Raw genomic sequence first — 144179 nt, 5'->3', positions numbered from 1 at the left:
GTATGATACAGTCAAGCAAACATGTTAGGAGATTATAAGGGAAGTGTAAATATTTGACAATTATACTAAACACAGTTATCATGATTTTCAAAGTTAGCATGTCTTAGTCATTAAATATAGAAAGACGATAAACTAAACGGTATAGTTGTTATGAACATTAGATAGTGATGTATTTTTTATGAACATTTTTTGACTTTTCAGCAATAAAAGAGCTTAATGAAAATGTTACATTTTTTTAATATTTTGGCTTTGTCCTTTATTTTTAAAGCTTTAATATTCTTTTTAAAAATTTAGGTAAAGTATATTATGCTCTGTTTGCCCTGCTTAATTTTTTCATATTCAGATTTTCAGCTTAGTGTTAAAATACTTTCAAGGTTTTTGAACAGAGGGGGACACTTACAGGAAGAAAGTAAAATAATCTGAGAAATCTAATTTAAGCAACCAGTTATTATGTTGAGGTAATCCGTCCATATGTTCCGCCTAGCCTTGTTACCTCAATAATTAGTACTGGTTACCCTTTCTCTGTGCTATGAATTGTTGTGTTAGTATTCATCATTTCTCTTCTTCCTGAGTGCACCATTCAAATTAGGACATATTAATTACACACATTAGGGTTTGAAATGATCTATTACTGTAGGTCATCTAATATCCTTTAAAGGGCAATCCTTGCTATATTAGACAGTGTTTTGGGGGGTTATTTTAAATGACTCAAAGAATAAAGATTTCCCCTTTTCCTTATTACACAACTAGTTTCCCTGTGGATTTCACTCTGCTTTAATACTCTAACTAGTTGCTAACAAGCAAACCATTTCTTTGACATATGTAAAATTGCACAGACTTGTAATACCTCAGGCACATTGTGCTCTTTAACACTGTTATTAATATGTTAACAGGTGGAAACTTATTATCATCTGACTGCTTGGAGTGTGAAATATTTTATACTCATTTCATTTTCAATTCTTTGTAGTTTATGGTTACACTTGATTAAAGGTGGTACTGTGAGCACTTAAAGTTGTTTTAATTCAAGATAAAAATGCTGAGGACTACATTCAGAAATATATTAGGTATTGATTCTCTTGTGGCTTTAGTACTTGTCTCGTCTGGATTCAAATGCAAAAATTTTGAAACAGAATGGGGAAAGTAGATTAATGCTTAACCAAACTGTAATCAAAATTAGTAAAATGAATACTGTGGAAGAGTTACAGAGTAGTGTCAGGGAAATAGCAGAAAGCAGCTTAATATACTAATATAACAGTTTTTCAAATATAGAATTTGAGAACACTGATGATGGATACTATTCTTTTTAGGCTATTGCTTTTCTGCATTGCTTTAATATTTTTCAAGTTAAATGTATACTGAAGAAGGTGACATTAGGCCTACTGGTATGAAAGAAGTATCAATGTTTTAGATGTGCTTGGTCTACATACTTAAGGATACCCTTTCTTGATTTCTGATGCTTTGTTCCCATAATCCAAAAAAGGGATGTGGCAATCAAACACCAAACAACAGTACTTGGAAATAAATATAGTAATTCTATCCTAAATAATGTTAGGTAGAAGACTGTCCTTATGCCATTAAAATATTTCTTACTTAGCGCATAATGGGAAGTTGATACATTATACAATCATTTGAAGCCTTGACTCTATGATGGAATTACCAGCTAATCCATGTCTCCTTTCTAATGGAATAAAATTATGTTTCATAACAAGCCTAGCTAAATTTAATTTACCTATACTCAGGCCTAAAGATGGAGTCTAGCTGAGAAACTAACAGCAAATGCAGACAGAACTCACTCCCCAGAAAGTCTAGTCTTCCACAAGTCTGCTTTGTTGCTTCAGTGAAGGGGATCTCATGTCTTCATGCCATATGTCATGCTCTCAAATTTTCATTCTCAAGATTATGTCACTCTCTCAAGATTTTTAAGAAGGGTATACCTGACTGAATATGGAGCATACAACTGTTGTCTCAAAACACTGGGAAGGAGAATCTGAATCTAATAATTTTTCTATTGGTAGGAATTAAACTAGCTCCCATCAAGTCTATACATGATTAGAAATTTCTGAAAACGTGTGATTCTAGAAAGTGGGAAGTGGTGAGTAGGGAGACATTAGAAAGCTGAAGTAAAAGCCACTTCAAATACCTATGTGTGACAGCAACTATAGTAGCTATTAAATGGAATTAAAGTGAGTAAGACAGGGGCATCTGGGTAGCTGAGGTGGTTAAGCATCCAACTCTTGATTTTAGCTCAGGTCATGATCTCACAGTTGTGAGGTTAAGACCTGATTAAGACCATGCTGGGCATGGAACCTGCTTAAGATTCTCTCCCTCTCTGACCCCCCACATCTCTTAAAAAAAAAAAAAAAAGAAAAAGAAAGAAAGTTAAAGTGAATAAGACACCATATTTACACATATGGCTTTAATCATTTTGTTGGAACACATTATAAAGAACTAATATATGATTGAAATACTCACATCTGAAAATATTTAATAATTTCTTTCCTCTGGATAGCTATTATTAATTATTAATTGTTGGGGAAAATAAGAAAAACAAGGCATTTACCTCAGATACTTCATTCATAATAGGTCATGCAATATAAACTTTTATAGTATATGAAGAATAATAACATTATGTAACTCATAGAGCTATTTTAAAGATTAAATTAGGTAATAAATTTATGGTACATAGAACACATCTGGCAATTTTTTTAAAGATTTTATTTATTTTTGCAAGAGAGAGAGAGAAGGTATGAGTGGGGGAGGAAGGGGCAGAAGGAAAAGCAGACTCTCCACTGAGCAGGGAGCCTGGTTTAGGACTCAATCCCAGGACCCTGATATGACCTGAGCCAAAGGCAGATGCTTAAGTGACTGAGCCACCCAGGTGCCCACATCTGGCAATTAATAATTAGAGTTCATGTTGAGACACCTGGGTGGCTCAATCAGTTAAGCATCTGACTCTTAATTTCAACTCAAGTCATGATCTCATGGTTGTGAAATCAGAACCCACCACGTGGCTCACCGCTCAGTGCAGAGTCTGCTTAAGGTTTTTCCCTCTTCCCCTCCAAAAGCTCGTGTACTTTCTCTCACTCTAATAAATAAATCTTTAAAAAAAATAAAAAGAGTTTATGTTAATAAGAGTGCATGTTTACCTCTTATTCTTTAGACCTGAAAAAAGCCAACAAGTACTTTAATGTGTTGTTGTTATTATATTACTCTAATAATTATAATAATACTGTTTTAATTGTCTTGCATATAATACAGTTTTGTGAGATTGTCACGTTTGAGTTCCAATTAAATTTGATAGTCAATGGTAATGTATTGTAAACCTGTGTTAAATATCTATTTATATATGATGATATGCAGCACATTTGCAATAGACATGTATAGCTCCTACTCTCTGCTTTCAAATTCAATGTATAATAATATATATATATATAATAAATACTCATACCTAAGCTTATATTGTTTATTAGTTTATTTCCCCTAGTTGCCTCTTTTTGCAAAATATAAGAGAAATGAAGGTAGTCATATTTTATCTTGTTTACTGCTATATAGGTTATTTACAGTGCCTCACACATAAGAAGTACCTAAAAAATTGTCAGTGGAAGCTGTGTGGATTCACCAGCAGCACAAGTTCTATTCTCTTAGCTCTTCCAAAGCATCTTTTTTTTTTTAAAGATTTTATTTTTTATTTATTTGACAGAGATCACAAGTAGGCAGAGAGAGAGAGAGAGAGAGGAAGAAGCAGGCTCCTTGCTGAGCAGAGAGCCGGATGCGGGGCTCGAACCCAGGACTCTGGGATCATGACCCGAGCCGAAGGCAGAGGCTTTAACCCACTGAGCCACCCTGGCACCCCCAAAGCATCTTTAATCCAAAGAGTAAATTTGTAAATTGGACATGTTCCTTTGTCCCTACCATCACCCCTCCCCCCACACACATATTCCCCAGAGCTTTAAAACCTGCCTGGGACGCCTGGGTGGCTCAGTTGGTTAAGCAGCTGCCTTTGGCTCAGGTCATGATCCCAGCGTCCTGGGATCGAGTCCCGCATCGGGCTCCTTGCTCAGCCGGGAGCCTGCTTCTCCCTCTGCCTCTGCCTGCCATTCTGTCTGCCTGTGCTCGCTCTCTACCCCCTCCCCTCTCTCTGATAAATAAATAAAATCTTTAAAAAAAAAAAAAAAAAAAAACCTGCCTGTGGAGAAGGCAAATACATTTATTGATTAATCAGTATCTTTGCTTACTCTTATGCACTTCATGCTTATATTTCTTTTAAATGTGAAATAAATATATATATTCAGTCCCTAATTCTATTCATGATTTACTAGTGATGACTCTTTGATTCTTTATCTTTCCACTTTGATTGCCATGAACCTAGTGTAACCCTTCAAGCACCTTCATTTAATACAGAGGTTTTGCAGTAGCTTCTTTAGCTTCAGTCTGTTATCATCTAAGTTATGGTCTGCTCTCTCTCTTCTAAATCCGTCTTATCTTGAAGACACTGTCCTTTAAGGAGCAAAATGTGTGGTTGAACAAGTCCACTTTTATGTGGATTTTCTTTCATGAATATAGGATAGTATAATAAATGTATTCTTTCTTCCTTATGATTTTTGTATCAATGTTTTTTCCTCTGGCTTACTTTATTGTAAAAATACAGAATACAATACATATAATATACCAAATACATGTTGATCGACTATGTTATTACTAAGGCTTATAGTCAACAGTAGACCATTGGTAGTTAAGTTCTTGGGGAGTCAAAATTATATGTATTTTTGACCGTGCTAGGTGTTGGTACCCCAACCCTTGTTGTTCAAGGATCAACTGTAATTTCAATTTCTCTATCACAATACCTTCACAAAGTTGAAATTTGCCTTGGATTTATACAAAAAAGTAAAAAATGGCTTTTATGAAGTTCTTATTTTATGTTACAAAACATTCTAAAACAACTTGCTTGCATTATTTTATTTTATTCTTTCCTTTGAATATTCATTTAACAGATAAAGAAACTGAGGCTTGTAGACTTTAAATTGTGAAAATACCCATGGCTAGAGATAGTCTCAAGATTTTAGTTTAAAATGTATTACTCTCATGTAAGCTTTCTAAACCACAGTTCTGGATTCATATGCATCTGCCTTTATCTCTCAATTTCCTAAAGTTCTAAGGTTTTCACAAGCAGAGCACATCAATGTTCACCAGGGCTTTTTTACATGTGTTTTTTGTTTTTGACAGAGGTCTTTTTATGCTATGGATACTATAAATACTTTCTCCACTGATTAATGTTGTAAGAACAGATAAATAAAATGCGCATAGAGGAAGTATAAATCTTAGGGCCCAGTCTGAAATTGTGCTGGCTAGTGACTCTTCAGAAGTACTTTCAAGGCCAACTTGACTGACGGCATCATTATGAAATCAGGATTTCATTTTTAAAAAATTTTGCATTCTGTTATGAAACAAGTCCAATACAACCATACATCTGAAAATGAAGCTTTGATTTGTTTGTCCTTTTACATTTGTTCCTGTGGCAGCATTATGAGTATAAAGCATAACTTTAAATGTTTCTTTATAATTTCAAAATTTCCAAATAGCTTAATAAATTTCTCAACCTCATAATGGGCTCTTGTAAAGTAAATCATAATTGCCTCTGGACAGATATGAATTGGAAAAGATTGATGCTTATATTATTTCTCTACATTAGCCTTAATATTTACACCCAGATTTTATTATGGGGTTAACTATTTGGAACACCTTAGAAATGTGTGGAGAGGGGTGCCTGGGTGGCTCAGTGGGTTAAAGCCTCTGCCTTTGGCTCGGGTCATGATCCCAGGGTCCTGGGATCGAGTCCCGCATCAGGCTCTCCACTCAGCAGGGAGCCTGCTTCCTCCTCTCTCTCTCTCTCTCTCTGTGCCTGCCTCTCTGCCTACTTGTGATCTGTCTGTCAAATAAATAAGTAAAATCTTTAAAAAAAATGTGTGGAGAATAAGCACATAGATGGTTTTATTAAATGGACAATATATGATTGTAAGTATCTTGAAACCTGGTATAACAAACAATAATAGCTATCATCATACTAATGCCTAACACTGTGCTAACTTTTGCATTTTGACATATTTAATTAATTAAATAATTATTTGTCAAATACCTGCTATTCGTTAGATAACATGCTGGGTGCTTGCAATAAAAAGAAAGATAGCAAAGTTCTTGCCTTTATAAAATGAATGTTCTGCTGGGCCCCAATATCTACTGGGAGGTAAGCACTATTTTATCCTGATATTTAAAACGAGAACTTCAAGTTTTCCTTGGACAATTAGCTACTTGCCCCTATCACTTTGCAAAGCCAGAATTTCACTCATGTTTGTTTGACTTTGAATTCTAAGCACTTAAGCATTGTACTATACTGAAAATTAGTGGGCTACATAGATTAAGCTACTGCATTAATACAGTATTTAAACTGTTATTTAGGGTTGCCTGGGTGGCTCAGTTTGTTAAGCATCTATCTGCCTTTGGCTTAGGTCATGTTCCCCGAGTTCTGGGATTGAGCCCCATGTTGGGCTGTCTGCTCATTGGAGAGCCTGCTTCTCCCTCTCCCTTTGCCTGCCACTGTGCCTGCTTGTGCTATCTCTCCGTCTGTCAAATAAATAAATAAAACCTAAAATAAAATAAAATAAAATAATAAAATAAAATATTATTTAAAATGTTACCTAAATGATGTGTTAATACCTTGTATTTTGAATTATGCTTTAAATTTGTAATCTCTAGTTCTGCAGTTATTTTATGGGCTTCATGTACCTCTGTGAATGATATGGGTTGTTTGTGATTTGTGATTTGTGTTGCCCTGAGTGATAAAACATGTTGAGTTGTAGAAGAATCATAAAATGTTTAGGAAGCTGGATTAAAGGTAGATCCACTTAAAAGAATTACTTTGAAAGTATAAATTTTAGTTTTGTAAACAAAATGGAACTTGTTCCAGAAAGTGAATACATTATCTGATGATATTATTTAAAGGGTCATTAAAGTGAAGTAAATATGAAGTAGTCTAAAATTCTATCTCAGATAATAATAAATGTCAAGTGATGAAATGATGTCATTTTCTAGAAAAGACTTTTCTTAAAGTTATTAAATTTAAATAATTGAGCAGTGTGAAAAAACTATCTACCTGTTCATCCATCTATCTTTCTATCTATCTTATATATCCAGGGAATCTGCTGTGTCAACCCCAGAGGGTAAGAAGTGAGGCAATTTTATAAGTAAACAAAAGGTTCGATTTCTACATTCTTCTGCTCAACTAGTCACAACCTCAAGAATGAGGTTAATACCTAAAGCAAAATATTTTTTGGATATTTTGTTTTGTTAAATGAGTTTCAGCATTCTTCATATAGAAATAGTTAATAAGTTATAATGATGAGAGAGAGAATCCCTAGGTCTTACTGTAGCAATTTGAAAACTGTAGTGTATAAACAATCATCTGGGGAGCATGTTATAAAGGGGATTCTGGATTTTATGCTGTTTATAGGTATAGGGTAGGCTTCTTGTAGAATTTTCATTTTTATTAGGAACTTCAGGTAATTCTGATATTGTTTCTGGTCCCTCATTGGGCTATTAGTGAACTTCCAGTTAACTTTGCTAAGTCCACAAAAAGGACAGACTATTGCATGCAAAGATTAAAATAATTTTAAAAGTAATAATTTTAGAAAAACAGTGTAGTGTGACTTTTCTATCTTAAAAATTGTTCTTTGAAAGTGACTTGACTTTAATCCAGTTACATTGATACAATTTATAAAATTCAAATATACTCACAGACCTATGCTGTCGTTGAAATATGTTTATACTTGGAAATAAACAGGTATCTTGAATTCTTTCTTGATAGATCACAGTATACATACATGTACATTGATAAAATTAGATCAGATATGTAGGGGCACCTGGGTGGCTCAGTGGGTTAAAGCCTCTGCCTTCAGCTTAGGTCATGATCCCAGGGTCCTGGGATCGAGCCCCACATCGGGTTCTCTGCTTAGTGGGGAGCCTGCTTCCCCCTCTCTCTCTGCCTGCCTCTCTGCCTACTTGTGATCTCTGTCTGTCAAATAAATAAATAAAATCTTAAAAAAATAAATCAGATATGTAGAATGACTGAGTTGTCAATGAAATTAAGAGAAAAACAATTGGTGATTTAGTTTTTAAATTATTTTTAAAGATTTATTTATTTTTAGAGAGAGAGAGCAGGGAGGAGGGTAGGGACAGACAGAGAGGGAGAGAAATCCCAAGTAGACTTACTGCTCTGTGAGGAGCCCCATGTAGGGTTTGATCCTGCAACCCTGAGATCATAACCTGAGCTGAAATCAAAAGTTAGGAACCTATGAGTGACCCACCCAGGTGTCCCTTTAGATTATTTGTAGGATGTCATCCTTGGGGTGCCTGATGGCTCAGATTAGTGAACCAGAATGAATCCGTATACCAGGAGGGTGGCCCACCTTAAACCTCAGAGAGAGAAGTTCCTGTATTTGAGACTGTTCTAGATCTTGCCATATGTGTCACTTCATCTGGTAATTTACTCATATCCCTTAATATTATTTGTAGTATATGATACTCTAGTAAGTAAATTGTTTGCTGAGTTCTGTGGGCCATTCAAGCAAAAAATAACCCCAAGAAGGGGGTCTTAGGAATCTCCGGTGTATAGCCAGTCAGTCAGAAGCACAGGTAACAACTTGGAGTTGTGATTAGCATCTGATAGAGGGGCACTCTTGTAGGACTGAGCCCTTAACCTGTGGGATCTGACCTTAACTTGGATAGACAGTGTCAAAATTCGGCTAAATTTGTAGAACACACACTCAGGGCCCACCAAGGATTGGAAATTTGTGTGGTGGTATTAGAAAACATAGAAGAAAGCAGAAATGCTATATTAACTGTGAATACTTTAAAAATATTTTTTCTTTCATTGGCTTTTTTTTTTAGCATAGTTTTCATATTTTGACTCCTCAGCCCTTCTCTGTATCTTCCTCAAGAAAGAGTTGAAGAATCAAAATATGAAATACTAATGGGGTTCTTTAAGAGAACTTTGATGAGAGCAAGAAATCATAAGAAGGTAAAGAATATCAGGAAGGGGTAAATATGTGGGAATATCTAGGTAAATATTAATTTCATTAAATGATTTTAATGATGTCCTCTGGGATTTAGGGATGAATAGGTGGAGGACAGATGATTTTCAAGGCAGTAAAAATACTCTATATGGTACTATAATGATAGATACAGTCATACATTTATTTAAACCCATGGAACATAAAACACCAAGAGTGAGCCCTGATGTAAACTGTGAACACTGGGTGATTATGATGTGTTGTAACATACTACTCTGATGAGGAATGTTGGTAATGGAGGTATGGGGATGGGGGTATATGAGAAAGCTCTGTATCTTTCCCTCAGTTTTATTGTGAAACTTAAATTTTTTAAGAAAATAAAGTTTTAACTTAAAAAAAATTTAGAGATAATAAAAAGATAATAGGATATAATGAACAATTTTTAAAATAGTAATATAACAATGTAGTAGATACAGGAAAATAAAAATTTGAATAATTTTGTGAGTACTAACCAAATTTGATCCCTACTGAAACCATTCTGCAAAAAAAAAAAAAAAAGATTGATATAAGGAAACATCATAAAGCAATAAAAAATAAAAACCTAGGCCTAGTGAGTGCTTCCAAATATTTAAACAATGGATAACTTAGTCTTGCACAAAAATTTTCAGAAAATTTTAAAAACCTATGAAAACAAAAACAAAGAATAATACAAATGTTTTTGGCTCATATTATGAGGATAGGATACTTTAAGAAAGGACATTTTCATGCCTATCTTTAACATTAATATAGACTTCCAAATCCTAATTAAAATATTAGCCAACTTGGAACAGCTGGGTGGCTCAGTCAGTTAAGTGTATGCCTTCACTCAGGTCATGATCCTGGGGTTCTGGAATGGAGCCCTATATCGGGCTCTCTGCTCAGTAAGGAGCCTGCTTCTCCCTCTCCCTCTGCCCCTTCCTCTCCCCCCGCCCCAGCTCATGCTCTCTCTATCTCTCTTTCAAATAAATAAATAAATAAAAATATATATATTAGTAAACTTAATTTGCAATATGTAAAAAGGATAATGAATCATAATCAGGTTGGTTTTATTCTAGGAATATAGTTAGTTTAACATTAGAAAGTTAATTAATTTAATGTAACATTATTAACAGAAGAAGAAAAATCATATCACCATCTCAAAAATGTTATAAAAGAAAGGGCTTGATAGCATTCCGTGTTCATGCATAACTTCAAAAATTTTAGACTGAAGACATTCCTTTTATTTTGGTTTTCTAATAAATGTATATGCAACAATGAAAGTCCCTTAGGAAAAATTGTCCTTAATATTAAAATATTCAGTTTTAAACATTAATATTTAATATTTAAATAAATATTTTAAAAATATTCAGTTTCACATGGAGACATAGGTAGCTGTTGTCCCCAGCTCAACATTTTATCAGAAACCTTAACCACTAAGTAAACCAAGAAAAAGAAAAAAGGAAGGAATATAATTGAAAAAAATCCTCATTATTCACGTATAATGTGTAGATAGAAACAAAGAATACAAATAAAGTATTAAAGTCAATAAAGTGTTGTTGCAACATTTTTGGATGCAAGGCAAAGTACAAAACCCCATTATTTTTGTATAGCAACAACAAATAGAAAACAAAATTCTAAAACAATGTCTTGTATGATAGTATAAAACAACGTCTTGTAAAATGCCATAAAAATATCAAATAATAAATCTAGCAGACAAAGTTCCTTTCTGGAGGAAACTACCAAGTATTATAGAGAGAATTTAAAGAAAATGTGACTATATTAATATGTGTATCATATGAAGTGAAAGTTATGGAGTGAAAGATTCACTACTGAAAAGATTCTGACTCTCCCTACACTTACCTTTTGATTCATTGCAATCCCAATGAAAATCTCAAAAGGATTTGTGTGTGTATGTGTGTGTGGGTGTTTGTGTGTATAGGCTCACACTTTGGGGCTTGAACTCACAGTGTGAGGTCCAGACCTGAGCTGAGATCAAGAGCCAGAAGCCTATCCCACTGGTCCACCCAGGTGCCTCCCAACGGGAGTTCTTATGGAACATGATGGGCCTTCACTAAAATATTCACAAATGCAAAATGTTTATAGCCATCATATTTGCCTTGAAGAAAAACGAAGAGGGAAGACTTGCTATATCAGAAATCAAGGCTAATATCAAATTGCAGTAAAGGGGACATGTTATTTGTGCAAGAATAGATGAATAATCAATAGAACATAAAATACAGCATATCAGTAGATACATACATATATGAACACTTAAACATAAATGATAATGTAGACCAGTAAGAAATGATAGTGTCTTTACAAATGATGGGGGAGCAGTTGATTTCCAAATGGAAAATGGTGCAATTTGAACGCTCCCTCACACTGTATGTTAAAAATAAATTCCAGGAAATTATAAATTTAGGTTGGTAATAAAGACAACTTTTTTAGAAGATAATATAGAAGAATATTTGTACAATGGAGTGGAACAGTATCTCTTAAATAGGACACACAAAGCATTAACCATAAAGGGAAATATTGGCAATTGGACAACATTAAATTCAAGAACTTATTTTCACAAAAGATGCCATTAAAAGAATAAAAAAAGCAATTTACAGAGTGGGAGAATTTGTTTACAATACATAGGTGGGTAAAGCACTCATATCCAGTACGTATAAAGAATTCAAACTAATTAATAAGGAAAAGACAAAAGAACACACAAGAGAAATAGGCAAGAGGCTTGAATAAGATACCCAAGGGTCAACTGAAAGTCTCAAGAAAGTTCTTAACCTTTCTAATATTCATGAAAATGTGGATTAAAGCATAACGGGAGACCACTATGTACCCATCCGAATGGTTAAAATTAAAAAGGCAGCATCTCCATGTTGGCAACAATATAGAACACTGGGAGCTCTCTTATATTGCAAGGTAATAGTAAATATTTGGAAATTAGTTTGGCCCTTCCGTTAAGTATGAATGTATGCATACTCCAGGTCCCAGCAACTGTAATCTTAGATATGTAGCAAAGAAGAATACATGCACAAGACGTGTATACAAATATTCATAGCAGCATTATGTAGGATATTTGGATAAACAGAATTGTCATACAAATAATGGAATGATATACATCACTGAAAACAACCAACCTATAGCTACGCTGAACAACATGGTTGAATCTTAAAACTCTATTATTGATTGGGTGAATGACACCTGACATAAAAGGCTACATGCTGTATGATAGCATTTATACATGTCTCAAAAAATAAACCAAACTCGTTTTAGGGTTTTATGTTTGACTAGTATAAAATATAAAGTAAATATAAAGTGATTACCATGAAATTTCAGTTACATTTTAGAAGTGGGGTGTAGGTAATTGTTGGGAGGGCATTTAAGGGTTTGATTTCTAGGTTGCTGTCAGTGCTCTAGTTATTAATCTAGTTGGCGATTACACAGGTGTTGGTGATATTTTGTTTACTTTTGTATGTGAGATATTTTATAATAAAAGGGGTTAAAGAAAAAACAATTTAGTTTCAGCATCTTCTTCAGAAACTTCTAATAGATTCTTGGGGGTAGAGAGGAGCTGGAAAAACTGTACTGAGAAACCAGAACTCTGGCCAGGTTATCTCCATGAGTGGCAACACAGTGCTTGGAGGCAAATTACTAGAATCAGAACATGTCAATCAGGTGTGCAGTTCTGTGGAAACAAACAAGCAGCAACTCTCTTAGCACCACTGTTCCAGACAGAGCTAACCAAAACAAACAAACAAACAATAACAACAACAAAAGGGAAACTAGATTCCTGAAGACTGGTTTCAACTTTACATTTTGTCCGATGTCCTTGCACAGTTGCATACACATATCTTCTTACCTGGTCTCTCTCCAAGTGGCCATCTGCAAACAGAACTTTCAGAAGTGGGATTAATTAACTTTCATGACCAATACTTATTTGAAAACTAAGACTGTGCTGGATGGGATGGTAGTGATTAAAGTACTTTCTAAATGAATTGAGAAAGTTTCACTGCTTGTTAGCAACACTTGAGGTAAAGGTGCTTTTGTCAAAAGAAATATATAGACTTAAAATAATCTGTTGCCTATGGTTATTAAAAATTTTGAAATTCTGGTTTTAGCAGAATATCTGGCTCAAATCTCAATTATTAGGGAGGATTATATTTGAATTTTATATAACAAGTATATTTGAACTATGTGGCTATTAAGTCCAAAAAACGTTAGAAGGTATTTTGGACTTAATGGTAAAATATGTCTAAGAAGGTCAGCACCAAAATATCTACCTTTTAAATATTACATTATTCTACATTAAGACCCCACTTTTCTGTCAGCGAGACTCTCCTGATGCTATGAAACTGATTCTCTCTATTGTTTTTAAAATCCCAAAATGATCTTCTGCATAAAAATGACAGTTTTTACTTCATTTTTGTTCAACATTTTCCTCTCCCTTTTCTCAAATACATGTTTATGTTGTCTTTAATTTTGCAGAATCTCCTTTCTGTTTTCTTTAGCTACCGTTTGTTTCCTTATGCCAATGAAACCACAATTATGCAATAAACTCAGTCACCTTTAATATAACTTGGGTTATTATATCAAGTGCTTTTCTGATTTTGTTATTTTACATTTTACTGATTTATTAACACTTAAATTTTGTCTTAGGCTTTCTGCCTACTATCTCTACTGCCCTAAATCTCAGTCATTCCATGATTTTCATTACCATTTGTTGCTCGTAGCAACAAAGTCAATATTTATGCCCCAGAGAGTTGTCGTAAATTCTAGATTCATATTAACACTATCTTTACCAACTCATCCAAGAACTTGGTGGTGGGTAAGGTATCCTTTATTATTTATTTACCACAACATTTGTTGAGGACATCTATTGTTAGAGAAGAAATTTATTTAGTGAGGTTAGGGCATGGAAAAGCATTTTCAGGTGGAAAGAAATAATTTCAAGTATGTAAATGGTTTGAGACATTTAGAGATTCTAAATTCATGAGTAACTGTCCAACATTAACAATGAGGAAAAAGAAAGAAAAAGCGGTATCTGTTTAAAAGTCGGATTTACTTGAATTTGTTAGTATTTTCTTAAATTTTAGTCTCAAATTTATTTTACCTGAAAAGGTCATTGATTTCTATATATGAGTAATTCATTATTTTGTTTACTAAAACCATGTGGCACAGTAAATCTTAAAGTTGAGATCATTTTACCAATATTATTGTTATGATAATTATTATGAAAGAATTATATTACATACTCAGTGCCTTGAATACACAAAAAAATAAACAAAAGATGTTCTTTTTGTACTATGAAAATGGTTTGTATTTGTACCTCTCAAAACCTTCTCAAAGTATATATTCTGAAGCTATGGCATATTAAATATGAAATACAAAAGGTACTGAAAATGGTGAAAAGACTTAGAGTCCACTTATATGAAAATTATTTAAGTATAATTGAAAGTAAAAGGGGCAAAAATATTTTTTCACACTCAATACAAATGGTACAAATGGTATATTTTATTGGTTTCATAAATTCTTATTCTTCAGACATGCTTAACATTTATGACATACTTAATGATAGTAAGAACCTCAGCCTTCAGATGGCACCCTTATAACATAAGTAGGGATTCTCAAACTTGAGCAAGCATGAAACTCTCCTTCAGGGTTTGTTGAAACCTAGATGGCTGGGGCAAAACAAACAAAACAAAAACAACCAAACAAAGAAACAAACTTTGGTGGCTGGGCCCTACCCAGAGTTTCTGATACAATATTCAGTCTGGGCTATGGACTGAATATTTGCATTTGTAGCAGTTCTTAGTAGATGCTTTTGGGAAGACACCTTGGGAAGCATGCGCATATAATAATAATACATTCTTTCACACCTGTTTTAAAACATTTTAAAAGTTTAGCATGCTACACTGATAGATACTTGAAAAAATTTTAAAAAAGCATGCTTGACTTAGGACTTGTATAATGCTATCCCTTTAAGAAAATTCTTATTTAAACCTTGACCAAGCCATTTGCACATTTGAGATAAAATCATTTATAGAAAGCTTCAGGGAATAATTTCATTGTATTAATTCCTAAACCAACATGCTTACTGAAATATCACGAACTTTCAAGTCTCCTTACTGGAACAACACTGTGCAAAGGACTACTTATTTGGAGAACTATTTCAGAAAGAACTCCAACATCATGAGTGATTATTATGCACAGCAGGTGTTAAATGAATTATTTATCAAATATGTTTTCATTATTTCTCAGTGAAAACATTGAAGATCTACTTTCTAAGCACTCAGTTTCAACAATCATTTGTACACAGAGCAGGTCTTTACTTAGACAAATATTTATGGATATGCTTTCATATGAAAAATGAAAGCTATTACAAACACAAACACTGTACCATATTTTGAAAGCATAAAGTGAATAATTAATAAATAATTATGCCATTTGATAAACAATTTTCTTCACTGCTCACTTTACTTCATTTTATATTTTAGCATTTGGCACTTTTTTAAAGGGTTTATTACATACCCCTCTCTCAAAGAAAAATGTAACCTAAAATCTTAAGCTGTTTGTGCAGCTTGATATCACAAATATTGCAATGGTGAGCCCAGAATTTTAGTATCAATGAACAAATATGATCAGAGAAGCAAGAATTTTAACCATCTATATAAAGATTTTTGTGTGTGTTTGTATTAATGGTATGAGTCTATTAGGCCAAATAGATCTATTAGATCCTAGCTGTGATCAGCAAGGATATGGCTGTGTGAAATATGCACATACATATACAATTACTTGTACAACAAAACACAGGCTTTCCTGGCACAGGGTACCTATTTTTTCCTTCAAATGAGCCAAAATTTTCATCATACAATAGACTTGAACTGGGTAGCGCTTAGCTTTTAAAATCTAAAGAGTCCAATTACACCATGAGATTGTGTTCTTAATGCCAAGTTCCTTTGCTTATTAAATAAATGTACTAAAACAAAAGAAGTTGTAAAAAGAAGAGTAGTTTTATAGGCAAGTTGTTTAATTTGATGCATCAATTCAGTTTATAAAATAACTTCAGTAATCACATGTAGGGAACCTGAGGGATATGAAGTACAATTGATCATATATGTTATCATTCTTCAAAGGGGGATAATTATCTTTGAAAATACATCTGTATGAGTCCAATTGCCTAGTTACTCACTTAGGCTGGATCCATGCCATTTCCCTCCATAAAAACAATTGGTCATTTCAGTAGAGAAATCAATGGAACTGTTTATTTTATATCTTGTAGGATATATTTAATTTGCAAGAGATTCTTTGATAGTTTAAATAGTTTATTGACATCGCTATATCCTAAATTTTAAGAAATATTCTAAACTCTTCAAGACCAATGAAAGACTGACAATGGAAGGAAATTTATTACAAAGATTGAATAAAATTATTTACATGTCATTTCAAATAAAATTGCATATATTATTTTCAGAGAAAAGTAATTAGTGGTATAGGATAAAATTAGCATAGCGTTAAATCTAGGTACTTCCTAATAAAACTAAATTTCTCTTGAAATTTTGTACTTAAAATTTTGTACACCAGAAAGCCATTGCAATTGTTTATAAATCACATTCTTACCACAGAATTGTGGGCCCCTGTATCACTAATGGGGACTTTGTAAAGGCATGTAAAAGAGGTTGTTTTTCTACTTGTTTTCATTATATGAGGCAAGATATTTACATGGATCCTAATATAAATTTTGAAAAACTAGGAAAATTTCTTAAAAGGGATGGTGAAAATACCAAGCTTTTGCCTGATTCAACATGATCCAACTACTAAAAAGATATTAATTTAATATTTAGTTTGCTGGATCTCAGAATAAAAATTATGAGAAGTGACCACTTTCCTTGTTTAGTCTTAAATCAGAAAATGAAGTAAAAGAATTCCTCACAGACTCTGAACTAGCACAATGAGAAGACTGTAAGAAAAAAGGTGAATGAATGTTAAAGGGAGGTAAAGTACATGAAATATTTCCTAATAAAACTAAATTTCTCTTGAAATTTTGTACTTAAAATTTTGTACACCAGAAAGCCATCTGGTAGCTCAGTTACAGCTAACTGTTTTTTTTCTTTTTTTAAGATTTTATTTATTTATTTGACAGAGACAGAGATCACACGTAGGCAGAGAGGCAGGCAGAGATAGAGGAGGAAGCAGGCTCTCTGCTGAGCAGAGACCCCCGATGCAGGGCTCAATCCCAGGACCCTGAGATCATGACCTGAGCCGAAGGCAGAGGCTTTAACCCACTGACCCACCCAGACGCCCCACAGGTAACCACTTTTTTTGGATTTTCAGTATATATAATTACAGTTGAGGAAATCTGATATGTCCAATTCTTTATAATAATAGTGTCTATAACTGTCATTTCCCAGTAAGAAGAAATTTGTTTAGATGAAATATTAAATTGTTCACAACAAAGTCCTGGGCATGCAGTTGCATATTCTTTTCTTATTACAAAGTGAAATTCTATAGGTGACTAAAGAAGACAAAACAGGGGCACCTGGGTGTCTAAGTTGGTTAAATGTCCAACTCATGATTTAGGCTTAGATCATGATCTCAGGCTCATAAGATTGAGCCCTGAGTCCAGCTCTGTACTCAGCAGGGTGTGTGCCCAAGATTCTCTCCCTCTTCCCCCCTGCTCCCCATAAGAAAAGAAGTCAGACCCCTTCTGTAATTTATAATTCTAAGAAAGGGTGAAGTTAGTATTGAGTTTGAAGAATCTAACAGTGACCATACATGTAAGAAATTATTTACAAGTTCTGCATCATTCAGCCATCCACCAGATAGCAATAAGGGATTTAAACAAAATATCTCTCTTATGAAAGTTAATTTGAACACTGGCATAGTTAATTACCTCTTTGAAATTATTAAATTGTTAAAACAATTCTTCACTGACACTCTACAAGTGGTTGGTTACCCTGAGTTCAAAGGAGGACTAATTAAATGTAAATGAGGAAAATATTATTTAAGGTAAAACATAATTTCCTCCTTTTTCCCAAGGACCACCAACTATGAAACTAAGTTTGTTTGTTTTCCCATCTTTAGTTGCAAGTAGAGAAATGGATAATTAATTAATGTCTGTAGTTTTAGGAAGGGGAAAGGGAACATGTTGGCAGGTTAAGTATAAGAAGTGTGTTTTTTCATTTCACAGTGGCAGGTTTTAATCTAAGTAAGTAAATAAAGAAATCAATTCCAAGGAGACTCTTCTGGAGTCCACACATTAGAAGAAAATGCTGGCTTTTTTGTATCAGTTGGTATTCTGGTAATTAAGTAATAAGACTATGCCCCGCTGTTTATATAGCAACTCAAAAATGGTGTCTATTTAATTGTCAGGTTGTTCATTATCACTTGTATATGGTATGGCTGAGAGGGCTAGAGAATCCAAGCTCATTGCTCTAATAGGAAACACTTCCCATATCACTGTCATTTGATTGCTGCCACCTGAGAGAAGACAATTAAAGTAAATTGGGGACATTTTCCAGAGCCGTAAAAGCTGACAAGATGTGCTGTTAAGCCTTTCAAATGGAGCACGACACTTGATCAGCAATTTTACTGATGAGGGGGGCAGTAAAAATCACCAATATGAAAGAAGAAGCTTTCAACAGAAATCCATGGAGATTTCTGTTCTCTCTTGAGAGTAAGAGAAGACGAAGATAGAAGCGTAGAACATTTAACTCTACAAAATAATTTCAAATCATTGTTTCTTGTTTCTAAAACAACAATAAAAACCAAACGGAATATAACAAAACAAAAACAAAACCCAAAACCCCAGAATGAACAGAAGGGGAAATAGGGAAGTGTTTAGAAGTGGTATACAGGAAACAGTATTTTCAGTAACCAGAATTAAAACAAGTCAAATGGTAGTAATAAATAAATAGAGTTTCCACGGCCTTTTTTCCTGGGAATGTGCATAAAACTTTGTATTTCATAACTAAGAACCTCTGTTAAAGTACATGAAATATTGTTTATAAATCACATTCTTACCACAGAATTGTGGGCCCCTGTATCACTAATGGGGACTTTGTAAAGGCATGTAAAAGAGGTTGTTTTTCTACTTGTTTTCATTATATACAGATATATGTGTGTGTGTTCTGAGAACATTTCTTCTATATTTTACTTCACATAATTCTATATTTATATTAAAATCTCAAAAATTTTAGTGAACATATTCTAAACTTCATGCATATGCTTATGTATTTTATTTTTGTATAGGCTGGCAATTTCAGAACACTTCTTCATCTCTAAAATGTATGTGTGTATGCATGTGTGTAAAGAGAGGGAGAGAGAGATATAAGTATAAAAATGCATGTGGCTGAAATAATCTAGAAATCTAAGAAAAATGATTAGTCAGGGTGATGGATTTCCATATGACCAGGATTCTGTGTTCAATGGCACAATATAATGGTCATTTTTTATGAAATCACAGATTGTTTTGTGTGTGTGTTTATTTTTTAAACATATATATATGTGTGTGTGTGTGTGTGTGTGTATATATATGTGTGTGTGTATATATTTTTTTAATAAGATACATTTTTCTAAGCTGATTTAGTTTCAAGCAAAATTGACAAAAAGGTATAGAGATTTCCCATGTACCCCCCGTCATCACACATTATAGTCTCCTTTATTATCAGCATTCTCCACAAGAGTGGTACATTTGTCGCAATGAATGAGCTTATACTGACACATCATAATTACCCCAAATCCATAGTTTATATTTTGGTTCATTCTTGATATTGTTCATTCTGTGGGTTTGGACAAGTGTGTATTGACATGTATCCATCATTGTGGTATCACACAGAGTATTTTCATAGCCTTGATAGTCCTCTGTGCTCTGCCTATTTCATCCTACCCTCCTGGCAACCAGTGGTTTTCTTTTTTTTTTTTTACTGCCTTCATAGTTTTGCCTTTTTCAGAATGTCGTATAGTTGTAATTATGTACCATATAGCCTTTTCAGATTGGCTTTTTCCACTTAGTAATGCATGTTTCAGGTTCCCTCATGTATATTTATTTATTTATCTGTTGTTTGATAGCTTTTTTTTTTTTTTTTAGCCTGAATAATATTTCACTGGATGTACCATAGTTCATCCGTTTACCAACTAAGGGACATCTTGATTGCTTCCAAATTTTGGCAGTTATGAGTAAAGCTGCTATAAACATCCATGTGCATGTTTTTCTATGGATATAAGTCTTCAACATAAGTTTCAACTCCTTGGGTAAATGCCAAGGAGTATGATTGCTGGATTATATATGGTAAGAATATGTTTAGTTTAAAAAACCACCTAACTGTCTTCCAAGGTAGCTGTATCATTTTGTATCCTCACCAACAGTGAATCAGAGCACTTTTGCTCCACTTTCTCACCAGCATTTGGTGTTGTCAGTATTTCAGATTGGGCTGCTCTAATAGGCTTGTAGTGGTAATCCATCATTTTTTAAATTTGTGATTCCCTTATAACAAATGATGTGGAATATATCTTCATATGCTTTTATGCCATCTGTATATCTTTTTTGATAAAGTGTCTCTTCAAGTCTTTGGCCCATTATTTAATCAGGTTGTTTTCTTATTGTTGAGTTTTAAGAATTCTGTGTATATTTTGGATAACAGTCCTTATCAGATGTGTTTTTTGTAAATATTTTATCCTAGTCTATTTCTTGTCTTTTCATTTTCTTAACATTATCTTTTAAGCAGAACTTTTAATTTTAATGAAGTCCAGCTTATCAGTTATTTCTTTCATGGATCATGTCTTTGGTGTTGTAGTTATACCCATGGTCATCTAGATTTTCTCTTGTATTATCTATCTTCTAGAAGTTTTTTTATATTTGTATTTTACATTTAGGTCTGTGATCCATTTTGAATTAATTTCTTTGTATATTTACTCATCACTACTTTTCCTATTCTTCCTTCATTCTAGCTTCCTTCTGTGATCATTGTGATGCATGAACAAACTATTCCCAGAGTATCCTTGATACAAGCCTGAAGATGACAAATTCTTCTGTTTCCTTTTCTTTGGTTATTTTATTTTATTTTTTTTACTTTCTTTCATTTTTTGTCTAAAATACAATTGTTTCACCTTCTTTCTCCATAGATATTTTACTAGATATAAAATTCTAGGTAAACAGGGTTTTGTTTTGCTTTGTTTTTCAGAATTTTGAAGATTAACATTCCAAATTTTTTGCCTTTTTTTTTTTTTTTTAAAAATTGATAAGTCAGGGGTGTCAGTCCTTTGAAGATACCCTGTCACTTTTCTCTGGCTGCTTTTAAGATTGTGATTTTTTTGGGTGCACCTGGGTGGCTCAGTGGGTTGGGCCTCTGCCTTCCACTCTGGTCATGATCTCAGGGTCCTGAGATCGAGTCCCGCATTGGGCTCTCTGCTCAGCAGGGAGCCTTCTTCCCTCCTCTCTCTCTCTCTCTCTGCCTGCTTGTGATCTCTCTGTCAAATAGATAAAATCTTAAAAAAAAAAAAAGGATTGTGATTTTTTTTTAGTTGATTTTTGTGAATGGTTTAAGATACATGTCTGGATTTTTTTTTTCTTTCTCATGTGGGTGGCCAGCTGTTTAGTTGATTAAATATATTTTTCCATCAAAGCACAGACCCAAAATGTAGGTGAAGGTTATCTGTCAGAAATTCACAGAAATCTATTTTAATTATATTCTTTCCTTTCCAAACATAAATTTGTATCAGAACTCGTAAAAGAGGATTTAATAAAAATTTGAACATAGGTAGTAACATTTGTCCAGGTGCAGATATCAAAGCCATTGCAAACTGGCTAATGACAGGGAATTTATTTGCTTATGTAACTGAAAGATGTGTGGGTTGTGTTTTCAGGTAAGGGTAAATTCAGGACCTCAGTGGATGTAACTAGGCTCTTTGCATAGCTATGTTTATTTTTTCTACTGTAATGATTCAATTTTCAGAGAAGCTCTCTCAATGGTGCAGTAAAGTGGCTGACTTACTGCTTCAAAACTTTTCCTCATCAATTCAAATTGGAATTACTGGACTGAATTTGATTGGCCCAGGCAGAATCATTTGCTTCATTAAAGAACACAGAAGGCAGTGGTTGCCTAGGCCTCAGTTCATATGCCTGCTACCTTGATGTTGGAATTTATTTGGCTACGTCTACATTATGTGGGCTGACAGTAGGGGTAAGGATGCCCTGAGAGAAATTATAATAATGTTACAGAAGTTCTTGAAATGAATCAAGGTAGAAAGGATAAGCAGTAAGCTGAACTATATGATGATGAATACTTCTGTGTAGAATAAGCATGTGCAAATGCTTAGTAGGAAATGAAAGAATGAAAAATTAGTGGCATTGCCGGTGTTATTTTTAAGTGGCAAAGGCCACTTTGCTTTCATCTTACTAAAATGACTTTAAAATTCATAGATTTATTTCTGCCATCCTGAGTAAACCTGAGTAAACTTGTCTTTTGAAGAAAGCCAATGTTTATTAGAGGCTTTGGGAATATCCAGCCTCTAGTTTTGACTAGTATTATTTTGCTCTTCTCATTTAAAGGTTTCATACAAACTTATTCCTACTCAGTGCTATTCTTTTCAGACTTTTTTATTTTTATTTTTTGTTAAGAAATTTTTTACTTTCTCCAAATGATCAGATTCTAATATTACCTTTCCCTGGTTCAAGAACTTGTCTTTAGAATTTTGGTTTTCAATTTTAAAATCAATTTTACTAAAATTGATTTAAGTAAAATTAATTAGTATTGGTTTTACGACAGAATGTTCTTAAAAGGAAGGAACCTTTTGGTTTAACATGTAGCAATCATTGTTCTAAGAAAGAATGCATTGACATGTTGCTGAATGTACTCAGGAAGCCAAGATAATTCTGTAGATGGCTGAAAATTTAAATGTGCTGTATTGATCATGGTTTGCTCTTTTCCATATGATTGTGCACCCTTTGGATTGTCACACACGTGGATGGTGATGTTCCTGTGTCCCCAAGCCAGTCCAGTTGCCATACCCAAGATAATTCTGGTTTATGCAGCATTTTGAGAGTATTCAGAATGGCATTACAATGCTTTCTTTACCAATTGGATAAGTAAATAGAAAGTTGAATTCAGTATCACTTACAAGATAAATGATTTGTTTACAAAATTTACTATATTGACTAATATTAGTAACAAATTCCTTAAGCCATATTTTCTTGTAATAGTAACCACTGTTGTCTGGTGTGACCATTGCATGTCCAATTTTGCTTTAATAGAGTTGTTATCCATGACACAGCTCTTTGCCAAAATTTTTGAAAGATTGTAAGTAACTAAAGGGAAACCAAGGTGGTTTTATGAAAAAATTCTCTGGGCTAACATGTCACTCCTGGAATAACAACCTGGAGTGGATGACAGTTCTCACACCAGCTGCTTGACATCTGAACAGCTGCCAGTGCCCTAGGAAATGTCACACCATCAGATATAGGCTCTGAGTGTGTGAGTAGCAAAAATGTATCTAGTAGAGGCCAGCACCCCAGGCCATGACTAACACCCCAGGCCCTCATCCCATAAGCTTGAAGCTGGGGTTGAGCTGTCAGTTTAATAAATGAATAGCCTCTTTGTTTTGATCAGCATTGTCAAGGCTTATTTCAAAAAAGGACTCTGATTCTTCTCACAGTCTAGCCCAGCCAAAGTCAATTGGTACAATTTCAAGGTGAATTTATTCATTCTTTATAAAGTTCCGTGCACGAATATATCAAGACAGTTGAATAAATTGAAATAAATAGACTTGGAGTTACATATTCTCCCAGTAATTGAAATAGTTTCCCCCCAATATATTTATAGTAATAATTCTACCTTTATGAAACCTAGTCTAGCTACAGAAAGGAAAGCACAGAATTACCATTTTGATAACATATTTGGAAAATGCAATTGGGGCTAATATGTTGATAAGGGCACCTGAAAGTTGTCCTTGCCTTTAACCATTCCATGTTAAACTTTGAGTAAAGCACCAGCTTTACCACTTGATAAGGATGCCTGATTAGCTTTCACTGATGTGCAAATATTTACCTTGAATTTGGTCATTTCTAAATAGAAATGCTAGAACACTAGCTCTTTTCTGTTTGTTTTACAGTATTTTGAATTTGAGTTACATATATGTGGAACTAAACATACACACTGAACTAAAAAACAGCAACAGTGTTGATGTCCATCTGAAATGAGCAAATTTAGTTAATTTGATGGATAAATTATTTTAACACAAATGACCTCAGATAGCATCATTGCATTTTTAAAAATATACAGTAGTTTTTACCTGCAGCTTTGAGGCTTACTTCTTTTTTCCTTTATTATGCAAACCGGAAGATGCTGGATCATAATCAGAAAGGGTTACTGTAACAGAAAGTTCTCCAGATTATAATAGAAAAACCTACCCACCTTTATCTGCATGTGATGGAGAGAGAATTAACCTCACACACTTACAGCATGCTGCTCTTAAAAGGATTTCCAAAGTATAAAATATCTTATCTGGAAAGTTTTGTTCCTCTTAAGACCATCAGTAAGCCTTGGGAAATGCTTCCTTGGGAAATGCTTCCGTCTGAGGTTTGGGAAGGAAAATGCTTTGACTTGATAATGAAGGACACCTGGGAGTGATTGGCATTTACTAACAGAAAAGTCAAATAATTGAGGCATAATGGTAGAAGGGGTTTAGAGAACAACTTAGTCAAATGCTAATCTTTTGAAAACTTGAAATGATATCTGTGATGTTTTTTCCTTCTGACATGCAATCTGTGGAAGTGATCAAACTGATCAACTGAGAATGCTATTTTCCTTCCTTTATTTCTCTTTATCTCTCTCTCTCTCTCTCTTTTTTTTTTTTTTTTTTAAGCAAACTAAAGTGCCTTCCCCTAGCCATCAGTGAGCATATCAGCTCTGATGTGTGACCCATGGGCAATTAAGCATTTCTTAGTTACTGTCTGGAACATTATTATTTTATAAACATAAGCAATAAATGTGTGAGTTACAGTTAGGCTGAGGAAATATATGGCTTAAGTAATATATATTTTGAAAGGATCTTTTTACCACTGGGTCACTTAAATATTTATTTAACCACATGTGGATTGTCAATACTTCAATAGGGGAAATGCTATTAAGAAATCAAACTAATTGAGAACATGGGAATGGCACTCACATTCCATTTTTAGAGTGTGACTTGTATCTGAACACAAAAATGACCTCTCGAATAAATAATTAGGATGGTATTAGCTCAGAAGACAGTGTCTAAAAAGACAATGGAGGTTTCTCATTGCTCATGCTTCTTGCTTTGTCTTATCATAATTATAAGCAGTTATTCATTTCAAGGAATTTTTTTTAGAGAATTTTCATATAGAGATTATGTTCTTTTCCTCTCCATACAAAAGACTTTGAGTAAATTTTGTCCTGATGCTGATGATTATTCACTTTCTTTAAAATATTCCAGAAAGCATCTGTTCTCTCCATTATTTGGACCTTTACAAAGAACATCTAGAAGAGCAGTCAGCAAAATTTTTTTTCCGTAAAGGGTCAGATAGTAAATATCTTAGGCCTTGTGGTCTCTTGTTGCAACCATTCAACTCTGGTGTATCACAGCAGTCCAAAACAATATGTAAATGAGCATGGTTGTGTTCCAATAAAACTTTATTTGTAGAATAGATGATGGGCCATATTTGACCTCTGGGTTGCAGTCAGCTGGTCCCGGCTCTAGAAAAAGATGCATCTAAATTATCAGAATCTATTGTTCTAATTCACATCAGTACATTAATATAAGCTATTGTTAATACTCCTTGGAGTTGGGATAATTCCTGATGAAGATTTGTACCAAACTACTAACACTGCATTAATCTGGTCAATTTTTTCTTACAATTGTACAATATAATAGCAGTTATATGTTGGAACTTACTATATAGTTTCTTGTCATAATATAATTTCTCTAATTTTTATAGTGGATTTTTACTATGGGCTGAATAGTAGAGATTATAGTGTTCTCTATAACTAAATCATATAAAGCACCTAAATAAATAGCTTACATTTGTTATGTGTTTTATAAGAAGAAAACCAGGGTATTGATAATGAAAGTAATTTTGCTAGGGATTCTACTTTATACTGAATGGTTTAGAAACCTCCTTCATCTTTCTATCAGTTAGGAATACATGTATCACAGAATGGGTCCTGCCATAAGTTCAGGGTCAAGAATAGGTTAGTAAATTTGAATATTCTAAAAAGATAAAGTAAATGTGACAAAATACAAAAGGCATAAAAATATAAAAATAAAATTTTTTTCCTACATACCCCCAACTATGCAGTTTTTTGCCCTAGACACAATACTATTACCATTTTTATTCATTGTATGAATGAATTTAAGTTCTAGAAAATACAACTTGAAAAAGATATGCCGATTTTGTGCCTTTATTATATATTCATACATGAGCTTATGGAAAGCTCCCTCATACATTTACTAGTTAATGGGTATTTTATATATTTCTAATAGTTTATTATTATACAGAGTGAAATACTTTAAAAATCACAGTGAAAATACTCATACTTAAAACTATGTGAGATATCTGTGTTAGGAATCAATATTCCATGGGTCTGTTACTTTTCTCCATATCTTGTGAAAAAAGGCACTAGCTACTATTTTATTTTGAACTATCTCACTGTATGGCAAATGACCATGGAAGAGAGAGATGGCATCTCTCTCTGGAAGGAAAGTCAGCATAAAAGTTTAGTAGCCAGCATAAACGTTTCAGATTCCTAAACTCATGGTTCCTCAGTTGTTAGGCAAACCCGTAATGCAGACAGCATCCATTGGGACCCACCTTTTATCTTTGTGGGATTTGAAAGGACAAAGGGAAATGATGACAACATATAGCTCAGGCTGCTTGCTATCACATGAGTGATAAAAGTTCTTCATTTTCTGGCTCAGGAGTCTCCCATCTTCTTCTTTCATGCCAATATCCCTGAAGCTGTGACTGGCTGATTGTTATCTCAGAAGTAGGGGAAAATCTCAGACTCTTAGTAGTTCATGATAATCTGTAGGATAAAATCCTAGAATTGGAATGGTAGAGCCAAAGATTATGTGGACTATAAATATATTTTAATAATTATATTAACATCAGCATTCATGAGAGTGCCTATTTCTCTCTCTAATCTCACTAACAAATTGTTACCCATCTTTTGATATTTGCCAGTTTACTAAGTGAAAATGCTATCTTAGTGTGTTTTTAATTTTAATATCTCAGTGTATTTGTATTTTACAATACAAATTTGTTTGAGCATGTCTAAATATTAATCCAAGTACTTAATAGCCATTTATATGTACTTTTGTTGGGGAATTGTCTTTTTTATTTTCCTGGTTTTTCTAATTTTTTTTACTGATTATGTAGAGCTCTTTAAGTATTAAGAAAATAGGCTATTGTGTATCACACTTGTTACACATATTTCCTTCTAACTTTCATTTATCTTTTTATTAAGGCTTTTCTTATGAATAGGAATTTTGAAATATTTTAAGTAGACAAATATAACAGTATTCTTTTTAGGGCTCCTGGATTTATGGAATAGTAGACCTTCTTATTCAAAGATTTTATAAAAATTAAATTTTGCTACTCTTTATGCTGCTCTGATACATATTTTTGTGCATTTAGATTTTGATTCATCTATAGTGTATTTTCAAACAAGGATTAAGATACATATCCATCTTATTTCTTTTTCTGGGTTAGGATATTTTTGAAGCAATGAATACCATGTTAAAAATCTTAATTGAGATTGGAACAACAGAAAAAAGGAATTTCCTTGAGAATAACTTAATCACACACTTGAGATAAACTATTAGCTGAATTTACTAAACCGTTAAATTAAACATTTCAACTAATTACAACATACTATCGAATTGTAAGCTTTGCTTTGGCCACGAGGCCTTCTCCACAGAGGAAGAAGATGGGGACATATTCTCTGGTGAGGTAATTTCTCAGGAGTGGTATTTTGATCATCTTTCCTTCCCTCCCTCCTTTTCTCCTGTTCCCCTTCCTTCCTTCCTTCTCACCCCTTCCTTCCTTCCTTCCTCCCTTCCTTCCTTCTTTCTTTCCTTCCTGAATCTGACAAATCTTCCTCAAAGATCAGTTATTACTATTTATTACACTGGTATGTATGCTTTATGAACTTCCTTTTTTTAATCTCTGAGGTTCCTCCTTTGTCTTTCCCTCTTCAGTATTTTACTACATTCTCTTTTACCTTGTCTTTTTTCTTTATTGTGATTTTTACAGATGTCTACAGTATGCATAGCCCTTTATTGCTGCTGCTTTTCAGAAAACCTTCTGCTTTCAGGGCTTTTCTTTTATACTCCTGATTCATTCCCTAAATAAATATTTATTTCTCTAAAACTTGCTGGGTTATTTCCACAGAAAAAGGACTGCAAGTATCTTAAGCTTTATCCTCTTTGTTATAACTTTATTATTGTTTGTTTGTTTTTAATATTTGTAACTCAACTGCCCTCAACCATGTATAGTTGCATTTATTTTGTAAATATGAAGACTATGAAATTTTTGGCTAAATGGAACTGCTTCTGTATTTTTCACAAGTCATCTTCTTTATCTATCTCCACATCCTATAATCTAATTACGTGATTTATATATGTTTCCTTAGATTTGATTACTTTCTATATAAATTTAATTAACAGATAGTATATTATTAATTTCAGGGTTAGAGGACAGTGATTCATCAGTCCAAATGAACACAGTGCTCATTACATCATGTGCCCTCCTTAATGTCCATCACCTACCCTCCTTAATGTCCATCACCCGGTTATCCCCATACCACTCCCCTTCAGCAACCCTTAGTTTGTTTCCTATGATTAAGAGTCTCTGATGGTATGTCTCCTCTGATTTCATCTCATTTTATTTTTCCCTCCCTTCCTTTATGCTACTTTGTTTTGTTTCTTAAATTCCACATAGATTATGATTACTTTTATTTTTCCTGTTTCAGAAAAGCAATATAAGCTTAACTCTAGATATTATTACCTCTGGCACTTTTCCATCATTTGGCTCACTCATTTCTGGGCTATGTCTCTATAAAGTACTTTTATTAAAAACTTTAACTTATACACTATTCAAATGTGTAGCCCTTATTTCAAGACAGATATGCATTTTCTATTTCCTTATCAGCACTCCAATGACCCCATTTCTCATATGCTTAATTCATCTGCTCAGGTCAAATAAGCCCTTGTCTCTCTGATGATAATTAATCAAAATATTGACCTGATGATAATAAATCAAATATAACATTTCGTTTTGTTAAAGCTTATCTCTGTATTTCCTTAAGTTGGTTCATTCCATGTAAATGTATAGGGATAATATATAAAACAAAATAAATAAGCAATGAGAATATGTGCTAAGGGGGCACCTGGGTGGCTCAGTGGGTTAAGGCTCTGCCTTTGGCTCAGGTCATGATCTCAAAGTCCTGGGATCAAGCCCTGCATTGGGCTCTCTGCTCAGTGGGGAGTCTGTTTCCCCCCACCCCCCTGCCTGCCTCTCTGCCTACTTGTGATTGTGCTATCAAATAAATAAATAAATAATCTTAAAAAAAAAAAAAGAATATGTGCTAGGTACAGATTTGTCTAGGGACTAACTTTTGGGTCATAGAATTGGACTGTCACCCTTAGAAAAATAACTGTTTGACCAGATCTGTGGTTTTTGACTTTGTAATCTAGAACCCCGGTGTTCACCATCAGGGGTCCTTGACCAGCTGTGCAAGCTGTATGGTATACAACAGCATTATTATAATCATAGATATTGTTAATACTGAGAAAATATTGGCAAAGGATATTAGGTGATTTCATTTGATCTTTTTTTAAAAAGGCATGTTACACAGGTTTCCAACTGATGCAATTGTAGTCTTGAGGAAGACTGTCATTTTCAAATAAGCACAGAGGCTCCATACAGTGCTTATCTTGGCAGTAAGACTAGTAGATCCCTGCACACACTTACCAGTTTATTCATTTATATCACACAGGTATTCTCAGCACATCAGTATCCCAAGGCTATATCCTTGATGAAGCCTCTGGGAGTAAGAAAGGCAAGTGGAACCCACATTCTAAAGATGGTGGGGATGAGAAGCCTCTTAGTGCCCTGCTCCATCTCATGGGTCAATTGACATCTTTTTGATGACATTCCCCAACAATGACTGACTGACTGAATGACTAAATGATTTATTTATTCCCTCACTGGAATGGTGCCTGATATATGGAGATTTAGGAAATATGTACTGAAAATAACAAGTGTTCTCAGCCTTGACAGTATTGACATTTTGGTCCAGATAATTATTTTGGTGGGTGGTGGTGTCCTGTACATTGTAGGATGTTGAACGGCATTCCTACATGCCAGTTAGACCTCTGGTGCATGACAACCAAAAATACCTCCAGACGTGGTCAAATATCCACTGTGGAACAAAACTACTCCCCAGATGAGAAAGACTGAAGAAAAATAAATTAATTGGGTATTATGTACTTATCTGTGTGTTACTGAGACTTTGTTGGTCCCATATAGCTATAATGTTTATTCTAATTCAAATACATTCTGTCCTCCAGTATCCTTATTTTTTCTAATCAATAGTATCTGATAATACTGTTATGATGAAATTGTTCACACAAGAAAAAGTATTGGTTTGATATTTTCAAAACAGACCTTTTTTTAAAAATTGCCTGTTTACTCTCTCTAAAACTTTTCATTTACTTCAGAAAATTCCAACATGACTTAATTTTCTTTAGAATTCATATATCTTTGACCCTTTCCCACCATTTCAAGGCTTTGGACTTTCAGAACTTGCTACGAAAAACTTCTCACTTGGTATTAATGGTTTAATATACCTGAAAGAGATCCTTCTCTAATCTCTCTCCTCCCTACCACATGTTTGAAGTTTCAGTATCTTCCTTGCCACAGAAGAATTAACTTTTCATATCTAATTTCCACGTGCTTATTTGACTCTGTCTTATGTCTGGTACTGCATTTCCTTTGCTCAAATGGCAGGAAGATGTCCCTACAGTGAGCTTTTGGTTGATGGTGGTGATTCTGCTGAATCAGCCTTGGATGCTTGCTGAATCACCACCATCAACCAAAAGCTCACTGTAGGGACATCTCACTGTTGGGGGTTGGGGAAAATAACGTTTCCTGACTCCCTGTCTAAATTGTTGAATTTATTGGCATTGGCATAGGTATTAATTATATTCCCTTATTCCTTTAATATCTATAGAATCTGTGATGTCCTTCTTCTTATTGCTGATACTGCTAGTTAGTGTCATTTCCCTATTTTTCTGATTACTCTGGCTAGAGGTTTATTAATTTTGTTGACCTTCTTAAAGAACAAGCTTTTGGTTTCCTTGATTTTTCTATATGTTTTTCTGATTTTTATTTTATTGTTTTCTTCTTTAATTTTCATCAGTTTCTTTTGGGAAAGGTAATTCTTCTTCTTCCTCCTCCTCCTCCTCTTCTTCTTCTTCTTAGTTTCTTAAGTTTGAAATCACTGTTATTTATTTGGACTTTACTTTTTTCCTAACAAAGGTGGTTAGTCTTATCAGTTTCCCTCTAAGAAATATTTTTAGCTGCCTACCATGTATTTTAATATGGTGTGTTTTAATTTTCATTGAATTAAAATTATTTTGTAATTTCTCTTTTGATTTCTTCTTTGATGGATTTCCTCGTCATATGGAAGTATATTATTTAGTATTGACATATTTGTGGATTGTCCAAATATATTTTTTATTATTGATTTCTAATTAAATTCTGTAGAAGTCCATGAATATACTTTGTTTTACTCAAATCCTTTTAAATTTATTATGCAATCCTGAGGCAAGATTCTTCTGATTCTGTGCTCAGTGCCTCATTAATTGTGAGGTTTTCTACTCTGGCTAAAAAGCACAGGTGTTCCTCCCAACCTGTGAGATATCCAGAGTTCTCTTTATATATAATTCTCGTACTCTGCCTTGTAAACTCTAGCTGCCTTGGTCTCCCCAAACTCTCAGCTCTGTCTCTTTTACTGTATGAGGACAGTCAGAACAGAAGATCATTGAACAACTCTAGTGTTTCAGTTGCCTTACCCATCCTGGTGTTAGGTCCTGAGAAATCCAGGTAGTACAAGATGGTACAATTAATTATACAGCTAAGTACTTTTGCTCTTTGACCCTCAGGAAATACTATTTACTCTGTTTCCTTCTATCTGATATCATGAAAATAATCTTAAAATAAACTTCATCTAAAATTTTTGTTTGTTTCAGGCTGGAGAGTAAGTATAGTTCCTGTTACTCTATCTTGATTGAAAGACCTCAAAACATTTTTAAATTTACCACATGGAAAGTATGCCATTTTTAATCACATGTGCCATTCTGACCCTGAAGTTATCTGTTAGTCTTATTTGTCCTTTGAAAGACTCATTTGTTTCTTTTGAATGAATCAAGTTTCTCATCCATTTTACCTGGACTTTTCTATCCATTTTTATGAATCTAATTCTTTAGGGTTTAAATCATCCCCTACATCTTTTGTGAAACCCCTGTCAATAAACATGTATTAAAATAATATGCTAGTTTTTTGTGAAATTGTAGTAAACATCTATGGAAATGTCAACTTCACTTTTCTTCTCACAAGTCATCTCTGTGACTTGTAAGGGAGTGGCTATTTTTACAAGATTTCCTCCCACTGTCTATGTCTGATTGAACCAAAAGTATTTAACTCAAAAGCAGCAACATTATCAATAATTTGAAGTTGGGGGTTTACTAGTACTCAATTATTCTCCTTATGTGTTGACTGTAGTCTAGCTGTGAACAAAAAATGTGAGAGTATTAGCATGGAGAGAGAAAGATGTATGTGAGAGAGAAGAGAGAAAAATGAGAAAAAATGGAAGACCAAAATAGAAAACAAACAAACAAAAAACAACTGGAAGGAGAGGAAAGTGGAGTGGAAAAAGACCTCAAAGAGAGTACTAAATATTTAAACAAAGGGGATCAGAGTTTTGAGGAGAGCCTTGATCTTGGTTGTCACACCTTCTCTGGCTTTCTTCAAACATCCTGCACCCTCATAAGATGTATTCCCCTCTTGCTTAAGGTGAATGAATCTCTTTACTTGTAGGTCATGAGTCAGTCCTCCCTAAAAAAGAGATTTAAATTAATCATTAAAACATGGTCACTGAATTCAGAAAGCCATTTCTGGAAAGGTAAGGAAATAGTGCCGAGATATAGACTATACGTAGACAATTGAAATTAGAGTATCTGAGAGAGGTTTGAAAGGTAATATGATTCTTGAAATTTAAGAAAGATTTCCTTATGTGGAGAGAATAAAAAAGCCATTCCAAGAGAAGGAAATATCATTAACAGAGACGTGGAGTTAAAACACAGCAAAGATAGAAGAAGCAGTGTTTAACTGGCTTAACTATATATACATATACATATACATATATGTATATATAATGTATAATGTATATATATATATATATATATATAATGAGAAATAAAATTGTATATTTTGTGAGACACAAAGGAAGCCTTCAAATTTCAGATTCTGGTGTTGGACTTAATGTGATGAGCATTATTAGAAGTGGCACATTTTTCTCCCACTTGTTTTTAAACAATGACATGATGAAGTATACTTCTAGGAAGATTAGTCTGATAAGAAAGCACTGGATTGATTAAAGAACCTACAGCCCAGATGGAAGAGCTGGATTAGGAGAATGTATCAGTTTAGAGACATTTAGCTTTAGGTCGCAGGAAAACCTAACTCCAGTGACTTAACAAGAGAAAGAGAGAGAGAATTTAATTTATCAGATCATACAACTAAAACATCCATGCATAGAGCTGAATTCAGAAAGTGACAGCTTTAGGGGCTCATCTGATGTCATGAGAGCTAAATTGTCTCTGGCATGTGTCTCACTTGTGATGGCCTACCTCAACAGCTCCATAGTATCACATTTGTCAGTTCCAGATTCTACCTTGGGTGGAAAAATGCCTAAAGAAGCCCCAGCATCAATTTATCTGAAGTTCTTGTCTAGCAGTAAGAATAGACAACTTGCTAGACTCATCCCCAGATTTCTGGGCTTTATTCTCATTGGGGCAGATTAGATCATGGACTCAACCCAGAGCATTCACTTGGGTCAGGATTGACTGGTCACATCTGGGTCATGCATTCACCCACATACCACAGTGCTTGATACCAAAAGTGCTTGACTTTTGTTTGTTGCTCAATGCTAGTTTATCCCAAAGCCTCATTTTGTACACAATTTCATGTTCTGTCATGAGGGAAAACAATACTTTTTTGTAAGGTAAAAAGAATAATTTCCTGAATTTTCAGTCACAAAAAATATATTTAAAAGATACAATTTCAGGTGTAAGATTTAAGTATTTAAGTATTCCAGAATACATTGCATATGACAAATATCTTCTCACTGTGAAATTCTACAACACATATAACATAACCTCTTGAAATCAGGAGTTTATAATGGGAATACTGATGCTACCTTAACTCTGCTAAAGTGAACTGTGCTGCTGTGATAAGAGGAAAATGCTTGTTTGCCTTTGGACAACTCATCATCTTTCCAAATCGTGATTAGTTGGTGGCAGGACAATATAACACCAAATCATATGCAAAGATAGCCTGGATTTGAAATATGAATCTTTTGCCAGTATAAGAGATGAAGATGACAGTTGTAATCTCTTCAGATTCATAATTTACGAAGTTGTAGGCAGGTTAGCAGTGATTGATCATCCCTGGGCAGGGCGTAGGCAATTTTAAAATCATTTTATTGCATTACACAAATGTGAAGTTTAGAAGTTTTAGGTTGTCCTTATCTCTACCTTTGAAGTTTAGAAGTTTTAGGTTGTCCTTATCTCTACCTTAAGCAGCTCTTGGGGACATGCTTACCTCTAGAAACTAAATGTATACAAGGACATGCTTATTGCTCTAGCTCATCGTCTGGGGTGTTACATGTTATGCAGTGGATTGTTTATGGTATGAAAAGTCTTGTGTTATTTTGAGGACATAAAACACTTCAGAAGGAAGTGTGGCAAAGAACTATGGGTTTTGCTATTAAATAATGAAATGGAATTTGTTACTGCCTCTCTAGTCAACAAAAAACATTATGAGATGAAGTTACTCAGGGCACAGTAGCAGGGGCAGAAAGGCTGAACTTGTTCCCTATAATAACTATGAATTTGTTGTGGTCTATCATAGCAAGGGATGTTTTCTATTCATAGTCATCAAGGGAAAGCATAGGAAGACAGCTAAACAATATAAATGTAGAGATTCCCAAGGATGGCTTTGCGTAGGCTTCTGCTTTATTGTCATCTAGAGAAAGCATCGTCAAATTGATGTGGATTAAGATATGGCAGAGGGAGTATCTTTGGAAACATCAAGGGACATTTCCTTTTACCTCAGATGTCTTTTTTTGTTGTTGTTGTTAAACCATATCCCTTATTCCCCTGCAGCAGCAATTCTCTCTCTCTCTGCGTACGTGTGTGTGTGTGTGTCTGTGTGTGTGTATTTCACTTTATTTAAAGTTAAAAACTAAACTGTTCTCATTTCTCCTACCCCTGATCCCTCTATGAATCTGCCAGTTATGTCTATGGACTTGTGTTTTCTTAATTTTTCAATCATTATTTTTTTAAGATTCTGCTTATAAGAAATCATACAATATTCATATTTCTCCAGTTTTTAATTTTTTTTTCGTTTCGTTTTGTTTTGTTGTTTACCTCACATGCCTCTTTTCGTTTGTATATTTCTGACTCTCTGGCAAGTGTAATTCTTAAGTGTGATCATGTGATGAATTAAAGTTTAACACTCTAAGCTTCTATCACTTTAAAAGCTTACCTGAGGCACCTGGGTGGCTCAGTGTGTTAAGGCCTCTGCCTTCGGCTTGGGATTGAGCTCCATGTTGGGCTCTCTGCTTGGTGGGGAGCCTGCCTCCCCCCATCTCTCTGCCTGCCTCTCTGCCTACTTGTGATTTCTGTCAAATAGATAAATAAAATCCTTAAAAAAGTAAAAAAAAAAAATAAAAACCTTACCTGAAAGATTTACCACTGTTAAAAAATAAACTGAAGCATATTGGATTTTTAAAAGAATTTATTTGAGGGGCACCTGCATGGCTCAGTTGTTAGCATCCCATTCTTGATTTCAGTTCACATCATGATCTCAGGGTCCCGAGATCAAACATTGCATCAGGCTCTGATCTCAGTGGGGAGTCTGCTTGAGAATTCTCTCCCTTCCCTTCTACCTCTCCTCCTACTCACACTCCCACTCTCTTTTTCTCTCTCTCACTCTCAAATAAACAAATAATTTTTTAAAAAAATTTATATGACCAAAAATGTATTTGAAAAGGGCAGCACCAAACTGGAAGTGATTAGGAACTCTCAATGGACAGCAACTCTGAGAGAGATTGTTATAGAGAACAGGTAGAAATAAGGTAAGGAAATTATTGATTGGCTATAACTTAAAGCCTAGCTGATTGTTTGTGTTTGGTTGTCCTTAGGTTTCAATTTTATACTTGAGGCATTTATAGGCTTAGATCTTGGTTTTCTTACATGGGTGGTTACAGAATTAGAGTTACCTCAGTATAAAAACCTTTTTGTTTACTTGATTTAATACCCCTCACTGGGAAGACTCCATCCCCAAGCTTCCATCCTTCTGTAGCTACATTCCTTAGATGTCTGGAGGAATATAAGTATAGGAGGTAAAGATAAATATAGATAAATATAAATTAGCTATAGAAATTAAGGAAGTGTGATTTTCTTCATGACGTTACTTCATTCCGTGGAAATCCAGTCAATATCTTACATCATGTCTGATTCAACAATAGAGAGATTTTCACAAATAGATGTTTGATTCACACATGCAATATTTGTGCGAGATGGATTCCTTCTTTGCTACCATATCATGGAACAGAGATTAGGAGACGTTATTCTAGTAGTGTAAAGAGCAAGTTTTATAAGAGACACTTAACAAAGCAAGATTCTGCGGAAATGCTGGTGGCTCCCTAGTCTCTCATCTGTAAGATCACCTATGTGATTTTTCAAAACTATGTTAGCCAAAGAGTCAAGTGATTATTGTTGAATTGTTACTGCTTTGGTTATGGAATTGACAACCTCTTCTAATGTTTGGGAGATATTTCTGATCATGCATTCATTGACAATTATTCTCACCAAGGAGAGAAAAGTCTCTCCCTCTGGAGGCAGGTCTGGATTCATGTATGCCTCCTGGAAGTTTCCATTTAAGGCCATTATGGAGGTTTAATGGGGCAGACCAGTAAGAGGCTTTTGATTTATTATGGATCTTAACAGGGACAGTTGAACATACCAATTAAGTATTGACCTCCAATTCAACAGCATTTTATTTTTTCTTTTAAAGATTTTATTTATTTGACAGAGAGAGAGGGAGAGAGAGAGAGATCACAAGTAGGCAAAGAGGCAGGCAGAGAGAGAGGGGAAGCAGGCTCCCTGCTGAGCAGAGAGCCTGATGGGGGGCTCAATCCTAGGACCTGAGATCATGACTTGAGCCACACAGGCGGCCCTCAACAGCATTTTAAACATTCATATGCTCATTGAAAATACCATTCAATAGGGCACCTGTTTAGCATCTGGGTGGCTAAGTGGGTTAAATGTTCAGCCTTCTGCTTGGGTCATGATCCCAGGGTCCTGGAATGGAGCCCTGCTCTGGCCCCTTGTTCAACAGGAAGACTGGTTCTCCCTCTCCCTCTGCCGCTCCCCCTGCTTGTGCTCTCTCTCTGTCAAATAAATAAATAAAATCTTAAAAAAAGGGCGCCTGGGTGGCTCAGTGGGTTAAGCCGCTGCCTTCGGCTCAGGTCATGATCTCAGAGTCCTGGGATGGAGTCCCGCATCGGGCTCTCTGCTCAGCGGGGAGCCTGCTTCCCTCTCTCTCTCTGCCTGCCTCTCCGTCTACTTGTGATTTCTCTCTGTCAGATAAATAAATAAAATCTTTAAAAAAAAAAATCTTAAAAAAAAAATACCATTCATTGCAGACAAAAATGAAACCAGGTGGAGCACAGAGATTCCAGGTAAGGTCTGGTTATTGATCTATTATCTGGAATTTCTTGATTGGCCTTTTCAAACCAGAGATCAGAGGAATTGGGATGACATTCTGTGAGTTACTAGCTCATCCTAGAAGGGTCTTTTCTGAAAACCTTGCCATGAAGAGTTAGCCCATTTATATTTCCCTGAGTGCAGGGGAGTAGATCACAGGAGAAATGGGTTATAGGTAGGACTACCTATCTCCAACATCATAAACAGATTGGAGTTTCTGGTTGTAGATCAAACAGAAAAGTTACCCCTCTAAGCAATGTCCTGGGAGATACAAATGATAACATTATCTTTCTATGCCAATGCTAGAGTAAAGGAAAGAAAGAAGAAAAGAGTTTCATGTTTAGTTAAGGTAGGAAGTCTTAATCCATTGTTTTAAGAGGAAGCAGTCTACCTCAATGTCAGCTACTTTTCTTCCTCATCAATTTGATTCAGAGGTCACCAACATCTGCATAGGACCATATGTCAGCTATAGCTTTCTTCAGCTATCGAGATAAATACTCAAGGCTCAAGTCCTGAGGTCTGACTGCCATCTGGGAATTGAGGAGGACCTGGTATAGCCCATTCCAAGGAGATTCAAGGACAATCTTTGTTCACAGTGATTCCAAATCAGAAGGGTCGGAGAAAACTGGAAATGTTAATTTGGAAAGTCATAGGAAGATATTTGAGGAAACTAGAATTCAGGATCCAGTCCAGTTTACAGGGATATAACACAACCTCAAAGACAATTTAATAGGATTAAAATCTTGCTTGAACTGAAGTGCATAATTTTTCTCTATATACTTTTACCCATTTTTTTTTTTACCAAAGATAACTTTAAAACTAATTTGTGTGTATTAAACTTGACCTGATGATTTACATAAGGATAGCAAGAGTAGTTATTGACCATGTGAACTCTTTTTAAGACTGCTTTGCGGGGCACCTGGGTGGCTCAGTGGGTTAAGCCTCTGCCTTCAGCTCAGGTCATGATCTCAGGGTCCTGGGGTCGAGCCCCGCATTGGGCTGTCTGCTCGGTGGCGAGCCTGCTTCCCCCCTCTCTCTGACTGCCTCTCTGCCTACTTGTGATCTCTGTCTGTCAAATAAATAAATAAAATCTTAAAAAAAAAAAAAAGGACTGCTTTGCTAGAACTTTCATAAGAAGTCTCAGGATGAACTCTCAAAGCTTCTGAGGCCAGGAAGCCCAGCCAGAGATTGGTCATCAGATTTATTTCCAATACCATTTCAGTCAAAGCCTTGGTAATATTGCCAGTGTTGCCAATTGTGTCCCTTTACAAGTAGAGCAGATTACTACTGAATTTATGCAAATAACTCACTATACTGCCATGAAAAGAATACTCAAAAGTATTTTGGAGGGATCAGGGAGAAAAAGTAATATTTTCATCTTCATTTATAAGGGTATACTTTATCAAATTGCTGTTAAGTCATAGACAGCTTAAGGAAGGCGTTTCCTTAAATCTGAAAAAAATCTGAAAAAAAAAAAAAAACAAAAACAAAAACAAAAAACCCAAAGACAGAAACAAAGCATCAAGGAACCTGCAGTGTTTCACATTAAGGGTCATAAAAATTATAATCAGCCTCCTTAGTTCATTCAGTCCTGTGTAATATTTGATATGCTTGAATCCACTTTTTCTGCTAGTTCTGAAAATTCTTATCCAGTTAAGTTTTATGATATTAAAGTTCCCAAAAGTCTTTTCCATGACTCTCCTTGAATATGAAATACTTTTGCAGGAGCACTTTTGTAATAGCATCAGATTAAAACAGTAACTATCTGTGAAAATACTACTTAAGGATGCTCATTGTTAAAGATCTGATGAGATTCATTATAATGGAATTGACAAAGAAATTTGGTTGTTTCTGTAACATGCAACACTTTAAGATAATAATGAGAATTATGACTGATAACATTATGCTGGGACATATTAGATTTCTAAGAATTTCTAGAGCACTTATAGCATATAGCTACAGAAATATGAATAAAGAAGGCTTAGTATTACTTCTTATTTGACAATGCTTCCCATGTAACTTAACATATCAAATTATGCTAATTAGTTTAACATCTCCCTTTTAGTAAGGAAAGAGAACCCGTTTTCTAAGATGTCAGAGAGACCCTTTGGAAATCTCAAAGCTAGTTCATGGTCAAAGAAGATTTCGTTTAGAGGGGCGCCTGGGTGGCTCAGTGGGTTAAAGCCTCTGCTTTCAGCTCAGGTCGTGATCCCAGGGTCCTGGGATCGAGCCCCGCATCGGGCTCTCTGCTCAGCGGAGAGCCTGCTTCCCCCTCTCTCTCTGTCTGCCTCTCTGCCTACTTGTGATCTCTCTCTGTCAAGTGGATAAATAAAAAAAAAATCTTTAAAAAAAAAAAAAAAGAAGATTTCATTTAGAATTTCATTTGGGAAAGTTTGTAAAAAATATAAAAAAGTTTTAAAATGCTTGGTTAAATAGGATCATAGTTCATAGTGATACAATACTTAGTTACTCATTTAACCATAGTGACAGCAAAGACTCCACAGGAAAATATGGAGGGTTCCATAATTCTGAGTGAAATTTAACTCTTTTAATATCAAGAGTACTAGATTTAAGTAATCAAGCACCTAATAAAGATAGCAAACACAGAAAATTATTTTGATTAAAATATCACTTAAAAGCTAAAGAGAACCTTTGGGGCTTGTTTTGTTTTGTTTCTTGTTTTCTTTTGATCAAATGAATAATCTAAAAAGACTCATCATTTCAGCAGATGAAAGATAATACTTATTATTATACAAGTGCAGCATTGATATTTTAAAAAAAAACTAAATTCGGGATGCCTGGGTGGCTCAGTTGGTTGGACGACTGCCTTTGGCTCAGGTCATGATCCCAGAGTCCTGGGATTGAGTCCCGCATCAGGCTTCCAGCTCCATGGGGAGTCTGCTTCGCTCTCTGACCTTCTCCTCGCTCATGCTCTCTCTCACTGTCTCTCTCTCAAATAAATAAATAAAATCTTAAAAAACAAAACAAAACAAAACAAACAAAACAACTAAATTCATTTACTTTGAACATGCATAAAATTCCTTTCCCAAGATTCCTTTCCTTCTATAAACCTTCTATAAACTTCTTTATTACATTCAGATTTTGTCCCCCTCCCCCTTTTTTTTTCTTTTTCCTTTTTAAACAACCAGCCTCACTTTAGGACAAAATTACTTTCTTTTCCCTCAGCAAAAAAAATGTATCTCCATTTTTCATACCCTCTTTTACTGAAAACACCCTACTTCACTTTCATTTGGAGATATTGTCCATATTATTTCTAGTAATCTTAATTATAATTTTTAGAACTCTTTTTTAAATTAAATATAATTAACATACAATATTATATTAATTTCAGGTATACTATATAATTATTGAATAATTCTATACATTTATCAGTGCTTATCAAGGTAAATGTACTCTTAATTCCCTTTATTTGTCTCCTCCATATACCTCCCTTCTGGCAATCACCGGTTTGTTCTCTGTATTTAAAAGTCTGTTTTTTGTTTCTCTCTCTCTCTTTTTTTTTCTATTTTTGCTCAGTTAACGAGTGAAATCATATGGTATTTGTCTTTCTCTGAATGACTTATTTCACTTAGTATTATATCCTCTAGGCACATCCATGTTGTTGCAAATGGAAGGTTTCATTCATTTTTACGGCTGAGTAGTAGTTCATTATATGTACTTCCTTATCCATTCATCTTTCAGTGGACACTTGGGTTACTTCCATATTTTGGCTGTTGTAAATTATGTTGTAATAAACATGGGGGTGCATTTGTCTTTTTGAATTACTGTTTTCATTTTCTATGAGTAAATAGTGGAATTAGTGAGAAATAATCTTTTGAGGTACTTTCATATTGTTTTCTGCAGTGGCTATACCAGTTTGCATTCCCATCAACAGTGCATGGAGTTTCCTTTTACTCCACATTCTCACCAATACTTATTATTTCTTGTATTTTTCATTTTAGCCATTCTGAGAGGTATAAAAGGATATATCATTGTGGTTTTAATTTGCATTTTCCTGATGATTGGTGATGTTGAGCATCCTTCATATATCTGTTGGCCATTTTTCCAAAGACATCTGTATATCTTTTTTGGAAAAATGGCTATTTGGGTCCTCTGCCCATTTTTTTAAGTTGCATTCTTTGTTTTGGTGCTAAGTTATATAAGCTATTTATATATTTTAGATATTAAACCTTATCTGATATATCATTTGCAATTATCTCCTCAGTAGGTTGCCTTTTTGTTTTGTTGATGGTTTCCTTCGCTGTGGAAAAGCTTTTTATTTTGCTGTAGTCCTGATAGTTTAATTTTTCTTTTTTCCCCCTTGCCTGAGGAGACATATTTAGAAAATATTCCTACAGCTGGTGTCAAAGAAATTACTGCCTATGTTGTTTTCTTTTAGGAGTTTTATGGTTTCAGGTTCCACATTTAGGTCTTTAATCTGCTTCAAGATGTGTGTGTGTGTGTGTGTGTGTGTGTGTGTGTGTGTTTTAAGAAAGTAGTCTGGTTCGATTCTTTTGCATGTAGCTGTTCAGTTTTTCCAGTATCATTTTTTGCAGAGACTTGTATTTTTCCCCCATTATGTATTCTTGCCTCCTTTAGAGGCCATATTAATAGATTACATAAATATCATCATAAGATGATAAATTAATAGATGATACAAGTGTGGATTTATTTCTGGACTCTCCTGTTCTTTTATGTTGATCTGTGTGTCTGTTTTTGTGTCTAGTACCATACTGTTTTGATTACTACAGCTTTGTAGTATATCTTGAAATCTGGGAGTATGATTCCCTCCAGCTTTATTCTTTTCTAAGATTGCTTTGACTATTTTGGGCCTTTTGTGTTTCCTTACAAATTTTAGGATTATTTGTTCTAGTAGTTATTATTTGTAGTTATAAATGGGATAGTCTTTATTTTTCTTTCTGCTATTTTATTATTAGTATATAGATATGTACCAGATATCTGTATTATAATTTTGTGTCCTATGACTTTACTGAATTCATTTATCACTTCTAGTAGTTTTTGGTGAAAACTTAAGGGTTTTCCATGTGTAGTATTATGCCATTCTGATGGCATATTCTGCAAATTCTGATGCTTTAACTTTTTCTTTATCAGTGTAGATACTTTTCATTTCTGTGAATTATATTGTTAGTATTTTGATAGGGATTGCATTAAATCTATAATTTGGTTTGGGTGGAGAGAGATTTTAACAATGGTTCTTTATAATTGGTTCTTCTAATGTGTGAGCATGGAATATCTTTCCATTTGTTTGTATCGTATTCAGTTCCTTTCATCAGTGTTTTATAGTTTCCACAGTACAGGTCTTCCACATCTTTAGTTAAGTTTATTCCTAGGCATGTCATTATTTTTTGATGTAGTTATAAATGGGATAGTCTTTATTTTTCTTTCTGCTATTTTATTATTAGTGTATAGATATGTACCAGATATCTGTATTTTAATTTTGTGTCCTATGACTTTACTGAATTCATTTATCACTTCTAGTAGTTTTTGGTGAAAACTTAAGGGTTTTCCATATGTAGTATTATGCCGTCTGCAAATTCTGATGCTTTAACTTTTTCTTTACCAGTGTAGATGCTTTTCATTTCTTTTTCTTGTCTTATTGCTGCATGCAGGACTTTCAGTACTAAGTAGAATAAAAGTGGTGAGAATGGATATGCTTGTCTTGCTCCTGATCTTAGAGGTAAAGCTCTCAGTTTTCCCCATGGCATATGATGTCAGCTGTGGGTTTTTCAAATAAGGTTTTTATTATGTTGAGGTATGTTACCTCTAAACCTACCTTGTTGAGGGTTTTTATCATGAATGTATGCTCTTTGTCCAGTGCTTTTTCTACATTTATTGAAATGATCATACAGTTTTTATCCTTTCTCTTGTTGATGTGATATATCACATTGATCAATTTGGAAATATTAAACCATCCTTGCATTTGGGAATAAATCCCGCTTGATGGTTTTGAATGATTTTTTAAATGTATTGTTTAATTTGGTTTGACAATATTTTCTTGAGGATTTTTGCATCCATTTTCATCAAAGATATTGCCCTATAATTCTCTCTCTCTCTCTCTCTCTCTTTTTTTTTTTTTTTTCAGTGTCTTTATCTGGCTTTGGTTTTAGGGTAATGCTGGCCTCATAAAATGTATTTGGAACTTGCTTTCCTTTTCTATTTTTTGGAATAATTTGAGAAGAATAGATATTAACTCTCCTTAAATTTTTGATTTTGGATAGCCTGTGATGCTATCCAATCCTGGACTTCTGTTTGTTGAGAGTTTGTGATTACTAATTCAGTTTCATTGCTAGTTCTCAGTTTGTTCAGATTTTCTTTTTCTTCCTGATTCAGTTTTGGGAGGTCATATGTTTATAGGAATTTATCCATTTCTTCAGGGTTGTCCAATTTGTTGGCATATAATTTTTCATAATATTCTTATAATCTTTTGTATTTCAGTGTTATTAGTTATTATTTCTGGTCCTTCATTTCTGCTTTTATTTATATGAGTTCTGTATCTCTTTCTCTCTCTCTTTTTCCCCCTTTTTTCTTTTTGATGAATCTGGCTAAAGTTTTATAAATTTTTTTGATCTTTTCAAGGAAACTGATCCTGGCTTCATTGATCTGTTTTATTGGGTTTTTAGTCTCTGTTTCATTTATTTCTGCCCTAATCTTTATTATTCTGTTTTTTTCTACCAGCTTTGTTCTTCTTTTTCTAACTGCTTAGGTATCAAGTTAGGTCATTTGATTTCTCTAACCTCTTGAGGTAGAGCTATTGTAAACTTCCCTCTTACTACAGCTTTTTGCTGCATCACAAATTTGGACCATTGTGTTTTCATTTTCATTCATCTGCATATTTTTTAAATATCATTTTTGATTTTCTGGTTGACCCACTCATTGTTTATAGCACAATATTTAGCCTCCATGTATTTGTGAGTTTTTTCAGATTTTTTCTTGTGATTACTAGTTTCATACCATTGTAGTTAGAAAAAATGCCTGATAGGATTTCAGTCCTTTTGAATTTATTGGAACTTATTTTGTGGCCTTATATGTGATCTTTTCTGGATAATTTTTCATGTACATTTGGAAAGAATTTTTATTCTCCTGTTTTAGGGTGGAATGTTCTGCATATATCTCTTAGATTCATTTGGCCTAACATGTCATGTAAAGGCACTGTTTCCTTGTTAATTTTCTATCTGGATGATCTGTCATTGATATAAGTGAGATGCTAAAGTCTGATGCTATTGTACCACTCTCAATTTCTTCTTTATCTTTGTTAATAGTTGTTTTATGTACTTAGGTGTTGTGATGGTGGATGCCTAAATTTTTACAATTGTTACATCCTCCTGTTGGATTGTTCCCTTCATTATTATGTAGTATCCTTTGTCTCATTACAGTCTTTGTTTTAAAGTCTATTTGGTCTGAAATATATATGTATTGCTCCTCTGAGTTTCATTTCATTTCTTGTCTCTTCTTCTCTCTCCTTTTCTCTTCTCTTCCCTTTTTTTATTTATTTATCTGAGAGAGAGTAATAGATTGATATCATGAGCACGGAAAAGGAGTAGAGGGAAAAGCAGACTCCCTGCTGCTAGGGAGCCTGATACAGGACTCTATCCCTGGACCCCAGGATCATGACCTGAGCTAAACGCAGACACTTAATTGACTGAGCCACCCAAGCACCTGCAGGTTTCTTTCCACCTTCATTTGCATTATAAATGCTTTTCCACCCTTCACTTTAAAACACTATGTGTCTTTAGGTCTGCAGTGAGTCTTGTAGATAGCATATAGAGTGGTCTTTTTTGTTTATTTGTTTATTTTTTTAATCCATTCAGTCACCCTGTGTGTTTTGATTGGAGCATTTAGTCTATTTAAAATAATTATTGATACGTATGTACTTATTGCCATCGTGTTACTTGTTTTTCAGTTTTTGTAGTTCTTCTCTGTTCTTTTATCCTCTCTTGCTCTCTTCCTTTGTGGTTTGATATGTATGCTTGGATTCCTTTCTTTATGTATGTGTGTATCTGTGAAAGATAACTTACATGGGGTTATCATTAGGTTCACATATAACATCTTATAGTTATATAAGTTATATAGTTATAGTAGTCGATATTAAGGGGGTGGTTGCAGAAGTTTGTTTGAGTCCATTCTAAAAACACTAAATTTTTACTCCCCCACCATACATTTTATGTATATGATATCATACTGTACATCCTTTTATTTTGTTAATCTCTTGAGTGATTTTATAGATATAATTGATTTTACTGCTTTTGTGCTTTAACCTTCATACTGTTTTATAAATAATTTATTTATTATTTTTATTATGTTTGCATTTACCTGTGAAATTTTTTCCTTTCACAATTTTCTTACTCCTGATTATGGCCTTTTCTTTCCATTTGAAGAATTTCTTTTAATGTTTCTCCTAAGACTAGTTTAACTGTGATGAACTGCTTTAACTTTTTTTTTTTTTTTGTGAAACTCATTATCTCTCCTTCTATTTTGAATGACAGCCTTACTGGATAGAATATTCTTTGTTGAAGGTTCTCTCCTTTCAGTACTTTGAATATTCCATGCCACTCTCTTCTGGCCTGTAAAATTTCTGCTGAAAAGTCAGATGATAGCCTTATGACATTTCCCTTGTGTGTAACTTTATCAGTACTCTCTCTTCATCACCACTTTTGCCATTTTAATTATTATGTGTCTTGTGTGTCATAACTACTAGGGTCTTCCTCACCAGGACCTTCCTCTTGGTGTGGAAAAGAAAGCGGGAGTAGCAACACTTATATCAGACAAGGGCTGATTTTGTTGGGATTCTCTGTACCTCACGTATCTGGATATCTCTTTTCTTACCAAAATTAGGGAAATTTTCAGCTAATATTTCCACAAATAAGTTTTCTTCTCCCCTTTTCTCTTTTCCTTCTGGTATTCCTCTAGTCCAAATTATAATATGCTTGATGATGTCACTGAGTCTTTTTAACCTGTTCTCATTTTTTACAATTTTTTCTTTTACAATTCTTTTCTATTCAGCTTGGTTGCTTTCTATTACTTTTTCTTTTAGATCACTGATCCTTTCTTTCTTATTTTTTTTCCTCCTCTAATCTGCTGTTGTTTCCCTCAGGTGTATTTTTAATTTTTCTTGTAGAATTCTTCATCTCTGATTAGTTCTTTTACCTATTTTCTATCTTTTTTCTTGAAGGTCTGACTGAGATTCTCCACTTTTCTTTATTCTAGTGAGTATCTTTAAGACCATTACTTTGTTTTTTTTTTTTTTTTTTCCCTAGGCATAGTGTTTATCTCCATTTCATTTAGCTCTTTTGCTCTGGTTTGGTCCTGTTCATTCATCTGGGACATGTTCCTTTGTTTCCTCATTTTGCCCAATTATCTGTGTTTGTTTCTGTGTATTTGGAAAGTTAGCTACATTTCTTGCTCTTGAAAGCAGTGGCCTTATGAAGAAGAGATCGCCTGGTGGCTTGTAGAACAATGTTCTCTGTTCACCACAACCAGGCACGTTAGGGGTTTCTCCTACATGTGTTGTGTGGACCCTACTATTGTGGCCAAGCCTTATTTGTCTTCAGTCCAGTTGACTGTGTTGGCCCACTTTGCCTGTTGAGGGTGCACTGCACTGGGTTTGGTTCCTGTATCATAAAGAAGCTAATATGGTGCTGTCATAGGCTTGTAGTTGAGTGGTGTCAGTGGTCAAACCAAACACCTGCCCTCAACTGCTGAACTGCAGTGTGCTCTCATTTTCTTGTCTTTCAAGAGGCTTTTGTTGGTGGGTGAGGCTGACAGTTGGACTAGATGCCTGCCTTGAGTTCATCTTCGGGGTTTGCAGTCATACTAGTGTGTGTGGTTATCCTTCCTTCTTCTCAGGGCAAGAATCACGTTAGAGTGGTGCTGGTTCTTGTCAGGGCTGCTTGCAGGAAGTGATAGGGTAAGAACTGCTTTGGAGGGATGTTTGTTCGGTGGGGGCAGGTTGGATGGGACAACCTAAGAGCATTCTCTCTCTCTATGGGAGAACACTGTGGGGGGAGTGCACACTGTTAGCAGGATAGGTAGAGGGTGTGCTGGTTCCTGAGAGTGTCGGACTATTACATGGGAGTGGGACTAGATGAATGGTACTCACCAACTTTTTTTTTTTAATATTTTATTTATTTATTTGGGAGAGAGAGAGAGCATGAGCGGGGTAGAGAGAGAGGGACAAACAGACTCCCTACTGAATGGGGAGCCTGATGTGGGGCTGGATCCCAGAACCATGCGATCATTACCTGAGGTGAAGTCAGATGCTTAGCTGACTAAGCCACCCAAGTGATCCCCACTAGCTATTTTGTTCTTGGAGTAGTTTCCTAAAGACTCTTACTTCTCAGGACACATTCTGAGATTAACAGATAAATCATTACCTGTACCCAAGGTGCTGTTGCAGGCTGTTGCTTCTATGCAATATCTCAGCAGGCTTGTTTATCTAGAAGGCCACAGACTCAGTTTCCTATAGCCCTCTAGCTCTCCCAGAGTTAAGCCCACTGATTTTTAAAGTATCCAGAGTTAGGGCTCAGTGATTGTATAAATTCATAAAGTTAAGCCCCACTGACTTTCAAAGCCAGGTGTTACAGGGACTGGTCTTCTCAGTTCAGGTTTCCCATGCCTGATGTGCCTGGTGTGGGGTTTGCTTCTCTCCCTGCCATGCTTATGGTATCCCTCGCATTTGTGGTTAGTCTTTCTGGGAATTTGGTTCGCAACAACTTATGTGTCTTTCCTACCCTTTTTGTTACAGCCTCTTCTCCACAATTAACTGGAAAGTCTTTTTGTCAGTCTTTGTTTTCTTAGTTGCACTGATGGAGCTGTTATCTGGGTGTGTCCATGGGGCAAGGTGAGTTTAGGATTCTCCAACTCTGCCATCTTCCTCTTCCCTATCCCATTTATTAGAATTTTTACCTCTTAGATACTTTAATTTCTAATGAAAACAAAATAAAGCAACTGCAAATGATCTGTTGTACCAGAATTCCTTAGATTGGTAAATTTCATAATTTGTTTTTTCCATTTTTCAATGTAGTTTTAAGACATCCAAATATCATTTAGTTTCTCTGTTATAAAAAGCCCGAAATAGAAAAACCTATGTTCAGTAATTAATATTCCAGTATTTTATCTATTTGAAAATAATCTAGATACATAATGAGTATCCATCATCTAATTTACTTAGTAAAGTAAATGGTTTTAAGTTACCAAAAATATTTGGAGGAACTACTTCAGTAGGCATAACTATTGTTGAAAGTTTACTTAAAAACTTTTAAGTCAGTTTAATTCACTTGTACTTAGTCATTATATCTAGATTAGTCATGAGAATTTCATGAGATGACAAACAACTAACCATCATCTTAAGTTATCTTTTTTGGGTGACAAATTCAGTAAGAGATAATATGAACTCATTTGACCTTTAATAAGCTTAGGTGGAATAAAACTATTATATTTAATGCCAATGTCTAAAGACATGCCTGTTTTAATTAAACCAACAAACTTAAACCAGCTTTAATACTAAATATTTTCCCAGATCATGGAAACCTGAAATTTGGTTGGATTAGGTTTCTATTATATTTCTGAGACTTTAATTTATATAAGCATTTTTCTTTAAGCCAATTAAATGGAGCTCTTTTACAAATTAATTTTGGCAATAGCATCCAGAAGTAGAAAATATCACATAGCTACAAAACACACACAGGAACATACAGATGCAGAGACCTTATAGCTTCCATTTTAAATTACTGCAATGAATCAGATGTGATAATATACAACTCACTATTATAAAAGAAATTGGACCTATTCAGATGACATTTCTTTCTTTTTCCTGCTTCTGATAAGAATTACCTCCTTGCAATTTGCATATCAAAGAGATAGTCTGGATGAGAGTTCTGGAGCAGGACCCAAGGTAAAATTTCTGTCTTAAAGGCAGAGGGGGTGGGAGGGGAAGCAAGTTTCTCCAAGATTTGGCTTCCCTAAAATCAATATTTGTAAGCCATTTGAGAGGAATAGGGTAGGTTTTGGGATTCGTAAAAAGGATCGGTGGACTTTGAATTGTATGTGGACCCACACCACTGGTCACGAAAAGACTTTATTTGGAAAACAAAGACAGCTATTTTTAATTCCTCAAAATACTGGGTTGCCATCTAACTAATATCAAAGGACTGACACATTATCTATATTAGAATGTTTTTCTTTCCCTCTGTGTACATTTAGCTTAGGGAGAAGGCCTAAAAAAATTCCTATCAGGCTCTGAATATCGTATAACAATTTGGCTGAATTACTGATTGTAACTCTACTAAATTCTTTTAAAATGTCTTAAAAGGTTTCAGTCAGGAGAAACTATTAATATTTTTGGCAGCCTTAAACAACACCATGCACCCAAGAGACATCCTCAAGAGGGTGCAAAAGATTAATTTCATAGGATCTAGAGTCACTCCCAAAGATAGCCAAAGAAAGAATCAATAACCTGCAAGTCCCATGCAGGCAGAAAGCCAAGCCAAATTTGTAAAATGTGACAAGAAGGCAATAGCAATCCCTGAGAGAGAAAAGATCAATAACCAATTGGTCTGGATTTGGAAAGAAAGGGAAAATGTGCAATTTTATTTCCCTCTTTTGACTGGGCTCAGGAGATAATAATGTATTTACTAAAAGTTTTGAGGATTCTCCCTGGGTTAAAAAAAATTCTTTAAGTATGGCTTTCAGTTTGGCCTTTGACCAAGGAGAGAAAGACACCTGAGGATTGCCTGAAGCCTGGGGTTGACTTACTTTGAAAGATAACAATAGTCTTTTCAGAGTGTAAAGGCAATTCAGACAAAGGATTACTGGAATGAGTATTCAAATCAAGTAGGACAGTCTTATACATGAGTCCTACAGTTTTTAGTTTTAAGTACTCTTTATCTCTTTAATTTTCTATTATCACTTTGCAAGGAATCTTTCAATGAAACCATTTTGAAAGTTTGGAACCTTTTGGAGGCTTCTATATGCCAATTAAATAGGTATCCCATTCTGTTTTTTGTTTGTTTTAATTTTGGAGCTGTAGCTTTGTAAGTTAGTCTTGAGGAAAAGAAGTTTTGGAGATTGCAAGTTCCCCATAATGGCCATAGAAGTTCCAGATTTTCTTTAGCCATTTTGGTCCATTTAATTAAAAATGTGCTTGAGGAAGGAACATAGTTTTCAAAAAACTGACCAGAGTTCCTGAAGTGGGACTCTAATGAAAGCATTTAGAGGTTTGGGATCCCACTATGCAAAATTGGAGGTTCTGAAAAACAAACGAGTACTCACTAGAAAGGACTGAGCCTTCAAAAAACAGAAAGGACAGTCTTTAAATAGATCCTGGATAAAGATGGGAGAACTCAAAATGAAAAGGGGTTGGAGCTCAAATGCAGGTTAAAATTACCTCAAACTCCAGGGTCAATGAGAAAGTAGTGAGTTCAGTAGGCTCAGTGCGTACTGGTACCTGTTTGTTCACCAGCCTCAGAGTTGCTGGGGTTTTTCTCTGGATCCCAATTCTCTGACACCAAGTGTTACTTGGACTGAAAAGCAAAATAGCCAATCATTTTACCAGCAAAATAGGGTTTTTCAGGAATAGAAGAGGAATTTCAATTTGGGACATGCAAGCTATGGCAAACCAGAGTTAAGTCCAAAGATCAAATGGGAGTGTTAATTTCATATAGATATAAAGAAGTTGGGAGGGGCTGCATTGAACATAAGTCCATCAGAAGAAAGATAGAACCAGGGTAGTGATAGTTTCTCATTGGCTAAATTGTGGTATTTTCTTATTGGCTAAGCTTGTTGCAGGGCATGGAAAAATTCTTCCTGCTGAGGAGTAGGGTAGGGTTCTACCTGTTGGGAATGCAAGGTACTGTCTCTTCTGGTTGGGGTCTACAACTGATGATGAGTTTTCAGGAGTAAGAGCTTCCCCTCTGGCCTCCTGACTCCATTTTAAATAGGTTTCTTTCATTCACTTTCACAGAAGTGGTAGTTCATGAGGAGTAATTTTACCTATTAATGTAGCATGTAGATCATGTCACACACTTTGGCACTGCCATACTCAACTTCAGAAAGTCTCAATTCTACATTTGGTTTGTATCTGAAGACTGGAAAAACATACATTCTTCAGTATTAACATACTGTTGTTTACAGGGTTACTATAATAGAGACATAGTATGAGGCTTTTTTTTTTTTTTTCTTTTAACAAAGGCATTCTAAGTCATCTGGGAAGAAAGGCACAAATAAAAGGAAAGTGATTATGCAAATATATGCCCATTTGCAGCCATTCTGTTACTCAGCCTCAGGCAGAAAATGGACAAGTATAAAAAATTGGAAGTTTTCTGTAGATTTTATTTTCTCTTTTTTTAATGATCTCTCTGTTGTTGCTTCTTCCCTGGACACACTGACTTTTTGGTATTCCTTAAACACAAGAAGCTCACTAATGACTAAGATTCTTTGTTTTTCTTCTTCTCTTTCTCTGGCTGAAATGCTTTACCCACAGATGTCAGCACGGCTTCCACCCTTTTCAGTCAAATCTCTGTTCAAAGTTTATCAGTGAGCCTATCCTACTGTTTAGATGTAGATAGGCAGACTATAGGTAACATAAATGCTTCTAGGTTTGAAAATCAAAAGGACAGTAATAAAAGTTACCAGTGATACTACAGACAAAAAGAAGTTTCAAAGGAAACAATTTGAACTGGAGACAAAGTGAATTTTAAGATAGCCCTCTGAGTAGCAGGGAATCTAGGTATGTAGCACAAGAGATCAGGATGGAAGATATAGATATGGAATTTGTCACTGTACAGAAGTGATTTGAAACTATTTAGGTATCAATAGAAAGTAAAAAAGTCTTAAGAACCCAAAACAAACCTTCAGAAAAATGTCTAATGGGTAAAACTTGAAAGAATGAAGAACAGCAAAAGAGAAAAGGAAGCCACATGCAAAAGAAGGCACATTGAGATCCTGGAGACAAATTAAAGACTGTAGCTAGGGAAGATATCAGGGAGAGTTTTGAGAAGAAAGTGAAAGTCAACTGTGTCAAATAATGGCTAAAAACAGGTCCTTAGATTTGTAAATTTGTAAGTCAATGGGAAAGAGTGAACTTAAAAGAGAATTAATTGACACCATCTGTTGACAGCAAAGGTGCTTGTATGACTAAGTTGGAGAAAGTACATCTGGGATGGTCTTAGAAGGAGTAAAGTACCAGTAAGGTTAGATATTATGAACTTGGAGTAAACTTGTAAAGATAAGGAATATACTTTTCTGTTGCAACATTCAAGCAAGAGAAAAAAATTATTTTGGTTTACGAGAAAGAAAATTGATGTGAGAAACTCAAAGGGCCAGAAGGCAAAAAGTTAATAATTTATATGATTCTTTTTTATTTTTAACAACATGATTCTTTAAACAGTAAAAGAATTCAGAGAATTTTTGTTCTGTTTTGTACGTACAACTATGTTCCCAGAGTTAAAGACCACGTAAGTCACAGACTGTTTATGGAGCCTATAGTGATGAGCATTGTGTTAGGTTCATATTAGGACTTAGTATAAAAAAGTGTTGTAACTTTAATATGGATGGCATTTATTGGAACAAATGTGATTGTATAGCTAATGTCCTTTTCCTAGTGTTTTCAGTATCTATCTAAATATGTCACGCCTATTTATTTTTTATTGTATTATGAGAATCTAGGTGGGATAGAGTCTGTATAGTATATATATTACACAAAAATCTGTCTGCCAGTATTCAAATTTTTATTATAATACTGCAACTAATAATAATAGTTATTATGTAAAAAACATTTATTTAGTGCTTATTACATGTCATGCAATTTTTAAAATTTTATTTGCATTATTTCATTTGATATATCAAAACAACCCTATGTGTTCTCTGCTAAATGAGAAAACAGGTATAGATAAATACTTTTTCTAAGGTCAATCAGAAAATGCATGAGCGCAGATGAGGTATCACATTTCAACTATCAGATCTCTCTCTCATACACACACAAAACACACAACTACCACACCCTGCTGCTGGTAAGGATTTTGGATTGTTTGGACAATGAATACAGCTTTAGTTCGGTGCAAAACTCTTTCATTATCCCGTTCTACAAGTTATTGGATAAATATTTGTACACCAACCAGTTTGTTTCTAATTTTGTCTTTTTCTTGTAATATCTTCTCAAATGTAGCTAGTTTTGAAATATCCTTCTTCAAGTCAGCAGATTCATCAGATATACTTTCTTTCTTCCTGATGTTCTCAGGTGACTGTTTAACTAAATATTTTGCCATTACACAATATGTGTCACTGTTTTTCCATCCTTCTCCAATAGGCCTTTTTAAAAATCAATCCCTTAATCTTTTATAACAGTTTAATAGTTTCTAGTCACTTTACCATTGCCATATGTTTTATGTTTGTGTGTGTATGTGTATGTGGACTTATTTTCTTCATTCAAACATTGCCACAGGAATGCTGTTTAAGCAACCCCTCATTCAGTGACATACTTAGTTACTCATACATATTTTGGATGGTAGTGAGTTGACTTATTCAGGCTATATATACCTGGAGTTGGCTATAGCTACATATTAGGTCCACATTTCTCATCTTCCCTGGATATATAAGCAGGCTAGGAAGTCTTCTTACTGTAATGATAGAAGAACAAATAGACAGGATCAGTCATAATTTCATATTCTAAGACATCTATCATATCCTGTCTGCTAGTAGCCCATTGGCCAAATAAATTTTTATGGCCATGCCCGGAGTTTATGGACAAATAGATATACTTCAGCCACCATGGAGTTATTCCAAGGGTATGAATGCATAGGATTATTATAGGAGACTGAAGAATTATGGCCAATATTTAATTTTTTGTAGTGAGATTTTACCAATAGTCCCAAACTTGATGAAATAGATATGACACTGATAGCTCTCCTATTTTTGGCCATTGTGTATAACATAAATTACTTCTATAATTCTTGAATATTTATTTTAGAAACTATGAACTATGGAATGTAAATCAGTAAAGTTGATATCTCATCTGAAGTGAGTTTGGCACATAGATATAATAGTGGTTATTTTTAACAAAATAAGTATTTTGATTTTTTAATTTCATAAAATTCCTGTGATCTAAGGTAGTGTATAGAGCATAGTACACACTTAAGAAGGATTTATTAAACCGAGTCATTAAGTGTTATGTAAAACTTATTTTCAATTAAAAATAATTAAGTAAATCCCAATAAAGGGATTTGTCATTATTTTCCTTTCAATGTGAAAATTATATATGTGCATGGTAAATTAAATGCAAACTAGGCAAAATGTAAAATTCTCCACCCCAAATTCTACTCCTTTGTTGTTATCTTCTATGTGCTTCTGCTTGTTGTACTCTGGCATACTAGGTTTTTGAGCATTGTAAAGACTTGTGCACAAAATCGAGGCACTGTTTTTAGTCACCCTTTCTAAACTTTCTGCCCTTCAGAGATATAGAATTGATGTGAAAAAAATATGTCTAGTCATCAGAAGGCTCCTAAAACCTTTCAACTACTCTACCTTTCTCTCCGTGTGAGTGGTTGCACTATTTTAATTCGGCTGCTGGTGGCTGTAGCTGGTAACTTACCCATAATTAAGACAGAACTCTCAAATTCGTAAATCTTATGTCTCTAATTAATAACTTTGCTTCATTAAAAATAAGATATTTATTCCCTTGGAAAAGTAAAAGCTGATCTTAGTGAGCTGTATCTAACTAATCCTTTGGTGTATTCTCTGCTTTAGTAGGATTGTACTGTGACTCCTTGGCTTCAGGCTCATAATAAACTCAAATCTGGTCTTCTCATTCAGGTACTTTCTAACTCAAATAGCCCCTGCATTCTGGTTTGCATTTCTCAGCTACTTGCCCTAAACTTTTGGTTAATAATCTTATGAAGGATTTTTCTTCCCAGTTTTAATAAGGCCCTAGAGGAATTTAGCTATTTTCTTTGTCCTTTTATTAGTGTTTTCTTTGCTTCTTCACAAAGCACAGTAGAATTAGAAAAAGCTCCAGCAAGTCTAGGGAGGGTTGCTGGGCTTCCTGGCTACCAGCTCCTTGAGTTCATTACTAAACTCTGGGAATGGTGAACCTCTGTTTGCTATTGGTCTGTAGGGACCAATTTAAGAAGGAGAACTGGGTATAGAGCAGGAAACACTGAAGATGTACAAGTATCTGCTGGTACTTCTGTGTCTTATTGCCTCTAACCATCAAGAAGCTTCAGAGGTAATGGCTGCTACATTATTTCTGCTTTGCAAGTTGCTTGCAACTTTACTTTTCATCCTTCTTAGACTTGGAATCATACAAAGAAGGAAATTATGAGAAATGCAGTTTCCAGTGTAATCGTTAGTAATAGAACAACACTTCACCATGTCAATAAACAGAGAAGTTCAGGAAAAGTATTCAAAAACAAGCAAAATAGAAATAACACTCTGCCAATAGTTGCAAAAAAAAAAAAAAAGGCTGCAAGATGGGAACTATAACTTACCATGTTGTATTATATATTCATAGGAAGAGACCTTATAATAAAGTTTTAGACACACTAAGTTTGAGCATAGTAAAAGTGAGGGGAAAATTGGTACAGCTTCCCTTATCTTTTTTAGAATATTATTTAGGGCGGGCGGCGCCGTTGCTTAGTTGGTTAAAGCGCCTGTCTAGTAGAATATTATTTAGATATTAGGTTGGATTATATAATAGGGTTCTATATAGTTTTTTGATACTTAGCTTAACTAAAATGTTTCTAACAACTTCACTTTGTTTTTTATTTTACTTTTACTGTTTACTTTTTACTTTTCTGATCTTTGATTATTAGGACTTTTTGAAATTTCTCCAGGGACTTTTCCTGGGTCTTTGAGAATAGGCCCAGGATTTTTCAGCTGAATGCTCTGAGTGTGTGGCCCATTGACATATAATGAATGTTTAATATGTATTTTATTATGAATGTTTAATATGTATTTTATTATAATTTTATTATATTATTAATGAGAGAATAAATGAATAAATTTCAGTATTTTTCTAATCCTCAATTCTTTCTGTAAGTACCTATAATATATAATCTATCATTCTATAAATATTGATTGATTATATTGATTAATGACTAAATGTATAAGTCAGCATCTAAGATATAGGTAGAACCTAATTTTATTAAAAACAAATTCAGTAATTAGAAATAATTTGGTCTATTAACAACATGGATACCAAGGCCATTATAATATATTCAACCAATTCCCTTATATATAACAACATCAAGGTTTTTTTCTGGGATGAAATAGAAATTGATCTAAAGTATGAGAAAATCAGGACAACATAATTCAAATATTAACTTTGAATTATGTAACTTTTTAAGGAAAAATCACTTTTGAAACTTTGAGAAAAAACTTTACAAATTTTAGCAAAACAGAATTAGGTTCCACAAAACTTTTTTTTTTTTTTTTAACTTTTTTTTTGAATTAATTGATTTACAGATATGACCACTTTAGTACAAGAGAATATTTTAAAGCCTGTCATTGCAAATGACATTTTAGAGTTTGTGATGCCCAAGTATTTCAATTTGAAAAGTGGAAGAAGGAAATCCTATATCTATATACAACATATGTTTGCATAAAATTAAGACAAATAATTCCTTCAAATCCTGCCTGAAAATTCCAAACAAATTAGAATGACATGTAATAACTAGAGTAAACATGGAAACAATTTCAACTATATAACATTTACTAATGCTGTTATACAAAGAAAGGTTTAAGAAGTTACAAAGAAAAAAAAATATAGAAAGTAAACTTCAATTCACTTCACTTAACAGTTAGAAAAATCACATGAATTAAAATTTAAAACTATTTGGGGAAAACAATTAAAATAGATGGATGCAGTAAAGCATGACTATTAAATTTTCTATGTCCATAGGGGTGTTAGGCATGACATATTATGATAAAGATTGGATTAGAAGTCAAAGAAATTTTTATTTTAAAAATGAGAAAAATAACTTACATTGTATAATTGCCTGTTCCAGTTTTTGGACTCTTGCCTTCCTCCTGCCATGCTCTAGTAAACTGTATTTTAGAAAAGGGCATAATATTATAACATTTCACAATATAACAAGATTACATATTTGTAGAATGCTAACCATGTCATACTTCTCAACTATTACCTGTAATGAGCTATATTCTTCTTGATAATCTTTAGTGTGTGTTTTCATATTTGCAAAACTAAATCTTATGGATAAATATATATGATTGACATTTCCTTTGTGCAAATAGATGATGCAATATTAGAACCAGGATGTGAGGCTAATACTAAGAAAATGTACAAAACAATTGGATAATGTTTGAGATAGGTAGTATTAAACTGTGGTTAGAACAATCTCAGGTTTATAATACTTATCATTTCTTTTGACTATAAACATGGTGTATCAAAATTTGATCAACTATGACAAACTTAGTGAGTAGAGTGAGTTTGGGAAATTATCCTGGTATTTAGCCAGATTAAATTAAATAGAAAAAATAGGAATGATGCTGGGAATGTTTATTTCATTATTTATTTATTTATTTATTTGTCATTTAGTTAACATGTCAAGAAACCATGCTGAATGTAAGGGAAGATTATGAAGGTATTAGTAAAATCTTCTGGTGCTTGAGAAAATAATGAATTGATCGTAACTCAGTAACTTTACACTGTTTTTTAAACTAAAAGGCATGCATTTTCAAAAGTAATTTAAAGTGCTCACCAAAGTTCTTCTTTATTTAGATTTATATGCTCTGTATTCATGATGGTTAATTTTATGTGTCTGTGTAGCTGGGCCACGGTTACCCAGATAGTTCCATCAAATACTATTCCAGATGTTTCTGTGAAGGTATTTTTTAAAATGAAATTAACATTTAAATCCGTTTACTTCAAGTAAAGCAGATTATACTCCGTAATGTGGGTGGGCTTGATTCTTCAGTTGAAAGCCTTAATAGGAAAAGACTGATCTTTCCAGAAGAAGGAATTCAAACAGGCCACTACCTTTGAACTTGAACTGTAACATGACCTCTTCCTTGGGTCTCCAGCCTTCCAGCCTGCCCTGCAGAGTTTAGACTTGGCAAGCTTCCAAAACGTCATGACCCAATTCCTAAAAATCTTTTAGTCTCTCCATACATTGCATTGATTTTCTCTGAAGTTTTACCTTGAATAATATAATGTATATTGTTGAGGAACTGCAGTTGTATTCTGCAAACTTTACTTCACTTTTCATTGAAGGCACCGTGAAAAGTCAGAGTTGTATTTTTGATATAATTAATTTCATTTCCTTAAAAAAAAAAAAAGGGCAAAAGGGCTAGGAGTTTTCATATGACTGATTTGTGAAAAATTTTCAAAGTTTCATTATGGAATTATGTTTCTTTTTTATATGGATAAATAATGATACTTGATAAAGTTGCACTTTATCACATGGAAGCAGATAGGAATCATTATGATAAGAGGATACTTTTGATGGTTTCTGGTGATTTAACCTTATTTCTAAATCACCATAGGCTAAAAATAAAGCCTTAATCTAAATAGAACTTTAACTGTGTGTTGAAGAAATAATGTTTTTTATATGTAGAAATGTGAGTTTTCTTTTTCTTTTTAAAACTTAATTTAATTTAATTTAATTTTTTAAAGATTTTATTTATTTATTTGACAGAGAGAGCGATCACAAGTAGGTGGGGGGTGGGGGAGGCAGCTCCCTGATGAGCAAAGAGCCCGACACAGGGCTCATTCCTAGGACCCTGAGATCACAACCTGAGCCAAAGGCAGAGGCTTAACCCACTGAGCCACCCAAGTGCCCCTTCACTTAATTTTTGGAGAAAACTATGATAAGACTTATTCATTCTTGGGCTTTTTTCAAATGTATTGCTAAATTGTCCTACTTAAAAGGAAATAACAAACATTCTTTTTCAGCCTACAGTTCCATCAAGTCAGGCAGATCAGTTTTTCATGTTTGAGCCACTTCATTGAGCATAAACCCACAGGAACCACATAGTCCACCTGTTCCTGTTTGCCCCTTCCCCCAAACTTTACCCAAATTAAAAGAATGAATAATAATTGTTTTGATCACACATCAGAATAGGACATTAGAAGTAAAGTAATAATTTCTGTCTGAACCAAAATATTGTCATTTGCATATATAATTCATGGTGACTGTTGAATATTCTCTTTATTAATTTAGGTGTCCTTGGTGTACTTGATTATTTGACTTGTATATTTTATACATCTGCTACTATAATAATAATAATAATAATAGTAATAAACGGAGAAACTTGAAAATCTTCCCAAAAGAGAAATAATGATTTGAGTCAATACAAATGTGTTGAGGGCCTACTATGTAACTAGCACAGAATGCCAAGTTAAATCTTCAGGTATTTTCATCATCTGACTCTGTGCATGTAGACTATTCTATATGCAATATAAAATATCCTCTCAGAGAATCAGTGAAACAAGTATCTGTCTGTCATCTGGCTATTTAAGTCTCATCTATCTGGAAATACATACCAGCAATACCTTAACTTTTTACCTGGTTATAGTCATTTTACAGCTTATTATGTTTCCAACCACGTATTCAAAAAAAATACTTTTTCATTCTGTTTTCCTTTAACCAAATAAATCAACAAGTGCTGTTATTGCAAAAATACTGTATCATTTTGAAAAATATCAAAATTTGTCCTGACATAGCATTTGAATACTACTATGGCAAATATTTTTTTCTCTTGCATTAGGTCGAACTATACAATGACTCCTAGATCAAATACAGTTTCTGCAGATGATCTTTATTAAGCTTCTCAAACCTCAGAATGCAGTTCACATACAAATGAATATGAGGTAAAAGTTCACTGACACCAGTGATATCATGACCAACAGACTTGGGAAGTTCCCCAAATTCTCTTGGTCCAAGTTTCTTGTAGGTACAAAAGGATCACAAATGGAGTTGAATAGGATATTGGTGAATGCATACCTCCTAAACACACAGTGATCAGGCCTAATAGTTATTACTGCCCAATCAGAGGCTCAAAACTCATGAATGCCTTCTGTGTAACTTCTGTGTAAAGAATATGTTCAATAGATGAGAATATTTAAATTTAAATGAAATAAAATTAAAGTCAAAAGTTCGATTCTTAAGTTGCTGAGCAAGTCACATTCCAAGTGGCCACTACATATCAATACTGTTTTGGACAGTGCAGAATTAAATATTTTCCTGAAACTATTTTTAATAAAATAATAATTGTATTTAACATTTGTATCATACTTAAACATTTAAAGTGCTTTCTTATATGTATCTACTTATTACAAAACAGATGAGAAGAGTGTTTAGAAGTATTATTTTGCTCTCTTGAATCAGAAGTTCAAGGAAATTAATTTTGTATGACCATTAAAGGCAGAGTTGTGAATTTAGCTTGAATATTCTGATTCCAAATAAGAGGTGGTTTGTTTCTTCTAACTTTTTTGTGTCCCTATAGCTTTAATGTAGTATAAGAGGCAACTTTAAAAAAAAAATTAACTTTTTTTGGCAAATACCAGCATAACGTCATTTGTATATATTCTCAAGATGGTTATTTTGAAAAGTACTTTTTGTATGTATATATCTTTATATTTATTAGATAATCAGTATTAATTCTTTATTGTCATATCTTAGATGTTTACAGTACTTAGCTGATACTAATTTTCTTTTAAACCTCATGTGGAACATAAAATAATCATCCCTTGGTATGCGAAAGAAGTGAGAAGCAAACAAAAAAATTATATTTATCTATCTATCTATCTATCTATCAGATTTTAGCATCCTATTTGTCCATTGTTTTTGTCACAATTACTGTACATGGATTAATAATTATATTTTTTGAGCCTAATAATTTATGCATTAATATTTTGTCCTTGTCATGTCTTTAATTTTTAGAATTAATTGTTTTAATAATGGAAAGGTTAATTGTGCCATTCATCAGAATTGCTTGCTGTGAAATGGTAGACAAATAAGAACCTTACAGATAAAGGGCATACTTACTAATCAAGTGTCATTTCTTTAGAAAGTAAACTTGCTTTGACAGCCTAATGTATTTATTTAATTTGCAAGCTCTTAGGAATCAGAAATGTTCCTTCTGATACAAATGGTCTTATAACAAATTGTCAAATTTATATTTACACTCAAACATATCCAGAACTGCATATGTTTATCCATGTCTAGATATATGTCTGTGCACTTTCATGTACATTAAGCACACATGAACACAGTGTGTACTGTGTGTACTCTTTTATTAAACTATTAAGGGGTGTCTGGGTGGCTCAGTGGATTAAAGCCTCTGCCTTCGGCTCAGGTCATGGTCCCAGGGTCCTGGGATCGAGTCCTGCATCAGGCTCTCTGCTTGGCAGGGAGCCTGCTTCCCCCTCTCTCTCTGCCTGCCTCTCTGCCTATGTGTGATCTCTGTCAAATAAATACATAAAATCTTAAAAAAGAAAAAGATTAAATTAGACAACCAAAATTTTGTTCTAAAACCATGATCAGATACCATGCCTCTTAAAATTATTAGTGCATGGTAGACAACTTGTTTTTGGAAAAGTACTGAAAAAGCACCTCTTTCATACCTCTAAAATAGCAGTTCCCGAAGTTTGGTTTAGGGGCTACTGGTATGAATGTGCATTTAGAAACTACATTTGAGTCTAGAACAGAGGCCAAAAACAGTATGTCTACGAGAATGTCTGCCATTAGGTAGGTATTTGTTTTTCTTTCGCAAAACTTGAAATCCAGAAATAGGTAATGCTGGGTGATTGACTTCCGATTTTTGCTTTAGTATCCTTATCTTTGGCTTTTACTTGGAAATTTGCAAAGTTGGTTATAGGTTGGTCATCAGAACATCAACCATTTCTGGAAAGGGAGAGAATATTAATAGTACAAATTCCAACTGAAGCAGCTTCTTTAAAGAACTTGGAAGGGCTATCAAATGATTTGCATTTATATATTGATTTTCATAGGTATCAAACACATATTTCACTCCAAAAGAGACCATCTTAAAGTGTCATCCAGTTACTACATCTCCCACAAGTTCCAGGACATGAGTGTAATGTGTGGTCTTTGTTGTCAGCGTTGAATATTGTGTCTAATAATCTAATGAACCATATAGTACCCAACCTGCTGAGGATGGGAGAAGATGGAGAAGAAACATTCTAACAAAATTAAAGAATGGCCATTTTCAAATGGAAAACACTAAGTAGTCATGGTCTTTATAAATGATTAGATGTCTGTGAACATAAAGGGGATCAATTACGTGTTCTAGAAAAATTCCTGAATTCATCCCGTTGCCTTGGTTATGCCCTTTGTGGGGCTCTCATCTATGAACTTCCATGCTTTGATCTGGGGAATGAAGTAGAAATTCTTGCTGGAAATGGCAAAGCTCACTTTCTAAGCTGCAGTCCTAAGCCAAAGGATTGTTTCTTAAAGGTTCATATCAACAAAATTTGTATTGTCTTGTTCTTCTTTTATTCTTTTCAATAAATCTCTTTGCAAAAATTTAGTAGATTTCTAGTCTCTGCTTCTGGCTAATTCCTTGATTGAATGACCACAACCAAATATCGTGTTTTCATGTAGTTTTAAGTCTGGGAACTCTTGCCATTTACTTCCTATTATGTAAGTTCTGCTTTTAATTACCATGATCCGTCTTTCCCTTTCTGTTCCCTGAGAATTATCCATTATGTCAAGAGCTTTACTCCTCAGATTTGTTCTCAAACTATTGACCCAGTAAACAATGGTTTGAGCTGGAAGACAATAGCTTTTTTCTGTCTTTACTAGAAGGCTTGATACCAGCTTTATCTTCTACTAAAGCTTTAGTTTTAAAACCACCACAGCCAGCCATTTCAGTTTAGAATCCAGAAGCAGTTGGATTTTCAGTGTTACAAGTTTCCTACTATATGACATTTCATTGACATAGATTGGACAAAGGCAGATAGCAGAATTTTCCTTCCAGCTCTATTTTCAGAATAGCTTGCTTCACTCTGAGCTTATCTCTATTTTATAGAACTTTGCTAGAAGTGGTAAGAAAGGAACCAGTAAATGCCAACACAGTCTCTACCGTTTACCTCTGTAGTTGAGACAGCTTCATTTTCTAAATAACTTGTGAACTAACCCCATCTTGCAAAGACAATTTGTAATGAAGGTTACAGGTTGGTCATTAGAAGACAAATCTTTTCATCCCAATTCTAGACTACAGGAAAGGGAGAGAATATTGAGGGTACCAATTCCAGCTGAGGTAGCCTCTTTAAAGAGCTTCTTTGGAAGGTTCAGAGATAATGTTATCTCTTCAGAGATAGGATTGCATAATGACATTCTCAGTAAAGATTCTTTGCCTTTAAACATGAGTTTTGGGGTGCTTGCATGGCTCGGTTAGTTAAGCGTCTGCCTTAGGCTCTGCTTATGATCCCAGAGCCCTGGATTGAGCCCTATGCCAGACTCCCTTGCTCATTGGAGGGTCTGCTTCTCCTTCCCTCTCTCCCTCTGCCCCTCCCCCCACTCTTGCTCTCTTTTTCTCTCTCAAATAAATATATAAAATCTTAAGCAAACAAAAACATGAGTTTTACCCTCTCCTCTGGAAGCATTGATCATATAGATGGCCTGGTGTTTAGGACAGAGAGGAATGTGTTTTATTCATGCCACAAGAAGTGCTAGTTGCATTACACAAGAAACCAGAGTTGTCAGTAGTTAAGTTCCCAAATTCTAAAGGGTGATGATGTCAGTTCTTAAAAGAAAAGGCTGATAAGGGAAGAGGGCACACTCATCAGTTCTACCTATTTATAGTAAGGGTATTACAATGAGTCCCCTAGAAGTCTGTCACTTGATCCAGTTTAATCCAGCAATGAACAGTCATGGAACCTTATTATGTTGGACATTTTAACAGGATTGGGAAAACAAGGATGAAACAGTATTAATACCATCCTTGCTCTCAGAAACCTTAAAAGGTAGCAAAAATTTAATTTTAAAGAGACATTCATGTTGTTATGTAATTTATGAGAAACAAAGATTGCTAAGATGTTGATATAAATATTTATTGTGTATTTCTCTTGTTCTAGGCACTGAAGTGCTTAACTTTAGTTGTTTATTTAACCTAACAACTCTATGAGGCATTATTATCATCTCCATTTTATAAATTATGAAACTGAAGCATAGAAAGGTTATGTTGCTCACAACTACAGTTGTTGATGGTGGAGTAGGTCTTATTAAGACCTACTTAATAACAGAGCTATGTTATTAATCATGCCACTACATTGTCTTTAAAGACAAGACAAGACAGGAGGGACTTATTTTAGAGAGAGAGTGTAAAAGTGAAGGTGACACCTGAACTGAGATCTGAGGGATGAGAAGAAATCATCCATGAGAAGTGTGAGAAAAGATTGTTTCGGGCAAATGAGCGTAGGTCAGAGAATCTCAAAATGGGAATGGGTACAATGTGTTTAGCAAACTGAAACAGGCCAGTATGTTTGGAGAATTGTGAACAAAAGAGCCAGGTGATGATGGATCACATGGAATTTTTGGCCATGATAAAAATTTAGATTTTATTTCAGGTGCAAAGGTAAACCACTGAAGACTATTAAAAACCATTTTCATCTGCAAAACATTGCTGTCCTTTTCAAGGTGTAATAAAGTTTTAGAATATTATAGCAGAATGGTTAAAAATGAGACAGTCTCTTAAAATGTGGCAGCTGATCATTCTATTCTTCACAGAAAATCAAATCAACATGATTTCAAGTATTTTCATAAAAAGGTTCTTTAGGCTGAAATCTTTTAATTCATCCACATTCGTCTTTTGTCTTATGGCTTCTCTATGGAATACATAGCCACAAATTCTTCTTGTTTCTTCAATCAGAGGGATAAAAATGAACAGATGGAAGATCAAAGGAGCAGCTGAGCAGAGAATCTGGCAGAAATATGCTGCAATTTATAGGTGGATGAATAAAAATTTGAGGGGCTAGTATAGAAAGAAGAAGGCTATAAAAGTGACTCTTAGTTCTATCCACATCAGTATGGATATTGAGATACTGTGTGATCTTTTATGATAAGAATTGTATCAGAATTGGTGGCTGAGCTTTCCTCTAGATAGCCATAAGAATTGCTATTAGTACATGTGTTCCTTTTGTTAAGTACATTCACCTCCTTTCAGATCTAGCAGGAATTTCTCTAAGTGACACTATGCAATGAGAACTTCTAAATTGAACACATACTTTAAGAGCAGAAGTCTGCTGGGGCGCCTGGGTGGCTCAGCAGGTTAAAGCCTCTGCCTTTGGCCCAGGTCATGATCCCAGGGTCCTGGGATCGAGCCCTGCATTGGGCTCTCTGCTCAGTGCAGAGCCTGCATCTCTCTCTCTCTGCCTGCCTCTCTGCCTACTTGTGTTCTCTGTCAAATAAATAAATAAAATCTTAAAAAAAAAAAAAAAGAGCAGAAGTCTGCTTAGGACATTTAGACTAAATCTCGGTAATCTCTTTCTGCCCATTACATTGCAATCCTTTTTTTTTTTTCCCCTTCATTCATTATTATTATACGTTATTTTATGTAGACATACTCTAATGTCCCTTGAGGTTAAGCAATTGTTTTATTCATCTTTCCAGGTCTTATTATAGCACTGAGTATACACTCAATAGCTGTTATGTCAATGGCACAATTATTTACAATTTAAGATAAATAAACATTATGATCATAATTTAGACACTTCCTGCTCTAAAATTCTTTGCCTCTGTGTCCTTCATAAATATGATTATAAATATTACTTACTGATTTTTTTAATACATGAAAATAAACCATAGCTCTTGAAAGCAAAGTCCATTTAGTTACTTACCATTTTCTACTTGCATTCTTCCCTCTAAGTTCTGTTTAGGTGAAATGATTTTTCAGCATTTCTTTTTTAAACCTTTTAAAATGCATATTTAATAAGGCCACCAACACTATTTTCTCCTTATTTATTTCAATACTTAGAATGTAGATTAAATTTGAGAGGGGACTTCCTCACTTGGACAAAGAACATCACACATACACAAAAAATACAGATAACATCGTACTTAATGATGAGAAATTTGAAATTTTCTCACAAAGATCAGGACCATGGCAAGAATGTCCTCTCACAACTGTTTCAATGTCATACTGAGTACCAGCTAGTGCACTATGATAAGAAAAATAAATAAAAGTTTTACATCTTGGAAGACAGAAATAAAACTGTCTTTGTAAATGGCATAATTGTGTATGTAAAAATTATATTGGTTAAAAAAATCTGGCACTAATAAACAGTTAATAGTAAAGTTGCAGGATACAGAATTAATGTAAAACAGTCAGTCGCTTCTCTGTACATCATCAGTGAGAAATGGAATTTGAAGTTAAAAATGCAGTACCATTTATATTAGACTCCCCCACAAAATAAAATAATTAGGTATAAACAAAAAATGTACAAGGTATGTAAAAGGAAAACTACAAAAGTTTGATGAAAGAAATCAGGTTATTTTATGAATATCAGCAAACCATTTCTGCAATTGATGTGGAGAGGAAAAAGCCCCAGAATAACTCAGAAAATATTGAAGAACAAAGTGGGAGGACTGACACAGCGTGACCCCAAGACCTACTGTAAAACTAGGGTAATCAAGATAGTGTCCTGTTGGTGAAAAAAATAGACAAATGGTTCAGTTGGACAGAATAGAGAGCCCAAAACTGACCCATGCAAATATAGTCAAATGAAGTTTGTCAAAGGAGTAAAGGCAATACAATAGAGAAAAGAGAGTTTTTTCAACAAAGGGTGTTTGAAAAACTAAGTGAACTTTCACATCTAAATAAATCACACAGATTTTATACCCTTCACAAAAGCTTATACGCAATATGCATCATGGACTTATATATAAAATACAAAAATATAAAACCCCTTGAAAATAATATAGATAAAAATCTATATGACTGGGGCGCCTGGGTGGCTCAGTGGGTTAAGCCGCTGCCTTCAGCTCGGGTCATGATCTCAGGGTCCTGGGATCGAGTCCCACATCGGGCTCTCTGCTCAGCAGGGAGCCTGCTTCCCTCTCTCTCTCTGCTTGATTCTCCATCTACTTGTGATTTCTCTCTGTCAAATAAATACATAAAATCTTTAAAAAAAAAATATATATATATATATATATATGACCTTAGGTATGGTGTCGATTTTTTAGATATACCACCGAAGACACATTCCATGGAAGAAATAATGATAAGCTGCACTTCATTAGAAGTAAATACTACATCTCTGTGAAAGACACTGTCAAGAGAAAGACGAGCCATACACTGGGAAAAAGTATTTGCAAAGACATATATGATAAAGGACTCTTACTTAGAATATCCCAACAACTGTTAAAATTCAACAAAAGGAGGGGGAAACAATTTAAAAAATGGGTTAAAGACCTGAATAGACACCTCTCCAAAAAAAATACAGGTGACAGTAGACACATGAAAAGATATTCAAGATTATATGTCAGAAGGGATTTGCAGATTAAAATAACAAGATACTGCTACTTATGTATTATAATGATGATGGTTCAAAACATTGACAATACCAAATGCTGGCAGGGATGTGCAGGGATGTACAGATTTCATTCATTGTTGGTAGAAATGCATAATGATACTGCCCCTTTATTTATTTCTTTCTTTGTTTGTTTATTTAAGCTCAATGAATGCAGGGCTTTATTTTTTTCAATCTGTGGTACTCCTGATACCGCCATTTTAGAAGACAGTATGGCAGTTTCTTACAAAAATAGCTATACTCCTTGTGGCATCATCTAGCAGTTTTATGCTCCTCGTTATTTACTCTAATGAACTGAAATCTTACATCACACAAATACTGCACACAGATGCTTATAGTAACTTTATTCATAATTGCCAAAACTTGGGAGCAAGCAAGATGTCCTTCAGTAGGTGAATGGATAAATAAACTGGGAACCATGTAGATGATAGAATATTATTCAGCACTAAAAAGAAATGAGCTACTAAATCATAAAAACACATAGAAGAAACTTAAATTCATATCAGTGAAAGAAGTAAATATGAAAAGCCTACATGCTCTGTGATTCCAACAAGATGATAATCTGGAAGGGCAAAACTATGGGGACAGTGAAAAAAATCAGTAGTTCCAGGTATTGGGAGCAAAGTAGGGTTGAGTAAGTAGAGAACACAGAATTCTTAAGTTGGTGAGACCATTCTGTATGATATTGTAATGGTGGTTATGTGATATTTACATATTTCCAAACCCATATAATGTACAACACTGAAAGTGCCCGATGTAAAATGTAGATTTTGGATGATATTGATGTGCCATTGTAGGCCCATTGATTGTAATGAATGAACCACTGATGTGTGGATGTTGATAGTGGGGGCTGGGGAGGGGTTGGTCTGTGGATGTGTTTGGTAGAAAGCAAGTATAGGAACTCTATACTTGATGCCAAGTTCTGTTTCTCACATGAAACTCAATATAAAGGTTGTTTTATTTTGTTTTTGTTTTTATTTTTTATCATTTTACTTTATTTCATCATCACAAGTATACTCTTTAATCCCCATCCATTATCTCTCTCATCCCCCAGCCTCCTCTCTCATAATCATTAGTTTGATCTGTATAGTTAAGTGTCTGTTTCTTGGTTTCTCTCTCTCTCTTTTTCCTTTGCTTATTTGTTTTGTTTCTTAAATTCCACAGTTCCGCATATGAGTGAAATCTTATGGTATTTGTCGTTCTCTGACTGACTTATTTCACTTAGCATTGTATTCTCTAGCTCCATTCATGTCTTGCAAATAGCAAGATTTCATTATTTTTATGACTGAGTAATAGTGTCACATATTCATATACCACTTATTCTTTATTCTTCTGTTGATGGACACTTGGACTACTTCCATATTTTGGATATTATAAATAATGCTGCTATAAATATACAGGTGCATGTCTCTTTTTGAATTAATATTTCTGTATTTTTTTTGATAAATACCCAGTAGTGCAATTACAAGATCAATCTATTTTTAATTTTTTGAGGAACTTCCCTACTGTCTTCCACAGTGGCTGGAAATGATTTCAGTCCTACCAACAGTGCACAAGGGTTCCTTTTTCTCCACATTCTTGTCCATGCTTGTTTTGTGTTTTTCTGATTTTAACTATTCTTACTGGTATGAGGTGATATCTCATTCTGGTTTGACTTGCATTTCCTTGATGACGAATGATGTTGAGTATCTTTTCATATGTCTGTTGGCCATCTGGATGTCTTCTTTGGAGGAATGTCTGTTCATGTCTTCTGCTCAATTTTATTGAATAATTTGTTTTTTGGATATTGAGTTTTATAAGTTCTTTATATATTTTGGATACTAATCCTCTGTTATGTCATTTGCAAATACGTTTTCTTATTCAGGAGGTTGCCTTTTAGTTTTGTTAATTGTTTCCTTCTCTGGACAGAAGCTATTTATTTTAATGTGGTCCCAAGAGTTTATTTTTGTTTTTATTTCCCTTGCCTCAGGAAACAAATCTAGAAAAATGTTACTACAGACCATGTCAGATTACTGTCTATGCTGTATTCAAGGACTTTTATAATTTCAGGTCTGACATTTAGGTCTTTAATCCATTTTGAATTTATTTTTGTGTCTGGTAAAAGAAAGTAGTCCAGTTTCATTCTTTTGCATGTGGTTATCCAGTTTTTCCAGTGCCATTTGTTGAAGAGTCTGTCTTTTTTCCCATTGTATATTCATTACCCCTGTCTTAAAGATTAATTGACCATGCAATTGTGGATTTATTTCTGGGTTTTCTGTTCTGTGTCTGTTTTTATGCTTGTTCCATATTGTTTAATTGCTACCACTTTGTGATATAACTTGCAATCTGGAGTTGTGATACCTCCAGTTTTGTTTTTCAGTCTCAAGAACGCTTTGGCTAATTGAGGTCTTTTATGGTTCTATACAAATTTTAGCATTGTTGGTTCTAGTTCTGTGAAAAATGCTGATAGTATTTTGAAAGGGAGGACTTTAAATCTGTAGATTGCTTTGGGTAGTATAGAGATTTTAACAATATGTTTCTTCCAATCCATGAGCACAGAATGTCTTTCTAGTTCTTTGCATCATCTTGAATTTCTTTCAACAGTGCCTTATAGTTTTCAGAGTACAGGTCTTTCACCTCTTTGGTTAAGTTTATTCCTAGATACTTTTATTTTTGGTGCTATTGTATGTAAGTTTTTTTAAATCTCACTTTCTGCTGCTTTTTTATTCATATTTTCAAATGCAACAGATTTTTGTACATTGATTTTCTCTCCTGCAACTTAGTGATTTCATTTACCAGTTTTAAGTAGTTTTTTGGTGGAGTCTTTAGTTTTCTATATACAGAATCTTGCCATCTACAAATAGAGCTTTTTTCCTTTCTTAACATTTTGGATGTTTTTAAATTTTTATTTACGTTGTCTAAAATCTGTGGCTAAGCCTTCTGATCCCATGTTGAATAAAAGTGGTGAGGGTTGACATCCTTGTCTTGTTCCTGACCTTAGGGGAAAAGTTCTCATTCATATGAGGCCCTTATTATATTGAAATATGTCTCCCCAGACCTGCTTTGCAGAGGGGTTTTATTAATAAATGAATATTGGAATTGTCAAATGCTTTTCCTGCATCTATTGAAATATTCATATTGTTTTTATCCTTCTTCTTATTGATGTAACATATGACATTGATAGATTTACGAACATTAAACCATCCCTTGCATCCTAGGAATAAATCACACGATGATGTATGATTTTTTAGAATATATATTATTAGATCCAGTTTGCTGTTATTTTTGGAGGATATTTGCATCTGTATTTATAGAAGATATTGGCCTATAGTTATCTTTTTTTGTGATTTCTTTTTTTTTAAATTTCTTTTTTTATTTTTATTTTTTGTAAACATATAATGTATTTTTATCCTCAGGGGTACAGGTCTGTGAATCGCCAGGTTTACACACTTCACAGCACTCACCATAGCACATACCCTCCCCAATTTCCATAACCCCACCCCCCTCTCCCAAGACCCCTCCCCTAGCAACCCTCAGTTTGTTTTGTGAGATTAAGAGTCACTTATGGTTTGTCTCCCTCCCAATCCCATCTTGTTTCATTAATTCTTTTCCTACCCTCTTAACCCCCCATGTTGCATCTCCACTTCCTCTTATCAGGGAGATCATATGATAGTTGTCTTTCTCCAATTGACTTATTTCGCTAAGCATGATACCCTCTAGTTCCATCCACATTGTCACAAATGGCAAGATTTCATTTCATTTGATGGCTGCATAGTATTCCATTCTGTATATATATCATATCTTCTTTATCCATTCATCTGTTGATGGACATCTAGGTTCTTTCCATAGTTTGACTCTTGTAGACATTGCTGCTATAAACATGTGCATGTGCCTCTTTGGATCACTACATTTGTATCTTTAGGGTAAATACCCAGTAGTGTAATTGCTGGGTCGAAGGGTAGCTCCATTTTCAACATTTTGAGCAACCTCCATGCTGTTTTCTAGAGTGGTTGCACCAGCTTGCATTCCCACCAACAGTGTAGGAGGGTTCCCCATTCTCCACAACCTCGCCAGCATCTGTCATTTCCTGACTTGTTAATTTTAGCCATTCTGACTGGTGTGAGGTGATATCTCATTGTGGTTTTGATTTGTATTTCCCTGACGCTAAGTGATGTGGAGCACTTTTTCATGTGTCTGTTGGCCATCTGGATGTCTTTTTTGCAGAAATGTCTGTTCATGTCTTCTGCCCATTTCTTGATTGGATTATTTGTTCTTTGGGTGTTGAGTTTGCTAAGTTCTTTGTAGACTTTGGACACTAGCCCTTTATCTGGTATGTCGTTTGCAAATATCTTCTCCCATTCTGTCAGTTGTCTTTTGGTTTTGTTAACTGTTTCCTTTGCTGTGCAAAAGCTTTTGATCTTGATGAAATCCCAGTAGTTCACTTTTGCCCTTCCTTCCTTTGCCTTTGGTGATGTTCCTAGGAAGATGTTGCTGTGGCTGAAGTCGAAGAGGTTGTTACCTGTGTTCTCCTCAAGGATTTTGATGCATTCCTTTCTCACGTTGAGGTCCTTCATCCATTTTGAGTCTATTTTCGTGTGTGGTGTAAGGAAATGGTTCAATTTCATTTTCCTGCATGTGGCTGTCCAATTTTCCCAACACCATTTATTGAAGAGGCTGTCTTTTTTCCATTGGACATTCTTTCCTGCTTTGTCGAAGATTAGTTGACCATAGAGTTAAGGGTCTATTTCTGGGCTCTCTATTCTGTTCCATTGATCTATGTGTTTGTTTTTGTGCCAGTACCATGCTGTGTTGATGATGACAGCTTTGTAATAGAACTTGAAGTCCGGAATTGTGATGCCACTGACTTTGGCTTTCTTTCTCAATATTCCTTTGGCTATTTGAGGTCTTTTCTATTTCCATATAAATTCTAGGGTTATTTCTTCCATTTCTTTGAAAAACATGGATGGTATTTTGATAGGAATTGCATTAAATGTGTAGATTGCATTAGGTAGCATAGACATTTTCACAATATTTGTTCTTCTAATCCAGGAGCATGGAACACTTTTCCATTTCTTTGTGTCTTCCTCAGTGCCTTTCATGAGTACTTTATAGTTTTCTGAGTATAGATTCTTAGTCTCTTTGGTTAGGTTTATTCCAAGGTATCTTATAGTTTTGGGTGCAATTGTAAATGGGATTGACTCCTTAATTTCTCTTTCTTCTGTCTTGTTGTTGGTGTAGAGAAATGCAACGGATTTCTGTGCATTTGATTTTATATCCTGACACTTTACTGAATTCCTGTATAAGTTCTACAGGTTTGGAGTTGAGTCATTTGGGTTTTCCACATATAGTATCATATCATCTGTGAAGAGTGATAGTTTAACTTCTTCTTTGCCGATTTGGATGACTTTAATTCCTTTTTGTTTTCTGATTGCTGAGGCTAGAACTTCTAGTACTATGTTGAATAGCAGTGGTGATAATGGACATCCCTGCCGTGTTCCTGACCTTTGCAGAAAAACTTTCAGTTTTTCTCCATTGAGAATGATATTTGCGGTGGGTTTTTCATAGATGGCTTTGATAATATCTTGGTATATGCCCTCTATCCCTACACTTTGAAGAGTTTTGATCAGAAAGGGATGCTGTACTTTGTCAAATGTTTTTTCAGCATCTATTGAGAGTATTATATGGTTCTTGTTCTTTCTTTCATTAATGTGTTGTATCACATTGATTGATTGGTGGATGTTGAACCAACCTTGCAGCCCTGGAGTAAATCCCACTTGGTCATGGTGAATAATCCTTTTAATGTATTGAATTCTATTGACTAGTATTTTGGTGAGAATTTTCGCATCTGTGTTCATCAAGGATATTGGTCTGTAGTTCTCCTTTTTGATGGGATCCTTGCCTGTTTTTGGGATCAAGGTGATGCTGGCCTCATAAAATGAGTTTGGAAGTTTTCCTTCCATTTCTATTTTTTGGAACAGTTACAGGAGAATAGGAATTAGTTCTTCTTTAAATGTTTGGTAGAATTCCCCCAGGAAGTCGTCTGGCCCTGGGCTTTTGTTTGTTTGGAGATTTTTGATGACTATTTCAATCTCCTTACAGGTTATGGGTCTGTTCAGGCTTTCTATTTCTTCCTGGTTCAGTTGTGGTAGTTTATATGTTTGTAGGAATGCATCCATTTCTTTCAGATTGTCAAATTTGTTAGCATAGAGTTGATCATAGTATGTTTTTTATAATTGTCTGTATTTCTTTGGTGTTAGTTGTGATCTCTCCTCTTTCATTCATGATTTTATTTATTTGGGTTCTTTCTCTTTTCTTTTTGATAAGTCTGGGCCAGGGGTTGATCAATCTTCTTAATTCTTTCAAAGAACCAGCTCCTAGTTTCGTTGATTTGCTCTATTGTTTTTTTGGTTTCTATTTCATTGATTTCTGCTCTGATCTTTATGATTTCTCTTCTCCTGCTGGGTTTAGGGTTTCTTTCTTGTTCTTTCTCCAGCTCCTTAGGTATAGGGTTAGGTTGTGTACCTGAGACCTTTCTTGTTTCTTGAGAAAGGCTTGTACCACTATATATTTCCCTCTCGGGACTGCCTTTGCTGTGTCCCACAGATTTTGAACCATTGTGTTTTCAGTATCATTTGTTTCCATGAATTTTTTCAATTCTTTTTTAATTTCCTGGTTGACCCATTCATTCTTTAGAAGGATGCTGTTTAGTCTCCATGTATTTGGGTTTTTTCCAAACTTCCTCTAACTTCTTGAAGTTCTAGCTTCAGAGTATTGTGGTCTGAAAATATGCAGGGAATGATCCCAATCTTTTGATACCAGTTGAGGCCTAATTTAGGACCCTGGATGTGATCTATTCTGGAAAATGATCCATGTGCACCAGAGAAGAATGTGTATTCTGTTGCTTTGGGATGAAATATTCTGAATATATCTGTGATGTCCATCTGGTCCAGTGTGTCATTTAAGACCTTTATTTACTTGTTGATCTTTTGCTTGGATGATCTGTCCATTTCAGTGAGGGGAGTGTTAAAGTCCCCTACTATTATTGTATTATTGTTGATGTGTTTCTTTGAGTTTGTTATTAATTGGTTTATATAGTTGGCTGCTCCCACGTTGGGGGCATAGATATTTAAAATTGTTGGATCTTCTTGTTGGACAGATCCTTTGAGTATGATATAGTGTCCTTCCTCATCTCTTATTTTAGTCTTTGGCTTAAAATCTAATTGGTCTGATATAAGGATTGCCACCCCTGCTTTCTTCTGATGTCCATTAGCATGCTAAATTGTTTTCCACCCCCTCACTTTAAATCTGGAGGTGTCTTCAGGTCTGAAAAGAGTTTCTTGTAGGCAACATATAGATGGGTTTTGTTTTTTTATCCATTCTGATACCCTGTGTCTTTTGACTGGGGCATTTAGCCCATTAACATTCAGGGTAACTATTGAGAGATATGAATTTAGTGCCATTGTATTGTCTGTAAGGTGGCTGTTACTGTGTATTGTCTCTGTTCCTTTCTGATATACTAATTTTAGGCTCTCTCTTTGCTTAGAGGACCCCGTTCAATATTTCCTGTAGAGCTGGTTTCGTGTTTGCAAATTCTTTCAGTTTTTGTTTGTCCTGGAAGCTTTTTTCTCTCCTTCTATTTTCAATGATAGCCTAACTGGATATAGTATTCTTGGCTGCATGTTTTTCTCATTTAGTGCTCTGAATATATCATGCCAGTTCTTTCTGGCCTGCCAGGTCTCTGTGGATAAGTCTGCTGCCAATCTAATACTTTTACCATTGTATGTTACAGACTTCTTTTCCCGGGCTGCTTTCAGGATTTTCTTTTTGTCACTAAGACTTGTAAATTTTACTCTTAGGTGACAGGGTGTGGACCTATTCTTGTTGATTTTGAGGGGGGTTCTCTGCGCCTCCTGGATTTTTTTTTTGTTTTGTTTTTTGTTTTTTCCCAATTTATTTATTTTCAGAAAAACAGTATTCATTATTTTTTCACCACACCCAGTGCTCCATGCAAGCTGTGCCCTCTATAATACCCACCACCTGGTACCCCAACCTCCCACCCCCCCCGCCACTTCAAACCCCTCAGACTGTTTTTCAGAGTCCATAGTCTCTCATGGTTCACCTCCCCTTCCAATTTACCCAAATTCCCTACTCCTCTCTAATGCCCCTTGTCCTCCATGCTATTGGTTATGCGCCTCCTGGATTTTGATGCTTGTTCCCGTTGCCATATTAGGGAAATTCTCTCCAATAATTCTCTCCAATATACCTTCTGCTCCCCTCTCTCTTTCTTCTTCTTCTGGAATCCCAATTATTCTAATGTTGTTTCGTCTATGGTGTCACTTATCTCTCGAATTCTCCCCTCGTGGTCCAATTGCTGTTTGTCCCTCTTTTGCTCAGCTTCTTTATTCTCTGTCATTTGGTCTTCTATATCGCTGATTCTTTCTTCTGCCTCATTTATCCTAGCAGTGAGAGCCTCCATTTTTGATTGCACCTCATTAATAGCTTTTTTTTATTTCAACTTGGTTAGATATTATTTCTTTTATTTCTCCAGAAAGGGCTTTTATATCTCCCGAGAGGGTTTCTCTAATATCTTCCATGCCTTTTTCGAGCCCTGCTAGAACCTTGAGAATCGTCATTCTGAACTCTAGATCTGACATATTACCAATGTCTGTATTGATAAGGTCCCTAGCCTTCAGTACTGCCTCTTATTCTTTTTTTTTTGTGTTGAATTTTTCTGCTTTGTCATTTTGTCCAGATAAGAGTATATGAAAGAGCAAGTAAAATACTAAAAGGGTGGCAAAGACCCCAGGAAAATATGCTTTAACCAAATCAGAAGAGACCCCAAATCATCGGGGTGTAGAAAGGGGATAAAAAGAGGTTCAGGAAAAGAAAAGAAACAAAAAAAAGAAAACGAATAAAGAAAAAATATAAAAAGAAAAAAAATATATATATTAAAACTAGTTAAAAAACGGTAACAAAGAAAAGGTTAAAAGTTAAAAGAAAATTTAGCAGAAGAAGGAAAAAAATAATTGAAACAACAACAACAAATTAAATTAACTGCAAGACTAATGAATCATGGGGAGAAAGCCATGAGTTCAGTGCTTTGCTTACTCCTCCTCTGGAATTCTGCTGCTCTCCTTGGTATTGAACATGTACTCCTTGGTAGGTGAACTTGGTTCTGGCTGGATTTCTTGTTGGTCCTCTGGGGGTGCCTGTTGTAGAGATTCTCAAGTGTCTTTGCCCCAGGTGGAATTGCACCGCCCTTACCAGGGGCCCGGCTGAGTAATCCGCTGGGGTTCACTTTCGGGATCTTTTGTTCCCTGAGCGCTTTCCGTAGAGTTCCAGAGGATGGGAATGAAAATGGCGGCCTCCCAGTCTCCAGCCCAGAAGAGCTGAGAGCTCGGGGCCCCACTCCTCAGTGTTCCTTCAGAGAATAGCACCCAATCACTCCTGTCTCCCTGTCCTCTGGCAGCGCTCTGAACTTACCGAGCCTGTGACCAGTTCAAGGTAACCCCGAGTTGAGAGCTCACTCCTCGGCTCTATCTCTGTAGCTGGCTTCCCTGTTCTAATACCTGCAAGCTCTGCAACACTCAGACACCCCTAATCCTCCTGTGATCCTGCGGGACCTGGGGCCATGCTGACCCTGCGTGGGCTTCACCCCAGTTTAGCCTCTGGAGTGATGTCCCTCAGCGGAACAGACTTTAAAAAGTCCTGATTTTGTGCTCCGTTGCTCCGCCGCTTGCCGAGAGCCAGCCCCTCCCCCAGCGGTCTATCTTCCCGTGTCTTTGGATTCACTTCTTCGCCAGTCCTACCTTTCAGAAAGTGGTTGATTTTCTGTTTCTAGAATTGTTGTTCTTATTTTGTTCAATCTCTCGTTGGATATGTAGGTGTTTGCAATGTTTAGATAAGCTATCTGGCTGATCTCCTGCTACCTCATGTAGCCTCAGCCTGCTACTTCTCCGCCATCTTGACTCCTCCCCTCTGTTTTTGTGATTTCTTTGCACATCTAGGGTGTCTGGTGATTTCTGTCATGTTCTGCTTCTGACTCTTAAATTCACACTATACTGTACATCATTTTTTCCAATAAGACATCATTGAAATTAACTAATTAGCTTTTACCATTAATGTTTTTTGTTTGAAGTATATAGACCTTCCAGTGTTTCAGCAGATATGAAAGCCATTATTTCATAATTATTGCTTTAATCCAAGAAAAAAAATTAATATGAGGTGGTAATGATACCAATTTCTATTTTAGAGCAGTGTAGAGGTTGTTTGTTTGTTTTCCAGAATACAAGGTGAATCAGTATTAGTCTGCATCTGGAAACAAAGTGATCTGAGAGCCTAGTTGGTTTCCAACTAGTTGACCTTTGGCTGCAGTTAAAAAACAAAAAAACCAAGAAACTTTCTTTAGTTTGTCACCAGTTTAAATAAAAACATATCTATTGTTCTCCATCTACACCAGATTTATAGAGCACTGTTATAGTACTTACTAAATTGATGATTACAAAGTAAGGATTATTTTTTTTTCCTGTTTACAGAGTAGACTCAGAGTAGAGGAGGAACATGTATAGAATGAAAATGCCATTCAGAAATCATGCTTCAGCAAAGTAGGCCAAGTTAAATGTTGGGTTTTAATAACACACTGCTAATTATGCTTTTCTTTCCGCCTTCCACAACTCTGTACTTACACATCCCATATAAGAAATGGAACTTTTTGACATTTCCTAATATTTTAAAGTGATAAACTGAAATTACCCTTTGAAAGACATAATTGTTAGTAATAAAAAGCTGCTATATTTCTCTTCTGTGAAGATGTATTTTAAGTACAAACAGGATACTTCATGTCTTAGCTGTACTTGTGCATCAGTTAAATTAGAATGCTTTGATGTGTTAATTATTTATCATTCTAAATTATGCATCTTCTAAAATTAAAGAAACACATAACCTATAATTTATTATTCATTTAGCATAAAAACGTGTTTTTATGTGGCTGTTTCTCTTCTAGGTACAGGATTTGTGTTTTGATATAAAACTTATCAACATATGGCTTCAAGTACATTATGGGAAAGTTCAATTATTTAAAAAAATGTACCCACAAAACCTATATCATTTGTTTTCCAGTTCAGTTTTACCATTTTATATGTAATAATGTTCTGCGCCTGTCCTGTACATATATATATCTATCTCTGTATATATGTATGTATTTAGTTTCTGTGAAAATAAACACACTGAAAATGTGTTACATTTATAGTCAGTTGATGCAAATAGAGGATTTTATGTAATGAAATATGTTATTATGTAGATTTTATTACTTCTAATGGGAAAGATTCTATATTCTTATCCATCTCCAGGTTGCACTGAAGGGAACTATATTAGGAAAACTAAGTAGAAAAATACAATATCCTTTACCTTTGTGATCTAAAAACAAATAAATTACCTCGTTTATCATCTAAGCCCCTTAAACAAATTAATATGTTAAAATTAGTGTTAATTATTGATGTATGTGTTAGTCATAGCCCAAAGAAGAATGCAGTAAACCTCTATAGACAAAAAGTGCTTCCTAGCTAAGGATTTGTATTATTTAGGAATATTTATGCAAAAATATTTATGTAAATATTGAGAGACAAAACTAAGGAATAGTTTTCCAACCTTAAAGTCTTTTCCCAGCTTTGTTTAATGCCATATTAGAAGTCATAACCCTTCTTTGTCACACAACCTTTCCAGAAGAAAAATGACTGAATTGATTGAATTGATTGAAATGATTGAACATTTATTGAATACATACAATGATGAACAGCAACTATTGTCCTCCATTTATATTTCATACCTTTTGGAATATTTCTCTATAAATTAAACTTTAGGACTTTTTTTTTTTAAACTTTAGGACTTTTTAATAGAAACCTTCATCCTTCTAATGCAATTATGGCTTTGAATGTCATTTTTAAAGTATAACTTTGCTGACTGTATTTTCAAACCGCAAATGGACCAACAAGATTCCAAATGGTACTGTTTATGGGGAAAATGGATTAGTATGTTTGACTTTATAACTAATTGAAAATCAGAGCAATATATTTATTTATACCTAGTACACATTTAAAAAATGTTTTGAAGATAGTAGGCTCCAATCTCAAGGAATCTTTCCAACACAGGCTTTTGTGTACTGTTTCAAATAATTTCAAATGAACAGTTGGGTAAGGTAGACTCTTGGAAGACTTCACAGTCCATTTATTATAAACTCAATAAATTGAAGAATATATTGAGGGTAAATGAAGAGGTATAATAAAGAGTCCTAGTGTGGTAGGCAAACTCTAGAATGGCCCCAAAGGATCTCTATCTCCTGACAACCTCGTGTCATTCCTTCCCTTATGTGTAGATTGTACTGAATGACTCCTTTCTGATTAAAAGATTGCTACAGAAGTTAGGGGTTGTTACTTTCAAGTTCAGATTATATAAAGCTGTAGCACCAATCTTGGGTGCTTTCTGTCTCTATCTATCTTTCTGTCTCCTTTGTCAAATGTCTTACACTAGGTGATAAAAACTGCTATGTTGTAAGAAGCCCTGTGGAGCCATCCGAAAAGCACAGTAAGGAACTGAGGCCCTGAGTTTCAATACATTATAAAGAAATAAGACGTCAGTTAAAATCCCATGAAGAACTACATGATTGCCAACAATCATATAAGTGACTTAGAAGCTAATCTCCCATTTGAACCTTCACATACGTGTACAGGTGTGGTCTACAGCTTTACTATGACTTCATGAGAGATATTGAGTCAGAGACACCTGACTAAATTGCAGTTGTATTTCAACCCACAGAACCTGTGAAATTCAAAACTTTTGTTGTATAAGGGCATTAAATTTGTTTCATAGCAAAAGATACCTACTACCCTAGGCAAAAGGCAGTATCATATACAAAGACAGTGAAACTAGAATGCTAAAAACTCGTGCTATTAAATCAATAAACCTGTTATCATTTTGGTGTTTATAAGAGGTGACTGTTCTCATGGTCTTTTATTCTGGTTCCCATACCTGCAAGAGAATTCTGCTCTCTTTAATCCATTCATAAAATATTCACCAAATAAATTATTTTTCCAACAAAATACTTTGAATGAGGGTCAAATATTAAAAGACCAGTGTCAATCTTTAAAAAAATAAAATCCTAAGAACAGCAGTATTATATTGAACATCTATTTAAATCACCTTTACTGCAAATTGGGATTTTACCTCCAGTATATTCATATAAAAACATCTCACTAAGAGAGTATTAGAAATTACTTTTGTCAACATTCTGTTTCTCCTATAATTTCTTATTATGAAAGATAATCATACCTTATAATCTAAGCCACTATTCCCTACAGCATAAGTCACTGTAACATTAAACCTTAATATTTATTGCCTGTTCTGTCTTGCAGCTGACATTCCTATTAATGCTTCACTTAGCAAGTCAAAAAGTGATACCTCAGTACCATATAGTACTAGAAGCGATTGAGAAAACTCTTTGTACACAAATCAGCTGAAAGCATAACTTATCTGTTACAGCACAGGAAGATTAAGTACATGGCCATAAAAATCCCTGCAATCATGGTAACTGGAGTCGAGGTTGCCTCTATTGCTTTAATAAATCCTTTAAGTATGCTCTCAATCTCTCAACAATTCCTGACAAAGCTTGTATGCTGTTGTTGTGAATCTGCCTACCTTGAAAGGCCCGATGGTGAATATTTCATGTGGCTTACCACTTCTTTGTGTGTCTAGTTTGGGAGAAGATAGTGCACTGTTTGCTTGTATTTCTTAATATCTTATTAGTAGAAGATGAATTTGTGCTTCTAGACTTTAGCCACCTAATTTTCTGTTACAGAAGATAAAAATTTTATTTTTGCAAATGATGATGAAGTGATTATGTTTCACAAATTTTAAGGCCACAGACCATTAACTGAGTCTGTTTGAGCACTTGTCATTTTACCCATATGTATCTACCATGAAAGGGGAGGATGAAGTTGCTATAACACCTGACTATTGCCACAAAAGATCCTTGATGAACTTCATTTGAGCAGGGATAAGACAAAATCAAATTACTATAAAAATTTACCCTTTCTGAGAGAAATCGATTGCTCATATTTAAATTTGGATTTGAAGTTGTGACTTCCTTGCACTTTATATTTAGGATCCCTGATATAGTGCCAGCCAGAAGATTATGGCAAACCGTAATACATTACACTAGAAGAGTACGAGAGTTATATATTCTTTTTCAACTATATATAAGTATTCCTTTATTGCAGATTTATAATATTAGCCAAAATATCAACATTGGAACATTCAGAAGAAATGGACTATTAAGATACTTCTCTTGCTCGGTATTTCAAGAAAGATCATCTTACTTTTAACTATTGGACATTGATTCTAATTTCTATTTTGGGAATTAAGGCTTAACATTTCTCAGTAACTTCATTAGGCAGGCAAGGTAAACAAAATAATTTCTGGAGTGTCTGATAAGAAATTTCATATCATAGAGGTCATTCTTCCTAGAACATTAATCCCACCACTTCTTAACTCTAGGGTTTCTTTGTATAGAGCCCTACAACCCACATGTGAATTAAGTGGGTTTACAAACCTCTAAGCAGATTACAACATCAGCTGGAAAATTAGGAAAGCTTAAGTTATCAAGAAGTTTTTGGGTTCTTTTAGTTGCAGTACTGATATATCCTCTTGTGATACCATCTTAGGTCAAACTAGTTTACTTTATTAACATATGGCTTTTTTCATGATGACATAACTGATATTGATGGAGGTTTTTATTGCTGGGAGACAGGTCAAGTGACTGTCTGGTCAGCTTTAGTCAGACATTCTGCTCCTTTTCATTGAATACCAGTTGGATGCTTAATCTTCAGAACATGGCCCTCTGCAGGTACCTCCTCTTCATTTCTTCTGTTTTTCTCTGTGTCTTACTGACTTGACACATTTAATATCTAGAAGCTAAACCTACTGTATTTCTTTTACATGCTATATTCTATTTATGATAGTTATGATTTAGCAATGGACATTCTATATGTAGAGGTCTTACATCACTTTATATAACTTGATTTGCTGATTATTAGAGTTATTAGGTTTCACAAAAAAATACCACTTTGGCATAAATTGTGTGTCAGGAATGATTGTATCTTCTGTCCAGTTTGTAGAATAGAGTAGAATTGGTTCAAAGGCCCTTATTGGTTGTGTGACTTTTACTAATAAGCATCAGATTGCAGAATTATCTAAAATCACCCAATCTGTTGACTGCGTGGGTGTTTCTCCTCTGGTTGAGTGTAACCCTCTGTGGCAGAGTAAGGGCAGAATAAGGAGACAGCTAAGCAAGCTATCCAAAATGCTCAAACCTGGCACCAGGGGTCTTTGCACTTTTGCCTCCTTCCAGAACACCATTTCTTCCAGGCAGCAATGTCAGTAAAGAGACCAAGCCAAACATGTAAGTATGCAGCTTCATGAGACATTATATGTGTTGGCTTGACTGGGGACAAAAAAGAGAATCACAAGTTCTGTAGTTCTGATGACATTCTCAACCCTGAGACTTAGAATCATTTATTTAAACATAATCAAACTGATTAACTAACTGACAGAAACAAAAGCCTATCAGAAATCATTCTTTCTTGCTTCTTCCCCTGATTTACCCAAGTTTTTGCTCATTGCATCTCATAGGATGGTCTTATATTACCTTCTCTATGACTGTATTAGGCTTACAAGTCTGGTTCTTCAGCTGGTCTGTTTTAATGTCCTTGGAGTTTAGTTTTTATTGTAGAGATAAGATAAAATTCACTTTTATTAAAATTATGAGGCACATTTTAATTTCTCCCTGCCTCTAAATGCCCCAAACAAGTAAGCTTTATTTAGGAGCTGAAAAGATTCTGACAAACTCGATGCTCTAAGAACTGAATATGGTATGCTTCTGCAAATTCAAAGAAGCAGCTTGAAATCAGTACTCAGACCTTATTGACTAAGTAAAACATTGAGATATTTTATAACATTAAAATGTAAGAAATCATATTTCTAACCAGCTAGATTGTCTTAGTTTATAAATTACTTTCAGTAATTAATAAATTGTTGAGTTATAAAATCTGAATAGAAACCTAGTTTCATTGGGATCTTTTATGGCAGATATAATGGCAATATGGTATAATTTAATAAAACAATAAGGGCTTTGGTTTACAAATTATTTGCTTGGCATTGTGTTAGTCTTTGTAGAGAATTAAGTGATATCTATGCATATGCTTAATTTTTTCAATGTATTAGCTAATTGAGACCTTACAACAGCCATTTGAGTTAGGAGGGTCAAACTAAAATTAAGGGTTTACTTGCTCAGTTAATCAGGAATTTGAAAACTTGTCTATTTTCAAAGTCTGTGCTTTGATCATTACCCAGTTCTGCCTTCAAGGGATTTTATCTTTGAGATGTCAGGTATATAGTAAGAGATCAGTAGATGTTTATTTAATGAAGAAGTAAATGAAGAAAGGTGAAAGAGAACATAGACATAACACAATTTCTTGTCCTTGGAAAAGGACCTTGGGATTTTACAGGGTTTTAAGACTAGTTACTATTATAGTGAATTCTGCTTCAAGGTAGCCATTTTTCACCTCCCAGGCTCTAAATGTGAAGGTGAGTTAGAGGAACAAGATATTAAATTTGACTAATTATTATTTGCTGGTAAGAAGGAAGAAGAACATCTTTAATTTACTAAGGACACTGTATCTCTGTAAAAAGAAATTATGTCTTTAAGCACATAATCATAATAATTTATCAAGTAGGTAGGGTTAGGCTTGAAAATATTATCTGTAGAAATACTGAATTAAATGAGATTAAGTTTTAAGTTGCTTCCAGCTTTGAGCATTTTGTGGGGAAGTTTTGTAGCTCTATGTCTTAGGCAAGTAGAATGCTAAGGTATTATAAATTTGGTTCTTCTGAAATTTTGAGAATCAAGTACTATATCTTCTCTGACACATTACAAGATGAAGGACTAGATATCTAGCAAAATGTAAAGATGCATGACAAAAGATACGTCAAACGGATTGATTCCAAAGGTCATGGCAAGTGTGTCTTCAATGTTTTGTGTTAAATTAATCATTTTAAAATCAATTCCTTAATGTTTAATGTTCTAGGGAAAATATTGGCCCCTACAGATGTCATAACATTGGAACCTGAAAATGTTACTGCAGATGCAAATGAGACTTTCATATGTGATTAAGTAAAGGATCTTTTTTTTTTTTTTTAAGATTTTATTTATTTATTTGACAGACAGAGATCACAAGTAGGCAGAGAGGCAGGCAGAGAGAGAGAGAGAGAGAGAGAGAGGAGGAAGCAGGCTCCCCGCTGAGCAGAGAGCCCAACGTGGGACTTGATCCCAGGACCCTGAGATCATGACCTGAGCCAAAGGCAGCGGCTTAACCCACTGAGCCACCCAGGCGCCCCTAAGTAAAGGATCTTAATGGGAGAGTTTATCCTGTATTGTCCAGGTTGGCCCAATGTAATAATAATAAAAAAAGTGTTCCTTATAAAGTAAAGACAAAAAAGAGAGTCAGAGAAGTTGTGATGATGGAAGCAGAGTTGGAACCAGGTAGAGCCATTAGCCAAGGAATGTTACAGTTTCTACATACTGGGGGTAAGAGAAAAAAGGGGGTGGGGAATTCTCCCCTAGAATCTCCAGAAGGAATGACAGTCCTGACAACAGTTTGATGTTAGCCCAGTGAGACCTATTTTGGACTTCTGACCTCTAGAACAGTAATATAATAAATTTGTGTTCTTTTAAGCCAGTAAATTTGTGTTATTTTGTGACATCAGCAATAAGAAACTAATATGCTTGATAAAGGAAGAAAAATTGGGACGCCTGGGTGGCTCAGTTGGTTAAGCGGCTGCCTTCAGCTCAGGTCATGATCCCAGAGTCCTGGGATTGAGCTCCACATCGGGCTCCTTGCTCGTCAGGGAGCCTGCTTCTCCCTCTGCCTCTGCCTGCCACTCTGTCTGCCTGTGCTCGCTCTCTCTCTCCTCTCTCGCTGACAAATGAATAAATAAAATCTTTAAAAAAAAAAGGAAGAAAAATTAATGTTAAATTTTTTACTTTTAGTAATACATCAATCTGCTAAATATTTCTGCCCTCTGAGTCTTTAGAGGACAAAATGGAAGAAACGATACCTTTGAAAAATAAGTAAAACTAGGTGGGTGACCAGTTCTTTTGGATTTGTCCAGGGCTTTCCTAATTTTAGTACTGAAAGTCCCATACCCTGGAAATTCTTCAGCTCCAGGCAAATTGTGATTATTGGTGATCCTATGATAGGGTGAAAGTCTAGAATAGTCAGCCTGTGTCTTCATGAATAAAACAATGATGAACCCAGCCCATTTTTTGTAGGTCTGTGTTGTATTACATAGAGAATTTGAATTTTAAAAATGGTTTGTATAGTAAAGCATGCAGAAAAAAATTGCCCATGGTCAAAATTTTTCTTGAAAATTCCTTAGGATGAATCTATGTTGAAGACAGGTATGTTTTCTCTCAGCAAGTCTGATGTTCCCAGTTTTTGTCCCACAGAAGTGATAGATTGCTCTTTCTCTGGTTAAGCCCCAGAAGGAACTGACTTGTGTTTAGGGATCTTGTAATATGAAATATCACATAAAACTAGTTTATTCAGTAGTCTTTTTTTTTTTTTAAATATTTTTATTTATTTACTTATTTGACAGACAGATCACAAGTAGGCAGAGAGGCAGGCAGAGAGGGAAGCAGGCTCCCTGCTGAGCAGAGAGCCTGATGCGGGGCTCAATCCCAGGACCCTGGGATCATGACCCGAGCTGAAGGCAGAGGCCTTAACCCACTGAGCCATCCAGGTGCCCCAAGTTTATTCAGTAGTCTTAACTCATTGGGGGTGTAAACATAGAGTTGGTTTTTCTCCAATTACTGCTTTCAATCATGATTTGTCAACATGTTTTTATTGACATCTCTGGCAATTAATTTTCAGTCACTCTGATTAAAGTCTACTTCAGTCCTTGTAAACTTTTCTTTTATCCTAATTATCATCTTCTCCCCATGTAGGCTTGAGCTGGGTTGCAGGAGTGTTAGAAGGTGTGGAGACAGGTAGGCTTTTTTGTCTCTGAAACTTCCTCCCTCTTTCCCTTCCAGTCTTCTGTATAGCAATGTGCTGGTAATATGACGAAGGAGAGAAAAATGTATCCACTTAATTGATTGCTATGTAGTCAGTTTTCTCTTGGTAGTTTCTACTTCTCTGGCTAGGATGGACTGGCCTCTAGTTTGCTCCTTTAGGGCATAGGTATGGATTCATCAGAAGACCACAATGGATCTCCCCACTTCCCTCCCTCTAGCCATCAAGAGTGATCCTTCATCCTACTAGGGCTCTCTGGTTCAGTAGACAGTCAACTTGGGTGATTTGTTTGTTTGTTTAAAGATTTTATTTGTTTATTTATTTGACAGAGATCACAACTAGGCAGAGAGAGAGAGAGAGAGAGAGAGAGGAGGAAACAGGCTCCCTGCTGAGTAGAGAGCTTGATAAAGGGCTCGATCCCAGGACCCTGGGGTTATGACCTGAGCTGAAGGCACAGCCTTTAACCCACTGAGCCACCCAGACACCCCATCTTGGGTGATTTTTTTAATGAATTTTTCCCCTGTGGTCTTCCTAATTCTGCACATTTTTGATATGTGATTGAGGTGGACTTTTTTCTGAAAAAGAAAAAGTAGTTCTTCATCCTTAAAATGAAAGGTCTGAATACAGAAAAATAATATGTAGGTTGTCATCTAGACCACTCCTCCCCTTCTCCACCAAAATGATAAAAACATATATTCAGAACTTTAGGTAAGATCACTTTGTATGTATGGATATATACTGCAACATTATGTAAACCAGATTCAATTATGTGAGCATTTTCTCTTTCATTCCAAGATTCCTAGAGATTCAAGACAATCATTTTGTGTCTGTAAGATTCAGAAGAAGTAAGATTAAGCAAGAATTCAGAAGTCCACACTTGAAATCTTCTAAAATCTGTAACATGTTTCTACTAACCAGGTGTTTACATTATACAATGAAGCTATAGTTCAATATATACTAAAGTGAGTATATTAAATTTAGTCTAGGTTAAGCACGAGTTTAAAAAGATAAGTTTTTTTTTATAGATGTCCTGTGATACTACTTTTTAATAATGATAAATATTTCTAGTTTAATTAATCACCCCACTAATTTATTCCTGCCTAATCCTGTATTTCTTAGCAATATTAAGGATGAATATCTCAGAAGGATTTAAATAGACTCCATTGGGAATCACACTTAACATGTGAAATGATTTCAAACTCATCTTTCTCCATACTCCAAGTGTCTTAATTTGCTGTTCATAAATCAATATATTGAGAAAAGACTAGAAAGTAATTTTCAGCAAATTGACTAATGTGAAAACAGTTTTATTTTATGTCACCTAAAAATATCACTTTATTTATACCTGAGAATAGTTTATTGTTTCTGTAAATGCTTTACAATGGTATTTTCAAATAATGTTAAGATTATTACAAGTGTACAAGTAGCTACACTATAATAAAGGGATTCCATGGTCAAAAATCCTTACTGAATACTAAAAATGATACATTCCTCTTTAAAGTTTTGGCACATATTAACATATTGAAACTGTTGATAAGTCCTATAGTATAGAAATCTCTGATTTATTTAACTGAATATTTCTCAAGCATATTTAATCTTGAAATTCGAGGGGGGGAACTTATATTAAAATATTTCAGAGCACTAATGTTCATTAATCTCAATTTTCAAAATACTGCTTGAAATCCTTCTTAGTAACATAGCAGATTTTCAAAATAAATGCCTGGTCTATTTTAATATATGAATATAAAATCAGGAATTTATAAACATTAAGCTTATGTAAAACAGTATTTACCCAACAACACAGAGTTTATATTTTATACTTGGCATATATGTTCTATTGCCTGTACAGAGTTAGACTTAACTGTAGATGAAACTACGTGGTACTACTTTTAGAAGTCTTCTTGTAGAACAGGTAATGAATGAATTAACACAGGGGTAATAGGGATGGAGAAGAGAATATAGATCTGAAAGTATTTAACAGGTAACTCAGCAGGACTGGGTGACTGAATTAGATATAGGAACAAAGAGAAATTACTTATGATGGGATGTTCACTGGAGACACAAATGCAAAGATTCATACAGGAGGAGGAAAAGATAAAGCATGGAGATGGTTAAGTTTTGTTTTTGATTTTTTGGGATTGATTCTTTGTTATCTTGATAACAATCAGAAACAGATATATACAGTGGTAATTGAATGTATGTAAGAAGTTCAGGGGAAAGATTGGGACTAAAGCTAAGTAATGCATTATCAGCATAAAGGACATAGTTGAGAGATAAGTTCATTAAGTAACTCCTTTCTGCCTGTGGGCACTGCCGAGTAAGCATCATTAGAGTCTCCCTTCCCACTGCAGTCATGTCTAAATCTGAGTCTCCCAAAGAGCTTGAACAGCTGCTGAAGCTCTTCATTGGAGGTTTGAGCTTTCATCGATGAGAGTCTGAGGAGCCGTTTTGAGCAATGGGGAAACTCTTACAGACTGTGTGGTAATGAGAGATCCCAAAACCAAGTGCTCCAGAGGTTTTGGGTTTGTCACATATGCCGCTGTGGAGGAAATAGATGAAACCATGAATGCAGGGCCAGACAAGGTCCATGGAAGATGTGTGGAACCAAATAAGACTGTCTCAAGATTTCTCAAAGACCTGGTACCCACTAAACTGTGAAAAGGATTTTTGTTGGTAGCATTAAAGAATACCCTGAATAACATCATCTAAGAGATTATTTTGAGTAGTATGGGAAAATTAAAGTGATTGAGGTCATGACTGACTGAGGCAGTGACAAATAGAGAAGTTTTGCTTTTGTAACATTTGATGACCATGACTCTGTAAACAAGATTGTCATTCAAAAATCCCATACTGTGAATGGCCACAACTGTGAAGTAAGGAAAGCCCTATCTAAGCAAGAGTTGACTAGTGCTTCATCTAGCCAAAGAGGTCGAAGTGGTTCTGGAAACTTTAGTGGTGGTTGTGTAGGTGGTTTTGTTGGGAATGACAACTTTGGTCATGGGGGAACTTCAGTGGGTGAGGTGGCTTTGGTGGCAGTCTAGGTGGTGGTAGATAGAGTGGCAGAGGGGATGACTATAATGGATTTGGTAATGATGGTGGTTATGGAGTAGGTGGCCCTGGTTACTCTGGAGGAAGCAGAGGCTATGGAAGTGGTGGACAAGGTAATGAAAACCAGGGCAGTGGCTATGGTGGAAATGGCAGCTATCACAGCTGTAACAGCAGGGGAGGCAGAGACAGCTATGGTGGTGGTAGTGGAAGCAACTTTGGAGGTGACGGAAGCTATAATGATTTTGACAATTACAACAGTCAGTCCTCACATTTTGGAACCGTGAAAGGAGGAAATTTTGGAGGCAGAAGCTCTGGCCCCTATGGTGGTAGAGGCCTGTTGTTTGCCAAACCACGAAACCAAGGTGGCTGTGGTGGTTCCAGCAGCAGCAGTAGCTATGGCAGTGGCAGAAGGTTTTAATTACTGCCAAGAAACAAAGCTTAGCAGGAGAGGAGAGCCAGAGAAGTAACGGGGAAGCTATAGGTTACAACAGATTTGTGAACCCAGCCAAGCGTAGTGGTGGCAGGGCCTAGCTGCTACAAAGAAGACATGTTTTAGATAATACTCATGTGTATGGGCAAAAATCCCAAGGACTGTATTCATGACAAATTGTATATGTGCTGCTGAAGTGAGCACTATATTTGTGACTAAATGCATAACAGGTTATTTTTGTTTCTGTTCTATGGAAAGTATAAAGCATTCCAACAAAGGGTTTTAATGTAGATTTTTTTTTTTTGCACCCATGCTGTTGATTGCTAAATGTAATAGTCTGATTATGACACTGAATAAATGTGTCTTTAAAAAAATATAAAGGACATAGTTGAACATATGGAATCATCATATAGGATCATTCAGCAGGAGAGTCTACTCAGAAGAATAATGTGGAATACAAAAAGCATGGGCTTTTAAAAGGAGATGTTGGACCAAAAAGGGAACTGAAACAGAGCCAGGGAAGAAATAAAAAAGATAGGGATGAGGAAATCCACAGCACTTCAACATCATAGTAACCAACCAGCTAGAGAATTTCAGGAAGAAGGAAGTGACTGACAATGCCAAAGTGTGGCAAGGAACCCCAATCAGTGGAATATTAAACAATTGCTACTAAAATTGACATTTGGGAACTTATTAGATGATTCAATGAAAATACCTGAAGTTAGGTTTCTTTTTTTTTTTTTTTTTTTAAGCAGAAGTCAAATATCAAGAACTGAGGAGAAAACAGTGAGGAATAGAAGTGGTTGAAATGATTCTTTGAAGAGTTTTAAATTGCTTGGACAGGAGAAACATTTTGTATCAACTAGAGGCAATGAGGTGTGGAGGGGGAGTGGAGAATGTGAGCACCTAAGTTTGCTTATAGACAAAAGAGAAGAAGTCATGGAGTAGGCACAGAATAATGAGTCCTAGGGAAAACAGGAGGGAATAGTATTAAAAACACAAGTGGATACATAGGACTGAATATGGAAAGGAACTCTTGGAAGATCAGAGCAAAAGTGGTAGCCTAGATACTTCAGTATTTTGGGTTCAATTTCTTTGATGATATAGGGGACAGATTTTGTGTTGAGAGCCAGGAAGCTGACCATTGAAAAGAGTAGTGACGATTCAGGAATGTTTTTGCAGTGAATGGGAGGGGATGCCTAAACTGGTGAATTCTGGGATGATTTACTTGTCCTCTACCTGGAGAACAATTAGTTTATTCTAGTGCAATATTTTATCTATTATCTTCTGTCCTTTGCAGCCTCCTAATTTAGTGATATGTTTAGGTGTTCTGTCTTCATTATGTTGTTGGGGTTTTTTTCCTCCCTCACTTATTTTTTTCTTCCTTTATCCTCCCACATCTAATGTTGGTACATTCCACATACAACTGACCCTGAACAACACAGGGGTTAGAGATACTGACCCAGACTCAGTAACAATTCTGTATATAATGTTTAACTCCCCTCAAACTTAGCTACTAATAGTCTACTGTTGACCTGAAGCCTTACCAATAACATAGTCAATTAGCACATATTTTGTGTTTCTTATGTATTATGTGCTGTATTTTTAAAATAAAGTAAGCTAGAGAAAAGAAAATGTTATTAAGAAAATTGTAAGAAAGAGAAAATACACTTACAGTACTGTATTATTAAAGATCTACATTAGTGGGCCCATATAATTCAAAACCTCTGTTATTCAAGGGCCTATATAGACTACTGCTAGGATAAGCATTATTATACATATATAAAGTTAGGTATGTATATATAGGAACATAGAAAACATTTGGTAAACATAGGAACATAGGAACAAGTTCCAAAAGTGAAAAATCCTGAAAAAGTGCTCTTATTAGAGGAGGTAGGTTTTTTTTTTTTTTTATTATAAAGAGTCATGTAGTCAATATTTTTAAAACATCTTATTAAAAAAGTAAACTTTTCTATCTAGTTATACTTTAATATCTTTATTTTCTGTTGAATTTTATTATTTGTGGAGGAAACCTTTTTTATGTGTCCCCAGATGAATATAGTTTCTCCTGCTTTGGATATAGCCTTCCCACTTTTTCTTTTCTCCTCTCCTCCCCTCCCCTCCCCTCCACTCCCTTCCTCTCCTTTCTTTCTTCTTTTTTTTTAACGTTCAGGAGAGTTTAGAATGCATTACATATATAGTTTATTCTTTATGAACTTACTTCTCTTGTCTCCCTCCTAGACTGTTAAATCCTTAAAAGCTAGCACCTGTTAAAAAAGGTTAGCTAAGTATCACCTTAGGTGACCTTAGAAAATGTTAGTTCCTTAGTTCTCTCCTTTCCTTCCACTGTATATTCCTATAGAGATCTAAACATGGAACCTGTCACACAGAGGTTCTGGTATGTTCCACTTTAATTAAACTGTTAAAGTTGCATTTCCTTGGAGTGAACTAGAGCTGCTGCTGGCTTGAGGCTACTGGTTCACCCCCTCCCCTCCCACTCCCCTCCTCCTTTTCCTCTTCTTCCTCCTTCTCCCTCTTCCTCCTCACTCTTCCTCCTCCCTCCCTCTCCTCCTCCTCCTCCTCATTAATTTGGGAGAGAGTCAGCGTGCACAAGCAGGAGGAATGGCAGGCAGAGAGAGGGAAAAGTAGTTTCCCCACTGAGAGGGAGTCCTATGTGGGGCTCCATCCCAAGACCCTGGTATCATGACCTAAGCTGAAGGCAAACACTTAACTGACTGAGCCATCCAGGCACCCTACTGCTGGTTTACTTCTTAAAATTATTAATTATTAATCTTAACTGTTCTTTCTCTCTCTCTCTCTCTCTCTAATTTTATGTATGATTTGTAGCTAGCTGTAATTTTCTTTGAAAACTTCTAAACCTCTTTGACAACCTTTGGGGTATTCTCTACTTTGAGAATTTTGGTGGGGGGAGAATCCATCTCCCATGAAGTATGCTAAAATGTAAGATACTCATTTTTGTAGTTCCTTTGCAGCTAGGAAGCAGGCCTCAGAATGAATTTTGGCTAATTTCATACCTAATATTGAGATAGTAATGCAGAGAATCCATTCTGGCTGTGAGAATAATAATAGTAGCAATATCCAGTTTCTAGGGCTGGCCATATTCATAGTTCCAGTAGCAGTGCCTAGTGCTCAATACTATTGGAGAACTGCTAGAGATCAAATTATACTGCTTGGGGTGTCCTTGCTGGACTCATACTGTGTATGGATTGTATTTTGCTGTGCAACCTCTTTGTTCCTGCTCATGCTTTTTAGCCTCATTCTTGAATTTTCCTGGCAATTCAGTGAGCCAGAGGGTTTTGTTCTGTTTTTAAATAACTTTTCAACCTTAGTTTAGAGTTGGTTTCTTTTACTCATTGCAAAAAACATTGATATGTTAGAGAACACCATCATTTTTATTTTATTTTTTGTTTAATATCACTTGTTTTCTTGTAACAATTTGACATAGGTTTGGGATATGACATATCTTATTTGGTACATAGCTAAAGAATTTATTTAATACTACTTTTAGGTAGTAGGAAAATTGTGTTCTAATATGTAATATACTACAAAAGCCTACTGTGGTTTTAAGCACAGATTGTATCAGAGGTATGTATTTCAAATTTTGGTTATTTTTGTACATTTTTAATCTTAACATGTCACTAATAAAAAGCTAGGAAGTTTTTAACACAATTTCGTTGAATTAATTAGAACAAATTATAGTTCATTTAAACTATCCTAATTAATTTTTGCTTGTGCTATAGTGTTAAAATACTTTGTGTGCATTTGGTGTGCACTCTTTGCAGAATGAGGAAATATAACCTTATCACCAGTTAACATATCAAGTGTCTAACTAAATTTAGCCGAGACTTGTCCTATTATACAAGTTCCCACTTATCCAAGTTGACTCCCATTAGCCACTGTGCCATAATGGCTTGTGGGAAGACTGAACAGAAAATTGAATTAATGCAAGCCATTTCTCAATCATTTCTCATTCTCATAAAATAATTAAAGCTGATGTAAGAGGGCTCATTAAAACGGAAAACATTAGGCTCATTAAAAAGCCATTAAACCATCTCACTTCTCTGATTTATTTTATTGTAACCTTATTTGGCCATTGTTTAAAAGTCACTGCACCTAACATTTCTTTTCTTTTCGGTGAGGAAATGTGATTCAAAATGTACATTCTGGCTATGTGGCCATTTGATCTGAAAATCATCTCATATTACTTTTGTTTAGTTTTTAACTCTTTGAGATTAGCATCGGACTACTTTAGATTGGAAATCAGATAATAATATCTGATTAGAATGGCTTTACATTTCAGTATTTTTTTCAGCTATTCATAAACTACACAAAAGTTCTCTCTCTTTTTTAAAAAAAATATTTATCTATTTGAGAAAGAGTGCAGGTGCATGTGGGGGGGGGGAGCAGAGGGAGAGAATCTCAAACAGACTCCCTACTAAGTGGGGAGCCCAACACAGAGCTCCATCCCATGACCCATGAGATCACAACCTGAGCTGAAATCAAGAGCTGGCTGCTTAACTGACTGCATCACCCAGGTGTCCCAAACTGCACAAAAGTTCTTAATCTTTTAACCTTATATTGTTTAACCTTGAAGCTTAATTACTGGTCATACAGCCAAAATGAATGTCCATGGCTCAGTGTATGATAGTTTTATTTATTTATTTATTTGTTTGTTTGTTTGTTTGTTTTAAGCAGCAGTAATCTCTGTTGCCAAACCAATGAAAGATCTAATCTGGGAAAAAACGTCTCTGTGAAAAGTTTTAGTTTGTACAGGTTTGCATACTTTAAGTATGATGAAATGAAATGCTAACAGGTTTTCTTTTTTTTCCCTTAAGAATATTTCCTTAATATGCCTATGCAAGTATAGATCTAAATAAAACTTATTTGGTTTAAAAAACAGTACGGTACATATTAGAATTCAAATAGAAGATAAATACATCATAAGATATTCTCATAATAGAAAAAAATAACACTAGCAAAGCAACAGACAAGCACTAAAGCCTTAGTGGCTTCATCCTTATGTCACATTCTGATGCTGCTTTTAGCAGCCTTTCCCCACCTTATAATAATGCCTTCTGGACCATGATTCAGGAGTTTCAGGATTGAGTTCCGCATCGGGCTCCCTGCTCCGTGGGGAGTCTGCTTCTCCCTCTGACTTTCTCCCTTCTCATGCTCTCTCTCACTCTCTCTCTCTCAAATAAATAAAATCTTAAAAAAAAAAAAAGTGCCTTCTGGAATGTGGTAGACATGATGATTCACTTGCCATATCCTCCCTCATAGAAGGATTCATTACATCTAAAATAGGTAAAGGAAGGCCTAATGTTTTGATGTAATGTGGGACACTAAGAAGGCCCTTTTTCTTTCTTTCCCTCTTTTTTTTTTTTTTTGTAATCACTGTAGCTCCCAGAGAGGACAAGTCCAGCCCCAGTCTCTCAGTTTAAATTTGTTCCTCTGCCCAATGTTGTTTTCTTCCTTTCCCTCCCATATGTGCTATCAATCCCAAAGGCACTATTTAATAAATATCCCATATACTAAACTCTGTCTCAGAGCTGGCTTTCCAGAAAACCCAATCTTCACTGTGAATAATATACTCTCCAGTGTTCTTGAGGCAGATAATTCATTATGCATTGGTCAGAATTAGTCATATGGCACCAGATGAACTACAGGCCGACTGTGTATATGTTGGAACTCTTGTTGACCACTCTCTGTATAATATACTAAAAGTCATTTTGACACAGTGAAAATATTATTAATCATTGTAGTTATTACAGACCATCTTTATGTCCAAGTATTTTGGATTTTTATATGAAATATATCCATTTCCATTGTGATGATTTAAATTATTCCTTATATTTAAAAATATATATATTTTTTATAATTCTTCTGCAGCAATTTTGGTGTATGTATGAAGAAAGATGAAAACTAGGAACTTAACTTTTTAAATTAGTTAATTAATTCTTTTTTGAGGGGTGCTGTCTGGGGTCACAGGCTGATTAAATGACATTATACCTACTTGGAATCCTGGTTTGATATTTTGTCAGAGTAACTCCCTCCCATTAGTGAACCAAATTTTGTGTTTGCAGCATAGTAAAATAATTACTACCATCCTAATGATCATACTAACATAAGAAATACAATGATAATTAAAAATTATGGAGAACTAGTGTGATAAGCTGCAATCATAAAAAGAGTCAGCATTATTGTCCCTAGCTAGTAAGAAACAAAAAGAGGTCTTGAGAAAGTAGAAAATTTGCTTATTATCAGCCAAGTAGTGAGGATTGCTGGAGTTCCATTTCAACCCATCTGGGTCCAAAGCCTGTGTCATAACTATTGTATTAGACTCCTTGGGAGTTGTGCCTTAAATGTTTCTGTCCATACTTTCTTCCCCTTAAAGTCATAATGTAATTAAACACCACTGAACACTTTCTACTCTCTGTATTTAAACCCAGAAAAATGAACTGAGAACCTAGAAAATGCATTAGTTTAGAGAAAATATCTCTAAAACAAATAGCATGCCAATTTTCCCTATCAAATGCTTTTGAGTCTGTATTTGTTTCTTATAGCTTTATATTTATGTTCTTGAGTAAAATGGGAAGTGAGTCATATGACATGGGTGTGACTTTTATGAATGTAGTAATGCCAATACTTGTATTTCCACTTACTAATATTATACTGATCCTAGTAGCACTCATACTAATATTTAAACTTAAAGTATAAATAGTTTAATTTCATATCTAAATGAATTAAAATGTTTAATTTGAATAATTGAAGAATGAAATTGCAGTTGAATGGGAAATGTCTGCAAAAATATTGAGTATCATTTGGAAAAGGCTTGCAACATCACAAGTTGATCAACACCAAGGATGATGTAGCTTACCTGAGCTCAGAACAGAATACAAAGCAGATATCTAATCACACATTCTAAAGTAGAGATTTTTAAATAAAGGTGTGAAAATAATCAGTGTACTATCTTTGTATAAATGTACATGGAAATCCTAAATATGATCAGAACTTCAACTGGTAAGCATGTTACAGCACAAGGGAAATCAACTGGATGATGCCTCTTACCTGACTAATGTAACCTCATGAATCCAATTTTACTTGTTACCACAATAGAGACACTGGTTTTTATTCAGATCATTCTCTTCCCAGAACTAGGAAGGAAATACTGTTGAAGCCAGCGGCTCTGTGTCCCATTTCTAGGCTTCCAGTGCTTTCCAGCCACACATTTCTACACATGCAAACAACCACACACATATACAGACATACACACTCACTGGTATTCAAACTACTACCCTCTATTTGGGTGTTTTCATAATGTCAAATTAAGTAATCTAACCTTGTTCTGAAAGGCATTTTTCCCTTCAGGGTTTAATTTTTCTCTGAGCCACTCATGTAAGTGTTGCTACATACACCTAAAAGTTATAAGCATTTAAGATAATTTACCTTTTAAGTATGAGAGCAATGATTCAAACCCACCCTTTCTGATTACCAAAACTAATCACTTAACAATATTGCCATTTTAAGCCCCCATTCATCTCATATCCTTAAGAAGGCAAATATATTTCCTTATTTTGAAATTCATGGAAGTATTCCATACTCTGACCTTATTTTCTCACTAAGATTTTGTCCTTTTTTAGAACAGTTTCAGACTTCTTAAAAACTTATGAGGATAGTACAGAACTTTCATACTCTGCAGCCATTTTCTCTAATTTTGACATCTTATATTAATATGGTATATTGTTACAATTAATGGATCAATATTGATATATTATTAAGCAAATTTTTTTCACGTTTCCTTAATTTTTGCCTATTGTCTTATTTCTTTCCAAGAATTCCATACAAGATACCACATTTCCTTTGGTCAACATATTTTCTTAGACTCCCCTTAGCTGTGACAGCTTCTTAGACTTTCTTTGTTTTTGATCAAGTTGATGGTTTTGAGGAGCACTAGTCAGTTTTTTTATAGAATGTTCCTTCATTGGGCTGTTCTTGATGTTATTTTGATGATTAAATCGGGTTATGAATTTTTAGTGGGATGATCACAGTGGTAAAGTACCATTTTCACATTTTCTATCAAGAATGCACATTACTAACATAATTTATTACTATTGGTATTAGCCTTAAATAGCTTGCACATCTGGTTGTGTTTGTCAGGTTTTTCTACTATAAAATTACTCTTTTATCCCCTTTCCATACTTATATACTCTTGAGAAACAAGTCACTATGAGGAACCAACATTTAATTTTGAATATTTATATTCTGCCTCCTTAAAGTATCTACCTCAATTTTTTTGAATTATGAATAAGATATTTATATTTTATCTCTCATTTATTTTGTAATCATTTATTATATCACTATGAGCCTATATATTTTTATTTCATAGTTTGGGTTAAAAGCCCAAACTACTTTATTTTATTTGCATTAGTGTTTCCATCTTGGCCATTGAGAATTCTTTCATTGGCTCCTGTGTTCTATGACACCATCATCATTGTGGCCTTCCTTTCTTCCTTCCATCATAAGTTACTGCACATTTTCTGCTCTGTCAGCCATTGGCTATAATTGGCCATTTCTTTAAAGATCCCTGGTTTCTGTCAGACAATGAAAGGTATCTGAAATCAAGACTTAGACAATAGGTATACTCATGGCTACTGGAGTATCATTGCATCCATGCCCTTTCAGCTGACAGAAAGAAGATATATATGTGTGTATGCTAACTATTGTATATACATAATATGTATATATATTTCTCTATAAAATCATCTCTAAGCTAAACATGAGCTACACCTAAGTTGATATGGATGTCTCCAACTCTATTACTACAAGAATCTTTTTATCCTCCTCCCTTGCTTATTTGTAAATTCCCATTCGAGTAATAAGAAACCTGGCTTGTACCATCTGCCACTTATTTACCTAATTATTTCTTTCTGCTATACATACATAGATAGGAGTATCAGAATTGTAGACCTATACCACCACTAGAAACAACATTATCAATGAGACTACTGTATTTATGTCCTTTTTTTAAAACTATATTTTATAGGCTCTTTTTACTTCAAAATTACATGGATCAGCATCATTTCCCCTACTTTCTCAATTGATGTTGTTTCATAAAATTTTAATAGAGTTAGATTTATATACCACCTTTGTGCTACTTTAAGGTTCATAGTTTTTGACTAATATAAAACAGGTATATATATTAATATATAGTGCATATATATATATATATATATATATATATATATCCACCATCTTGGTCTCATACAGAACAGTTTCACTACCTCAGATAAATCCCCTGTACTTCACCTGTTCACTCTTTTCTTGTCCCGTCCTCTGTCAACCACTGATCTTTTTTCTGTCTCTTTAGTTTTGTCTTTTCCATAATGTCATGTATACAGCTGGACTCATACAGTATGCAGCCCTTTCCAACTAGCTTCTTTCACTTATGAATGAGCATTCAAAGTTCATACATATCATTTGTGGCTTGATAGCTCACTCTGACAGTCTCTCTCTATAATTAGCATATGTGAACCATTCACATTTGGATTAATTCTTTTTGTAACTGTTTCCTATTCATCATAATTGTCTTTTGTTTCCTGCCTCCCCTTTTATCCTTTCTCAGGTTTTATCTTAGCATTTTTTATGATTCCATTTTATCTCCTATATTTGCATATCAATTAAGTTTCTATTTTTTAAAAATTAGTGATTTCCCTTGAAATAACCCAAATCCCTCCTTTAATGAACACTATGTTGCTTCACATGTAGTGCAAGTAACTTCTAAAAGGCATGTTCAGTTCTTTCCTTCCATACCTTTTAACCTTGCTGTAATTAATTTCACTTATCTCTACACTCTAATCATATTATTACTTCCAACAAACAATTTTCTTTTTGGATCAACTAAGAATAAGAAAACGAAAAACAAATATTTTCCCTTCAATTATTTCTTCTTTGGTGATATTTTCATCCAAGTTTTAAAGGTATCATTTTCCTCTTCCTAAGAACTTCTTTAAACATTTCATATAAGGTAGTTGTGTTGTCAATGAATATTTTGATTTTTGTTTGAGAAAGCCTTGTATCTCCTCCACTTTTAAAAGATTACAGAATTCTAGGTTTTTAAATTATTTTCTTTGAATACTTACATATTTCCCACTACTCTTCCTGCTGCATGGTTTATGACAAGAGGTCCACTGTAATTCCTGTCATTTTTCTCTGTAGTTAGATTGTTTTTATCTTTAGCTTCTTCTAAGATTTCATTTTTATCTTTGTTTCTTTGCAGTTTAAATACATATACCCAAGTTTAGATTTTTTGGTCATTATCTTGTTTGGTTCTTTGAGCTTCCTGGATCTGTGATTTGCCATCTATTAATAATTTTGGAAAATTTTCAGTGAGCATTTCTTTAAATATGTCTTATTTTCCATTCCTTCTTCTTCTGTAATCTAATTACATCTAACAGCCTTTAAAATTGTGTTGTCTACTTTTTTAAAAAAAAAGTTTTTAAACTCTTGTTTTTTCTCTTTGAATTTCTGTTGTAATGTGTCTACTGATCTATATTAAAGCTCACATATTTTTTCATCTACCATGTCCAAATGTCCACTTCTAATGAACCCATCAAAAGCATTCTTAATTTTTGTTGCAATGTTTTTGATTTCTAGCTTTTGATACTTTCTTAGAGTTTTCATATTTCTGCTTATATTAAACTATTAAACATTTGTTTTCACATGCTGTCTTCTTTTTCCATTAGAGCCCTTAATGTAGTAATCATAGTTATTTTAACTACTTTTCTGAGAATTCCAACATTCATGTCATATCTGAGTCTGATTCTGATACTTACTTTGTATTTTCAGACCATGGTTTTGTTGTTGTTTCCTTTTTTACCTTTTAGCCTAATTCATTAATTTTTGTTGAAAGCCTGACATAATGAATCAAGTAATAGGAACCGAAGTAAATAGGACTTTTGTGTGAGATTTTAAGTTAGTCTGACTATTCTGCCCCAATAATGGGTCCGTGAATAAGGGGACAAGACTGATATAAAGCGAAGGTCAAGCAAAATTTTATTTCGCACCAAGCATCAAGAATCTAACTGAACCTTCGGGGAGGCACCTCTTACAAGAGAGGGTGACCCTTCTCTGTTTCACAGACTAGCTTTTAAGGGCAAAGGCCATGATGAGGTCCGGCCTGGCCATGCACAGATGCCCAATGTGATTGTAACACACACAGGAAACTCCACAGTGAAGGTGACCAATTGAATTACAATTTACCCTAGTAGACATTTGAACCAGACTATTACACCTTGATTAGGATTGGCGCCAAAAAGACTCCCAAAGGGCAGGGGGCCCCTACTCCTTGGTAGCTAGGGAGACAGTGTGCATCACCCCACTGATCAGATGTCTCCACCTGGCCTGACCCACCCTTGTATCTGGGCTTTGTTACCTGGAGCTGGTTTCCTGGACTTTGTTTTTAAGTAAATCCCTTGGGGGAAGGGGAGCAGAGACAGTTTAACTTTAATGAAAGCCTCTTGCTAAATAGGTCCTTACACTGACTAGGAGTTGGGCAGTGTTTAACATTTGCTGTAAGTAGTGAATGCTTTAAATTCCTGTATTGTTTTTGATATTTTATTTATTTCTTTATCTTTTATTTCTTTGTCTTGGGGTTTCCCTAAGAACTCATCCTTACAGTCAGTGTCTTGCAGATCTCTCAACTATAATCCACTGTTATTGATTTGGAGCTCTTTTGTTGTGGTGATAAAGAGTGGAGGAAGGGACGTGCTTTATGATCTTATGATTGAATCTCAGTCTTTTAATGAGCCTGCATTTCTTGCCTATGTGTGACCTTCACAAGTGTTTTTTATATTTTTCCAGGCTTAAGTGAAGGGACAGTGAAAGCTTTTATTTGGGAAAATTCCCTTCCCCAAGCTCAGACAACAATCAGTAAATCTTTTCCAGTAAAGATTAAGCCTTGTTATATAAAATGCTCTGAATATATTTCCAAATGGTTACTTTTCCTTTCCATCTGTCAGATCCCAACGGCTTCTTTTTCTTGGCTCTTTAATGTGAGAATCTGTTGGGGTTTTTTGAGGTAAACCCATGAATTTGTGGGGATTCCCTAAAACTGTGGCCCCCTGGACTTTCTTACTTTTAGGTTTGTTCAACTTTTTTCTTGTTGTACAACTGTAAGTGATGACTTCTAAATCTTTAAATGTCAGAGATGAAAACAGAAGTCTTTTTTATCATCAAGTATTGGTTTAAGGCTACCATATTAGCTTAAATATATAAAGGCCTAACATAATGCTAGACATAGTTATTCATTAAATATCAATTTTCTTTCCTTTTATTTTCCCCTAATGTAGGAAGGTTCAATTTGTGATGTATTAATGCAGTATACCCTATTCTTCCTCTCTTCCTCTGTCTCAATCTCTCTCTCTCTCAATTGTTATTACAATAGAGTAATTTTGATTGCTGTATAAGTACCCCAAGCCTTATATTTTGAGTATCAGTCATGTTATTATCAGTACCATTAAGAGCTATTGCCATAATAAAGTGATTCTAGGCAATGGAAAAATGTCAAAATTAAATTGTAGTAGAAGGAATGCCTTTTTCCAGACTGAATAAACAAAGTCATAAAGCCTAGATTCCTTAAAATGATATATCCAATTATTCCTTCCATTTGTGAGTAGTTACTGGAGAATTCATAATTTTTTTAATTGGATTTTTTCTTTTGAAGATTTTATTTATTTATTTGACAGAGAGAGATCACAAGTAGGCAGAGAGGCAGGCAGAGAGAGAGAAGAGGAAGCAGCCTCCCTGCTCAGCAGAGTCCAGTGCAGGGCTCGATCCCAGGACCCTGAAATCATGACCTGAGCCAAAGGCAGAGGCTTAACCCACTGAGCCACCCAGGCTCCCCAAATTCATAATTCTATTAACAATCTTAATACACAGTAGATATTGGTTCTCAAATAATGATCTAAAATGTTCCATGGTAATTAAAAGACAGAACTACTTTAAAATCCTCAGCTCCAAAAAGGTTTCCATGATAGCTATAGAATTAATGCTAGGAAATAGGAAAATTAAGAAAAAAGTTATAATAGATTTTTATGCTATGTAATAAATAACCTCAAACGTAGTGGACTAAAACAACACAGATTTATTATGTCATAGTTTCTGTGGGTCAGGAGTATAGGCATGGCATAACCAGAACTTTGATAAGGTTGCAATCAAAGTGTATACCGTGGTTTGGTTCTGATCTGGTGGATTGACTGAGGAGGGGTTCACTTCCAATCTCCTTCAAATTGTTGGCTAGATTTACTTCCTTTTAGCTACAGGATTGATAGAAACTTGATTATTTGAAAGAAGCAACAGATAGTGAAAGAGACTAATAATACAAGACTTTTCTAACTTAACATGATCATGAGAATGATATCTTATCACCTTTGCTGCCTTCCATTGGTTAGAAGTCATAGGTTCCACTCACAGTCAAGGGGAGGGTATTATGCAAATCATGAACAAAAGGATGTAGAAATCATTGAGAATCACTTTAATGTTTGTCCACTACAGAATGTTAGTCATACTCAGGTAATATTCAGAAGATGGGAGGTCTAGAAATTGCTGTTGCACTTAGAGAAAAGTCAAATTTTTGTGGAAAAATCCAATCTGTAGTTACCTAATTTTGTTTTCTTTAGTTAGTTACAATTCTTAGGTAAAATTATTGACATTATTGAATATTAAATGAAAGGAAACTGGCTTATAATTCTGTATATTCACATGGTGACAAATAACATGTGGGTAATTATTACATGAGAAAAACAACTTTAGAAAATGAAAATATGTTATACTGTTCATTGTTCATAGCCTTCACAAATTAGACATCACATATACTAAAAGGCTTTAGTAAGTCAAACAAATTTGTAAAGTTAAAGTAAATGCATATGTACATTGATTAACAAAAACATATTATTGTAGAAAATTATACAAATAATGTCTTAATAACAACAGTTTACCCAAGATAATATCAAGAATCAATGTGTAACTTAATACTACTGAGGGTGTCTGTAACAGCTCCAGTGATCATTCAAGATTCTTGAACCATTGTCTATTACTCCACAGAAATAAACTTCTAGATTCTCTTAAGCTAAATGAATCCCAGAATAGGAAATCAGAGACATGATCCTGCTCTGAATAAACTCAGATCTTAATCTGCATTTTGAAGAGGAGCTGGATGGAGGGTATGGTTTAATTGACTTATAAAAGTCATTTCTGCTTCTACATTCTGTTTCCAAACCTAAACAAGTACAGATTAATCTCTTCTAATACAATGTTCAGGGAATGACATAAATGATCAGGACTTGGTTATAAGGGGTGAAACATACCTTATTAGGCATGTTCAAAAAGCTCTTGTAAGTTTGGGCAGGAAAAGAGAGTTAAAGGAAAGTAGTCACACTTTAATATAAATAAGACAAAATAAGACCAATATGCTTTTGTGGGGAAAAAAATCCATAATTTTATTTAACTGACTATGTATTTAAATCTTAAACTCTTAATAAATTCAGAAATAGACAAAGATACTCACAAATGAGGTCAATTTATATGATATTTAATTCAAAGGGTTCCTTTCTCTCATTTCTACCTATTAATTATATTTTCTATTTTTTTTTAATTGAGGTATAATTGACACGTAACCTATTAGTTTCAGGTATACAACATGATTCATTATGTGTATACACTGGGAAATCATCACCATAATGAGTTGGTTTCCCCTGTAGCCATGTAAATTTACATAATATACAGTATTACTGACTTCAGTTATAACACTGTATTACATCCCCATAACTTATTTATTTCATGACTGGAAGTTTGTACCTCTTGAGCGCTTCATCCATTCTGTGTCCCCCAGTCTCCCTCCTTTCTGGCAGCCACTGATCATTTCTCTGCCTCTGTGAGTTTTGTTTTGTTTGTTCTGGTGCTCTGTTTTTCAGATTCTACACATAAATGAAATCATACAGTATTTGTCTTTCCTTCTTTGACTTAATTTCACTTAGCATATTACCCTCATGGACCATATTGTTCCAAACTGCAAGAATTAATTGATTAATTAATTAAGGCCAAAAAGTATACTATTATATATATACCACATCTTCTTTATCCATTCATCCATCAGTGGTCATTTTTGTTGTTTCCATATCTTGGCCCTTGTGAGTAATATTGCAGTGAACATAGGAGTGTGTATATCTTTTCAAAATAGAATATATATTTTTTTTCAGATGAATACCCAGAAGTGGAACTGCTGAATCATATGGAGCTGTATTTTTAATTTTCTTAGGAACCAAGATACTGTTAGTTGCACCAGTTTACATTCCCAGCAACAGTGCATGGGTGTTCTCTTTTCTCTACATCCTTAGCAAAACTTGTTACTTCTTGTCTTTTTGGTAATAGCCATTCTGACAGATGTGAGGTGATTTGTCATTATAGTTGTGATTTGCATTTCCCTGATAATTAGTGATGTTGAACATCTTTTCATGTGTCTGTTGGACATTAGTATGTCTTTTTGGAAAAATGTCTATTCAGATCCTCTATTTTTAGACTGGTTGGTTTTTGTTTTTGTAGTTGTTTTTCTTGTTGTTGTTATTGGTTGTATGCATTTAAAAAAATTTTTTTGACTATTAACCCCTTCTCACATTTATGGTTTAAACTACTACCTCCTTATTCAGTAGGTTGACTATTTATTTTGTTGATGGTTTCCTCACTGTACGAACACTTTTTAGTCTGATGTATATTACCGTTTGTTTATTTTTGCTTTTGGTTCACCTCCCCTTCCAATTGCTTTTGTTGCCATTGATTTTGGAGTCAGATCCAAATAATACCACCAAAAGTGATGTCAAGGAATTTACCTCTATGTGTTCTTCTAAGAATTTTATGGTTAGAGGTCTTATATTCAAGTCTTTAATCCATTCTAAGTTAATTTTTGTGTATGGTATTAGGATAGTGGTCCAGTTCCATTATTTTATATATGGCTATGCAGTTTTCTCAATACCAATTTTTTTTTTAAAGATTTTATTTATTTACTTGACAGAGAGAAATCACAAGTAGATGGAGAGGCAGGCAGAGAGAGAGAGGGAAGCAGGCTCCCTGCTGAGCAGAGAGCCCGATGCGGGACTCGATCCCAGGACCCTGAGATCACGACCTGAGCCGAAGGCAGCGGCTTAACCCACTGAGCCACCCAGGTGCCCCTCAATACCAATTTTTGAAGAGATCATCCTTTTTCTGTTATATAGTTCTGTCTACTTTGTCATGGATTAAATTATCATATATATATGGGTTTATTTCTATGCTCGCTAATCTTCCACTAATCCATTTGTCTATTTTTATGCTAATACTATACTGTTTTAATTATTATAGCTTTATAATATATTTTGAAATCAGGGATGAGGTATCTCTGGCTATGTTCTTAAGATTGGTTTGGCTATTAGGGATCTTTTGTAGCTCTATACAAATTTTAGTATTGTTTGTCCTATTTCCTTAAAAAATGGACTTGGAATTTTGATAGGAATTGCATTGAACCTATACATTGCTTTGGGTAATATGGACATTTTAATAAGATTAATTCTTCCAGTGCATAGGCCTGGAATATCTTTCCAATTATTTGTATCTTCTATTTATTTTATCAATGTTTTGTAGATTTGAGTGTATAGGTCTTTCACTTCTTTTGTTGAATTTATTACTATATATTTTATTCTTTTTGATGCAATTGTAAATAGAGTTGTTTTCCTAATTTCTCTTTTTGATAGTTTTGGCTTATTATTTAGTATATAAAAATAGGTAACAGATTTATGTATATTTTATATCCTGTAACTTTGCAGAATTTATTTATTCTGATAATGTTTTTGATGAAAACTTTAAGGTTTTCTGTATGTTAAATCATGTTGTTGTCTGCAAATGGTGACAGTTTTACTACTTTCTTTCCAATTTGGATGCCTTTTATGTTTTTTCTTTTCAAATGGCTCCAGCTAGGACTTCCAGTGCTGTGTTGAATAAAAATGGTGAAAGTGCACATCCTTGTCTTGTTTCTGATCTTAGAAAGCTTTCAGATTTTCACTATTGAGGATAGTAGCTGCGGGCTGTCATATATAGCCTTTATTATATTGAGATACATTACCTCCATACCCACTTTGTTGAGCATTTTTATCATAAATAGATGTTGATTTTTATCAAATACTTTTTCTGTGTCTATAAAGATGAATAATGAATATATAAATTTTTTTCCCTTATTTTCTTACAGTGGTATATCATGTTGATTGATTTGGAAATGTTAACCATTCTTGCATCCTTGGAATAAGTCTGACTTGATCATGGTATATAGTGCTTTTAATGTATTGGTGAATTTGGTTTGCTACTATTTTGTTGAGTATTTGTGCATGTATATTGATTGGGATGTTGGCCAATAATTTTCTTTTTTTTGTGGTGTCTTTGTTTGGTTTTATTATCAGGTAATGTTGGCCTCATAAAATAAATTGGGAAGCATTCCATCCTCTTAATTTTTTGGAAGAGTCTGAGAAGGATAGAATTTACCAGTGAAGCTATCTGGTCCTAGACTTTTGTTTGCTGAGAGTTTTTGTTTTGTTTTGTTTTTTGGGGGGGAGGATGGGTGGCAGGGAGGCAGATTTGGATTACTGATCTAATCTCCTTGCTAATAATTGACATATTCAGAGTTTCTGTTTCTGTAAGATACAGTTTTGGAAGATTGTCTGTTTCTCAGAATTGATCCATTTCTTCTAGGTTGTCCACTTTGTTGACATGAATTGTTCATAGTAGTTTTCATGATCCTTTGTGTTTCTTTAGTATCAGTTGTGACTTATTTTTAATTTTTGAGTTTGAGACTTCTTTTATTTTTTTCTTGGTATATTTAGTTTAACAAGTTTATCAAGTTTGTTAATCTTTTGAAAGAAACAGCTCTTTGTTTCATTGATCTTTTTATCACTTTTTAGTCTCTTATTTTCACTTTGATATTTCTATTAACTAGAAACTATTTTCTAGTTTCTTTAGGTGTAAACTTAGATTGTTTATTTGAGATTTTTGTGGTTTTTGAGGTAGGTCTGTTTTACTACGACCCTCCCTCTTTGAATTCCTACTTCCCATTGATTTGAATATCTTGTGTTTTCAATTTCATTTGTCTTAAGGTATTTTTAAAAAAATTTTCTTTTGATATCTTAATTGATCTATTGATTGCTCAGTGGTAATTTTTAATCCTAACATATTTGTAATTTCTTCCAATGTTGTTTTCCTGATTAATTTCCAGTTTTTTGTTTGTTTGTTCATTTTTAACCATTGTGCTCTAAAAAGATGATTGATAGGGTTTCACATGTCCTAAATTTATTGAGACTTGTGTTGTGGCCTTACGTAATCTATCCTGTGGAATGTTCCATGTGCACTTAAGAACAAGGTATATTCTGTTATTTTGGATGGAATGTTCTACATAAATGTGTTAAATCCATCTAGTCTAATGTGTTGTTTAAAGTTGGTGTTTCCTGGGGCTTCTGGGTGGCTCAGTTGGTTAAACATCCAACTCTTGGTTTCAACTCAGTGCTTTCAGCACTTTGAATACATCATGCCATTTTTGTTGTTGTTGTTGTTCTGCAGAATTTCTGCTGAAAAATTTGCTGTTAGTCTTATGGAGTTTCTCTTGTACATAAGTTGTGTTGCTCTGGTTGCTGGTAGGAGTCTCTATTTATTTTTAGCTTTTGACATTTCACTTAAAATGTGCCTTCCTGTGGATTTCTTTGGGATCATCTTTTTTGGAATTTTCTGGGTTTCCTGGATCTGGATGCTTTTTTCTTCTCCAAGTTAGGGAAGATTGGTGCCATTATTATTATTATTATTATTTTAAAGATTTTATTTATTCATTTGACAGACAGAGATTACAAGTAAGCAGAGAGGCAGGTAGAGAGAGAGAGGAGGAAGTAGGCTCCCTGCCAAGCAGAGAACCCGACGTGGGGCCCAATCCCAGGACCCCAGGATCACGAGCCGAGCCAAAGGCAGAGGCCTCAACCCACTGAGCCACCCAGGCACACTGGTGCCATTATTTTTTAAAGTAAATTTGCTATCTGTTTTCATCTCTCTTCTCTTTCTGGATTTCTATTATGTGAATATTTTTTCACTTGATGCTGTCCCATAGGTCCATTAAACTATTCTTCACTTTAAATTTTTTTTTTTCTTTTTGTTTCTCTATTGGTTGAGTTCCACTGCTCTGTCTTGTATATCACTGATTTTTTTCTTCTACTTCATCTATATATACTGCTGAACACCTGTAGTGTTTTTTGTTTTGTTTTGTTTTTCAGTTTAGTAAATATATTCTTTAGCTCTTTGACTTTTGTTCGTACTTTTTTTTTTTTTTTTTAAGATTTTATTTATTTATTTGACAGAGAGAGATTACAAGTGGGCAGAGAGGCAGGCAGAGACAGAGAGGAGGAAGCAGGCTCCCTGCCGAGCAGAGAGCCCGATGCGGGACTCGATCCCAGGACCCTGAGATCATGACCTGAGCCGAAGGCAGTGGCTTAACCCACTGAGCCACCCAGGCGCCCCTGTTCGTACTTTTTATATATTTTCTTTGTTGAAGTTCTTTCTGTGTTCATATATATTTCTTCTGAGATCAGTGAACATCTTACCATCAGTTTGAACTCTTTATCAAATAAATTACTTATTTTTCTTTCATGATTTTTTTAAAAGATTTTATTTATTTATTTGACAGAGAGAGACACAGCAAGGGAGGGAACACAAACAAGAGGAATGGGAGAGGGAGAAGCAGGCTTCCTACTGAGCAGGGGGCCCAATGCAGGGCTCTATCTCAGGACACTGAGGTCATGACTTGAACCAAAGGTAGACGTTTAATGACTGAGCCAACCAGGCTACCCTATTTCATGAAAATCTTAATCTGGGGCTTTATATGGCCCTTTACTTCGGAACATAGTCTTCTCTTTTCTCATTTTGCCTTTTTTTTTTTTTTTTTTAAATATTAGGGAAAACAACTACCAGTGTAGAAGAACAGCTTTGTGTAGATCAAACTTATTGTTCAATCTTATCTTTGTTCTTACTTGTCTCTCACACCTTTGTGATTCTCTAAGCAACCAGATTTATTCTTTATAGATCCCAGTTGTGAGGGTGTGTCAAGACCTTTGAATGTTCCAAAGTGAGGGGTCTCATTCAGCCCCAGTTTGAGGCTGACTGGAAATCAGACCTTCAGGCAGTGGCTTTTAAAGTATATAAATATATACAGTCCTGTGGGACCACAATTCTAAGCTCCACTGGCCTCATCTCCAGCCAATCTAGAGGTATCCCCTGGGTGACAGTTGTAAAATCAATGCTGTATGCATATATAGATCTCTTAGTGTTCCTCTTATATATGTATATATGAGTATAAATGTATTGATTAATTAACTAGCTTCATTCCTTTCTGGAAGATACTGGTAAGCTGTAGCACTGCCAAAGGAAAGTGAAAGGGTGGCTTTTTCCAGCCCACATTCCCTGACATCACCTTCATAGTCTCTAGCTGGGTTCTCAACCTAAAGCATGTCCCTTAGGTTAGAAGCTCCAGGACAAATAATGAGGTTGTTTTGTTTTGTACCCCCCACCCTCCCTGTAAAAAGACTTGAATTTACTTCTGTTGGTTGTCAGTGCCGTTCCCTGGATGTGGTAGCCTGCCCCAAACTCTCTTTGATTGTTTCACTTATATCAGGCCCAGAAACACAAGATCTCCTTGCCACCAGGGCCAGTATTTCAAGGAGGAATCTATGTGGACTGTGTCAGCTTGGGTAGGATCATGGGGAATGCAGGGACTGGACATGCTACCTACCTGCTTTAGTGGGGTGGGCTGTTGGAGAGTGCCAAGCCACGGTGTGTCTATCACCTGGATTGGGTGAAGAAGGCCTTCAGGAGAGCATCTGTCTGTGGGGTTTATCAGGGTGTGGCCAAGGGGGGTGCACAGGGGAAGGATATACCAGCTCACCAGGTTTAGTAAGGATGGGCCACAGGAAAGCAGTGGCATGAGATAAATATTGCTACCAGGGTAGAGGGAAAATACAAAAGTTGTGCCTACCAGCACTGGTGCCTACAAGGAAGGACAGTGCACAAATGATGCCCATCACCACCTCTATACCTGGATAGAGTTCCAATAGGCCACTTCCTCTTTGGCAGATACTTTAAGATTAACCAATGAATCTTCTTCCCGTATGTTCTAGGTGCTTTAATATCTGCTGTTTTTTTGCTGGGTCCTGGGATGAGTGAAACTGTGTGTGAGACTTTTTAAATGTGTAGTCTCAGTTTCATATAGTCCTTTGGGTCTCCTGGACATAAGCCCTGTTGGTTTTTCAAAACCAGGTGTTTTAGGAGCTGTCTAGTGTGGGTTTGAGTGTTTAGGTGCTTAATGTGAGGTTCAAACTCCTCACTCATCAAGGACACACTCTATATTTGTGAGATTACTCCCACTTGTGGGTCACCATGCTGTGGGTGGGTTTTTCACCAAACTTCATCTCTCTCACTCCTACCAATCTCATTGTGGATTTTTTATTCTGTGTTATGGAGGAGCTGTTCACTTCTTTAACGGTCTTTTTCAGAGAGAATTGTTCATATGTAGCTGTATATTTGGTGTGTACATGGGAGGAAGTGAGTTTAAGGTTTTCCTGTGCTGCCCTTTTGAATCACTTCCTGCTCTAACTACTTTTCAAGAAAGAATTTCTCCTTCTGTTTATTATCATTGAATAATGATTATTTTATTTTTAGAAGTGCAGTTCAGAAAGCAAAACAAGTTAAATATTTGTTCTAGGGCCTAAGTTGGGTTTTGTTTGTTTGTTTGTTTGTTTTTAGACTGTTGGTAGTGGATATTTATTTAGAGAGAATCATGGATATCTGTACCAAAGCAAAAACTACTTTTCTTCTTCTTCTTCTTTTTTTTTAAGATTTTATTTATTCATGAGAGAGAGAGAGAGGCAGAGGGAGAAGCAGGCTCCCCAAAGAGCAGGGAATCTGATATGGGGCTTAATCCCAGGTCCCTGAGATCATGACCTGAGCTGAAGGCAGATGCTTAACAATCTGAGCCACCCAGATGCCCCAAAGCAAAGCTTTCTTAACGTGGACTCATTCACAGTCAATATTGAAGATTTTTAAAATATAGAATGAGCATGATTTTGCCTCCAAAGCAGGTTGGTTTAAAATCTTGGTTGTTATTGACAGTGCAAGTCATGGACAAGTTCTCTTTTTCATACTATATCCTCATTTTTTAATTGGATGTTACTATTCCAATGTAAGAGACTAACTGTAAGAATTAAATGAGTTAACTTAAATAAATAAACTACCTAGAATGGTTTTGGCACTCAAGAATGAATATCACATGACTGATATTATTTTAATGGAAACATATGATTATGAAATGTTTCATTCTGTAGTTGAAAATGATATTAATCCATATAGTAAACTAGTTCCACCTTTATCTGCCTCAGTGGAATGGAGAAACTCACATCAATCTCCTTATGAAATGTGGAGTATGGTTTTAAGGAAAGAATTGAAGGGTGTAGAAGAATTTCTGTTTTTCTTCTATGTGCATCATTGGTGATACAGTTTAAATGGTGTGCTATCACAATATTTTAAAACTATGGAGCTGAGAGACTATTTACTTTTTCACCACCATTCAAAAGATGAAAAAGAATGAGGAAATTCATCATTCATTTTAAAAATATTGAGTACCCAGTGAAAATGGTAGGGATACATTGGAGGCAAATGAATGACTAAATGAGTGAATACTAAACAAATGGATAAATGACTCTACTTTGACTCACAAATAGTTTATACTTGAGTATGATAGATAAACATTAATTGAATCATTCTATAAAAAATAACTACTCCAGAGAAGTTGTGATATTTTTCATGGTTGTGGGGTTCAAGGACTAAAATCTACTTTAAGGCAATGCCCAGAAACAGTTTATTGCATAGTGTATATACTCTCAATTTTGTTTCTTTTTTAAAGTTTCACACTTTTCCCAATCAAATGGTTTCAAATTTTATAGCTTAAATATATCATGCTAATCAAGTGATGTCAGTAATATTTATCATATTTACTTGATTTTTCTCACATGATGAATTGTGTAACCAAAAATCTTTCAATATAATTATTGGTGCATTTGCAATTAAATCACCGTAGTATTCCAGATGATATTTTTTACAACGTTAGTGTTCAGTAAAGCTTGTGTGAACATATAAATTTGTTTAATTTTTGGTGTATATCATTTGTTTACCAGATACATAAAAATTAATGGCTCTTGTACTGACATAAATCAAAAGTTAAATAGTACATTCAGTCTTAAATATACTTTATTAAGTTAATAGCGAAATAATCTGGCTATTTTTAATATATTCTTAAAATGGACTAGGAAAAAAATAGATGGTACCTATAATAACAACAACTCTTATTTATTCAGCAGTGTGGTTTTTTTTTTTTTTTTAATGCATACAGCCCTGGTTTGCATTTCACATTTATTAGCTCATCTGGTCTCAACCTCAGCATTTGAAGTATATATTATTATTACTTTCATTTCAATTATAAACAAAATGAAGCAGAGAGAACATGAATAACTTGGCTCAGATCACATTTCTAATCAGAATGCTACATAAAAGATCTGATAGGTGACAAATCTATTATATAGACAATATGAGTTACAGACATTCAGAAGCAGAGAGTCATGGGGGTGGGAAGATGAAGAACATTTTCACTGGGTCTTTGCTCTTGAGTCATGGTATGTAAAGCCTGGAATTCAGATGAGGTCATTTGTGCTGTTGAGCTATGATTAAAATGACATGTTAAATATTGCTGGAATGGTAGTTCAATTTCAAGGGATTTTAAAAATCATGGAAGAAAAAAAATGCAAAGAACTTGTTTTTCCTTACTGTGTGTAAAGGATATCTGCAGTTTCCTCCTATCTCATTTTATAAAGGAACTTCTGTGTAGGATACTGTTTGAAACTACAAAAGCATCTCCTGGGTTGGCAACCTGTACTTGGGCCTAGGACAGTATGGTTCAGTACTCTTTCACGCCAATGGGAAGAATCAGATTGCCTGTTATATTGATTTATAATGGTACTCTCAGTGCTGGCATCTGCCATCTACATGGGGACTAAAAATGAAATGAAGATACAGATATATGCTCCATAAAAGTTGTAGAGTAAACCAGAGCTCTTATTTATCATAAGTTGTTACAGACAGTTTTATAGATTTCATCTCTGAGTATACCTTCAAGATAGTAAGTGACCAATCCTTTTCACCCATTCCCATATCAAGAAGCTACAGATAAAGTGTATTACAAAAGCAAAGAGTAAATATTGGAAAGATGAGAACAATAATTTGAATTGATATTGTTAGTTTTGTGGTGCATTCATTCTAAATTATTCTGGCCTTACCAAGTTCTTGATACTGAAACAAACAAATGAAAACAAACAAAAAAAACACTTACTGTTTTTCATTGACTTTGAATAACTCAATCACATCCACTTAAACTCATGTGTTGCTTTAGCTAGACAAACTTAATGTTAAGAGTGTCTTGTCAAAAATAAATTCTGAGCAAATCCGTAATCATCTTATCATTTTCTGTTTTCATAGTATTTTACATATTAAGCCATTTCTTATCATTTTACTGCAGGGCAGAAAAAAACTGACACACTTCTTTAGATGAAAGCAGGCTTCCTGTTCTATATGGTCGTCATGCAGAAGCCAAAGCATCTGTGTTATAATTCATCATCTTCATAATATTTCTGAGGTTTCTATTTTCTTTCTTTTTTTGTTATTCAGTATATTTTTAGTGTGCTTCCTTGGTTTCTTGTGCTTCATATAACTGGAAATTTGCTTTTATTTTTCATAGAAATGTGAGTTATAAAAGGATAGTTATGAAAACTTTGCATAATGGAAACTGATAGTTAAATACCTAATAATAATTAATAATTCTGTATCTCAGAGAAATGAAAAAGGACTTCACGCACATACTTCCAAATGAATTATCTTCTCTGTCGAGAGCTTTTTAAATAGATGGTAACTTTGAATTCCTATTGGGTAGAGAGAAATAAAACCATCAAATGAAATATCAAAGTAGAAGTCATAGTATAAATAACAACACAACAGCACTAACAAAGCAACAACAGCATCAATAAAGCATCAGTAGTTTGAGTGGAATTGTGAAATACCTGTTTATTATTTAAATATATACAAAAAACATTTTATTTTAAAAAGTTCTTATATTTTTCCTGACATTCTTTCTTTGGAAAATGAAAATTATTATCCCAAGGAGATTTAGAAGACTATAGTATTTGAAAACAGTAATTCAAAACATCTCTAACATAAGGAAATATAAGAAAAAGCTAAAGTAATTTTTAGCCTCTGATAGTTGGTAACTGAAATTGGGGCACTGTGGGGACACTATCAGGACTTTTAGAAAGTTAAAGGAAGACATGAAAAAATAAGATGATCATAAGATACAGTACAGCTACACTAACTAAAAACTAAGGTTAATTATTTATGCCTTTTTGTACCTTAACATAAAGCTTGATATACAACACGAGATCTATTTGATTGCTCTATAATAAATTATAGTAATACAGTAAATATATATAGTAACATACTAATATAGTAAATACTAAGTCAACAATCTGGTCCTGTCTTTGACATAAAAATATGATAAACTTTTCAGGGAAGAAAAACTTAGTAATTTCTTTAGTAAAAGAAAACTTACTCTATCTTCTTTTATTTAAAGGAAAAATATGAAGTTATTCATGTTTTTTTTTTTAATCAATGTTTTGTTGTGGAACATTTCATAAAATGACCTTACATAGTCATTTGAAACCTATAAATTCAGACTGCTGTTGTTGCTTTTATTTATACCACAGGAAGGGTGCATGTACTTTGTGGTAGATTAGTAATTTGAATAATGAGACAAATAAAGGGAAATACAAGAAATTAATACCTAGTAGATGATTTTAATTTGTTGGTAACAGCGTTTAGTAGTAAAGAGAAAATAGGATGATATTCTTTTTGTACAATGACTAATATTCATGTAAATATTACTATGTTATTATATTTCTTTAAAGTATGTTTTAATAGGCATTTTAATAGTTGGATATAAATGGTTTACTTGACGCTTTTTAAAAAAGAAGATAAACTCTTAGACCCAGCAAAATAAACTGAGTACATTAAAATATTTCTTCTTTCTCTAACCTGTATTGAAGTGATAAAGGAAGAGATTTAGGATCATAAAAGGAATAGTAATAAAGCTGAGGACCTAATTTACTTCCCAGTTTTATTTCAACTTAGTTCTTCATTGCTATAAGGCACAAAAGTTATTGAATTTTACTACATTCACCTCACGCTGGTTTCCTATCAAACAGAATATCAGTAGAACACCTCTGCTGAGCTCCCTACATGAAATTGTCCTTTTGTACGTCTCATAATCGGCTGCGATGTGGCCAAGCATCTGGCGGTGACAAGCAGACGTCTTTGATTTATTGGCTAATATCACCACTTGTTAGTGGATGGTTGAGCAGGAGACTAAAAGAGCATAAAATCAGAGAGAATAAATTATGAAGGCACCGAACTGTGCCATTATAAACCCTTCCTTGTCACAGCTGTGACATCTCATAGGAAATGGAGGATGACAGCAGCGTTCATTCTTCAAAGGGCCAATACCTTCTACTTGTGATCCTGACCATAAATAAATAAATAAAGCAAACAAACCACATAAGCAAGTCAGAACTCAAATAAGAAATGCCTTCCTCTCAATAGAGCACTTGGGTTCCAGTTTTCTTTTACTTTTGAAAGTAGTACAGAACAAAATCAACTTCTATTAGAAGTACACACTAGGAGAGCTCCAGGATATTAAATACATCTGTAGTGTACAGTAGAACCTAAAAAACTCAGGAGGTTGGCTTACCCCACATTTCTTTTCCCTTTAGTCTCCCTGAGAAGCTTACTCTTATTTAAATTGGTTACACAAATAGTGTTTTAATAAGTCAGTTTGGCCAATCCACACATACTACAAATCTCAGCCTAGCAAACGACTTTAAGTTTACCTACCTTCAGGTAATATAGCTGTAAAACTGTTCCAGAATAATTTAAAAGTTGAATTGGCCTTTTAAGTATAATTTTTTAAATTAATCAAAATACATCTGAGATTAAAAATTTGTAAAAAATGCATAGTAGTAATAAAATTACTATGCACTAGTGGAGAGAAGCTACATCTTGGAACTTAGAGTCATTTCTTAGATTTTCATCCTCTAATACATTACCATATTTAAAAATCTAATCAAGTTTCTTTGAAATACAACATTTACTTTTTCTGTATTAAGATTTTAATCTTATGAATTCTGAATTTATGATTAAATCAAAGAAAAGGCAAAGTAAATGAGTATATCCTTCACTTTCACAGACACTATCCCAGCTGCATACTTTCATTAATTCATTATAAGAGTCATGAAAGAATAACTTTTCAGTTCAGACTTATGCATATCATTCATAAGAAAATGACTATGGAAAGCTGTTGTAAGGTGAGGCTTAGCATTGTCAAATAATGTATCCAGAGAACTCTAAGAAAAAATAGATTTTATGTTAAATGTTTTATTACCAATAATAATAATAATAAATACATAAAGAGGGCAGGGAAAAATGTTTGGAGGTGATGGCTGTTTTTATGTCATAGATTATGGTGATGGTTTCATGAGTGTATACTTATCTCTGTATTCATCAAGTTGCATTCATGCATATAGAAATTTTATATGTCAATCATACCTCAATAAAGTGGTTTTAAAAATCAGTGTTGATAGGTAAATAATGCATCAGAAGACTAGTGAGAGATACAGCTAAAGAGAGAAGTTGAGGCCGTATTATCAAAGGATCTGTCTGCCATGAAGTATATTAAAGCATTTATGAATTTATAGTCTACCTTATTTTAGAAAGGGTTTTTTACTAATTACAAAGACATAAACTATAGCAAAATGCAATAAATCAAAAATAGGTTTAAAAAATAAAAATAAATATACATTTTAAAGTGAACTCAAGAATAAAGCAGATACTTAAATATAAACCATAAACTACTTCAGTATTGTGAAGATGGATCATAATCTTTGCTCAAAGCTTTAAAAAAAATTCTTTTTAAAGATTTTATTTATTTATTGCCAAAGAGAGAGAGAGAGCTCAAGCAATGGGGAGTGGCAAGCAGAGGGAGAAGCAGGCTCCCTGCTGAACAAGGATCCTAATGTGGGACTCAATGCCAGGATCCTGGGGTCATGACCTGAGCTGAAAACACATGCTTAACTAACTAAGCCATCGAGGTGTCCCCTTGCTCAAAGCTTTTTATCAACTATCATAGAAAGAGAAATTAAATCAATTATAGTAATACAACCTAAATATGCCAGTAGGAAAAAAGAATGACATTTGTGGGACAAATTTTGATATTAAGTTTATATATTCTTATTATAGCACAACAAAGCATTGAATTGAGATGAAGCAGTTCCATGGGGGTAGGGTGTAGTAGGTAACTAAAATGTTGACTAGATATGTGGAATAGATGATTGCCTTGTATAGGAATTCCCATTTCTTTGAATGGAGCCAAAGTTTACTTTCAAGGAAGTCCAAGACTTTCAAATTATTTCCAAATTTGTTTAAAAAGAAAAAACATTTCTACCTATTTTTAAAATTTATTTTCTACATTTATGCAATCACATGGATGGGTTTTTATTCAAGTTGAAGGGTAGATTCAATACATAATGCCACAATGTAGTAATGTGTATACAGTCAGGTGGCATATAAAAAACTCACTTTGATGCATACTAATGGATTTTTCTAAAAATGGTTATCTTACATAGAAACTGAAACTGAGATTAAGTTAGAGTCCTTTGTAACCTCTGATGAAGAGCGAAGTGTCCATTAAAATCCTGCCATTAAAAACGCCAACAAATTCACCTGAATCAAAAGGTGATGGACTTTATAGATAATTCAGGGCTATAAGCAACTCTCCAGATAGTTTCAGAAGTGATGTTTAGGATTATATTTCCACTTCCTAGTGATCCTCTTCTGCCTTTTTAAGAGTTTGATTAATTATTGGCTTCATGGGTGTAATTTTAGCTGTAGCTTAAATCTTATTTTGGAGCAAAATCTTAAATTGTATCTGTGGTCATATATATATATACATACACACGTGATATATGTGATTATTACCAGATTATAAACAACAATTTTATGCATTTATTTGATTTCCAGTAAAGCAGCTAATTTAAAGAAGTAAATTATGCATTTACATATAAACATGCACATAAACCTGCATGTTTAAAACATCTAAATGAATAAATTGCAAATTTTATATTTTTACATAATTTGTACATAATATGTATTTACGTATAATAGTATTTTTGGAGTATATACTATACTTTGACCATAAATACTTGAGTGATAAGTGGTCTATACACATTATTTTATTTAGTCTTCTCAAAGTATCTGAAAAATAGGATCATTATTCTAGTAGTTAGAAGTATGAAATATCCTGGAGGAACTCAGATTCAAAATTGGAATTGAAAGTCCATTTTTAAAGTAGATTTTTCTTTTCTCAATAATAAACTGAATGATGAAGGATGCTAACGGCCTAAAATATTATTATTCTGTAATCTAACTTTAAAAGGAGGGATTACATTACACAGTTACAAAATTTTGTATCTTGAATTTAGTTGAGACTCGCTGCCAGAATTTCTGTTTATTACTGCTACTTGTTTTCAAGATACTGACCTTTTTCCTTAAACATTTTGTTTTGGTTTCCTCAGGTGTATGAAAAATGCCTATGAATATTTTCTGTTTTGGGTGTTATCTAATCTTTAATAAAATGTATAGATGTTTAGTTCCTTAATGTGAAGAAGAACAATCTTATCTATTAGTGGATCTGAACAATCCAAAAGGCATTCTCAACATTTTCACATGTAATGAGAATACTTTCAAATAAAATGATTCTTTGCATTAGAGAAAGCAGCAATAATGATGTGGACAACTTTTCTATCAAGCTTCATTTCTTTGGTTTGAGGTAATGCTGCAATTAAAACATTACCACGGCGAATTCTCAATGGCTCAGCACTAGACACTTCTTACACACTTGAGTGGGTACAAGTGTAGCCATGTGCAGCCACGTGTGGTAAATCTGTCAGAACTAACAGCAGGGGCTCTGATAAGAGTCCTCCATCCGTAAGCCTACTTGATAGCTCAGGGTCTTTGAATTGTTATCATAACCAGCACCTAATAGTGAGACCAGTATTAAGGTCTACTCATATTTCCTCAGTGTGTTTCTGAACTTTTCATAGGTTTTTCCTGTCTTGGTTATTTAAGATCATGTTGTAGTTTAGACTTAACAATAGCCATTGTCAGAACTTAAGTACCTTTTTCCCCCTTGATGAGAGGGAGAAATTTGGCATATGAAGGAAGGTAGAAGAAATTATTTTCTCAGTACAATAGCATTTTTTTTTGCGGATTAAAAACAATAGAAAGTATCTTCCATTCATATTCAGTAACCATATCACATAAGCTCCTATTTTAGAATAGTTACAAATTCCTGATCTTCAATCTCTACTTGAACTAGTCTACTAATTTCAGAATAACCTAGTTTTTCTGCTCCAGCCAGACTGGCCTAACACTACACCTTAATTTCTTCTTGATTGACAGTAATTCTGGTCTGTTTAGACAGTTCAGCTCTTCTCTCTACACTATATCCTTATCAATGGATATTTCCTGGCCCATGACTTTAATCTGATCCATTATTAGTGTACCATTGAGAACTGATTATTAGAAGTTACTAATTCATAACTTTTACTCATGGCCTAGCATCATGGACTATTTTTTCTGAAATTTTGTGTAAAGATAGCATATCCTTTCTTGCTAGTTTCATGATTTTGAAAAATTAATATATATTCAAATTAAGTTTGCCTATTATGGAGATTATTTTTAATGGTCATCCAATATGTCCATCCAATTATACCAAAAATAGGTCTTTAATCCGATTGTACAGCTCCATGCTATCAAATTTTAAAGTCTCTATGTGTATGTGTGTTTGTGTCTGTGTATGTCTTTGACTGAATTTATCACCATTTCTCTTTTAGTCGTTTTACCACATGAGTAATTATGTCAGGAGTTACAAAAGCAGAAGTTATCAGGGACCAGAAAGGTAAAGTAAATGAATAAAAGCAGGAGAAGTCTTGGAAAAACCACAGGGCAGGCTCAAAATTAAGTCATAACAGATCCAAAGCTACAGTGTTAGAATGTAATAGGGAGTGTTGAACAATGTGGAGTATTGAAGAACACATGACCTCCTCATGTGGTCCAGTGTTACTCAACTTTTACCATGTGTAGCCCTGTGATGATGGATGCTTAGATTAGCCAGATCTTCTGATGTTACTTACAGAGAATTTGGAGATATGGATCTGAAATTTCAGGGTTTTTTTTCTGTATTAGAAAATAATTCACAGCAAGAACAAATGTAAGCATTGGTTGCTGTATAATTGTATATTTTTGTTGATTATGGTGATATGTCAATGTGTATTAAATTGAACACTTTAAATGTGGGTAGCTAATTGTATGTTATTTATACCTCAATAAGTCTGTTAAAAAAACAACAGTAGTATCTCACTTTTTAGGTGAATCCAAGACAAGATAAATACAACATTAATTTAATTATGTAATAATTTTTAATTAATTTTTAAAATAATTATTTTAATATTTTATTACCACACATTTTTTAAATTGTGTAAATTTTTAAATTTTAAGTTTTTAAATGTGAAAACTTACATTCACTGATATGCATAGACTTTAGCTGTCCAGTTTGATGAGTTTTGACAAATGTACACACCAATGTAATGAACACCCCAATCAAGATAAAGAATGTATACATCAATTAAAAAAAGTTTCCTTATACTTTCCTGTCAAACGCAACCCACCACAGGCAGGCAATGGTTTGATTTCTATCAACTCAGATTAGTTTTGCCTATGATAGTGTATTGTATAAATGGGTTCATTGATTTTTTTATATCATACTTTTTCACTTGATAATGTTTTTGAGATCTATCAAGGCTGTTACATACATGAGTGGTTCATTCATTTTTCTTGCTGAAGTGTAGGGCTCTATCATTTGTTCATGTATTTAGTTGTTGAAGACCACCTGGGCTGTTTCCGGTTTTTGGCTATTATGAATAAAGCTACTATGAGCATTCTTTTTTTTTTTTAATATTTTATTTATTTATTTGACAGACAGAGATCACAAGTAGGCAGAGAGGCAGGCAGAGAGAGAGAGGAGGAGGAAGGTGTCCTGCTGGGCAGAGAGCCCGACGTGGGGCTCCATCCCAGGACCCTGAGATCATGACCTGAGCTGAAGGCAGAGGCTTTAACCCACTGAGCCACCCAGGCGCCCCTACTATGAGCATTCTTATACAAACAAAACAAAACATACATGAAAAATAATAAAAAAAAAATATGTTCCAACCTGGATGATATCTGCATATAATGATCATAGAGTTCATGAGTTTTTTTTAATACTATATATGCTCTTTCAGTCTAAAATGAATACAATGAAAATTTGACTAGAGAGTGAGGAGAAAGATTTGGGGGGTAGAACTACTATATTACAGTTTTAAATCTATCATTTGTAAGTTGTCTAACATTGCGTAAGTCAACTGATCTTTCCAGACTTAAAGTTTTGTTGTTGTGGTTACTGTGTAGTGCTGGATTAGGTTGGTTGGTTGATAAAATTAGTATATTACACAAGATGGATTATGGGATCTTTCAAAAGAGTGAAATGTTAAAACTTTAGGTGAAATGATGAGAACATTATTTGGAAAACTGTGATCTTCATAATTTACTTACTGTTTATGAAATGTTTTAGATTGAGGGGCTTGAATTAAAACTTCCAGAGCTATAGTATTGTGGCTTTATTAATTTAATAGGAATAAATTGGGATGTTATATCACTTTGGAGTCATAATCAAAAACAAGTTTCACAGCTGAAATTGGCAATAACGTAATTTCACTTGTGTTTTCACAATGCATAGCGTTATTTGGTTTTCCTCTTTAAAATGTGGTATGGGCAATGCATAGTAGATGGAGTGTCTCCAGTTTTAATCACTTCACTTTTCATTTGAAAAGTAATTCATCATGAGAAGTCAGTGGGGTATAGAGAGCACTAATTGCAGCAAAATATCAAGGACAGTTTTCCTCTGTCTTAATTAAACATTAATGAGTAAACTTATTTGCAAATGCATGCTGCAGGGATGGACTTGTCTATCTAGGTTTGGTAAATACTGACACTAGGTGTCAAAATAAAGCACATTAATTGATTTATACAGGAATAGTTTAAGAAGATTGCACCTGGCTTGACATTTTTCTAAGTTTTTATAGAGTAGTTTCTGATAAATTATTTATAAAGAAACTTTTCTTGACCTATCCTAATTACAGGAGTGATTGTTTCTAAACTAATCAATTTTGTATAAATTTGACTTATCAACTTAAGGAATTCTATAGTAGATGATAAGGAATCTAGTTTCTAAATGTTTTCGTAAGGAATATGTGGGCAAGTCACTTTTTCCTTGATTATTAAAAATATTTTTTAATATTTTAGGTATTTTAGTTGTTTTTAGTTAATGGTTTTTATGAATGTATCCAAGTTTTTTTTCAAAGTAACATTATTTTAAATACTGTATTTTAGCTATGATCCAAAAACATTAAACAAAATTAAAAGCCCAAGGAGTGCATTTAACTCAAGCTTCAAATCTTAAAATAATGTTTTAAGTAACCTTACTTAAGTAACTTAAGTTACCTTAGTTAAAGTACCTTAAGTACCTTAAGTTACGTTTGATACTTTATAGTGTATATGTAAGTCTGTACACTAAAAAAAGGCATAAAATAAAGCTTTTTGCAGGTGCCTGGGTGGCTCAGTCAGTTAAGCCTCTGCCTTGGGCTCAAGTCATGGGGTCCTGGGATCAAACCCTGCACTGGTTCTCTGCACAGCAGGGAGCCTGCTTCTCCCTCTCCTTCTGCTTCTCCCCCTCCTTCTGCTTCTCCCCCTCCTTCTGCTTCTCCCCCTCCTTCTGCTTCTCCCCCTCCTTCTGCTTCTCCCCCTGATTGTGCCCCCCCTGTCAAATTAATAAGTAACATCTTTCTAAAAAATAAAGCTTTTTGGCTTTTATATTAAGTTCTTCTGTGGATATCAAAAGAATTTCCCAAACTAATCTTTAGTTAGTTGGTATGTAATGTTTGACTAGATTCCCTCATACTCTTTTCCAAATGATTTTCCAGCAGTGCTTATTTTGATAGGTATAGTTGAATAATAATTTTGAAACCTAAAAATTATAACTGACATTTAAAAATAACTATACCTTACATTAGATGCTTCTAATTTCTTATAGAAGAAGAGAAGTTACCAATGGAGTTCAAACCTTGCAGCAAAATTTTCTACAATGGAGCAAGTTTCATAAAATGGCAAAAATACCGTACATACTGTTTTAAAATATTAGTATAGTATTTCTTAAAAGGGGAGAGAAAAGAAAAAAAAAATCTGTTTCTTAGAATGGCTTACAAACTCTTCAATTAACTCTCTTTTCAATAGTACTGTTAAATTTTACTTTAGATTCTGTTGGAACTCCCAGTTTCCCAAACCATATGGCTTGATGCAGATAAAATTGGCTGTGGTAAATAGTGGAAACACTTCATGTTTTTTCCCCACCTATGAAACTACTGAAGTGTTATGGTATACATTTTTAAGTTTATTAGAACCAGGGTTTTAGTGGGTCTTATTTTTAAGACTCCTTTTGTACTTTGCACAACTTTATTGCCACATTTGAAAATAATAAAATGGCTCATACCTTCCTCTTCTGAAGCTCAGATTTGAGAAGAATTTTGTTTTCAATTTGAGATTAAAATTATTATAAGGGATTTTAATATGTGCTTTAAATTTTTTTTGGAATGGGAATTTCTATTTAAAAAATATATTATTTTTATTATATGGAAATCATGAAAACAAGAAAAAAAATGGAACTAACACTAAATTCATCTTTGAAAAGAAATTAAGAAATACTTTAAAGCACAAAACAGAAAATAGGAGTTGGGTCTTCCAAAAGCCGTGATGGTCAACAATAATGATAATGTTTTGATACATTATAGTGAACTGTCACTCTTGACTAGAGTTCTCATGAAAAGCCACACAAGGAGACATTTAAATCTCGACATACCCTCAGTACAGAACCAGTATTTCTTATTTGCAACAATGGCAGTGGGGTTCTCAGGGTGATGGTAGGAGTTTGTAACTGCTTTGTTTCAAAGCACAAGTGTAGGAGGGACAAAGAAAGAGAGACAGAGACAGAGAAGAAAAGAGAGAAAGGAAAGAGGGGAGGGAGGGAAAGAGGAAGGGAGGAAGGAAGGAAGGAAGGAAGGAAGGAAGGAAGGAAGGAAAGAAAGAAGGGAAATGAAAGAAAGAAGGAAGGTAAACATTACCTATGAAGAACACTAACCAGAAAATGTTCCCATGGAACAGAAAAAATGTAATCACATGTATTTCAGTGAATTAAAGCCAAACCAAACCACATTCAATAGCATAATGGATCCACTGTTTGATGTCAGCTTTAATGATGTGCTATATTTATATGTTCATTAAGTCTATGTTTGGATTTCCTATTCTATTCCATTGGACTGTTGTCCTATTCAAGTACCAATCTCAACAATGACTTAATTACTGAAGTTTTAAAGTAAATATGTTTGAATGTTGGTATGATTACCCTTTACAAAACACACACAAACATATACACATATACACACACACTGTATTCCTGTTTTTTAGGAGTTTACTAAGTATTCTTGTTTTTTTGAGATTCATAATGAACTTTTTAAAACCTAGAAAAACCAAGTGACAATATTGGTATCAGGCTGAAGTTATACATTAAGGAAAATTGACATTTTTGTATTATCAGGTCCTCTTTTCCAGGATCTAGGTATATGTTTCTAGTTGTTTAAATCTACCTTCTATGATTTTCAAGAGTGTTTTAGAAGTTTCTTATTAGCATTTATGACTATGTATTAATTTTTTTAAATGAAATGTGCCTTTTAAATTATTTTATTATTTATCTTATATTTGAATATAATTGATATCATTATATTTTATATCCTGCTATTTTTCCAAATCTTAATATTATCTTTTGTTGTTATTTATGGATCTTCCAAGTACATAGTCAAGGAATCTGCAAATAGATACTTTGGCTAATTCTTGCAAAGCAGTGTTAAATAGTGGTGAAGATAGTGGGTACCCAAGTCTTGTGCATGATTTTATTGGATACCTTTAATATTGTTACACAAGTAAAATATATGCTTCGGAGCTGAGATACACACATTATGTTAATGAAATATCAACTTATTCCTCTTTTTAAAAGATATTTTTTATTGAGGTATAATAGACATGTATTAGTTTCAGGTGTATAACGTACTTATTTGACATTCGTTACATTTCAAGATGGTCAACACTGTGTCTAGTTATGATTTGTCACCTTAGAAAACTAATACAATAATAATTATATTTCCCAAACTATACTTTACAACCCCATGATTGTTTATTTTATAGTTAGAAGTTTGTACTTCCTAATCCCCTTCATTCCTTTTGCCTTCCTAACCCTTACCTCTGACAATTAGCATCTCTTCTCTGTACTTACCATTCTAGATTTTGTTTTTTTAGATTCCACATATAAGTGAAATCATGCACTATTTGTCTTTGTCTGATTTATTTTACTTAATATAATACCCCCAAAGTCCCTCCATGTTGTCACAAATAACAAGATTTCTTTATTTTATGGCTGAGTAGTATATATATTCCATCAATGGACACTTTATCCATTCATCCATCAATGGATACTTTGATTGATTACATGTATTAACTATTGTAAATAATGTTGCAGTGAACATAAGGATGCATATATCTTTTGAACTCAGTGGTTTTTTTTTTTGTTTTTTTTTTTGTATAGATACCCAGAGAGGAATTGCTGGATCATATAGTAGATTTATTTTTAACTTTTTGAGGAAGCTCTGTACTGTAGTGACTGCACCAATTTACATTTTTATCAATAGTGCATGAAAGTTCCCTTTCTCCACATCCTCATAAATACTTTTTATTTCTTTCTCTTTTTGATAATGGCCATTCTGACAGGTGTAGGGTGACATCACATTGTGATTTGATTTTCATTTCATTGATGGTCCGTGTAATGAGCATCTCTTCATGTGTCATCTTTTCTCTACTTCTGTCATCTTTTCTCTGCTTCATGTGCATCTTCTTTGGAAAAGTGTCTATTCGGATCCGCTACCTATTTTTTTCTGCTTATTTTTTAAATTACATTTTTGTTATCATTATTGAGCTGTATGGGATCTTTATATATTTTGGATATTATTACCTTATTGGATATCTGATTTGAAAATATCTTCTTCCATTCAATATGTTGCCTTTTTGTTTTGTTGATGGGTATTTTTTTTTAACATATAATGTATTACTTGCTTCAGGGGTACAGATCTGTGAATTATCAATTTTACACAGTCCATAATACTCACCATAGCACATACACTCCCCAATGTCTATCACCTAGCCACCCTATCCCTCGCCCCAACCCTCCAGCAATCCTCCATTTGTTTCCTGCGATTAAGAGTCTCTAATGGTTTGTTTTCCTACCCAGTCCCATCTTGTTTCATTTTTCCCTCCCTTCCCCCCACAAACCCCTCCCCTTCCTCTCAAATTCCTCATATCAGAGAGATCATATGATAATTGTCTTTCTCTGACTGACCTATTTCATTTAGCATAATACCCTCAAGTTCCATCCACGTCATTGCAAATGGCAAGATTTCTTTTTCTGATGGCTGCATAGCGTGTGTGTGTGTATATATATATGTGTGTGTGTGTGTGTGTGTGTGTGTGTGTAACTATATATATATATGACATATATATGTATATATATAGATATACATATATAGATGTACATATATAGAGATATCTATCTATCTATCTAGTCACTTCTTCTTTGTCCATTCATCTGTTGATGGACATCTAGGTTCTTTCCATAGTTTGGCTATTGTGGACATTGCTGCTATAAACATATAAATCCATGCTGCTATAAACATAAAGGTAGATACATCTACCTTTGTATCTTTAGGGAAAATACCCAGTAGTGTTGAGTGCTGGGTTTTAGGGTATTTTCAACTTTTTGAGGAACTACCATAATGTTTTCCAAAGTGGCTGTACTAGCTTGCATTCCCACCAACAATGTAAGAGTGTTGGCAAGGATATGGAGAAAGGGGTTTCTTCATCGTACAGAAACTTACTAGTTTGATATAGTCCCATTTGTTTATTTTAGCTTTTGTTTTCCTTGCTTGTGGAGTCAGATTAAAAAAAAAAAAAATCACTAAGACCAATGTCCAGGAGCTTACTACTTAGGATTTCTTCAGATGTCTATGGTTTCAGTACGTATTCAAGTCTTTAATCCATTTTGAGTTAATTTTTTTATATGATATAAGAAAGTGATCTAATTTCATTCTTTTTCATGTTGCTCTCCTGTTTTCCTGGCACCATTTATTGAAGAGATTGTCTTTTCCCCATTGCCTTGTCCCCATTCTTGCCACCTTTGTCATGAATCAAGTGACCATGTATGTGTAGGTTTATTTCTGGTTTCTCTATTCTGTTCCATTCATCTATGTGTTTGTTCTTATGCCACTACTGTCCTGTACTGTACTGATTACTATAGCTTTGTGGTATAGTTGGAAATAAGGGAATTGTGGTATCTCTGGCTATGTTCTTTCCCAGGATTAGTTTGGATATTTGGGGCCTTTGTGGCTCCAAATTTTAGGATGGGTTGTTCTAGTTCTGTGAAAAATTGCTTTGGAATTTTGATAGGGATTACATTGAATCTATGGATTGTTTTGAGTAGTATGGACATTTTAACAACATTAATTTCTCCAATCCATGAGCATGGAATATATTTCCATTTATTTGTGCCTTCCTCAATTTCTTTCATCCATGTGTAATAATTTTCCATGCACAAGTTTTTTAGCATCCTTGGTTAAATTTATTCCTAGGTACTTATTATTTTTCATCTGATTGCAAATGGGATGTTTTCTTAATTTCTCTTTCTGCTTGTTATATATTATTGCATAAAAATGTAATAGTTTTTTTTAAGATTTTGTTTATTTATTTGACAGACAGAGATCACAAGTAGGCAGAGAGGCAGGCAGAGAGAGAGAGGTGGGAGCAGGCCCCCTGCTAAGCAGAGAGCCCGATGTGGGGCTCGATCCCAGGATCCTGAGATCATGACCTGAACCGAAGGTAGAGGCTTTAACCCACTGAACCATCCAGGCACCCCTGTAATAGATTTTGTACATTAACTTCATATTCTTCAACTTTAATGAATTCATTTATTAGTTGCAACAGTTTTTTGGTGAAATGCTTAGGGTTTCCACATAGTATCATGTCATCTTCAAATAGTGACAGTTTTAATTCTTTTCCAGTTTTTATGCCTTTTATTCTTTTGCTTGCCCAGTTGCTGTGGCTTGGACTTCAGTACTGTATTGAATAAAATTGGTGAGAATAGGCATCCTTGTCTTGTTCCTGATCTTAGAGGAAAAACTTGCATCTTTTCATCACTGAGTATAATATTAGCTGTGAGTTTGTCTTATCTGGCCTTTATTATTTTGAGGTACAATTTTTTTTTCGTGTAGACATTTTGTTTTTATCATAGATGGATGATAAATTTTGTAAATGCTTTTTTTCCCATCTATTGAGATGGTTGTATGATTTTTATCTTTCATTTTGTTAATGTTCTATATCACATTGATTGATTTGCAAATGAATCTTACTTCCTTGCATCTCTGAAATAAATCCCATTTGATCATGGTTTATGATCCTTTTAATATATTGTTGAAGTCCATCTATTGTTGTTATATTGTTACCATATTGTTGTTAATATTTTGTTAAGTATTTTTATATCTATGTTCATCAAGGATATTGACCTAAAATTTTATTTTTTTGTGAGATCCTTTTTTGGTTTTGCTATTAAGGTAATATTGGCCTCATAAAATGAGTTTGAAACCTTTTCCTTCTCATCAACTTTTTGGAAGAATCTGGGAAGTATAGCTATTAAATCTTCTTTAAATGATTGATAGAATTTACCAGTGAAGCCATATGGTCCTGGTGTTTTGTTTGTTCAAAGATTTTCAATTACTAATTCAATCTCCTTGCTAGTAATGTTCTATTCAGATTTTTTTAAATTTCTTCATGGTTCAATCTTGAAAGATTGTGATTGCTAGAAATTGATCCATTCTCTTCAGTTGTCCAATTTGTTCATATATAATTATTCATAGTAGTCTCTTATGATCCTTTGTATTTCTTTGGTATCAATTATAATTTTCTCATTTTGTTGATCTTTGCTACTGTCTTTGTAGTCTCTGTTTTATTTATTTTTCTCTGATCTTTATTATTTCTTCCTACTAACTTTGCTTTTCATTTATTCCTTTCTCTAGTTTCTTTAGTGTAAAGTTAAATTATTTATTTGATATTTTTGTAGTTTGTTGAGGTAGGCCTATATTGTTGTGAATACTCCTCTTAGAATTACTTTTGCTACATCTCATAGATTTTTTTATATCATACTGCTATTTCCATCTATCTGTATATATTTTTAATTTCTTCTTTGATATTTCTATAGTTGTTCAGTACCATAGTTTAATCTCTCCATATGGGTAGTCTATCCGGTTTTCTTCTTATAATGATTTCTAGTTTTGTATCAATGTGGTCTGAAAATGTGTTTGATGTTATTTCAGTCTTCTAAAATTTATGAGCTTGTTTTGTCGCCTCACATGTCATCTATCCTGGAGAATGTCCCATCTGTACTTGAGAAGGATATATTGTGCAGCTTTTGGATGGAAGTTTCCGTATTAAGAAAAATAGTTAAGTTAAAAATCTATTAAGTCCATCTGGTCTAATGTGTCATTTAAGGCTGGCATTTCCTTATTTTTCCTTATTGATTTTCTGTCTGGATGATCTATTCATCTATGTAAGTGAGGTATGAAAATCCCTTATTATTTTTGTATTGTCAGTTTTTCTTGATCTCCCCTTCACTTCTGAGTGGTAACCTTGCCAACTAGAGTATTGTTGGTTGAATCTTTTTCCTTTCAGCACTTTTGATATATCATGCCACTCTCTTCCAGTCTGAAACATTTCTGCTGAAAAGTCTGCTCATAGTATTAAAGGAGTTCCCTTACATGTAGCAAATTGCTTTTCTCTTGATGCTTTTAAGATTCTTTGTAACTTTTCACATTTTAATTGTAATGTGTCTTGATGTGGTTCTCTTTAGGTTCATCTTCTTGGCATTTTTCTGAACTTCCTGGATCTGGATATCTGTTTTCTTCCCTAGGTATGGGAAGTTCTCAGCCATTGTTTCCTCAAATAATTTTTCCACCTTTTTTTTTTTTTTTCCTCTTCTCATTCTGGAATCCCATAATGTGAATGTTATTCTACTGATGTTCTTAATGTTCCTTAATTACCTTCATTATTATTATTAGTAGTAGTATTAGTATTATTTCTTTTAGCTGCTCTGTTTAGGTGATTTCCATTTCTTTATCTTCCAATTTACTGGTTTGCTCTGCTTCATCCAGTCTGTTATTGAACCCCTTTAGTTTATTTTTCAGTTCAGTTGTTATGTGCTTCAGCTCTGTGAGTTCTCTTTGGTACTTTATATTTTCTGTCTCTTTGCTGAAGTTTTCACTTTATTTATTCACTCTCTCTTGAGTTCATTAAGCAACTTTGAATTCTTTATTAGGTAGATAACCTATATGAATCATTAAGTTTTTTGGCTGAAGTTTTATCATTTTATTTTGTTTGGTACATATTTATGTTTCCTAATTTTACTTGATTTCATGTATTTTGTTTCTATGTATTGGGCAAAACAGCTGCCTCCCTCAGTTTTGAAAGAGTGGCCTTTGTATATGATAGTCCTTCTCATTTAATCTTGCCCTAGCTCTTGATTGTCTTTTGAGCCTTTGTGATTGTCTAAACTGCTTGATTTATTCTTGATATGCCCCATTGTTTAGGGTTTGCCAAGACTTGTCATTGATCCAAAGGGAAGAATCTCATTTAACACCTAGTTTCAGGCTGATTGGAAACCAGACTTTCAAGCAGCTGCTTTTAAAGTATGCAAATATATACCATCCTGTGGGGCTGCAATCATAATCTCTGCTGGCTTGCAGACCAGGACATCTGGAGGTGTCTCCTGGGTGACAGCTGCAAAAGTCGGAGCACCGAATGAATGGATAAGTTTCTTTCTGGGAAGTTTCGTCTAGCTGTAGTTAGGCCAAGGATGTTGTCTCCCTTCTTACATTCCCTACAGGTGCCTCCCTAGACTCTTGATGTCTGGAAAACCTGAAGCCTATCCCTCAGACTGAACTTCCAGGCTAAGTAAATGGACTTTTTCACAGGAAGACCTAGATAGTGTTGAGTAGGCTGTCTGTGTGTAGTGCCCTGAGGGTGGTGGCCTGCCAAGAACTGTTTTTTGTTTGTTTGTTTGTTTGTTTTTAAAGAATTATCTTTTTGATTGTTATAGACATAAAGTTCTGTTTGCTATCCAGGCTAGGCCATCCTGGGGTGACTTCTGTGTGGATGAAGCATGTCTATAAGGCTGTTGGAGAGTGTAGGAAGCAGGGGATAATTGTTGACTTCAGAAAGGCAATAGGAAAATGTCCTGAATACATGTACCCATCAGCTTCACTGATGCAGAGTGCATTTTCTGTGGGTGAATGCTAGCTTTAGGCTGTAAGCAAGAGGACTCATTGAACTTTTGTGCTTACCTAACCCAGTCAAGGATCAGGAGAGTGCTGCAACTGCCCGTGTTCTTTGGCCTCAGCAAGTACTGCAACTGTTCACTCTTGCCCATTCCAGCAATGTGGTGGAAGGGTGCCCCATCTAAGTTCACCTGCTTGTGCTATCAGGCTATACTTACAGTTCATCACTGGTGCCTGCCAGTGCCTGTCTTTGTGATGAGGGAGCACGAGGCTGGCTGAAGACAAAGCAAAAGCTGGCACCTTGCACCCCCCTCTCCATCCTCTCCCCCTCAGTCATATGTGTAGCATCCCTCAGGCAGCCCTGACTGCCATGAACAATAAGCAAATAGTTAACTTGCAGAGCTCACAATCCTGCTAGACAGGAGTCTCCCTTGGCTTACAAATGTCCCAAATCTCACTAACAAAGATGATAGCAGGATGTGACATCCCACCAAAAAGTCTCCCAACTATCTTAATGTTAATGGCTGGTCTAAAGACAACATTGATGCAGCTGCTATGGCAAGGCCTCTGGTAGGCCTGGGACATCCTGGCACCTTGTAGGCCCTCTTTAGCATATGAAAACTCCACTGAAACCTTCCTTCCCCTCACCTTCCCCCAACCTCAGGGTACATAACCTGCCACCCCTCACAGCAGCTCTTCCTGCCCACGGGTCCTGTCCCTGTGCTTTAATAAACTACCATTTTGCACCAAAGATGTCTTAAGAATTCTTTCTTGGTCATTGGCTCTGGACCTCAGCCCACTGAACCTCACCAGGTTCTAGAACTTCATCATTTAGAGAGCATCTCAGTTCTCCTTGGGCTTCCCAGCTGATGCCCCCAGATAAGCAAACAGAATCTTTCTCACATATTATCTAGATGCTTTTCAAACTGCTTCCCCCACCCCGAATCTCAAGGTAAACAAGACTGCATATGAACCCTCCAAAATGGGAATCTTAATTTCCTTTTAGCACTTTCGTACCCCTACATATCAGCCACATTGGATTTCTAAGCCATATGTTCAAGCCAAATTGCCTAATGTGGGGCACAATCCCTCACTCTTCCTGGAGAAGCACCTGTTTGGTGAGATCCCTCCCTGTGTGTGTCCCCAGGGGTGGTTTTGTTTTGTTTTGTTTTGTTTTGTATAAGGCTATGATTCTGCCCTTTTTAGCTTTCACAACCAGACCTTTTATCCTTCGTTCTGGAGAATAGCTCACTCAGTTTTGAGATCTTTTTCCAGAAGGTAGGGATCTATATATAGCTACAGATTTGGTGTTTCTATGGGGTGAGGTGAGTTCAGGAATTTCCTGCACTGCCACCTTGGACCTAAAATCTTTAACTCTTTTGTTTAGTTTTCAATCATGAAAATATCTGGTCAAATGCTTTCTTTGCCTTCAATGTAGAAAATTATATGATTTTCTTTTTATTAATTTAGCAAATTATATTAATATATTTTGTAATATTAAGTTACCTCTGTATTCCAAGCAGACATGTAAGTGAGTCAAAATGAATCATTCAGTTAACATTTCATTGGATTTTATTTCCCAGTACTTTTTGTAGCTTTTTGCTTCAGTATACAGAAGGGAGATTTGTCTGTAGTACTTTCTTCAGAATGCTTATTTCTTCTTTAGTGCTCTGAATTGGGTCAGTTGTCATCAATTATCTGATATTTATGTTTTTTAGAATAACCAAATAAAAGCCATTGGGTCTGATTCCTTTTTTGTTGAGTAGACATTTGGAAAATTCTCTTTTTCTTTTATGGAAACTGGATAGTTTAGTATTTTTCTATTGAACGTAATCAATGATGGTTAAATTATATTTCTAGGGATATATCCACCTTATTCAGGTTTTTCAAGTATATTTTCATAGAGTTTCTCCCAACATTTATTAATGAATTTTTAAAAAAGGTTTTCTGTGCTCTGATAGCTCTTCTACCTTCTCCTTTTGTATCTCTGCTTCTTTTCTCTTTTTAAAAATGAGGATGGCTACTAATTTGCATTTTTTGGTTGTTTCTTTTCAAAGAGTCATGTTTTTTATTTATTTGTTAGTTTCAGTACTTTCCTTTTTGTAATGTTAATTTTTGCTATTAATACAATTATCTTCTCTTGCTTTCTTTTGGTTTAGCTAATTGTTCTGGTTTGGGACCATATGAGTTACCTTTTTTTGTTTGCTTGTTTCTTTCTATTTAATTAACTTAATCCATGAAAAGTTATTGAGTCACTACTTTACCTGAATCGCATAGATCAGATACATTTTATTTTATTATCATTATTTTGAAGAAATTATGCAATTTCACTTTGTTTCTTTTTTTTGGCATTTTAAGTTTTTACTTTAATTCCAGTTAATTAATATATAATATTATCTTAGTTTCAGTTGTATAATATAGTGATTCAACAATTCCGTACATCACTTGGTGCTTATCAGAAGTGCATATTTTAATACCCATCACCTGTTTAACCCATCCCTTTCCCCACCCAAACACCCCTCCGATAACCATCAAGTTATTCCAAATAATTAAGAATCTGGGTCTCAATTTATCTCTCTCTCTCTGTTTTCCCATTGCTCACTTATTTTGTTTATTAAATTCCACTTTCTAAAAATCATATGGTATTTTTCTTTGTCTGATTTATTTCACGTTGTATTATACTCTTTAGCTCCATTCATGTCATTGGAAATGGCAAGGTTTCATTCTTTTTTAAAACTGAATAATATTCCATTGTATACCACTTTTTTTCATTCATGCATCAATTCATGGACATTTGGGATGCTTCCATAGTTGGGCTAATGTAAATAATGTTATTATAAACATTAGGGTGCATGTATCCCTTTGAAATAGCATTTTTGCATTCTTTTGGGAAATACCTAGTAGTGTAAGTCCTGTATCATAAGATATTGTATTTTTAGCTTTTTGAGGAACTTCCATACTATTTTCCATAGTGGCTAAACCAGTTTGCAGTCCCACCAACAGAGCAGGAGAATTCCCTTTCTGCACATCCTTTCCAACACCTGTTGTTTTTTGTGTTGTTGGTGTTAGCCATTTTTATAGGTGTAAGGTGGTATCTCATTACAGATTTGTGTTTCCCTGATAGTAAGTGATGAACATATTTTCATGTATCTATTCGTCATCTGTATGATTTCTTTGGAGAAATATCTGTTCATGTCTTCTGCCCGTGTTTTAATTGGATTATTTGTTTTTTTTGATATTGAGGTCTATCAGTTCTTTATATATTTTAGATATTAACCCTTTATCAGATATGTCCTTTACAAATATCTCCCGTTAAGGACTTTGCCTTTTAATTTTGTTGACTGTTTCCTTCACGGTGCAGAAGCATTTTATTTTGATGTAGTCCCAATAGTTTATTTTTGCTTTTTTTCCTTTCTCAGGAAACATATCTTAAAAAAAATGTTGCTCTGGCCAATGTCTAAGAAGTTGCTGCTTGTGTTCTTCCAGAATTTTTGTAGTTTTAGGTCTCACATTTACAGCTTTTATCCATTTTGATTTATTTTTCTCTATGATGTAAGAAAGTGGTCCAGTTTCTTTCTTCTGTAGTTTGCTGTCCAGTTTTCCCAGCACTGTTTTTTGAAGAGACATTTTTCCATTGGATATTCCTTTTACTTTTGTCAGAGATTAATTGACCATAGTTGTGGGTTCACTTCTGGGTTTTCTATTCTGTTCTATTGATCCATGTGTCTAATTTTTTTGTGCCATACTGTCTTGATCACTACAGCTTTGTAATAAACCTTGAAGTCCAATTGTGATGCCTCTAGCTCTGTTTTTTGTTTGTTTGTTTGTTTGTTTGTTTTTACGAGATTGCTTTGGCTATTTGGGGTCTTCTGTGGTCACATACAAATTTTGGAATTGTTGGGGCACTTGGGTGGCTCGGTGGGTTAAGCCTCTGCCTTCAGCTCAGGTCATGATCCCAGAGTCCTGGGATTGAGCCCTGCATCAGGCTCGCTGCTCAGTGGGGAGCACCAATCTCTCTCTCTGCCTGCCTCTCTGCCTACTTGTGAGCTCTGTCTGTCGAGTGAATAAATAAAATCTTTAAAAAAATTTTTTTTGGAATTGTTTGTTCTAGTTCCATGAAAAACATTGTTGATATTTTGATAGCAATTGCATTGAATGTGTAGACTGCTTTTGGTAATACAGACATTTTAACAGTATCCATTCTTCTAATCTATGAACATGGAATGTATTTCCATTTTTTTGGTATCATCTTCAATACTCTCATCACTGTTTTCTAGTTTTCAGAGTACATGTCTTTCACCTCTTCAGTTAGGTTTCTTTCTAGGTATCTTATTTTTAGGCAATGGTAAATGGGATTTTTTCTTAATTTCTCTTTCTGCCACTTTATTATTGGCATATAGAAATGCAACACACTTCCTCTGTACATTGATTTCATACACTGTGACTTTACTGAATTAGTTTATCAGTTCCAGCAGTATTTTTGGTGAAATATATTGTTTTTTCTTTATATATCATGTCATCTGAAACTAGTGAAAGTTTTACATTTTCCTTGGATTTTGATGCCTTTAGTTCCTTTATCTTGTCTGATTGCTGTGGGTAGGACTTCTAGTACTATGTTGAGTAAAAGTGGTGAGACTGGATATCCTTTTTATTCCTAGGAGAAAAGCCCTCAATTTTTCTCCATTAAGGATGATGTTAGCTGTGAGTTTTTCATATATGGTCTTCATTTTGTTGATGTATGTTCCCTCTAAACCTGCTTTGTTGCAGGTTTTTTATCATGAATCAATGTTGTATTTTTTCAAAAGCTTTTCATGTGTCTATTGAAATGATCATATTGTTCTTATCCTTTCTCTTACTAATGTAGTATATCTTGTTGATTGATTTATGAATAGTGAACCACCCTTGAGCCCAGGAGTAAATCCCACTTGATTGTGTTGAATGGTTTCTTTTTAAATGTATTGTTGAATTTGGGTTGCTAGTATTTTGTTGATTTTTGCATTTATGTTCATCAGGGATATTGGCCTGTAGTTCTCTTTTTTAAGTTTTTTTTTTAATTAAATTTTGCCAATTTAATTATAATACATCTTAGTGTGGGTCTCTGTTTGTTGATTTTGATGGAGGTTCTCTGTGCCTCATGGATCTGGGTGTCTGTTTCCTTCCCCAGATCAGGGTAGTTTTCAGCTATTATTTTGTCTAATAAACTCTCTGCCCCCTTTCCTCTCTTTTCTTCTTTTGGGACTCCTATAATGTGAGTGTCATGTTTGATGGTGTCACTGAGTTCCCTAAATTTATTCTACTTCTACACAATTCTTTTTTTTCTTTTTTTTTCCTCTCTCTCTTTTGTTCAGCTTGATTACCTTCTATTCCTTTGTCTTCTTGGTCAGTAATTCATTCCTCTGCTTCTTCCAGTCTGCCGTTCATTCAATCATGTGTGTTTCTGATTTCATTTATTGAGCTCTTTATCTCCACTGTGTTATTCCTTTTCTCTTTGTTATTCCTTATCTCTATTCCTATTCTCTTTATTAAGGGTGTCAGTCATGTCTTTCACTCTTTTCTCAAGTGCAGTGAGTATCTTCTGTGATCATAACTTTAAATTCTCTATCAGGCATGTAAATAATACCTGTTTTGCTTAGATGTTTGGCCATAACCTTGACCTGTTCTTTCATTTGGGATAAATGTCTCTGTCTTCTCATTTGGTATCAGTCTCTGTGCCTGTTTCTATGTGCTAGGAAAGCTGACTACATCTCCTGTTTTTGAGAATAATGGCTTTATGAAGAAGAGGTCTGGTAGTGTCCTGTCTTATAATGTCGTCAGTTTGCCAGCGCCAGGTACTTCTGGGAGTGTTCTGAAACATGTGCTGCATTGTTCTGCTATTTTGTTCTGGTTACTTTATCCTTCAGGCCATTCATCTGCAGAGGCTCTCTCTGCCTGTTTTTGGCAGTGTTTGGTCCCTGGCCTGAAAGTGGTATGTTTTAATTAGGTGTGCTGTGGTCTGTTAGGTGAGACCTGTTGCCACCACTGCTAGAACAGAGGCTCTGCAAAATTCTTGAGTGGGGAGATGTGGTGTGAGCAGGAGTTTGGGCCAGTTTTGGGGGAGAGGGCCCACTATACTGGGACTGAGGCAAGCATGACTGGGAGGGGCAGTTCCACTAGAGTATGTGTGTGGGGTGGGGATGGGGGCAGGAGTTGGCTTAAGCAAGTTAGGGAGTGAGTGTCTACACTGTGTTGGTTCCTGTGGGTGGCCCTCTGCTTATACTGAGGGGGAGAGGAGGAAAATGTTGCCTGCCAGTTCTTTTGTTACTGGAGGACTCTCTCCTTGAAGCTGTCTCTTTGGGCATTTCCAAGATGAGCCAGTAACCTCCCACTATGTGCCCCAGGCACTCTTCAGATTGCTGTTTCCATGCTATATGTTTGGGAGTTGTTTTCCTTTCTTCTCTCCAGGAGCAGTGGAATTCTCTGCTCTCTGAGTTCTATCTCAGACATACCTGGGGACCCTTATAACTCCAGGCTTTAACCCCTGCTGGTTGCAAGAACTTATGAAGTTTAGACCCTCTTGCTTTCCAAGCCAGTTTCTGTGGGGATTTGTTTTCTCTGTTGCTCCTCTGTGTGCTAGTCCAATTCACACCTTTGTCTATACCTGCAACTTCCTCCCCACCTCGGCGACCATGATCCTTTCTCTGCCAAGCCACATCTCCATACTTCCTACTTTCTTTGATGTGGCCTCTTATCTACCTTTAGTTGTGAAGTTTGTTCTGTCAGTTTTTAGGTCATTTTCTGGGGTATTTAGGATGATTTGATAGTTATCTAGTTGTATTCATTGGACGAGGCTAGTTTAGAATCCTACTATATCTCCATCTGCCAATTGCAATTTCATTTTATGTTACTTTTTGACCCATTAGCCTGTTTTTAAAATTTCCATGTGGAAGGCCTTTCTTGAAATTGTTGTTTGTTTTTTGTTTTGCTGTATTTCTAATTTTGACATTAATCTCATTATGGTCAGAAATGCAGCTTATGTAATTTTTTTCTTTTGAAATTTAATAATGACTTTCTTGTAGGTTAATATAATATCAATGTTTGAGTGTATTCCTTATGCGTGGATAAGAAGAAAAATTGGGTACCTGGTGGCTCAGTTAGTTAATCATTTGGTTTTGGCTCAGGTCATGATCCTGGAGTCCTGGTATCAAGCCCCACATTAAACTCCCTGCCCAGTGGGGAGTCTGCCTCTACCATTGACCCTCCCCCCATCTCATGCTCTCTCTCACTCTCTGAAATAAATAAAATCTTTTAAAAAAATTCTTTAAATTTCATGTTAAACATCAATTAATACAAATATTACCATAAATTATGTTTTCAGGTCTTTAATATCCTATGAAATTATTCCATTGGATTTGTTTTGAATTTTGAAATATTTATTCATTATTAACATGCTTCTCTTTTAAATGGAATCTTTGGTATTTCTAGCTTTAGGGCAGTTGTTATGTTATTGGTGTTAATTAATTAATTAGTTAATTAATTTTTTGAGAGAGAGAGCAGGTAAGAAGGGGTTGAGGGAGAGGGAGAGAGAGATTCTTAAACAGCTCCATACCCAGCATGGATCCCAATGCAGGGCTTGATCTCATGACCTTGAGATCATGATCTGAGCCAAAATCCAGAGTAAAATGCTTAACTGATTGAGCCCCCAGGTACCCCATAGGGTTAATTTTTTTATACAGTCATTTTTAAACTTTCTTTTGGTTTTAGAAAATATATACATAGTTGGTTTTGGCGTTTAGTTAAAAAAATATTTTTCCTTTAATAGCTGTTTTGAGCCTTCTTGCATTTTTTATACAACTAATATATTTGGTCTTACTTTTGATATGTGATCTTCAACACAGAGGATCATAAAGGAAGAGAGGGAAAAATAAAGTAAGATGAAATCAGAGAGGGAGACAAACCATAAGAGACTCAACTATAGGAAATAAACTGAGGGTTGCTGAAGGGAAGGTTGGTGGGGGAATGGGGTAACTGTGTGATGGGCATTGAGGAGGGCACTTGATGTAATGAGCACTGGGTGTTACATGTAATTGATGAATCACTAAACTCTACCTCTGAAACATAATGCACTGTATGTTAATTAATTGAATAAAAAAAGGAATAGTAGAAACCAAGGTAGCTGTCATACCTCATATCTCTAGAGCACTCTCTTTTACTGTCGCTCTGACACTAGGAGAGAGATCATTTATGTAACCATGTCTGTATTCATATCCCTTAAATATTTCCTCACTTTTAGTTATCTAAATATTTATCTTTCTCATGCTAACATTCTTATTACTGCCATGGCAATTTGGAGTCTGTTCTCAATATTTTCTTTCTAAGAATGAGAAACATTAAAAATATTCTCAGAAATTAGCAACAAGATATGAGTTATACATTTTTGGCTTTATTATTAAACAATTTTGAAAATATGAACCAATAATTTCATAAGAGAAAGAAATGAAGTATAAAAATTGGATAGAATAATGTAAATTATTTATTATTTACAAATGATATGACTATATACTTGAAGTCTCTACTTAATTTAAAAAGTGCTGGCAATTGCTGATAATAAAAATTTCAGCAGGTTTCCTTAATAGTCTAATTTACACACTCAAGAATAAAAATTCAGTATTATAAAATGTTTAATATTATAGTTTTATGATATATTCTAGTATGTGGTAGGGAAAGCACATGATCATCACTCTTTTTATTTTTTGCATGTTTTTATGTCAATTCTCATATCTTTACACCTTAGATTAACTAAGGATTATAGGATGGAGATTTTGACTGCGATGTTATTAAATTTTCATGACAAATTGAATAACAAGATTTAACCTCCTTATGCAGTTAACTCTCTTATCAAAGTCTCCTATTTTATTCAAGTGTTCTTTTATGTTCCTTCATGGAGAATTTAGTTTTCTTCATATAAATATTATTCATTTCTAAAGTTTATTCAGTAATATCTAGTGTATTTTCTTAAAAAGTACTAGTAGAAGTTTAGAAAATTTTTCATGTTTGCTGACTTGATTTATTAAAAAAGTCAACTTCCTAGAGATGTTTTGAATGTAATACTGTCAGATTTTTGAGTAAATATCTTCAAGTAGCTATAAATTAAATGCATAGGTGTATGTGGTGGGGGAAGGGACAAATAGCAGGCACAATTAAGTTGGCTAGCACTTCCATAGCAATTTGTAGTAATAGTGGTGATGGTGAACAGTTTTGTTTTATTCTTTATGTTGTTGGGGATATTTCTAGGGTTTTATCATCAGGTTGGTGTTAAATGTATGTTTATGTGTTTGTATATTCATGAGTTCCTGAAGAGGTTAGAAAAGTAGAGTGCTATAGGAAAAGGAACCGTAATCAAAAGGATCATAGTGTCTGTTGTGCTAAAGGAATATTAAGAGAGTTGGTGGGACAAGAGAAGACAAACAGGGAAGTGGTAGAAATAAGGTGAGAAGTGGGGAGGGCCTGATCATGTAGCACAGTGAAGCATTTTAAGGACTTAACTTTGATTTCTCCTTTGTCAAAGGGAGCCACTGCAGGACATTAAGCAGAATACTGGCAAAATCAGATTTGTATTTTTAAAAGAATCATTCTGATAGTAGCATCTCTAATTCCATATTTATAAAAATTTACATTATTCTGCTTCCTATTTTTCTCAAACTCATGATTTGCCTTTTCAAACCACATTGTATAGTGGGTGATATAAAATCAGGCAAAAATGTCATTCAAACAGTGTATGCTTGGCTTCTATTGTTGTCTAAATGAGAATGATTAGAGATTATGAATTTTTTTTCTATTTATTTGCATTAAACTCCAGTGGACACTGAGACTTTGAATGGGATTAAATTGAGTTATTTGTACACTTCCTTCTTATCTGCCACCCCAGTGTGTAAGAACACACATTTTAAATAGATTATATGAAGTCTAAAGCCTTTACATGATGCATTAAAACTAAGCCATAAGCTCTAAGTTATGAGGTGTAATACTTAATTTTCTCATTTCTTCACATTTCCATGTTGTTAAATGTTAATCAATTCCTGCTGTTTTGGAGGTCAGAAATTTAAA

General features: G+C 34.6%; 1 pseudogene; it reads left to right on the top strand.

The window, feature by feature from the left end:
• The first annotated feature begins 90132 nt into the window (after window positions 1-90132).
• Window positions 90133-91276, top strand: LOC122901925 (annotated as a pseudogene).
• The last annotated feature ends 52903 nt before the right edge of the window (window positions 91277-144179 follow it).

The sequence above is a fragment of the Neovison vison genome, chromosome 1, assembly GCF_020171115.1.
Source record: "Neovison vison isolate M4711 chromosome 1, ASM_NN_V1, whole genome shotgun sequence".
Taxonomy (NCBI): Eukaryota; Metazoa; Chordata; class Mammalia; order Carnivora; family Mustelidae; genus Neogale; species Neogale vison.
This window is presented reverse-complemented; position numbering and strand designations above follow the sequence as displayed.